Below are 135,089 nucleotides of genomic sequence, written 5' to 3'. Positions count from 1 at the left end.
CATTTATTTAGGTCCTCTTTAATTTCATTCAGCAATGTGTTTTATTTTTCAGTCTTGAGATCTTGATATCTTTCATTAGAATTTTTCTGGGTGATGGAAGTTTTTTTGGTGGTATCATAAGTAATAATGTTTTAATATGTATTTCCCAATTTTTCATTGTTGGTATGTAGAAATACAATTAATTTTGTATTTTGACCTTGTAGCCTGTGACCTTGCTTAATTTGCTTATTGGGTTTAGTAATCTTTTTTGCCAATTCCTTACATTTTTTCTTCTACTATACACAATTATGTTATTTGAATAAAAAGTTTTGCTTCTTTCTATCCAACCAGTATGCCTTTTATTTATTTTTCTTGACTTATTTCACTGGTTGAATATCCAGTATGATGTTCAATAAAAGTGATGAGTGGACATCCTTGCCTTGTTACCAATCTTAGGAGGAAAGTACTCAATATTTCACCACTAAATATGATGATAGGTAAGTCTTAAAAAGAATACTCTGGCTGCTGTGTCAGGAAAAAAGGGCTCAGTGGGTAAGAAAGGCTAGAGATCGAAATTTGTGATTCATAACTGAATGGGTGGTATTTAAAGAATGAGCCCTGAGGAATAACAAAATTTAGAGGTTGGGTAATAACTTAAAACAAGAATAAAACAATAGCAGGACTGATGATTGAAAAAGATGCCACTAGAAGTCCAGAAATAATCATAGATACTAGTTATTGAGTGCTTACTATCTACCGTGAACTATTGTAAGCACTTGTCAGGTATTATCATATTTATTCTTTGCATGAGTAAAGGAAGAGGAGGATCCAGCAAAAGACACTGAAGAAGAAGCCTAAAGAAAATCAAGATGTGGGATGTCAAAGAAACCAAGAAAAGAGATTGTCCTAAGAAAGAATGACTGACTTCTGGATATTGCTGAGAGGCTAAATAATATAAGGACAGAAGAATGTTCCTTTGATTTGCCAACATGGAAGTTGGCTGCCTCAGCAAGAGTAGTTTCAGTATACTAGAGAGTCTTGAAGACAGATTGGAGTGGTTTGAAGAGTGGGTGGAAGCTGAGGAGCAAGAGGCAGTATAACTAGATGATTCTTTGTTAAAGTTTGGCTGTGAAGGTGGCAGGAAAAAGAGTACCAGATGGAGAGGTCTGTGGGGTCAATGGAGGAATGTTCATATGCCAGTGTTTCTGCCACACTGTCCTTCTCATAGTTTTCCCAAACTTGCCTCTGTCCATACTGTTCTTTTTTTTTTTTAATTTTATTTTTTAAATTTATTGGGGTGACAATTGTTACTAAAATTACATAGATTTCAGGTGTGCAATTCTGTATCACATCATCCATAAATCACACTGTGTGTTCACCACCCAGAGTCAGCTCCCCTTCCATCACCATACATTTGATCCCCCTAACCCTCATCCCCCACCCCCCAACCCCCTTACCCTCTGGTAACCACCAAATTACGTTCCCCAGATTAATTTTCAAACCCGTGGCCATCCTGTGGTCACCGACTGCCCTCCCATCCCCTCTCCCTCCCCCCCGCCCCCCACCCCTCCCGCCCATCTAGCAACCCTCAGTTTTTCCTCTTTGTCTCCAAAACTGTTTCTTGTTTTGGAGTGAATTAGTTCATTCACTTATTCTTTTCTTTAGATTCCACAAATAAGTGAGATCATATGGTACTTATCTTTCTCTGTCTGACTTATTTCACTTAACATAATGTTCTCTAGGTCCATCCATGTTGTTGCAAATGGTAAGATTTCTTTCTTCTTTATGGCTGCGTAATACTCCATGGTATAAATGTACCACCGTTTCTTAATCCAGTCATCTACCGATGGGCATTTTGGTTGTTTCCATGTCTTAGCTATTGTATATAGTGCTGCAATAAACATAGGAGTGCATAAAGATTTTTGAATTGGAGTTTTGGATTTCTCCGGATAGATACCTAGGAGTGGAATTACTGGATCATAGGGTAGTTCCATTTTCAGATTTTTGAGATACCTCCATACTGTTTTCCATAGTGGCTGCACCAATCTGCAATCCCACTAACAGTGCACAAGCGTTCCCTTTTCTCCACATCCGCGCCAGCACTTGTTGTTTGTTGATTTATTGATGATAGCCATTTTGACTGGGGTGAGGTGGTATCTCATTGTGGTTTTTATTTGCATTTCTCTGATGGTTAGTGAGGTTGAGCATTTCTTCATATGTCTGTTTGCCATCTGTATATCCTTTTTAGAAAAATGTCTCTTCAAGTCCTCTGCCCATTTTTTAATTGGATCGTTTGTTTTTTTGGAGTTGAGTTGAGTGAGTTTTTTTTTTTTTTTTTTTTTAATTTATTTTTAATTTATTGGGGTGACAATTGTTAGTAGAATTACATAGATTTCAGTTGTGCAATTCTGTATCACATCATCCATAAATCACACTGTGTGTTCACCACCCAGAGTCAGCTCCCCTTCCATCACCATACATTTGATCCCCCTCACCCTCATCCCCCACCCCCCAACACCCTTACGCTCTGGTAACCACCAAATTACGTTCCCCAGATTAATTTTCAAACCCCGTGGCCATCCTGTGGTCACCGACTGCCCTCCAATCCCCTCACCCTCCCCCCCACCCCCCACCCCCCCCGCCCATCTAGCAACCCTCAGTTTTTCCTCATTGTCTCCCAAACTGTTTCTGATTAGTTCATTCACTTATTCTTTTCTTTAGAATCCGCAAATAAGTGAGATCATATGGTACTTATCTTTCTCTGTCTGACTTATTTCACTTAACATAATGTTCTCTAGATCCATCCATGTTGTTGCAAATGGTAAGATTTCTTTCTTCTTTATGGCTGCATAATACTCCATTGTATAAATGTACCACAGTTTCTTAATCCAGTCATCTACCGATGGGCATTTTGGTTGTTTCCATGTCTTAGCTATTGTGTATAGTGCTGCAATAAACATAGGAGTGCATAGAGATTTTTGAGTTGAAGTTCTGGATTTCTCCGGATAGATACCTAGGAGTGGAATTACTGGATCATAAGGTAGTTCCATTTTCAGAATTTTGAGATACCTCCATACTGTTTTCCATAGCGGCTGCACCAGTCTGCAATCCCACCAACAGTGCACAAGCGTTCCCTTTTCTCCACATCCGCGCCAGCACTTGTTGTTTGTTGATTTATTGATGATAGCCATTCTGACTGGGGTGAGGTGGTATCTCATTGTGGTTTTTATTTGCATTTCTCTGATGGTTAGTGAGGTTGAGCATTTCTTCATATGTCTGTTTGCCATCTGTATGTCCTTTTCAGAAAAATGTCTCTTCAAGTCCTCTGCCCATTTTTTAATTGGATCGTTTGTTTTTTTGGAGTTGGGTTGAGTAAGTTTTCCATAGATTTGTGATATTAATCCCTTATCAGATATATCATTGGCAAATATCTTTTCCCATTCAGTAGGATCCCTTCTTCTTTTATTGATGTTTCCCTTTGCTGTGAAAAAACTGTTTAGTTTGATATAATCCCACATGTTTATTTTTTCTCTTACTTTCCTCGAGCGAGGGTATATATCAGTAAAAATCTTACTCCGGGTAATGTCTGAGAAGCTTCTTCCTATATTTTCTTCTAGGTATTTTATGGTTTCAGATCTTACATTTAAGTCTTTAAGCCATTTTGAATTTATTTTTGTATATGGTGTAAGGAGGTGGTCCAGCTTCATTTTTTTGCATGTGTCTGTCCAGGTTTCCCAGCACCATTTATTGAATAGACTGTCTTTACTCCATCGAACATTCTTGCTTCCATTGTCGTAGATTAAATGGCCATATATGCATGGATTTATTTCTGGACTCTCTATTCTGTTCCATTGATCTATGTGTCTGTTTTTATGCCAGTACCATGCTGTTTTGATTACTGTAGCCTTGTAGTATAATTTGAAGTCAGGTATTGTTATACCTCCCACTTTGTTCTTATTTCTCAAGATTGCCTTTGCTATTCGGGGTCTTTTATGGTCCCATATAAATTTTAGGATTATATGTTCTATTTCTGTGAAAAACGACGTTGGCAGTTTGATAGGAATTGCATTGAATATGTATATTGCCTTAGGCAGTATGGACATTTTAACTATATTAATTCTTCCTATCCATGAACATGATATGTGTTTCCATCTATTTATATATTCCTTCATTCCTTTCTTCAGTGTCTTATAATTTTCTGAGTACAGATCTTTTACTTCTTTGGTTAAATTTATTCCCAAGTATTTTATAGTCTTTGGAGCGATTGTAAATGGGATTGTTTTTTTAATTTCTCCTTCTGATGTTTTATTATTGGTATATACAAATGCAACTGATTTCTGAATATTAATTTTGTATCCTGCTACTTTACTAAATTCGTCTATCAGCTCTAATAGCTTCTTGGTGGAGTCTTTAGGGTTCTCTATATATAGTATCATATCATCTGCATACAATGATAACTTTACTTCCTCCTTACCAATTTGGATGCCTTTTATTTCTTTTTCTTGTCTGATTGCTGTGGCTAGAACTTCCAGCACTATGTTGAATAGAAGGGGAGATAGTGGGCAACCTTGCTTTGTTCCTGATCTTAGGGGGAATGGTTTTAGCTTTTCCCCATTGAGTATGATGTTAGCTGTGGGTTTGTCATATATGGCCTTTATTATGTTGAGATATGATCCCTCTATTCCCACTTTCTTAAGGGTTTTTATCATGAATGGCTGTTGGATTTTATCAAATGCTTTTTCTGCATCTATCGATATGATCATGTGATTTTTATTTTTCATTTTGTTAATGTGGTGTATCACATTAATTGATTTGCGGATGTTGAACCACCCTTGAATACCAGGGATGAATCCCACTTGATCATGGTGAATGATCTTTTTAATGTATTGCTGAATTCTGTTCGCTAATATTTTGTTGAGGATTTTTGCATCTATGTTCATTAGAGATATCGGCCTGTAGTTTTCTTTTTCGGTGGTGTCTTTGTTTGATTTTGGGATCAGGGTGATAGTGGCTTCGTAAAAAGTGTTTGGGAGTCTTCCTTCCTTCTGGATTTTTTGGAAGAGCTTGAGGAGAATAGGTGATAATTCTTTTTTGAATGTTTTGTAAAATTCACCTGTAAAGCCAGCTGGTCCAGGGCTTTTGTTTGTTGGGAGACTGTTGATTACTGATTCAATTTCCGTGGTGGTAATCAGTCTATTCAGGTTTTCTGTTTCTTCTTGAGTTAGCCTTGGAAGGTTGTACGCCTCTAGAAAATTGTCCATGTCTTCCAGATTGTCAAATTTGTTGGCATATCGTTGCTCATAGTAACTTCTTAAAACTTTTTGTATTTCTGCAGTGTCCGTTGTCACTTCTCCTCTTTCATTTCTGATTTTATTAATTTGGGTCCTCTCTCTCTTTTTTTTAATGAGTCTGGCTAAAGGTTTGTCGATTTTGTTTATCTTCTCTAAGAACCAACATAGTGTTCTTTTCACATGCAAAATTCTTTCTCTTTCTTCTCCACCTGACAAGACTTTATCCATTTTTTCTGTTTTGTTTGTTTATTTTGTATTTTAGATTCCACATATAAGTGAAATCACATTGCATTTGTCTTTCTCTGTCAGACATACACCACTCAGCACAATACTCTCCAGCTCCATCCATGCCGCTGCAGATGGCAAGAACCCATTTCCTTCCATGGCTGAGCAATATTCCATTATATATATGTACTACCTCCTCTTTATCCATTTATGCATCAACAAACACCCAGGCAGCCTCCACATCTTGGCTATTGTAAATAATGCTGCAATGAACATACGCATGCACACATCCCCTCAAAGTAGTGTTTTGGGTTTCTTTAGATAAATACCCAAAAGTGGGATGACTGGATCCTTCTTTGTCTCTTATTGTATAGCCTTTGCTTTAAAGTCTATTTTGTCTGGTATAAGGGTATAAGTATTGCTACCCCAGATTTTTTTTTCAATTCCATTAACATGAAATATCTTTTTCCATCCCTTTACTTTCCGTCTGTGTGTATCTTTCGATCTGAAGTGAGACTCTTGTAGGCAGTATATGTAAAGGTCTTGTTTTCTTACCCATTCAGACACCTTATCTTTTGATTGAAGCATGTAATCCATTTACATTGAAAGTAATTGTTGATAGATATGTAGGTATTGTCCAATTTATTAATATTAATAAAATAATATTTTATTAATCATAATAAAATATTTTATTAATCATATTTTGATCTTTTATTTTTTATATTAAGGAAGCCTCTCTAATATTCCTTATAATTCTGGTTTGGTGTTGATGAACTCCTTTAGCTTTTTCTTGTCTGGGAAACTCTTTATATGTCTGTCGATTCTAAATGATAGCTTTGCTGGGTAGAGTAATCTTGGTTCTAGGTCCTTGCTTTTCATCACTCTGAATATTTCATGCTGATCCCTTCTGGCCTGCAAAGTTTCTGTTGAGAAACTAGTTGATAGTCTTATGGGAGCTCCCTTGTAGATAACTGTTTTTCTCTTGCTGCTTTTAAGATTCTGTGTTTGTCTTTAACCTTTGGCATTTTAATTATGATGTGTTTTGGTGTGCGTCTCTTTGAGTTCATCTTGTTTTGGACACTCTGCCCTTCCTAGGCTTGCATATTTATTTCCTTTGCCAGGTTAGGGAAGTTTTCCATCATTATTTATTCCAATAGGTTTTCAATTCCTTGCTCTCTCTTCTCTTTCTGGTACTCCTATGATGTGAATGTTGGTAAGGGTAATATTGTCCCAGAGGTCCCTTAAACTGTCCACATTTTTTTTTTTTTTTTGCTATTCTGTTTGGGTGTTTTCTGCTATAAATCACTGATTTGATCCTCTGTTTCATCTAATTTATAGTTGATTCCCTCTAATATATGCTTCATTTCAGTTATTGTATGCTTTATTTCTGATTGGTTCTTTTGTATACTTTCTTTCTCCATTTTTATGATTCCTATCTCTGTTGAAGTTCTCCCTGATTTCATTGCATACTTGTAACGAATGTTTTGAACTCTGCATCTGGTAGATTGCTTGTCCGCACTTTGTTTTCTTTTTCTGGAGCTTTGTTCTATTCTTTTATTTGAGACATGTTTCTTTGTGTCCCCATTTTGGCTGCCTCCTTGTGTTTGTTTCTATGTATTAGGGAGGGCAGCTATGTCTCCTAGTCTTAGCAGAGTGGCCTTATTTAGTAGGTGTGCTGTGGGGTCTCAGTGGCACAGTCTTCCTGGTCACCAGAGCTGGGTGCTCCAGGTATATCCCTTATGTGGGTTGTGCATGCCCTCCTGTGGTACTTGAATCTTGGTTACTATTTGTACATCAATGATAGGGATTGATCGTTGGGCTGATTGGTTGTGAGGACTGGCCATAACTACAGCAGAGTAGCTGTTGTGCAGGAGCTTATCCTAAAGTAGGATTCATTTTAGCAGGGCTCTGGTGCCTGCCCAGTGTGCCCTTTGGCTGTGTCTTCCCTGGAGTTGACTGAGTGATGCTCCAGCTGGGTCTGAAGCTGGCCACCAAGCATACCAGCCCAGGGGCCTCCTGGGAAGGGATCCACTGCAGGCCAAGTTCAGACGCAGCATGTGTCCTAACCAGGGCCACCTGGTATGAGCCACAAAGCAATCTGCAGATAGCTGCTGTCCATGCTGGGCTTGGCGACACCTGGGAGAGGCCAAGCCGTGAACCAAGGTGGGCTGTCACTAGTGTAGGGCTTAGGGCTGCTTAGCCAGTGGTGTGAAACAAACGGAAGCCAGATACTGCTTATTTGGGTTTTGTGAACCTTTTGAGAGATTTTAGGAAGTCTGCAGCATGAGCCAAAGCAGGCCGTTTATACAGAAAAGCCACTGGAATTGGCTTGGGTGAGCCCAAGAGTTGGGTGTGGCGGGATCTCACAGAATAAGGAAGAAGGAATGGTGTTAGCCAGGTTGATGGAGACTCAGATATGGTGGCCACCTGCTTTTGCACACCGGGAGAGGAGAAGTTTCAACACAGAAACAATGGCTTCTGCCAACTCCTCCATCCAGGAGAAAACTGCCCCTCCAGCCCTTGCCCTGAAGCCAGACAATTTGGTGTCCCTGGCACCTTTCCAGCTGCAGCCCCAGTGCTGGAACTCAGAGTGACTGAGTCCATCAGCGAGTAAGTCCATGCACAGTCCCTTTAAGAGGAGCACCTAGGACTCCAGCTGCCCTTGTCTCACTCAGCCACAATTGCTGCTGGTCTTCACAGATGACATTTTGGGGACTTCTCTCCCTGGCACTGGAACCCTGGGCTGGGGAGAGTGGTGTAGGGCTGTGAGACCCCTCACTCTTTCAGGGAATAGGGGGACCCCTGAAGCCAAGATATCCCTCCTGATTTTTAACCATCACATGCGGGTGTGGGACCAGCCTGTTCTGTGTCTTTACATCTCCTACCAGTGGCGAGGTGGCTTCTTCTGTATGTCCATAGTTGTAGGGCTTCGGTTCAGCTAGATTTCAGGTGATTCTCAATGATGGTTGTTTTTTAGTTTAGTTGTAATTTTGATGTGGTCTTGAGAGAAGGTAAGAACTGCGTTTACTTACTCGACCATGTTGACAAGATCCTATCCTTAAGCTCCATCTTAAATGTCTTCTTCTCTGTGAGGACTCCATTAAGTCAAAGTAAAGTGAATTACTTCACCAAGTGAGCCACTTTCTTCACCATGTTCCTATATACCATGTGCACACTTCTATTAGAGTACTCAGCACATGAATTATAATGTAGTCATTTTGTTTGTTATGTCTTCCCTGCTGGACTAGGCCTTCCTCCAGTGCAGAGAGCAGGTCTTACCCATTTTTCTGATTCCCTTGTTTAAAAACTTCCATTGGAAATAGGCAACTGGTTACACCAGTGTGGTCAGCTTATGAAAATCCGCTGAGCTCTACAATTATACTCAACAAAAAGCATTTTTTAATGCACAAAAAAACAAGAAAAAAAAACTGTTCCCCACCTCATTGGTCTTCAGGTTAAAATACAATTACTGAGCAACTACTATGTTCTCAGCACTATGCTAGGTTCTTAGATAATCCTACCCTCCCTGTCTGTCTCCAGCTCTTAGGCTATGCTGGCTGGAGTCTGAAGAGATCATAAACATGTCCTGCTTCTAGGATTGTGGTCTCCAGAATGGTCAAATTCTTGCTTGGCTCTGTAGGATACTTTGCAAGGAGTTCAAAAATGCTGGATAAACAAAGAGAATGAATTTGCAAATGTTTTGGACTGCATGTTGTACTCCTGTTAATATATCCTGGAAAATCACAAGATCTTTTGCGATAATACCTTCATATTTCACATTCTGCTGGTGAGTGATTATCTATACATTCCTGTTGGGCTACATGTCATTAACCAATGATAGCAAAGTTCTGAGAAGCTGATTTATGGACTGATGTGATGGAATGTTCTATCTACTTTTTTAAAGTTCAAAATAAATTTTTTATACGTTTAGCCAAAAATAAAGAAGGAAACATCTTATTTCCTCATTTGTAGCATTGGAGTGTATTACTCACACTTAATCTGTGTTTAGCAATCTGTAATGGGGCCTTAAGGGTGTTTGAATTCCTGGAGCCCTTTCACATTTCCGGACATCAATTGAGTGAGATGAACACATTACAAGAGTAGCCATCTGTAAACAGGGAAAATCAACCCATATTAAGCAATTAGAATCAGATATATGGCTTGTGTAACCGTCCAGTTTGGAAGTCTAGCCCTGGCTAAATGTCTAACTTCAGCTAGATGGGTCAATTTCCCTTCTTAGGCTCTCCATCATATAAAATGGAACTAGTACTATAATCTTTAAGATTAGTAATTAGAAAGAATATGGTAATAATTAGAGTTGTTTGCTAGGAGAAAGTATGACTACCCATATGAGTATGAATCATTTTACCTGAAAGAAAGATAATAATTCTGTCCTCTGATTACCAAAGCTCTTTAGTTTTCTTATGTAGAAGTCTTTAAGAAAACATAGGGACATAGGGAATTGTACACCAAACAAGTGAATTTTATGGAGTGTAAATGATACTTCAATAAAGCTACTTTCTAAAAAAAAAAAAAAAAAAAGACATAGGTGCACTTTAGTACAATGTCCCCAAACTAATAGGACCCACAAGAGAAATTTCTCTCAGGCAAAGCTATACTTTATACTGAGTAAAACTATGGTTTATCACGTTGACCCCAAGAAAGAAGATACCTCAAGAAAAGTTCCTGGTGGCTAACTGGGCTCAAATTTAAAAGCAGAGCCTAGAAGCCATTTCTAAATAGAAGACTTCCACCCAAGCCATGCTTCAGACAGAAACCTGTCCTAAGCTACCTGCCTCCTACATTGAACTGCCTGCTTCATGCACTGAACTACCTGTCTGCCCTGTGTTCCTGCCATCTGAGTCAGCCCTTATAAAGGAGTTCCTGGGATTGTATTTCAACCAGTAGGACTGAGACTTTCCCTGTCCAACCAGAGCCATGCAGCTATATCCCCATCAGCATCTTCACTGACCAGAGTGGCTCCATTCTGACCAATGCCTTTTGGACCAATCAAACTGTGAGAATTTGGATTCCTCATTTTCATGAGGATGGACCAATCAGGGACCAGAGGTGGGGACTTCTGTATATATATATATATATATATATATATATATATATATATATATATATATATATATATATCAGCTCTCCTCTGGCACAGGGAGCATACCTTCCCTTTCTACTGAAGACTGCATCTCCCTGGCTGGAGCTGAAACATCGAAGATGTCTTGCCAGACCAGAGCAGAGTAGAACAGACAGGAAAAATACAGAGCAGAGCAGGTGGAGCAGAGTGGAGTGAAGGGAAGCAGAGCTGGGGAGCAGAGCTGTTTAGCCAGAGAGGCACCTCACCCAAGGGCTGCCTCACAGCAGTGCTGTCTCATAATTGTGTTGTAGCACTATTAATTTGTTTTGAAGTCATGCTGTTCTGCAGCCTCTTGTATCACAATTGAGCTATTTGCAATGAATAAAGTTTCCTTCTTCATCACATCCCAAGTTGGGGATTCCTGTTGATGTTGAATTAGCACCAATAACCATTGGTTGACAATCTTATAGACAATATGAATTTGATTTTGCTTCCTTCTTTCCTTTGTCCACCAGACATCCCGTATCTAGGTTTGTGATCCATGTGTAGCATTTCAGCATGCTGATTTAACTTTATTTTTGGTTTCATTTTTTTCCTACCAATATTTTCCCTTGGTCATGAACTTTAACCATTGATTCATTTTTTTTATCCTGTTGTATTACATGGATTTATGTGTCCCCCTTCACATCCTCTTTGGAATTAGAGAGTATGTAAGTGACCAAGCTACCACATTAGTTTCTTATTAACAGAGGAAGCCAGTATGAACATAACAAATATTATTCCATGTTGAAAATATCATCCCTGCAAATTATTTTAGAAAAAGTGAAGGGGGAGTGGACCCAAGCTCCACTTGGCTTTGCCAGGTTACTTGGCCATAATGATCTACAAAAATAAGTCTGCATTTAAGCACTGTACTCATATATTCGTTCAGTGGGAGATATCTGTGAAATATTTAAAGCCAAGGCTAATTTATTATGCTTTCAGACTTTGCACATTCCTAACTGACAATCTGTACCCATCTGCCTAATGAAAGTTTACAGAGAAAGAGCCAGTCTGGAACAGAAAGCCAAGAAACAGTAGACTAAAAGCAACTTTTTCATTTTCTCAGTGCACTTAGAGTAAGAACCCCACTCCTCCCTGTGGGCTAGAGCTGTCCCTTGTCTGTCTCTTAAATCTTGTTTCCTTCCACTCTGCCTTTTGTTCACTAGGCCACATTGGCCTCCTTTCTGGAAATGACCAGCATTTTCCCATCTCGGAGGTTTAGATTTTCTGTTCCCATTGCTCGGAATGTTCTTTCCCCAGCTCTGGGCCTGGCTAGTTCCCTCTCACTCAGGAGGCCTCAGCTGAAATAGCACTTCCTGGGAGAGGCCTTCTCTGACCACCATTTGTTCCTTTGTTTATTTCTTTTGTCATAGCTTACAATTAGGTTAATTTTTTTTGTCTACTTGTTTTGAGTCTGTCTTCCTCAGTAGACTAAAAACTCAGGGCAAGGCTGTCTTATTTACATGAAAGATGTTGAACTTGCACAGTAGTCTCTCCTGATCCCAGTGACTTTTACCATACCTCCTTGTTTATTTACATCATAGCTCTACTCATAACCTGAAATGTTCTTTCTTTGTTTTCCTGTTTATGGTCTGGATCTCCCTACTAGACTGTGAGTTCCATGAGGGCAGGAACAGGTCTGTCTTGTTCACTTCCCCAACCCCAGTGCCCAGAACACGCCTTGACACTGGATGAATGACAGAGCCTTAGCGTTTGTGTTTAGGATAAAATACCACAGTCACTTCTTCCCGAGTAAACACTGCCTGCTTTTTAACCGTCCACTCTAGAATTGCTGAGGTGGTGACTGCTGAATTCAAAGGTGTTTTAGTCTGCTTGGGCTGCTATAACAAATCACCACAGACTGGGTGGCATATAAACAACAGAAACTTATTTCTCATAGTTCTGGAGTCTGGAAGTCCAAAGTCAACTTGCCAACAGATTTGGTGTCTGGTGAGAGCACTGTTTCTGGTTCATAGCGTCTTCTAGCTGTGTCCTCATGTAGCAGAAGGGGTGGGGGAGCTCTCTGGGGTCTCTTTTATAAGGGCAATGATCCCATTCGTGAGGGCTGCACTCCCATGACCTAATTACTTCCCAAAGGTCTCACCTTCTAATGCCATCACATTGGGGGTTAGGATTGCAACACACAAATTGGGGAGGGAGAACAAAAACATTCAGCATACAGCAAAAGCAATAAGGAAAAATGAGATGATCTTTCCTATCCCTGATGTGCACTGAAATTATGGAGGGTTTAGCACAACTTTGGAATGGCATCATAGGAATGCTGAAGTGCATAAGCGCATGTTTTAGGAGACTGGACAACTACTTGTGTCACTTAGCAGCTGCAATATTGAAAAACACTTACTGCCTTGTGTGCCCTGTGACAATACAAACAGTCTCTCATTTCTGAGCATTCTCCCAGCTCCTAACTTACATTGATTTTTTTCATATTACAAAACCAAACCATACAATTCAAGCTACATTCACTAGTTCAGAAATTCCAGAGGTTAACAGGAATTAACTGGGTTAACAGCTACAAGTTGGAGCAAACTGGGAGGGGCCCAAATTTTGAGGGAGATATTCTTTGAGGTGGAGCAGCCATTGAGAGTTGTGGTGTAGTAAACTTGGCTGGAAATACTGAGAAATTGATGAGGACAAGTAGGCAGGGAGAAAGCAAGTGCAGTCCTCACCTTGCACCCCACTGCCACCAACGTGATTCTTGTCTTCCTCCCCTGCATCTGTCTTCTTGCCTTGGTAACTTGTCTTTATTCAGTGAACATGTATGTTTCATTTTATAGATAAAATGTCATGTCGTACTCAAATAATAAGACACTAAATTTAAATGTCTAGGGATTTGCAACCACTACATATGGATGAATTAATTTAGTCTATAATCTGTCTAGCAATTGCTGCGATGGGGGGCGTTATATAGGATCCACCCTTGCTTGTGTCTTTTACCACTAGAACATCTGCTCAACATTGAAAACTTCAGAGTTCCAAGAGTAAGGTTGCAAGTAAGCTTGCAGACAGAAATATACACTTAGTTGTTTTCATCTAGGGGGTTACCAATATCTCTTTCTTATTTTCTAATATATTGAGGCAGATCTCCATTGGGATTGCATATAGACAGTTGCATAACTTGATCTAAATCTTCTCAGGTGCTTAACCTCTTGAACTAGTCCTTTCTCAAATCCCAACTAAGATTGTGGGGATTCTGTACAAAATTCTGTTCAAACTCCTTATTTGAAAATATCCACATCATGGTTTTTCAACTCTGCATTTCATCAGGGCCTATTTGCTAAAGATAAAGAGAATGGAATCTTGGAAACCCTAAAGCTCTTAGGTCCAAATAGAACAAGCCTTACCCACCATCCCCTCTGACCCTTTACTTAGGAATACACACGTCAGCATTACAGATCTCGTCGGTGCTCCTGAAGGGAGTTGTTGCCCTGCTCCCCATAAGATTAATTGGTTCTCACTCTGTTCTGCCTTTTCTTGGGAAAGGAGAGACAAGAGTGATGTGGCTATTGTTTTGTTGCCATCTAAGGAAGCATCTACTTTATAAATGAGCATCACCTTAGGAATCAGAAAGAATGCAATTTGGCCTTGCAAAAATGTGTCAAGATTTATTCATTCATTTACTCAACAAATATTTATCAAGCATTTACAGGTGCCAGGCACTATGATAAATGCTAGGGATACAGCAGTGAACAAAATAGACAAGCTCCGTAGTCTGAAGATATTCTAGTGAGACTCCTAATAGAAAAAAAATCTTTGTGAATATAAATTGAATAAATCTGGTTGAACATTTGTTTGCCTGACCAGCTTAGTTCAGACCCTTATTATCTCAAGAATATTGCAACATCCTTCTAGTTAAGTTTCAACCATTGGCAAGTCAACCTTCACAGCACATCCAGACTTAGAGTTTGTATAGTTGTATAATTAAAATATGTATTAATATAATATATTCATATTATTTACAAATTCAGAATCAAGTACCACATAATGAAAACCAGTTTCCCTATCCACCTTTTATCACATTCCAATTCCACAGAAGCAACCCATAAATACTTTTAACTGTGTCTTCTAGTAAATATGACCACATTTCTTTCCACTATGACTTTGCTGATATTTCTATATTCGTCAGTTTCAGACATCATCTCTTGACTTCTTGTTAGGCTAGAAAATCACTAAATAGATGAATATCTAACAATCTTACACTATATAGTTGTATTGGAATTATACTTTAAAATAAAACAAGTGTATACACTATTACAACTATGTTAATATTGTTATTGTGCAGTTGAGTAACACAATAGGATTATTTTTTCTTTCTTGTAGTATATTTTTTTCCCTGGAATTTTTAATTACCTTTTGTTTTATTGTCTTTTACCTGTATCATCCATGTATTCTAAACCTTTTATAACTTTTCCATAACATTCGATATTCCATCAAGTCCTCTTTTTTCCTCAGAAATCACCTCCCTGGGGTCTCCCATCTTCTTGCACCAGTCTAGACTGGTTGCTCTTTAGGTCTGCTGAGCAGCTGCCATCCTGAGACTTCCCCACGCCTCTCTCCTAGATGGGATCCAGTTTCCTGAACCCCATTTCTTCTCCAGTCTTGTTTTATTCCCTCATTTTGCTAGAGTATATCCTCCAGCAGTTTCTAAGAAAGATGCAAGAGAAAGTTTCTGAGGCCTCACATTTCTTGCATTGAATTCATGGTTGAATATTATTTTCTCTCATATTTTTATGGCATTGCTTAATTATCTTCTAGCATCTATTGTTGCTCTTAAGAAGCCTGATGCTATTCTGATTCTCCTTTGTATCACATGTGACTAGTTTTTCAAAAGGTTTAAGATCTTTCTGTAATCATTATTGTACTTTCATTTGAGCCTCTTCTGTCTGTGCCTGGTTAGTTCAAGTCATTAGCCTCTCTAGCTCATTTGCTCAGATGTTTCACTTGAAGATGAGATGTGTAGCTGTGTGATTCAGGTTAAGGGTGAAGGTGGGGGTGGAGGTAGGGTTGGGCCAAGGGTATCTGTCTAAAGCACAGTCCTGATCAGGTAACTCCCTTGCTCAAAAGCCTTCAAGTCTCTCTCTTTCCCAGTGAGACAAATCCAAACTCTTTAGCATAGCATTCAATGCTACCCAGGATATGGCTTTACCTATCTGTCTTGCCTTAGGGGGTAACTATCCCTCAGTTTTTATCTTTAGACCAACTGTGGCGATTGACATTTCCTAAAGGCAATAGGTGCTTTTCGCTTGCATTGTTTTTGCTGTACATTGCTATCCCATCCCATCCTTACCTCCCCACACAACTAGAATATATCACGGGGTTATGAAATACCATATGGGGAATATATAGTTTCTCACTGAACTGTACCTCTAAAAATCTCACTGCCCTTCAGTGCCCCAAATTGTTCGAAGATGTGGAGAAAAGGGAACCCTCGTGCACTGTTGGTGGGATTCCAAATTGGTGCAGGCACTATGGAAAACAGTTTGGAGGTTCCTCAAAAAATTAAAAATAGAACTACCTTATGACCCAGCAATTCCACTCCTGGCTATCTATCCAAAGAAATCCAAAACACTAATTCAAAAAAATATATGTACCCTTATGTTTATTACAGTCCTATTCACAAGAGCCAACGTATGGGAACAACTGAAATGCCCATCGATAGACAATTGGATGAAGAAACTGTGGTACATTTATACAATGGAGTATTACTCAGCCATAAAAAAGAATGAAATCTTACCATTTGCAACAACAGGGATGGATCTAGAGAATATTATGCTAAGTGAAATAAGTCAGGCTGAGAAAGACAGATACCATATGATCTCACTTATATGTGGAATCTAAAGAACACAATAAACAAGCAAACAAAACAGAAATAGACTCAGAGATATAGAAAAGAAAAACTGATGGTTGCTAGATGGGAGGGGGGTGAGTATGGGGGAGAAGGTGAAGGGATTAGAAAGCACAAATTGGTAGTCAGAAAATAGTCACAGGGATGTGAAATACCATATGGGGAATATAATCAAGAATGTTGTAAAGATTATGTAAGATGCCAGATGGGTACTGGTCTTATCAAGGGGATCGCTTCACAGACTGTGTAGATGCCTGACCACTGCGCTGCACACCTGAAGCTGAAGCTGAATAATATTGTATGTCAACTATAAATATATATATATATATATATTCATGGAATGTAAAGTACAGCATAGGGAATATAGTCAATGGTACTGTAACAGCTATATATGATGTCAGAGGGGTAGTAGATTGGGGGGGTTATCACTTTGTGAGGGGTGTGATTGTCTAACTATTATGTTGCTTTGTACACCTGAAACTGAATAAATAAATAAATAAATATAATTGATCATATCTTCATCACAACTTTTGGTACCTCTCAGGTTCCGTCTTCATTTTCTTCCATGTATTATAGTCATAGATGCACAGGTACTGGACTGAAAGTTCTTTGAGAGCTTTCAGTTATGATTTAATCATTCAGTTATGATTTAAAATGTTTGTAGTCTTTTGGCTCCAAGAGAACCTACCACAGTGCATGGCATATAGTAGCTAGGTACTCTATCAATGTTTGCAAAATAAATAAGTCTACCATTTCTGTAAATGTGGAAGAATACCATCACATTTTAGCAACTTTATTGAGATATAGTTCACAGACGAGACAATTCACCCACTTAAAGTGTACCGTTTAATGGTTTTTAGCATATTCATAGAATTGTGCAACTATCACCACAATCAGTTTTAGGACATTTTCACCACCCTAAAAAGAATCCCTGTAGCCATTAGCAGATGTTGCCCATTTCCACCCAAACTCTCAGCGCTAGGCAATCATTTATCTACTTTCTGTCTCTATAGATTAAGCTATTCTGCACATTTCATGCAAATGAAACCATAAATGAGTGTTTTTTTCCCAACTGGTTGCTTTTATTTAGCATGTTTTCAAGGTTAATCCATATTGTAGCATGTATCAGTAGTTCATTCCTTTTTACTGACAAATAATATTCCATTGTATGAATATACCACATTTTATGTATCCATTCATCAGTTGAATGACATTTAGTTTTTTTCCAATTTTTGGCTATTATGAATAATGTCGCTATGAACATTATTTTTTGGTGGACATATGTTTTCATTTCTCTTGAATATTTACCTATGGGTAAAGTAAATGGCATAACTTCATGTTTATCTCTTTGAGGAACTGCCAAACTATTTCCCAAATTGGTTGCACCGATTTACCATATGCAAAAGTTCCAATATCTCCACATCCTTGTGAATATTAATTATTGTCTGTCTTCTTGATTATAGCCATCCTAGTAGGTGTAAAATGGTATCTCATTATAGTTTTGATATTCATTTCCTTAGTGGCTAATGATGTTGAGCATCTTTTCATATGCTTATCGGCCATTTATGAGGGGTGGTAAAAAAATACAGTCAATGTTTAAATAAAAAAATTATTACAGTAAAGGACACATTGCCATTAGTCACCCTCAAATACTCCTCGTCACTTCAAACACACTTATCCCATCATTCTTGCCACTTTCTGGAGCAGTTCTGCAAGTCCTCTTTTGTGAGTGTCTTTAGTTGCGCTGTCATGGCTGCCTCGATTTCCTGAATATATTCAAAACGTTTTTCTTTCATGGTCATTTTGACTTTGGGGAAGAGCCAGAAGTCACACGGTGCCAGATTTGGTGAATAAGGTGGATGAGGACACACTGTAATGTTTTTATTTGACAGAAATTGCCGTATATTAGAAGCGATGTGTAACACAGAGTGTTGTCATGATGGAGGATGAAGTAAAGACACTCACGAAAGAGGACTTCCAGAACTGCTTCAGAAAGTTGCAGGTACAATGGGGTAAGTGTGTTTGAAGTGAGGGGGAGTATTTTGAGGGGGATTAATGGCAATGTGCCTTTTACTGTAAAACATTTTTTTATTTAAACATTCACCCTCTCTTTTGATCACACCTTGTATATATCTTCCTTAGAGAAATATCTGTTCAGATTCTTTGCCAATTTATAAATTTATTTCTAATTGTGTAAAATATACATAAGATAAAATGGACCATCTTAACCATTTTTAAGTGTACAATTCAGTAGCATTAAATACATTCACTTAGTTATGCAACTATTATCACCATCTATCTCCAGAACTCTTTTCATCTTGCAAAACTGAAACTGTGCCCATTGAAGAAAAACTCTCCATTCTCCTCTCCCTCTAGGCTTTGGCAACCATCATTCTACTTTCTGTCTCTATGAATTTGACTACTCTAGGTACTTCATATAAGTAGAATCATACAGTACTTGTTTTTTTGGGACTGGCTCATTTCAATTAGCATAAGATCCTCAAGGTTCATCCATGTTGTTGCATGTCAGAATTTCCTTCCTTTTTAAGGCTCAGTAAAATTCCATATTTTATATATATATATATATATATATATATATATATATATATATATACACACACACACACATATACATATATATATTATATATATACATATATAATATATATGTAATATTTTGGTTATCCCCTGGCTATTTTGAATAATGCTGCTATGAACATGTATGTACAAATATCTCTTCAAGAGCCCTGCTTTCAGTTCTTTTGCATATATACCCAGAAGTGGAATTGGTGAATCATGTGGTAATTCTATGTTTAATTTTTTGAGGAACTGCCATACTGTTTTCCATAGTGGTTACATCATTTTACATTCCCACCAACTGTGTACAAGTTTTCCAGTTTTTTCAGGACCTTCTCCAACATTCATTTTTTTTAATGATTTCTCATTTTAATTTTTTCCAGTATTATTGAGATAAAATTGACATATAACACTGTATTAGTTTAAAGTGTACAACATAATTATTTGATACATGTACACATTGCAAAATGATTACCACAATACATTTAGTTGACATTCATTACCTCATATAATTACATTTTTCCTTGTGATGAGAATTTTTAAGATATACTCTCTCATTGTGGTTTTTAAAAATTTTATTAAATTTATTGGAGTGACATTTGTTAATAAAATTATATAGGTTTCAAATATACAATTCTATAATACATCATCTGTATATTGCATTGCGTGTTCACCATCCAAAGACAATACTCCTTCCCTCACCATATATTTGATCCCATTTACCCTTTTCTATCTCTCTCCCTCCCCACTTCCCCTCTGATAACCACTATACTGTTGTGTCTATGAGTTTTTGTTTGTCTGTCTTGTTTGCTACTTTCAGTGTTATATCTCACATATGAATGAAATCATATGATTTTTGACTTTTCCCATCTGACTTATTTCACTTAGAGTGATATTCTCAAGATCCATCCATGCTGTCGCAGATGGCAGTATTTCATGTTTTCTTATGGCTGAGTAGTATTCCATTGTATATATGTACTACATCTTCTTTATCCAATCATCTATCAAAGGACACTTCAGTTGTTTCCATGAATAATGGAATAATGGAATAATAATGGCTACCGTGAATAATGCTGCATTGAACACAGGGATACATATATCTTTACAAATAAATGTTTTCAAAATTTCCAGGTAGATATCCAGAGGAGGGATTGTTAGGTCCTATGGTAATTCTAGTCTTAAGGTTTTGAGGATCCTTCATACTGTTTTCCACAGTGGCTGCACCAATTTACATTCCCACCAGCAGTGTATGAGGGTGCATTTATCTCCACAGCCTCTCTAACACTTGTTATTACTTGTCTTGTTGATAATAGCCATTCTAACAGGTGTGAGATGGTATCTCACTGCAGTTTTGATTTGTATTTTCCTAATAATTAATGATTTTGAGGATCTTTTCTTGTGCTTATTAGCCATTTGTATGCCTTTGCAGAAATGTCTGTTCAAGTCCTTTGTCCATTTTTTAACTGGGTTGTCTTTTTATTATTGAGTTATGTGTGTTCTTTATGTATTCTGTATACCTATATGTATATGTATACAGATACATGATTTGCGAATGTATTCTCACATTTTGTTGGTTGTATTTTCACTTCCTTGATGGTGCCCTTTTGAAGCACAAATATTGTTAGTTTTAATGAAGTCTATCTAATCTATCCATTTTTTTATCATATGCCTTTGGTGTCATATTTAAGAAGTTTATGCCTAACCCAAAGTCACCAAAATTTACTCCTGTATTTTCTTCCAAGAGTTCTGTAATTTAGCTCTTATAATTTTGTCTTTGATCTATTTTGAGTTAATATTGTATAAGGTGTGATGTAGGGGTCCAACTTCCTCTTTTTGCATGTGGATATCCAGTTGTCCCTGCACCATTTGTCAGAGACTATTCTTTCCCCATTGAGTGGTCTTGGCACCCTTGTTGAAAATTGATTGATCGTAGATATATGAGTTAATTTCTTGACTCTCAATTCCATTCCATTGTTCTGTATGTCTCTTCTTATGCCAGTAACCACACTGTTTTGATTGCTGTAGCTTTGTAGCAAGTTTTGATATTGGGAAGTGTGAGTCTTCCACTTTCTTTTTCTTTTTTTCAGTATTGTTTTGGTTATTTGGGACCCCTTATGATTTCATATGAGTTTGAGGATGGACTGTGCCATTTCTGAAAAAGAAAAAAAAAGCCGTTGGAATTTTGATAGGGATTGTACTGAATTTGTAGATCAGTTGGGGAGTGTTGCCATCTTAACGATATTAAATCTTCTGCTCCATGAATGTAGAATGTCTTTTTGTTTTTTTTTGTTTTGTTTTGTTTTAATTTCCCCCCCCTTCTTCCGCCTCACCCCCCCCCCACTCCGGTTGAAGCTGTTGTTTCTCAGTCTAGTTGTGCAGGAACACAACTCCCTGGCCCATGCTGGTATTATGAGCCTTGCGCCCTCCTCCCCAGGCAGTCAGTTGCTAGTCCTCTCGCCGGCTGCCAGCAGCTCACAATGGCTGCCAGCCACTCATGCTGGTCACCGCCACTCATGGCAGCACGTGGCAGCCCAGCTCTAGGGAGAGCCATTGTTCACAATCTTAGCTGTAGAGGGTGCAGCTCACTGGCCCATGTGGGAATTGAATTGGTGATCTCCATATTAGGAGCACAGGGCTCTAAACACCTGAGTCACCTGGCCAGCCCTGTCTTTTTGTTTATTTAGGTCTTCTTTAATTTCTTTGTACAATGTTTTGTACTTCAGACAGTACAAGTTTTACACCTCTTTTGTTAAATTTATTCCGAAGTATTTTATTCTTTTTGATGCTATCAGAGATAGAATTTTTCTTAATTTTAATTTTAGATTGTTACTGTAACATTTTGAATAAGAGGTTGAAAATCACCATGATGAAGCTCCAGGTTTAACATCAATGGCTATTAATATTTTCAGTTGCTGCTTTCAGGAGTCCCAATATTTTACAATGGTCTGCACAGTAATAAAGCTTTAAAAATGATCCCATTAGCATGTTTTGGTAATGTGGAAACAATTGAATTCACTAAAGGGTTTAATATTATCACGAAAATTTCAAGCCAACCCCATCTTATCTGAGAAAAGTTAATGTGAAACTGCTTGCTTTGGTTCTTCCAGAAACTTGTCTGCTAATAGTTAAAGTATTTAATATGCTTCTTGGATGAGTGGGTATTTCTGTATAGTTTTTTTTTCTAGAGGACATGGAAAATTCCTAGGTACCAGTATTAATCTCCTATTTTCTTTAATGAACTGAGAATCTGATCCAATGAGATAAAATTTTTCTCAAAGACCAAGATCAGGACTCTGCTGTTAAGGTTCTGGATGAATTTTGGTTTTTGCACTAGACATAAATTCACAGCAACCCCTCACCTACAGAGGTTAGTCTCTCCATTTCCTCTTCATTGTGGCCTTCATTGTGGCCTCTTCTCCTCTCTTTAGACTGCTGGCTTTCCTTGCTCTGTGCTTAATTAAATAGTAAACAACTTTATTATAACATCTAGTATATTGATCAGTACACAATTTTATTGAAAAAATGTCTTATTTTGATCTTTAAAAAATGTTTCTATGTTAATAAGGGTTTTTAAATGTTTACCCAGATTTTGTGTCAACTTCTAAAAAGAAAATTTTTAAGGCATTTGAGAAGTTGGAAGGAACCTTAGAAAGCCAGGGCAGGGGTCCACGAGCCAAGTTCAGCCTGTAGACATGTTTTATTTGACTCTTGTGGTATTTTAAAACTATTTAGATTAGTTGCCAACATTGAAAAATTAGGCAGTTTCACATAAAAATTTTGATTTCTGGCTTTTCTTGAAAAAAGTGGGTAAACCTGACTATGTCAGGCCCACACTGTTGCATGGCACATATGAAAGCATGCGTGCTCCTAGGAGGCCTTTGAATCTGCTACTCCTGAGCTAATTCAATCCCCTCCTGATGTTCGGAGAAATCATTACTGCTCAAAATTAGTCATCAGCTAATTAGTTATCAATTTCTTAGTTTGACTCAAATGCCAAGAGTCTTATTTATAAAACGTTAAAGTTAGGGAAGGGCTAAGTATTCTAAATGTTCAAAGGATTTTCTTGCTTGAATGGCGTCCTCGATGACGATGATGTATTAAGTTTTTAAAATATAATTAACTGTTAGAGGAGCTAAAGGAGCCACAGATAAACAAAGATTAATCACATCTGAAAACAATAAAATGTGCTCTGAATCATCATTTGTTTAAATCTATTTCCCAGTTTAACTCTGATATCCTCTTTAAATTTTTCTCTTATTTCTCTCCTCTTCTCAACCCCTGTGATTTTACTTACCTATCTGGGTAACAAATAAGTTAGTACTTAATCATTCATTTATTAAATAAATATTTATTTGAGCACTTGCTAGATGCCAAGTGCCGTTCTAGGCAATTAGCATAACGCAGACAACAAGAAACAAAATGCTTTGTGCAGCTTATATTCTAATGGGAGAAAACGACAATAAGTAGATAAATAAGACCAGTTCTGCTAGTTATAGGCACTATGAAGATATAAGAACAGGATAACGTGACAGTGACCTGGGTGTGGGTGCTATTTAGATAAGGCGATTAGAGAAGATTTGAAGACAAGGAACCGGCCATATGAGGGGAAGGAGGAAGGGAGATTGTTCTAGGCAAAGAGAAAAGTAAGCACAATGGCCCTAAAGTGAAAATAAGCGTAGTGTGTTCAATGAAGTAAAGGCCAGTGTAGTTGGGGTGCAGGGAAAGAGGGGAGGACTGATAGGAACTGAGATGAAGGAGGGAGGCAAGGGCCAGGCATGCTGGTCCTTGTGGTTCATAGGTCATGGCAAGAAGTTCAGATTTTGTTCTGCTTTAGAAGCCATTGGCAGTGTTGGCCATGCCTTATATTTCTTCTGAGTCTTCCACAACAGATTGTACAGTGCTAGGCATATAGTAATAAGTGAATAAATACTTTTTAATTATTGACCAATTGATTGTTGGACCAGGAACCCCAGACAATCTTTTAGATGCAGGCTGTCACTAGGAGAACATGGTATGGTGGGGCTTAGGAACGCTCCATTTGTAAGAGATAATTTCCCTAATCTAAAACAAGGGGAATAGAAGCAAACAAGAGGACTTCTTTAGTCTTTACATCTTATATGGTGTCATGAGAACTTTGTAATGCTTCTCTGGAGAAGAGAGCAAATCTGCAATTCTGAGCCTCAAATGAGAAAGGAGCAAGCACGTTGTAATTGTATGTCATCAGTGTTTGTCCTCTTGGGTATGAACGATAGAAACAGGGCTCCTCAAAGAGGAGAAACAGAGATCAGGTGGGGCTCTAGTGTTTGGCTGTGGACAAGCCTCTTATCTCTGGCCCCCAGAGAACTGTGAGTGACAGTTGGTGTTTGTGTGTGTGTGTGTGTGTGTGTGTGTGTGTGTGTGTATGTGTGTGTGTGTGTCTGAGTGAAAGGGGTTGGACTCTGGGATCTGCTCAGACCTTTGAAATAGTTCAGAAGTTTAGACAAACATTCCAACAGAGGTCAAAGAAACTAGTGCTGGGCATATATAATGATTACTAAATAGTATCTTGAGTAAAAACTAAAGGTGTTCCACTGAGAACCCCTTCTGTCTGCAGTCTCTGAGTTCTGAACCTTCCATTCACTGATTTATTATAAGTAACAGGAGAAGGGAGTCTTGCTAATACATGATCAAAAATTCCCCTCAAACAATTATGTAAGTCAATGGCAAATCATGATCCAACATCTCTAAAATATATATATATGCAATGGTGAGGAACATATACTGGGGGTACCAAAAAATGTGTACAAGTGAACACTTTGGTCAGCGTTACTCAAGCAGTAGTTTGCCATAATCAGAAGTGTCTGGATGCTGATGGTAACCACTTTGAGCACCTCTTGTCATTGCAGAAGTCAAACGTGACTTGTATTCATCTTTTGTTACTGGTACATATTGAGTATTACAATTTTAACACAGTTTTCCTATCTTAAAATGTATGTACATTTTTTTGGCAACCTCTGTATATGAAAAGAATCTATCTGTGCAAGCATAGTGATTCAGAGTGCCTGGACTTGAATACTGGTAAGCCCTCTTAATAACTGTGTGACCCTTAGCAAATTGCTTCGCCTCTCTTAAACTTCAGTTTCCTAATCTATAAGATGGTAACATATTATTTATTTTAGACCAGGGTTATTGTAAAAATTCAATGAGCCTATACATGTAAAGCTCTTAAAACAATGCAAGGCACAGAGTGATCAACAAACATTAACTATTTTTTTATTTGTTTGTTACTACCTGCCTTGTTTAAAGAGCACAAAGAATTAAGGCAGTTTACATTTGCATTGAATTGGCAGCAATTAACAATATGCTATCTGAGCTAAGAAATTTGAGAGGGCTGGCAGAAAAGAAAAAGTGACTCCTTAAACTGATGGTAATTTCAGTCACTGTCTTCTACTTCATTGTGGTCTTCATAACCAGCTTTTAAATTTTTTCTTCAATTACAGTTGACACACAATATTATATATTAGTTTCAGGTGTACAGCATAGTGATTAGACATTTATATAACTTGCGAAGTGATCACCCTGATAAATCTACACCATCTGACACCATAGTTATTACGATATTATTGACTATATTCCCTGTGTTATACTTAATAAAGAAGCACCTCTTATCCAATTCCCAAATATAAGCCTAATCTCCATTGAGAATGGCTCCACTCCTAAATCATTCTATTCTCGTAAACAAGTCAAGAGTTCATTTGCCTCCATTTTTGTTCAATTGTGCTAAAACCATTAATCCATAGACAACATAAATTATCTAGCTCTTCAAAATTCAACTGCTGTTAATATTCAACCAACTCTAAGCTCGATTTAAACGCAGGCTGAGAGGAGCTGTGCATATTCATAGCATAAGCATGTATAGTAGAAGTCTACATGTGGCAATCTGGACTAAGACAATAATTACATTGACATGATTTAACCCCAAACAAGAAACCTCCCAAGCCTAAGCTAGCTCTTCTTCAGTGGGTCTGTCTCGCTTCCCTCAGCACGCATAATTCTATAAAGGGAACATTAGCCTATGATGTGTGTGACCGTATTTTTTAAAAAATTATTTTACAGTTATCAGTGGCTTTCAGTTCTGAAGTAACAGAAAAACGATTGAATATTACATTGAAATATTCTGAACATGTATGTGCTTTTGTTTTAAATTTTTTGTACAATGATATTATTTGCACTTTAACAGTGAATAATTGAAAAATTAATGGATGAAAAGTAATGTTTAATTAACTTGCTTTTATCAGACACCATGTCACTGCTATATTTAGCAAATGAACTAATAGAGAAAGCTGCTGCAGAATTAGTCAGCACATCAGCCTGTTAAATATCAAAGAGCAGAGGAGGCCTTTTGTCTCAGCATTGAACCAGAGACTGAAAATGTATCTAATTTTAGCATTTCAGAAGAAGATAAGAAGATGTGAAACACAATAATCAGGAAAAATGTCATGCACAGCCTAAGTACACATTCATCACAAGAGAAATGCTGGGAGGGTAGCAGCATAAGTAAGAGGTCTGCGTGGAAACCAGAATTCATCACAAGTGAATTCTTGAAAATAATTTACTATTAAAAAAAGCCAAGACTCCCATCTATACAGAGGTCCTAGGAAGCAATACAGCGTATTGAGTAGGTGGCAGAGTTTTTTTCTAGAAGCAGTTTCATTTGGTCTACTTTAGCATTTAAGGGCTCTGGGTTATTATCAGTGCAATTGAAGGGAAGGATTAAAGGAATAAATGAAAAACTTTCTTTTCAGGGTGAGTTTTTATGTTCTATAGAAAAGCTTTGATTTTGAGAATTACATCCAGGTATAGGTTGAAGGGAGGAGGAAGTGGGTGAGATGTGCACTCCTTCAAGAAAGCATAGCAATCCTAATATATTTTAAAGGTTTTATTGTATTATGAAGGCAAGGTGCACCTTTTTAATAAACAAAGTGTAAAGAGAAAGAAACGTGAGCTTTGATTACCTATGATAATTTATTTTGATGTTCCAAGACCCTGGACCAGTGCTTGGCACATAGTAGGTCTCAATAAATATTTGTTGAATAAATGACTTAATGGGTTCATGTCAAGTAGGTGAAATGAGCATATGCATAATTCTCCCCCCACTATTTCAAACACATTGGAATGATCTATAAGGTCTTTAAAGATATATTTGAAAGTACATAATGATCAAATGTGACAGGAAAATCAGCATGGACCTAAATAAAGACAGACAGAAACTAAGTGGTAAGCCATGAGCAGTTGAGGCCAAGGCTTCAAATCCATGGGAGAGTGGGTCTAAATTTGCCCAGTATGTGGGATGGGACTGGAAGCAGGACCCCAGTGTGAAGCTAGGGCCTATGATCATGCTTTCTCCCTGGAGAAAGAGATCTGCCTACCCACTGGGACTGGGCCAGGATCTCCTACTTGACTTAGGTGGCAGCTGAAGCAGAGAACTCTAACATGAGACCTATACCTGGGTTTGTGCCATGTGGCTGGGGGCATTAGAACTGCTAAGCATTGCAGGAAGAAGCCTTGATCTGAGCTGCTAGTATCTTGAAGAGCCAGCCTGAGGTAACTGAGAAACCACTCCCACAAGGATGGGTATGCCAAAGAAAATTCCCAGAGAAGATTAGCTCCAAAACAAAACTGAAATTTATGGGAAGTTGGGCACCATTAAAATTGGTCAACAGACCCAATAACTGAGGAAATGGAGAAAACAGAACAATCTTAAAAGGACTTCCAAGCAAGCTGGTATAAAATCTTCAAAGACTATATTGTGTTTGCAAGACATGAAATACCGTATATAGTATGCTAACTTTTGTGTAAGAAAGAAAGGGAAATACCTATATATGTATCTGCTAATATCTGTGGGATATATTTTGCAGAAATGATAAACCAGAAATTAAGGAAATTCATTGCCTGAAGTGGGTGGGTGTGAATGGGATGCAAGGAGGGCAATGTGAGTATTTTTTGTATATTTTATCAGTTATATTTTTGTACTTTTTATCAGTTAATTACATTGATACTTTGCATAGTGAAAAATAAAATTGAATTAATATGAGAAAAAACTAAAATTCAATATAAACAAATAAATTAACTGCATACTACATTGAAAATATAACTATGCAGCAGAATAAAAAGGAATTAGTCCAGTAACTTTTGACACAATACTCCCACTGTACACCCTCAGTGGGATATATTATATAGATTTTAAAAAACATATAGCTGCGGGGCCGGCCCGGTGACTCAGGCGGTTGGAGCTCCATGCTCCCAACTCCAAAGGCTGCCGGTTCGATTCCCACATGGGCCATGGGGCTCTCAACCACAAGGTCGCCGGTTGGATTCCTCGACTCCTGCAAGGGATGGTGAGCAGCACCCCCTGCAACTAAGATTGAACAGGGCACCTTGAGCTGAGCTGCCTCCCAGATGGCTCAGTTGGTTGGAGCGCGTCCCTTCAACCACAAGGGAGCGCATCCTCTCAACCACAAGGTTGCCGGTTTCGACTCCCGTAAGGGATGGTGGGCTGTGCCCCCTGCAACTAGCAACAGCAACTGGACCTGGAGCTGAGCTGTGCCCTCCACAACTAAGACTGAAAGGACAACAACTTGACTTGGAAAAAAGTCCTGGAAGTACACACTGTTCCCCAATAAAAGTCCTGTTCCCCTTCCCCAATAAAATCTTTAAAAAAAATTTAAAAAAAAAGAAGAAACTGATTGGATGAAGAATAGAAAGACAACGAAACATAAAAAGATGTTTCTTTGAAAAAGTCAACAAAATTGAAAGGCTTTAGTTAGACTGACCAAGGGAAAAATAGAGAAGACTGAAGTTACTAAAATCAGAAATGAAAGAAGGTACATTACTATGGACCTTACAGAAATTAAAAGGATTATAAGTGAATACTATGAACAAATATATGCCAACAAATTAGATAACCTGAAAAAGAAAAATTCCTAGAAAGGCACAAACTACTGAAGCTGAAGGAAGGAACGAAGGAAGGAAGGAAGGAAGGAAGGAAGGAAGGAAGGAAGGAAGGAAGGAAGGAAGGAAGGAAGGAAGGAAGGAAGGAAGAAAACCTGAATAGAAAGAATTATAATAAGAGATTGAATTAGTAATTTTTAAATTTCACACAAAGAAAAGCCTAGGACCAGATGGCTTCACTGGTGAATTTTATCAAACATTTAAAGAAGAATTAATATCAATTCTTCACACACTGTTCCAAAAGATAGAAGAAGAGGAAACCCTTTCTAACTCATTCTATGTGGCCAGTGTTACACCGATACCAAACCCAAATGAAGACATCACAAGAAAAGCAAACTATACACCAATATTTCTGATGAATATAGATGTAAAAATCCTCAACAAAATACTAGTAAACCGAATCCAGCAAAATATAAGAAGTATTATACACCTGATCAAATGGGATTTATGCCAGGAATGCAGGGTTAATTTAACATCGTAAAAACAATTAATGTAATACAACATATCAATAGAATTGATATAGAATATCTATATCAATAGAATAAAGGATACATGATCATCTCAGTACACTCAGAAAAAGGATTTGACAAAATCCAACATCCCTTCATGATAAAATCACTCAACAAATGAGCAGTAGAGAGGGTCTTCCTCTATAAAAAAAAATAAAAAATCAACAGCTAACTTTATACTTAATGGTGAAAACCTGAAAGCTTTTCCTCTAAGATTAGGTACAGGACAGGAATGTTCATTCTTACCACTTCTACTCAAGATTGTACTGGAGGTTCTAGCCAGCATAACCAGGCAAGAAAAAGAAATAGAAGAAATAGAAGGCATCCAGATTAAAAAGAAAGAAGTAAAATTATCACTACTTGCAGATGATATGATCTTATATATGACAGAGCCTACAAAATTCACAAACCAATTACAACTAATAAATGATGTCGACAAAGTTGCAGAGTATCAATATGTAAAAATCAATTATAGGGGCGGACAGGTGGCTCAGTTGGTTGGAGCCTGGACTCTCAACCACAAGGTTGCCGGTTGGACTCCCACAAGGGATGGTGGGCTGCGCCCCCTGCAACTCACAACCGCGACTAGACCTGGAGCTGAGCTGCGCCCTCCACAACTAAGATTGAAAGGACAACAACTTGACTTGGATGGAGCTGATGAGTCCTGGGAAAATAAAACACACTACTGTTCCCCAATTTTTAAAAAAATCAGTTATACACACTAGCAATGAACACTCCAATGGCGAAATGAAGAAAACCATTCCATTTATGACAGCATCAAAAGAATAAAATACTCAGGAATAAATTTAACAAAAAAGTATAAAACAGTGCTCTTGAACACTATAAAATATTGTTTAAACAAGGCCTAAATAAAGTGAAAGACATCCATTGTTCATGGATTAGAAGATTTAATTTGTGAGGATGACAATACTTTCCAAATTGATCCACAAATTCAGTGAAATCCCAGCTGGTTTTTTTTTTTTTTACAGAAATTGACATTATTAGTCATCAGGAAAATGCAAATCAAAACAATGTGATACCACTTCATTCACACCAGCATGGCTATACTAAAAAAGACAGACAATAACAAGTATTGATGAGAATGTAGAGAAATTGAGACCCTCATACATTCCTGTTGGGAGTGTAAAATGGTCTGGCCACTTGGAAAACAGTTTGGCAGTTTCCCAAAAGCTTAAACATAGAGTTACCATTTGACCTAGCAATTCTACTCCTAGGTACATATCCAAGAGAACTGAAAACATTTGTCCATTCAAAAACTTGTACACATGTATTCATAGCAGCATTGTTCATAACAGACCCAAAGGGGAAACAATACAAATGCCCTTCAATTGACGAATGGATAAACAAAATGGAGTGAACAAAAACAAAATACCCATACAATGGCCTATTATTCAGTAATATAAAGGGTGAACCTTGAAAACATTATGCTAAGTGAAAGAAGCCAGACACAAAAGGCCACATATTGTATAATTTCATTTATATGAAATTCCAGAATAGGCAAATGCATTGAGAAAGAAAGCAGATCAGTGATTGCCATGAGCTGGAGAGAGAGGGAATGGAAAATGACTGTCCCCTCATCATTTCTGCTAGTGGGGTTTCTTTTTGGATGATGACAATGTCCTGGATAGTGGTGATGGTTGCACAACTTTGTAAATATGTTAAAAATCAATGAATTATACACCTTAAAAGAGTGAATTATATGGTAGGTAAATTATATCTCGATTAAAAAACAAATGGATGTTAGCTAACACTACAATGGCAATATACATATAAATGTATCAAATCAGTATGTACAAAAACAAAACAAAAAAATGGAACTAAAATCACAAGCAACAAAAACACCAGAGTTGGGGGTGGAGTGGGAGAAATTGTTTGGGAGAAGAATAGAGATACTCATTACATTGGAGTAAATTACATAAATAGAATCCATAAACTTCTAAAATGATTTTGGTGTGTAAAGAAGGAGGGGAATAAATAAAGCCATGATGATGAGACAGATAAACTAAAATAAGTTGAAAATGATGTACACTAATGGTACTATTAAAGTACATTAAACAAATGGTAAAACAAAACCAACTCATAATAGTTGTTGACTCAGGAGAGAGAGGGGGTAGGACTGAAGGCAGTGGCCAATATTAAATATTTATCTGTAATATTTGTTTTTTATTTTTATCATCCCAAAGAGACTTAAATATTAACTGTTAACAGCTGTTAATTCTGAGTGGTGAAAGCATGTCTTTGTTATATTATTCTTTGTACTTTTCTTTTTAAAAATGTCTGGAAATTAAAAAAAAAAAGGAAAGGTCATGAATTAGATTTTCAGCCCACTTTTATTGATTTCATGTGTAATCCTGGCCAAGTCAAAACCGTTATTTAACATGCTTTTTACACTTAAAAAAAAAGATAACCAATCATACTTTTGTAAAAATGGGCATGTCACAGTGGAAAGGTGGGGAGGGAATATAATATTTGCTGAATACCTACTATATGTCTGACATTGTGCTAGGTACTTTACATGTAGCATGCAATTTAATTCCATCTGCATATTAATCCTGTGATTTAGAAAATGCCAGTTCCAAATTACAGATGTGGAAACTGGGATGAGACAAATTAAGTCAACCTAGGTTATGAATATCACTAGGGATACGTGAAGAATTGCTAGGAGTACGTGGTCACATTCAGTTGTAAAGAAATCAGTTTCTAGACTCTCAACTTCCTAAAATTAATCTCTTGATAACACTGAGTCTCTGGTAGGTGGGTTCTCCTTCCCCACCTCCTTTTTCTCAACAGCCCTTCTTTCATTTTACAAAAGAAAGACAATCCTCTACACCTCCTTCCCTAATCTGACTTTAGTGCATTGTAGGGGAGTGGGGGCTGGAGGTGGGTCAAAAACCTGCTGGTACCAAACAAAGGGACCAGCCAAAAGAAGAGTGTTGGTGTGGAAAAATGAATGACCCTAATCACTGCTTTGCTTTCAAGAAAATTGAAGACCTTTTGCTTTGCTTTCAAGAAAATTGCTGAAGGATCTAATGAAATTGCCAGCTAATAAATCATTAAAATTAATTTTTGATGATAGATCATGATCGGATTTTTTATACATAACTCCAAAGAAATACAAAGAATTGTGTGGCAATGCTGTGAGAAAATTGTTTTTATTTCCTTCTACCTATTTCTGTGAACAAACCTTCTCAGCATTTACATTTTTATAAAGTAAAAAGAGAATCAAAATAAAATCAATACCTAAACCTGTCTCATTTAAGCAATAGTAATATTTATTCACAAATGCATGAACTAATTGAAAACACCTCATTCATCTTTAAGAGCTACATTTCCAAAATGTGTTTTACATTGTATATTTAAATTATATTTCAAGTTTTATAAAATATTTAAGTTTTTCATCTTTTGTGTACTAAGGATAATTCTATTTAGAAAACGTTTTTCTTAAACACACAGCGTTATGATGATAAGAAATTTTAAAAATTAATTTTAATTGCTACGGCTATTGGTGGGATTGTAAATTGGTACAGCCACTATGGAAAACAGTGTGGACGTGCCTCAAAAAATTAAAAATAGAACTACCATATGATTCAGTAATTCTACTTCTGGGTATTTATCCGAAATAAACAAAAACACTAACTCAAAAAGATATTTGTATCTGCATATTAATTGCAGCATTATTTACAATAGCCAAGATATAGAAACAACCTGACTGTCCATCCCCAGATGAATGGATAAAGAAGATGTCACAAACACACACACACACACACACAAAACCATTGAATATTTTTCAGCCATAAAAAAAGAATGAAATGCTACCATTCGGGACAACGATGGATGGACCTAGAAGGTACTATTCTAAGTGAAGTAAATCAGACCAAGAAAGACAAATATGGTCTCTCTTATATGTGGAATCTAAGATAGATAGATAGATAGATAGATAGATAGATAGATAGATAGATAGATAGACTGATAGATAGAAAGATAGATAAAAACCAAACTCATAGATACGGAGAACAGTTTGGTGGTTGCCAGTAGCAGGAGGTGGAGGATGGGAGAAATGGGTGAAGGGGTCAAAAGGAAAAAAGAAAAAAAATTTGATTTATGTTCATATTTTTGTTGCACAGAAGTATATAGAGTGATCAAAAACAAACTTACAAGCATAAAATATATTACGTTAGGACAAAATTCTGTGGGTAAAGTAGAATGGAGATACGAGTTTAAGGAAGAAAAAGAAACAATGTAAAAATTCCAGTGGTTAAAGATATATTAATCAAGCATTTTTTAAATACCTGGTGTTGGGCATGAAATGGCTATTGTATTCATATTCAATTGAACAGACTCAAAAAAGGAATATAACCACTTTATTTTAGAATGTCAATATTCACTATTTAACAAAAATAACTTCCTGTGTAACTATTAAAGCATGGGATGAAAACCTTTAGATACCAACTTACAATATGTAAGGGGATAAACAGGTTTTCAAAACTATCTTAGGGAGCATGCGAGCAAGCACTTTTTTTGTTTTTAATCTTTTTAAAACTTTTTAAAAAATTGAATTAAATTTATTAGGTAACATTGGTTAACAAAATTATATAGGTTTTAAGTGTACAATTCTATAATACACCTTCTGTATATTGCATTGTGTGTTCACCACTCAAATTCTCCTTCTGTCACCATATATATATTTTTTTTCCGTTTTTTTTTTGTTTTTATTTTTTTTTGGGGGGGAAGGGGAACAGGACTTTATTGGGGAACAGTGTGTACTTCCAGTCCTGTTTTTCCAAGTCAAGTTGTTGTCCTTTCAGTCTTAGTTGTGTCGGGCGCAGCTCAGCTCCAGGTCCAGTTGCCGTTTTCTAGTTGCAGGGGGCACAGCCCACCATCCCTTGCGGGAGTCGAACCGGCAACCTTGTGGTTGAGAGGACGTGCTCCAACCAACTGAGCCATCCGGGAGCTCAGCGGCAGCTCACCTCAAGGTGCCACGTTCAATCATAGTTGCAGGAGGCGCTGCCCACCATCCCTTGAAGGAGTCGAGGAATCGAACCAGCAACCTTGTGGTTGAGAGCCTATGCTCCAACCAACTGAGCCATCCTGGAGGCAGCTCAGCTCAAGGTGCTATGTTCAATCTTAGTTGCAGGGGGCGGAGCCCACCATCCCTTGCGGGACTGGAGGAATTGAACTGACAACCTTGTGGTTGAGAGCCCACTGGCCCATGTGGGAATCGAACCGGTAGCCTTTGGAGTTAGGAGCATGGAGCTCTAACCGCCTGAGCCACGGGGCCAGTCCCTGTCACCATATATTTTTAAATCTCCCCTCCCTCCCTCCTTCACAACAGTCACCAGCAAAAAAGTTTGAAGACACCTGAGTTTATAATTTGCTGTGGGACACACAATAAATAAGTGACCAAGCTCGAACTTCAACCCAGGTCTGCAAGATTCCAAAGCTTGTGGTCCTTTGACTATACCCAAGGGAGACAAAGGAGTCTATGAATGTTGGTCTTGATTAAACTCCATTCAATTTTAACAAATTTATTTGGTTGCCCAATATGAACAAGGCCCTCTGCTCGGTGCCGTTGGGTACACGATAGTGATTAAGGCATTTTACTTACTTTAAGGAGCTGAAAACTTTATAGGAGAGATAGATAGACTGTCTTCACAAAATCTTTATATAAGATTAAATGTAATAAGAGCAAGAGACATCTTGAAAAATGCTATGAGAAAAGGGAGAGGTTACTTTTAGCTAGGGTATCGGAGGAGCTCAAGCAGGTTCTAGCATCAGATAGAGATGTGTCTTTGTAAAATAAGCAGATTTTGGACTACGGGAGACTGTGGATGAGAGAAGGTAGGGAGGATCCATCCATCCATCCATCCAAGAATCATTAACTGGAGACATATCAACCAAATATAGTAAATATGCCTTTAAAAGTTGGAATAAACAAACTGTAGAAAACATTTGGGAGACATTGGGGAATTCTGAATCCTGACTGGGTGTTTGTTGATATTGAGGAATTTTAGTTCACTGCTTTGGGGTGTCATAATGACATTACACTTACGTTAAAAAAAAAAAATCTTTATTTTTTAGCAATATGTACTGAAGTGTTTCTGGCTCAACTGATAGGATGTGTTGCATCTGCTTTAAAATAGTCCAGTGTGTGGACTTGGAGCTGAGCTGCACCCTCCACAACTAAGACTGAAAAGACAACAACTTGACTTGGAAAAAAGTCCTGGAAGTACACACTGTTCCCCAATAAAGTCCTGTTCCCCTTCCCCAATAAAATCTTTAAAAAAAAATAGTCCAGTGTGTGTGTGTTGAGTGAATGGGTGGGTGAATGTAAATGAAACAAGATTGGGTGTGTTGATAATTGCTGAAGCTGGGTGTTGGGTACATGTAAGTTCATTATACCACATTCTCTATCTTGCATATGTTTATATTTTACCAAAATGAAATATTTTTTAAAAGAAATATTAATTTAATGCCTACCATGTTCCAAGAAACTGGAGGTATAAACAGGAAAGACATATTGCCTGCCCTCAAGAAGTCTATCATCTGGTGGGGGAAGTAGACCCCTGAAACCATCAGGGTTGAAAACAGTCACATGCTGTACTGACAGTATAAACCAAGTACTGTGGCAGTAACTGATTCTGCCCAAGTTTGCCTGGGATGCCTTGGAAGAGGAGGTGAGGTTTGACTATTTCACACGTAGAATTTATAGGGCTTGGTGACCTATTGGACATGAAGGAGTCAAAAGGAAGGAAGGAAGCTTTCATCTTGGGCACCTATAGGGGGTTGGGATGGGTAGCATGCCACTAACAGAGACAGGGAATACAGGAAGAGACATAGGTCAGGGTGGGGGCAGGCAGAAGGGAGATACTTGTTAAATGTAGAGATGTCCAGAAAGTCATTGAAACTGTGTTCTAGACAGAAGGAATAACAGTAAGAAAGGCTTCCAGAGAGGAATGCACAGGATGTGTTTCAAGATCCTTCTAGACCCTAGGCTGGTGACCCACAGGGACCGAGAGGGAAGAGGTGGGAGGTAAAGCTGTCCGGAGAGGTAGAAGTGCTCATTGGGAATTGGGGCAGGCTCCACCATTGCCATTATGTGTAATGATCATGGAGTGGAGCAGGTGTCTGGAGGCTTGATGCCTCTTGTAGAAGGAGACACTTGAACTCTGTGGTTTCCATTGATAGGGAAAAGTCACGGAGATGAAGGACTCAGCATCACTTTGGCAGGGGGTGGGGTGGGGGGTCCACTAACCGGAAAGAAGCAGCCACTTTGGATGACCATAGTAAGAGCGATTAACTCTCTTCCATCATTGTTTCGGAAGTATAGTATATGGGTTTGGATTGTGGGCTCCTGAGACACACTGCTTGGTTTCAAATCTTGGTTCCAAAGTTGCTTAACCTATTTGAGCTTCTTACAATGGGGATAATGGTATCTGTAACAGTGGGGATAATAGTATCTAATGTGAAGAGTAAATAAAATGATACATGTAAACTGTCTGGTATGTATTACACTTTCAGTAACTTAGAATCACTAGTCATAAGGGTACTTTTTGAAGAGAAGGCAAAGGACTTCATTACTTTGTATATGCTGATAAATGCTTCATATTTCCTTCCAAGAGTGCTTTAAATTCTTTTGAAATCTAAGACCCTTCTCCTCATGCCTATTTCCTTACTCAAACAGAAATGGAAAAGATCAGATCTGAGATCATACCATCTGAATCTAGTCATCCTAAAAACAAAAATTTAAACAATTTCTTTTTGCTTCTTGTTACTGGAAACATTACCGGACTGTAGCGTACATGTTCACAATTTGGGCAGCCACTTTCCTTTTGTCCATTTTGCTTATTCTGCAACACAGTCCCCCACCTATTTTAAGTGGAATAATGTGTTCCCATGACCCACAAAAGTTGAGTTCAAATCCAATGAGATGAAGTGTTAAGAGGCAGGCAGGACTGACCTTGGGTGCAGACCAAACCGGGGCAATGTGAGAGATCCGTTCCTTTCACCTAATAGGAGCACATCACGAATATCGGCAGAAGGGAGGAAAGAAGTGGGTGAGGTGGGCAAGAAAGTAGGGGGCAGAAAGAAGGGGAAGGAAAGATGGAGAAAGGAAGCGGGGAGGAAGAAAGGGGTCTTGTGAAGAATGAACCACAACTAACACTGTCAAGGGCCGAAGGATAGCCAGAAGGTTCCTTAGGAGAGGGCCTTCCATCCAGAGCTCTCCAGCTTGGGTGTCTCTTGGCTATTTTGGGGCTGGGGGCTGGGCTGATATTATATTTGAGGAGTTGCCTGCTCCGGAGCTGATTGTTCTTGGGATCAGGGTGGGGCAGACCAGCTCCTTCTTTTCCTAGCAAGTGTGAAGCTAGAGCCTTTCTGACTACCCAGAAAGACCAAATGTCTGTGCTTCTGAGGGCTTGGAATGGGAAAAGGGGTAGCCGAAGCCCCTGGTGCCAGGAAGAGAGAAGGGAACTTTGCAAGGGTTTATGCTCTCTTCTAAGGGAGGCCGGCACCCAGTTTGTACACCTCAGTGGGGTGGGGGTGGGGGATAGGAGTCATCAGACTGGATTTGCTTGATCTCTACATGTAGCTGGCTGTCCCCTAGCCCACCCCCATCAGCATATACTTCCACGGTCTTTACAATGGGGAAGGCCTTTCAGCAGGTGGAGGGCCCATCCTCCATGTGGAATCTAGCTCTCACTTCATCTTGCCTAGGCAAGGATTTGACTCCTTTAGTAAGCCTTTTTCTCTCATTAGCAATCCCTCCCTCCTGATTATTGCTAAACACACTCTCATCTCTCAAATTAAAAAAGAGAGAAAGAAACCTTTTGTCCTTACTTGTCCCTCCTGTTCCACTCCACTTCTGTTCCCCTTAACAGTGAAAGGTCTCAAAACAATTGTCTACACTGTGCTGTCTCTACTTCAACTCCAATTCCCTCTTCAAATCTGTTTCATCAAACCCTTCCACTTCCTTCCACAGGCACCACCTTCATCTAAACCACCATCAGTTTTGATGGGGACTATTGAGAAATCCTCCTAACCTGTCCCTGTGTTTCAATTCTCAGTCTCCTCTGAACCTTTCTCTACACTGCAGTCAAGGTGGTCTTTTAAAAATATGTCAGACCTAGAAGACTACTCAGCAATAAAAAAAGAAGCTGAGTGAAAATAGCCAATCCTCAAAGGTTACATACTGTATGATTCATTTACATAACATTCTTGAAATGACAAAATTGTAGAAATAGAGGACAGATTAATGGTCACCAATGGTGGAGGATTGGGGGACTCAGGAGATAGCTGTGGCTATAAAAGAGCAACAGGATGAATCCTTGTAATGATGGAACTATTTTATATCTTGACTGTGGTGGTGGATACACGAGTTTACACATGTGATAAAATTGTATGGAATGCAAATAAATCCAGGGAAATGTGAGTAAGATTGGTAGATTGTACTACTGTCAGTATTCTGGTGGTGATCTTGTATTATAGTTTGCATCGAAGAAAAATGGGTAAGGGGTACATAGGATCTCTGTTTTATTTCTTACAAATGCATGTGAATCTACAGTCACCCCAAAAGAAAAAAGAAATATAAATCAAATCATGTCGTGCCCCAGGGTAAAGCCATTCATTCAAAGGCCTCCCATTTATTTTGGAATAAAATGGTCTTCCCATTGACTAGGATGCAGCCCACCATCTGGTCCCCGTCAACATGTCCAGCCTTATATTATGTTCCTTTCCCCAGCTTTTTTGGTGCCCGTCACAGTCACCACCTTAGTTCTAAGACATCAAGGTTCGCCCTCTCCTTCTGGCTTTCCTACATCTACTCCCTCTTTCTAGGAGGCTTTTCTCCGACTTTTCTTATGGTTGATTCCTTCATAACTTTCAGGGCTCAGCTTAAATGCCACCTCCTACTTCCTAACCACACAATTTGCACCCTCTTCTTTTTCCAGCACAGGTCTTATCCCAGATTTGATTATTTTCTCACTTCTTTATCATCTGTCTCCCCGACTAGATTGCGAGCTCCCAGGGCAGGGTGGATAGTGTTCTGTATGACAGCGCTGTCTCCCCAGTGCCTGGCACAGTGCTTGGCACATGGTAAGTGTTCAGTAAACTGAATGTCGAGTGAATGAGTAGCCAGGTGCCGCTGCCATCAGTGCTTTTCTGAGTGATATAAAGCCCTGTGGAGTGGCATTGGGTTTATGGATGGGACTCCGTTCCCTCCCGCTTGTTACCAAGGGGAAGGTCGCCGGCGGGTCCTTTGGCGCCCTCCGAACCGCGGGATTGCGCAGTCCAGGGCTAAAAGGGGTGCGCTTCGGTTCCGGGCCGCTCCGCAGGCAGTACACAGGTTAGTGGAGGCCCCTGGTGAGGCCACCTTCGCTCTACTCCTTTGTCACTCCCATTTCCCCTGCCCGGGGCGAGACCGCCTGCAGTGACTCGTGACTCCCCGCCGGGCTCGAATGCTGCGGCGCGAGGGAGGAGGGCCCCCGGCGCCCCCAGCCCGCCCACCTCTCCGGGCCTGAACGCGGGCCCTCTGGAGAAGCGCTCGCCACCGCCTCCCCGCAGCCACCTTCACCGCGCGCCCGCGCCTTGCAGGCAGCGCCGCCGCTCCCGAGGCGGGGGCACATGGGCGCGCAGGGTGCGTGGCGCTCCCGCCCCTAGCTCCCCGCCAGACTGGCCCCCGCGCGCGCGCCCCGCCCCGCCCCGCCCCGGGCCAGCCGCGCCCGCGCCCGCCCCCGCGCGCGCTCCCTCCCCTCCCCGCCCCCCGCGCGCGCCCCTCCTCTCACGCCCCTCCCGCGCCCTACATCTTGCGCTCGGCCGAGGGGGCTCAGTCCGCCACTGCCGCCGCCACCGCTGTCGCCACCGCCACCGCCGCGTCTCGGTGTCGGTGCAGGCAGCGGCCGCCGCCGGGACAGCTGCGCTGCCGAGCATCCCCAGGCAGTAAGCCCGCTTTCTCTCCGCGTGTGCGTCCGTGTGTGCCTCCCGCCAGCGGGCCTGCGTCCCCCGGGATCCGCTGCCCTCCTGCCCTGCCGCTGCCGCCGCCGCCGCCACCGCCAGTCGGGGCTAGCTGGCCTTCCGGGGCCGGCTACCTGCGGCCTCGGGCCTCGGCCGCTGGCCAGGGGTGGGGACTGGGGCCGCACCGGGCTGCGGGACGCCGACTGGGGGGTCCCCTCTGGTGCGTGCCTCGGTCTCCCTGGGCTTTCGCTAAGGGGGTGGTGGGCAGTGGGGATGGCGAGCTACTGGGGAGGGAGCGGGGTGGAGATGGGGGAGCGGGAGCGAAAGAGGGGCTCTCCATGTTTGCTTCAGCGGAATGGTGGGGAGGGAGCAGGGAGGGAAGGGGGGGTCCTTGGTTTTCTCACCCAGGATGGCGGGAGGTGGGGGTGGGGCGAGGTGGGGGCACCTCTTGATTTTCTCCACAAGGATAGCTAGCAGGGTTGTGGGGAGCGGGTGAAGATGAAGCGGGCGCCTCTCTTTGCTTTTCTCAAGGATGGAGGGGATTGGGGAGGTAAAGAGAGGGGACCTGCTTTGGTTTGCCCAACGAGGGTGGCGGGGGTGGGGATGCGAGGGAGTGGAGGTGAGGGGCTCGCCTGGATTTTTTTCACGGGGGATGCTGGAGGAGTGGGGGGTGCAGAGGGAGAATGAAGAGGGTGGAGAAGAGCCCACTGTGCTGCTCTCTAATGGGATGGCACGAGGGGTGGAATTGGCAAATGAGGGTGGGGGAGTGGGGGATTTCAGCGCCAGCGTGGAACCTTGAAAAGCAAGAGGAACGTTCTGTCACATGGGTTGAGCCTTAGAAGGTGGATTTTCAAAACTGCAGGGTGTGACCTTCCGTCTCAAAAAGCGTGAAATCTCTACAAGGTGCCGTCTGTTCTAGGCTCTGGGAGAGCGCTTTCTGCTTTCGAAGTTTCTCTCCCATTCCTCGCGGCTTCTTGTCGTCCAGGACTAGTTAGACATTTGGAAATCAGCAAGGCAAGACTGTGTTTCGGGTTCAATGCTATATTATTTTCTGCATTTGGGACTGTGCGAGTTTTTCGGGGTTGTTTTGATTGCCCTTTACAATGAAAACCCTGTACCAGGGAGACCCCTTGGGAACAGAAGAGAACAAGGTTTATTAAGGGGACTCCAGGTTTGGTTTTTCTTTTTTCTTTGCTTTTTTTTTTTTTTATTAATTTTCTGAAGGGCAAGAGATCCGTCGTTGTAGCATTTTGCCTGGTTTTTAAAAGAGGTACAAATAGAATAAACGTATGTCTTTGCTGGAAGTCCCCTATATTCATTTAAATTATTCTATCGGGATTATCCGAGCCCCCTTTGATTTGAATTTGGAATAGATCCAGTTTTCCTAATTGGAGCCATCATTTTGTAATTGCCTGTAATTCTTCTCTGGGTTATCAAATCTATGGCAAGCTTATAGAGCAGCAGGAATAATTTTTTTCTGTTATCTTGATTAAGACAGTTTTAATGTAAGTTTTATGTTGTTCCTTGGAAATGTGAACATTTGTAGAATAGCATAAGTTTAAATTATGGGCCCCTTGGAATTTTGCAAAGCCTTTCCCACCCAGCTTCTGTTCTCCAGGAACAGAACCCTCCCCATTTTTTACACTGAAGAAGCAAGGGCTTCTGGGATGGTAGCTTTGCCTTTGGAAACTCATGCTCTTATTTGTTTAGGAAGAATGCATATTAAAGAGCCAATAGGCCTTTAATGTGGTGAGGCACGGTACATGCCTTTCCATTCTGGTTACATAAGGTTCCAATCTAGTCTTTACCTTCAGTCTTTAAAAATGTTTATTTAACATTTTTAAGAGCAAATAGAATCTTTATGCAACAGGAAATTGGTCAGATAGGCCATGATTTGTACAAACCACCTCCCAATAAGTATATAGTCTAATACTACCATATAGGTTCTGTAGCCATATCTGGTTTTTGAAATTCTAATCTACCATTCCCATATTGAATTTTTGGAGAAGGAAAGCGGGTTTTTTTCCAACCAAGTCTAGATTTTTGAGTGAAACATTAAAAAACATTGTATAAGATTTCAGTTGGTAAAATTCCTTTTGTATCATACCCAGTATATTGGAGCTAACTTAATAAGTATCAAACTAATGGACCACTTAACTAAGATAATTACTTTGTTTCCTGGAAATGTTAAGTGGAAATAGAGGTTTTGGTCTCAAAGATTGATGAAAACACATTTACATAAACACCATTATATGCACCATTTCTAATGTTAATGTGATATACATTCTATGCATATGCAACAATCTAAAATTAGTACAGTTGACCCTGGAACAACACAGGTTTGAACTGCGGGAGTTCTACTTAAATACGTGGATTTTTTTTTTTCAATAAATATCTGCACTGTTTTCCATCTGCCCATCTGCCATTGGGAGTCTGCAGATGTGGAGGGCCGACTGTATGCATTGATCTATGTTATCTTATATAGGAGCCTTGAGCTTCTGCAGATTTGGGTATTTGTGGGGGTGCTGGAATCAATCTCCCCATACCCAGGAACAATTTAAGTCTTTGGGGAGTCAGAAGTTACATGTGGAGTTTTTGACTGCACAGAGGTCAGCACGCATGATCCCTGTGTTGTTTAAAGGTCAACTGTACATTTTAAAATATAATGTAAGTCTAATGTTTTTTTCTCTTATGAGTAGAATGCTGAGAGAAATAAAAGCTTTTGAGAAGAGAAGCATGTTGATGGGTGGTGGGCCTCAAGTTTCTGTAGACAAAAGAGTAAATGGAGTGTCTTTCACCCAGCTTTTTGAGAACCTGTTGTTTGCCCTTGCGGGACTGGAGGGGAAAAAAAGATGAAGACATTTCAGAAATTAATATATGATCAAATATCTTTCTAAGTAGCCTTAAAGATTTTGCTAGCATCCATTTCTAAAGTGATTTGTAAATCAAGAATTTTGTGTAAGAAATTGACCCTCACTCTTAAAGTTTTGACATTAAAAAAAATTACAGTTTGGTGAAGGAATGGAAGCTAACCTTTTGAGACTAATCCCTGTTTTTCAGCCCTCCACTTCCCGGTTCCCTACTTCCCCACACCCCTCCCTTTTTCCCCTCCGGTGCCAGCAACATTGGCTTTTATAACCTTGTGGGAGTTGAACAAATGTTGGCACTGGCTTGAACTTGAAGCCTTATCTATTTGGCTGCTTTCCCCAACTTGCCTACAAAAATTTTTTTGGTCAATTCAACTTCCCAGTTGTTTGGATTTGGGGTAAAAGGGAGTAGGCTGTAATTATTTTCTCTTAAAAGATCTTTTCTTTCAGCTACTGTTGGACCAGAGCAAAGAAAGTTTCTCTTTTCTTGTTTTGTCAATGGGGTACTTAATTAAGCACAATATAGAACCATACATTTATTCAACAAACATTTTACTGAGTTACCTACCACCTCTGTCGGAGGCTCCGTGCTAGGTGCAGGGGTACACGTGGATAAGAAATGGCTCCTGCCTTCTGGTGCAATTATTAAATGAAAGATAGACAATGAATTTGCTGTGAATAATCAAGAGTTGTCTGGTCTCCTTTGGACATTAACATAGCACTTTATATACATTAACCATGCTTCAGCCATGCAAACAGTGGAGTCATTTATTTCCAGGGAGTTATTCGCTGCATAAATTTTATCTCACCTCCCCAAGTAAGACATACTTTTCATTTGGAGTAAAAATATGGTTCATCAGTCGTCTTAAGGTCCATGGCCTTTTTTAAAAAAAGATAAGCCTTATGGGGGTGGCCGGCTAGCTCAGTTGGTTAGAGCATGGTGCTGGTAGCGCCAAGGTTGCCTGTTCGATCCCCGCATGGGCCGCTGTGAGCTACGCCCTCCTTAAAAAAAAAAAAGAAAAGAAGAAAAAAGATAAGCTTTCTATAAAATAAAGTGGACATAGCAGATTTCTTGATATTTAAGTTCAGCGTTTTGTATCACTGTATAGTGAGAAGACAGCCAGTCCAGCATTCCTTCCTGTGACTTAAAGCATCTTCTGACAGCTAATTGGCCCCCCTGAAAAAAATCTTTTTCTGTGGTCACTTTTGAATTATGGATAATAAGGATGGTGGAGGCCAGGAGGACGGATAATATTAAACAGTAGCTAGAGTAAACCTTCATCCTCCTGCAGGGCTACCTCCTGGGATCTTTGAGAATTCCTGTTTGTGGATGTTGCTAGACCAGTGGTTTTTAACTGGGGCAGTTTTGCCCCCAGGGCACATTGAACAGTGTCCAGAGACATTTTTGGCTGTCACAACTTGGGGCACCGGCATGCCACTGAGAGGCCAGGGATGCTGCTTTAACATTCTAATAGGGCAGCCCCCACAACAAAGAATGACCTGACCTGGAAAGTTAATAGTTCTGAGGCTGATGTAATTTCCTCTACAAAATGCAATAAAACATAACTTCAGGAGAATAGAGAACAATGACAGTATCTTGATGTGACTTGAGTAGATGGCTGAGCTCACTTTGCTAGTCTTAAAAGTGACTAGTTCCCATACGTGGACCTGAATAATTAAAAGACCAATAACAGCTACCATTTATGGTAAATACTCTGTGCCAGGCACTTGTATAGGCGGTATATTTTCTTCATTTTATAAGCAAGGAGCTAAGCTCAGAAAGGTAAAGTAACTTGCCATAGGTCTCACAGCTAGTCAAGGTTGGAAGTAGACATCAAAATTAAGATCGTCTTACTCTGCAGAAGTTCATGGTTTTAAACACAATGCCATACTGTCTCCCTTGTGGAATGCTCCATTCAAAATATTACTTAACAAAATTAAAATTACTACATGTCCTATATACCACGGAGCTTGCTTGAAAGTAATTAAAACCACAAATGTTAAGTTTGATCATGTTTGGAGTAAGTGACCCAGCAGTAGGGGGAGAAAGGGAACCAACATTATCTGAAGACCTATAATTCTAGACAATGCTCGAGTTGAATTTAGACCCATCATGTAATTTGATCCTCACAGCAACACTGAAAAGTAGTTATGATGCACATTTCACCAAGGTTAGTTAAGTAACTTGTCTAAGACTGTACAACTAATAAATGGCAGAGTTGGGATTTCAACTTAGTTCCCATGACTTAGCCATTGTCCCCTGCTCCTTGCTCTACAGCTTGGGATTAATGAAGGGGATCAGTTGAGAGAGCCAGCCACAGAGAGGTGAGTAAGGGTCCTGTATACAGTAATTTCACAGGTAACGTGTTGTAGACACGGATTACATCCAGGTGGAGAATGGAAAGGTGAATTACTGTACCTTCCTCAACTGATGAGAACGAAGTTCAACATGGACTTTGTTCTGGAGATCCACCCATACTGAGCCTGTCATTGTCATTTTGGACAACTTCATTTTCTATCTTACTTGAATGTTTTAAAACACTTTTTTGATAATCATTAAAGTGGAAGTTACCAAATTGCGTTTGGATCCTTTCTGCAGCTCACCTTCTACCTTCCCCAGGACTGTTGTATAGAACTTAGTAATGGCAGCATTTGGTTTTGTTGTCTTTTTATACAATTTAAACATTTCTTTTTGCTATGGAAGTTGTTTTTATAAAAAAAAGTCATCAAATTCATATGTGTTTTCCGTATGGGGGGTGTGTTTTGTTTTGACAGCCAAATATTTATTTTAACTTTTGATGTATTTTAGAGCATAAAAAGAGGAAAAATAAGAAACAGCCCATTTAGCAATCATATTTTGTCTGGAAAACTTTTTTTTTGTGGGTAGAAGAAGGACCTCATGTTTCATTTCACTTACTTTAAATTGGAAAGGAATTTTAACTATGATTCTCAAGGGCCAGGATGCTGGGGGAGAAAATAAATGTTATTTAGATAAAAATGCACATTTTGATTTCTACATAGGACTGTGAGGCGCAGATTCTGATTGTAATAATAATGTCATGATTCTGCCTACAGCAATCATCCACTTGGATAATTATCCAGTGTATATGGGCACGGATTGTGATGCTGCCTGATTTTGTACCCCCTCCCCACAATGATTTCAGAGTAGACTTCAGAGATCTGATCAAACTTGTAAAAATACACTAATCCTTTTGAAAATCTAATTTTTTAATGATAATAGTGGTACTTTTTCATTATAGAGAAATTCAGAAAATACAGAGATGCCTAAAGAAGAAAATAAAAATCAGTTATGATCCACCCAGAAATTGTGACATCTTATATTTCTTCTTAAAATACAGTGATTTTTTTTTTAACTGGTGGACTCAAGTCCATTGCAGAATCTCCAATCTATAAATGTAGTCTAAGTTATTTTTTAAAAACTTTACCGGAAGATTTTCTGAATTATTATTGCATCTCTAGGTAGAAGTCATGGTCATAAAGAGTGAAATGAGAACCTTGCCAGGGAGTTGGAAGACTATCCTGTGGCCTCCTCTTAATGGTCCCCTTAACATTTCTCCTCCTCCAGCTTGAGTGATAGAATCTTAGTGCTAGAAAGGGTTGTTGGTACCCACTCCCCTTCATTTTACAGATGAGGAAACGGAGGCTCAAAGAGGTCAAGCACCTGATCCAAGGTCATATAATAAGTTCATGTCGGAGGTCCAGTTTGACGTTTTAGGTCCTCCATAGTAGGTAAGTTTTTGTTTCCTAAGTACGAACTTCTTACAGTCAAGAACTTTTTGTCGGCCTGTCCCTCAAAAGAACAAGCTTTTATGGTGGAAGTATATTAACTTCCCACAAAGACCAAATATTTCCTAACTTCAGAAAATGATCAAAACAGTTGTGAGCAGTACAGGAATTTTTCACATTATTTGCTTTATTGAAATTGAAGATTAGTGATGGGGAACCTCTTTTGTACATCTGGCCCTCAGTTTATTTTCCCCTGGCCTATGGGCAAGTACCAAGTACCAAGGCATATCAAACATGCCTGTAGTCACAGAAATGAAAAATAACTTTGTATGACTCTTTATATGTAGTAGCCTGGAAGACCACAATTAGAGCTATTGCTGCACAAAATTATTTTTTTCCTTTATACAATGAGATACCTGTTAAAATTGTGGGAAAAAATTTTAAACATTGCATCTGCTTCCAAACTTAGGTAGGAAGTTAACAAATTGTAGCAAATGCTGGCAGTATGGCATTACACACACACACACACACACACACACACACGTTTTAATCTGGCACTTTTAAAAAATGAGTTCTTCAGCTTTCCTCCCTCTCTGTCCCTGCCCTCTTCATTTCTGTTTGTAGCTGTGTGGCTCACTCTCTCTTTGTGTCTCCTTTGCCTGTGTGTCTATTTTCATTCTTAGGGTGACTCTTTGTTCAGTTCAGCTGACTCTGCTCACTTTCCTTTTTCAGTACTTTCAGTGTATCCACATCCTCAAGTTCACGTGCCACTGTGTCTCCCCCTCACCCCATTCGCCAGTAGTTACCCCAACCTGGACTGGTTGAGGTCCGTTTTTCAGCCTAGGATGGGCAGGGAAGCTGCTCTTTGGTGCAGGTGTGGGCTGAGAAGAGCTGGAGTCACTAGATACAGAAATGTCACTGATAGAATAGAATTAAAACTCTACCGGAGATTAAGAGGCTGCATATACATGTAAACCTGTGAACACGAAATCATCCCTTCTCTGCAGCTAGGGCCCCAGCAAATGCTAACGCTACATGAAATAATGAATATGGATATTCATTGACAAGGACCTACTATTTGAACAAATGAGCAAATTGTACCCTTGCCTAGGGGTGTGTTCTTAAGTAGTTTTTGAGCCTATTCCTTATTATTGCCTGCTAATGAGTGTGTGCATTGTCATTGAGCAACTAGCTCTTCCAGCTTCCTGTAGCACACTGTATGCCTCTTAGAAAATGGGTTTTCCCCTGTATTTAATTAAACCAATGAGATTTGCTCGTACTTTGTTTTTGAACTACTATAGGTATAAAATGCACAGATAGAAGATATGTGTGTACTTTTTTTTTTAATGCAGTGAAACGTTAAAAAAAATTTCAAAATAAGTCTTTTTGGTCAGGACTTTACTGCTTATAAAATTTATATTTGATTTACCCACATAAAAACTCTCTGGATTTTATATATATTCTAAGATATAAAATGGTCCATCGATACTCTAATTACAAAAATTTGTAATATCCACAAGGCTTTACGTTTACTTTTCAATAATAAGGAAATGATAGCTGAGGGTACAGAGGTTTTATCATCAAGGTTGTTTTGACAAGGATGGTACAAAACTAAATTTCTATGCTCCATTAACTAATAAGTTTTGTCATTTACTTCAAGTTTTAGAGTGTGGATAAGGCTGCTTGACTCCTGTCAAACTTAAAATGTGTGATTTATTCGGAAGACATTAAGGATTGGTTTTTTTCAGTGAATCTCTGCAAGGTCTAGCTGTATACATCATTCTTGCTTGTGAAACTGATTGCTTGTGTCTTGTCTGCCTATAGACATAATCATCTGGACTCTCAGGTGGCCAGGTGAACTGAAGTAACAGGTGTTCTTCCAGGTTTCTTAGAAACTCAAGTACACACACACACACACACACACACACAAATTATAAAGTCTCAAAAATTTCATATCACCAAGCCATAGCAGTGGATTTACACATTTGAATTAACAAAATTTTTTCAACAATTTCTAAGAAATACCCTGTAAATAATTGTAGTTTCAATTACTTGAAATAATGAAGTCCTCAGCCAGGTAGCTTCTGGAAGCTAAGGAGACCACTGTTAAGTCCTTTGGCAAAGATTCTACCATCTCCAGATGCCAGGGTCAATTCAAGTTTTCAGATCCTGGGACTGTTCCCTTCTAGGCCACAAGAAGCTCTGCCTCTTTTTAAGGAAGGAACTGGGAAGGAATTTTCCAATGTAGTTAAGCACATCTAACCACACTAAGAAACCAAGCGGCCAAACCAATCAGAGGCGAAAGTTTGCATCTATAGATAAAGCAGTCAGCCTTTGTTAGAGCCACTTTTTTAACGTCAACTTTTTTCTCCACTTTATTAAAGAATAATTAACAAATATAACTATATATTTAAAGGGTACAATATGATGATTTGATATACATTGTGGAATGATTATCAAGATAATTTAATATCAAGGTTATTGAGTATTGTTTACATACAATAAACTATCCCCTTAAGGCATATAATTTGATGACTTTTGGCAGATGTATGAAACCATGAAACCACTGCCAAAATCAGGATGTAGAATATTTTTATCACTCCTTAAAAGTTTCTTTAAGCCCCTTTTACAGTACGTTCTTCTCTGTGCCCATGTCCCCAGGCAACCACTGAGGTGCTTTTGTGTGAGGGCCACTTTCTAAACTTAGGTTTGAAAATTTGTGGACCCTCCTCTAGCCAGACCAGATTTCTATCCAAAACACAATTTTCTTCTCCATGTTTAAGATAAAATAATACTATCCACATTGCCTAAAGATGAGTACTTAAGAATTTTGCATGCAAGTAAACTATAGCATCCTTATTAAATAGTCTCATTACATACTTGGATTGAAGGGAAACTACAGCCAAGACAGAAACAGTTCTGATAAAACAGAAAAGCAGTATTTGTTCTTCTGAAGTAGTTATAGTGAGATGTGAAATTCCTCAAGAACAGGACAAATATAAATTTGAATTTTACTTCATGTTTATTTGTAAAGTAAAAGTAAAAAATGAGAATAAATATTAACACACACACACCTCCAGCCAATGTACTCGTATGTATATACTTATGCAGGAATAACCCTGTCCCTTGAGCTTTCCAAAAATTTTGAAACAGATTTCAGAGAGAATTTTCTGCGCATAGGTGTATCATCTTTATGTACCTACATGCGAAGCAAATTTTTAATATGCTAAATGTTACTTTCCCATTGGCATATTCAATTGAACAGTTATTAGGCAGTTTAAGGGCCACAGTATTGAGAGGCAGTTTGCCCCTTCCTCACTCGCCCCCTCAAAAAACTTCATGTCACCGTGTTTTTATGTCTAGCTGGCTCTCTGTTCCATTGCTTTCGCTCTGTCTTGCATCCATCTCTATCTGCACTTCTGATTTCTACTGTCTTCCTTCCCCGATTTTCTTCCTCCTCTTTTCTGTCTTCTGATGCTACCCCTTACACTGCTCTGCTTTCTCGTGATACAGCTGTTTTTTATAAACATCTCCAGACCGAGTCATCAACAGACTGACTAATTCCCCCATGTCAGATATCATCTTGGAGGCTGTTGTCTTACTCTTTGTTTTGTGATCCAATAATTTCTTCAGACTCCTTTCAAGTTTGGAGCCATGCTGGAGGTTTGAGATTTGTGAACAACCTGTTTTCAGATAATCAAAGTCAAATATGTTTGCAGGGTTATGTTATAGACAGTTTTTGAAACTATGAATCATTAAAAAGAAATGAGTGATTTACATTATAACCCTGTGAAACTTCCTTTTCCAAAGCAAAAGCAATTAAAATTGTCTTGAGGTAAGGTGGTTTATTGCTCCTCAGAATACACTGTAAGGATTTAACAAAAAAATCTTCAACATTTGTCAAAATCTATAGAATGCACAACACAAAGAGTGAACCCTAATGTAAACTATGGACTTTAGTTAATAATTTATCAGTATTGGCTCATCAGTTGTGACAAATATGCCACAGTAATGCAAGATATTAATAATAGAGGAAACTGGGAGGGGTCTTTGAGGTATATGGAATCTGTACTTTCCGCTCAATTTTTCTGTAAACCTAAAACTCCTAAAAATAAACAAGTGTAAATTAAAAAAAAAAAAAAAAACCCTTTGTACATTTGGGGTTCAGAAATACAAAGAATAAATATATCAGGTACTTTTTATTATTAACTTGTAAATGAAAGCGCTTTGTTTGTTTTTAAGTATTAGTAGTATAAAAGAAGTGCTTCTCCATGAGTGACATAACTTGTGTCTTGGGTCCCCTGAAAAGTGAAAGCATGAGCTTCCTAAAGAGCTTCCCAGAACTGCTAACCACCATCTGGTTGCACAGTAGTTACTGGACTGGTTAGTGTTGAGTATTGGGTTGGGACTTTGCCACCACTGGGGCATTGTGCCATCTGTGAGATGTAGAGGAGCCCCAGACTTGTCAAGTTCCCTGCCCTGTAACCCAATGAGTCCTTTTTTGACCTTTGTGGTGTCACTAGCAACAGTGACATTTGGTGAACTCATGCCAACTCTGAGCCAATATCCAGGTCAGAGTTTGATTGCTTTGGGCCAAGGCTATGGCAGGGCTTGTCGAAGCATTGACCTAACACTCAGTGTGTCGCCAGTAAACCTGTGTGAAAAGATTCGATTTTTAGGTCTGATTGTAAATGGTTTCTATAAATTGGAACTGGGTGATTATTATGAGCAACAACAAGTTATGTGTTGCTTTCTTGAGTTGGCTGTGAAACCGAACATTTTATGGTAGGCAGTAGTCAGTGCAGGGTCGGGGAGATTGGGTCTGAGAGGGACATGGAGACGTGAGGGAGACAAGCAAACGTGGTGACGTTAAAGTCACTGGAAGAGAAAAAACTGACAAAGTATCAAGGATTAGAACATACGTGAGGGTGATCACTCAAGGAATATGAGATGTCTTGGGGACGTGGTGGTTCACTGAATGTGTCTTATCAATTCTGGGATTAAACCCAGGATGGAAAACTTCTACAGTTACCTGAAAAACATACTAATAAAGGGGGCAGTTGGTTATAGAGTTCACTTATTTAACCTATTAAAATTTATTTTGTATATCCGAAGTAATTTTTGCATATGATTATGTTATGTATACTCATTGTTACACCTGTTATTACACAAATGTTTACGTATTTTTATTGGCTTCGTTGCTTGCCTGATTGACTCTCCTGTGCATGTGGTCCTACCTCTGTTGGAAGCAGCAGATTTTATCAGGGGGAAGGGGAAAGAGCGGAGACAGGAGTAACTCTTCCTCGAGTCACAATCTATGACGGAAGCTGGGGATTCCAGTTCTGTTGCCAAGATCACGGGTTACTCTGTGCCAGTGGTGAACCAAATGGTGGCACAGCCAATACATTCCTGTGGTCACCTTCCCAATTAATAACAAGTGCTGCAGCTGACTTGATTGTACAGCAATTCTTGTCCATTGTAGAGATGGCAAAAGCATCAGTGATCAAATCGTACGGTGTAGACAGGCTTAGTCAGTCATGAGGCTTAGCATGGTCATGCTCCTCCCAGTGAAGCTGCTGGAAGGTCTGGGGAGGTGTAGTAGCAATGGCACGCAAGGCAGGCTGTGTGACAACATTGTCTTACCCCTTGCTGCTCACCCAGCTACGTCTCGCAGCCCTCTGGCTCCTCTTGGTCTCCCTCCCCCTCTATCTCCTCTTTACCTGTAATTCAGTTACTTGTGGATTTTCTGTTAAGGAACAGGGAGGGCCTCACCACAAAGAAGCTGGGGCCTAAGAGCAGCGTACTTTAGACTTCCCTGTCGTATTTTCACTGCTGCACTGCTTTGTTAGGTTTAACATGGAACTTTGGGTACTTTGTAAGTGTCTTCTGACCCATAACTTGAAAGTTGAATGGTGTCACCTTATAAACTTATCATTCCTTCCACTTTTAAAACCCCTATAATTTGTCTTTATGGGCTTATTACTGACCCTGTAGCAGATACGGGCAATGTGTGTGATGATGTGAAGGATTTACTCTGTGGCTAATTGATTGGAGCAGAGCTGCCCAATTGCCAGCAGTGTGCTAAACCCAGCTTATAAAGTATGAGGCTGAGTACTTCATAAAATGAAATCTGCAAATGTTTATTGAGTGCTGACTCTATGTGTAAGGCACTTTGCTGGGCTTGCTAGCTGCTGTGGGGAATAGTAAAAAAACAAAAATGATCTCTTCAAGCAACGAATGTCCATTCTAATTGGAGAAGCTGCTAGAGATACATTAAAGATGTGGTGGAAAGAATATTGAACTGAAGGGGAGGTGGAGAGAGTTGGGAGTTTTGAATCCTAGCCCAAGTTCTGCCAATAAGCATCTGATCCCTTGGGAAAATCACTTCCCTCTTGGGGTCTTGGTTTATAAAAAAGGAATTGGACTACATAATCTCTAAAACATTCTGAGGATTGGTTCATAAACAAATGTGTTAAAAAGTTAAAGTAACAGTACAAGGCAATAATAGAAGATATTCCAGAAGATCGTACATTCTCTTTTGCCAAATAAAGTGCACATATTTGCAGTAAGTCCTCAATTAATGTTGTCGATAGGTTCTGTGACTTTAAGCGAAATAACATAATAGCAAAACCAATTTTGCCATAGGCTACTTGATAGAAACAAGAGTTAAATTCCTACAGTGTCTCATCAATGTTATAAGGAAACAACGCTGAAAGAATGACATTATTCGAGGACCTGCTGTATGTGGTACATATATTTATACTATATAATTATACTAATTACGACTGTAGAGCAGCAGTTCTCAAAGTAGGGTCCTTGGGCACCACCCAGGAGCTGTTAGAAATGCCAATTCATGGGCCCACCCCAGACCTACTGAATCAGAAACCCTGGGGGTACCACCCAGCAATCTGTTTTAACAACCTCCTTGCTCGCAGGAGATTCTGATGCCCACTAAACTTTGACAACTACAGGCTATAGGAATTTGGGGCAGTGATTCTCAAACGTGGCTGCACATTAGATTCATCTGGGGGAACTTGGGCGGCACCCAGACATCACTAGTTGTTCTGGCTCCCCAGGTGCAGCCAATTTGGGAATCACTGGTTTAGGGAAGGGTGGCATCAGCCACAGCACCTGTTATTCTCCAGTGGTGACAAAGCTAGAGTTGAGTATGGGGAAAGTGAAAAGTAGATTCGGATCTGATTGGAAGGCCATGAATTTCATGCTAGAAATTTGGCCGATCTAAGGGAAAGGGATTGATAACGTTTGAAAGGTTATTCTGACAGCTACATGAAGAAGGGAGGGAGCATGTCCATAGTTGAGTCTGATGAAGTAGTTTAGGTGTGAAGTGGTAATCGGCCAAATTGCAATTGTAGAAATGAGATTATATGGAAGAAAAAGTATGAAAGCTCTTTTGCAGGACACATGGAAAGGATTGTGGTGATGGTTGTGGGAGGGACAGTGTTAGAATGTCTTTGGCTCAGGAGTTCCTCTCAGACTTCTGAGACAGCATGTACACTCTCGATGCATCTGTCAGAATTGTCACATTTTATGGGTCTGTACTCATTTTTTGTCCCCTCTTGCTTTGATTTAGGAGTTCTAATTGGGGGAACAGGTAGTCCCCGGTGAGTGTATAAAAATACAGAATTGTAGTCACCCAGAAAGCTACTCATGGTCATCATGGCAGGGGAAAAACCCTGTTTCTCTTAATGAAAGAATGCTTGGAGTTGTGGGAAAGTTGTAAACTTGGCAATGACTAATTCAAGCCTATCCGTCAATTAAGTGAATTTTTATTTTATCATTTGTTTTATTTGGGAGCTGTTGTAACTGTCATTGAAAGGACATCAATCTCTGTATTTTTAAAACAAAACAAAAATACCATTGAACATTAGGGCAAAGGACAAGAATTTCAAGGTTTTACCTTTTGACTTTAGCAAATATTTGCTGCTGCATTTTTCTTGCTGGAGTTTGCCATTCGATTTTTTTTTTTTTTGCCTTTTTCCCATTTGTTCCTAATGCCTGATAATTTTAGCTTCCTCTGTTCTGTTGTTGATGGCTTTTTAAATTAAGTATTCTTAATGTTTTATGAGTTTTTACTTTCTTTATTCTCATAAAGCTCATTAGCCAACAATTATGCAACAATATACACAGAAAATAGCTATAGTCTTTTTTAAACCATTCACCCCCTCCATCCATTTCTCCTATCCCCTGCCTCTGGCAAGCACAAATCTGTTCTCTGTATCTATGAGCTTGGATTTTTTTTTTCCGTTGGGGAATGAGGAACAGTGTGTTTTTCCAGGACCCATCAGTCCAAGTCAAGTCGTCGTTGTTGTTGTTTTTCAATCTAGTTGTGGAGGGCGCATGTGGGAATCCTACCGGCAACTTTGGTGTTGTGAGCACTGTGCTCTAACCACGGAGCAACCGGCCGCCCACCGGCGGCTCAGCTGAGTTTGGATTTTTTTGTTGTTGTTTTGTTTTAGATTCCACATATAAGAAAGATCATATGGTATTTGTCTTTATGATGAATTTCACTTAGCATAATGCCCTCATAGTCCATCTATGTTGTCGAAAATGGCAAGATTTCATTCATTTTTGTGGCTGAATAACATTTTGTGTGTGTGTGTGTGTGTGTGTGTGTGTGTGTGTGTGTGTGTATACCACATCTTCTTTATCCATTTATCCATTGATGGACACTTAGGTTTTTTCTATATCTTGGCTATTGTAAATAATGCTTCAATGAACATAGAGGTACATGTATCTGTTCGAGTTAGAATTTTCATTTTCTTTTGATAAATACCCAGAAGTGCAATAGCTAGGTCATATGGTAGTCCTATTTTTAATTTTTTGAGCAACCTCCATACCATTTTCCATAGCGGCTGCACCAGTCTGCATTCCCACCAACAGTGTATAAGGGTTCCGTTTTTCTCCACAGCCTCGCCAACACTTGTTATGTCTTGTCTTTTTGATAATAGCCATCCTGACAGGCGTGAGGTGATGTCATTGTGGTTTTCATTTGCATTTCCGTGATGTTGAGCATCTTTTGATGTACCTGTTGGCCATTTGTATGTCTTTTTGAAAAAATGTCTGTTTAGACCTTTAACCCATTGTTTAAAATCAGATTAGTTCCCCCCCCCCTTTTTTTTTTTGCCACTGAGTCATCTGAGTTCTTCGTATATTTTGGATATTAGCACTTTATCAGATACATGATTTGCAAATATTTTCTCCCATTCAGTAGGTTGCTTTTTCATTTTGTTGATGGTTTCCTTTGCTGTGCAGAAGCTTTTAGTATGATGTAGTCCCACTTATTTATTTTTGCTTTTGTTGCAAAAGTATTCTCAATGTTTTCATACTCCAGTCAAAAATAAGTATATTTTTATTCCTTATCCCTCCCCCCTTATGACAAAAATTCTTTAAATTCGCATCCAGAAATGGCCCATAAAAAGCGCTCCATAGTGTTTAGTTGAGGCATGGTAGGGACACTGCTCATCTTTCCACCTTTAATGAGTTTACAGATTGTGCCATATTCAGGAGGAAAGACATTTTATTTACTAGTTTGGAAACCCATAAAAGCAAATTCAATATTTTAAAGAGTTACCTACATTCAGGTGCAAGGTTTTAGAATGGCTTACCATTCTCTAACTTTGGTAAAGCTGTGCACTTTTTAGTTTCTGAAGGAACTGTAAAAATCTAGGAGGAAACCTAAACTGATCACAACTTTTTCTTTTCTTTTTAAGGAGGGCACAGCTCACAGTGGCCCATGCGGGGATGGAACTGGCAACCTTGGTGCTACCAGCACCACACTAACCAACTGAGCTAACTGGCCACCCCTGATCACAACTTTTTAAACATGTAGTATATCTAGTAGATACCTTTAAAATATATAACCTATCTTTCCCAAACCAAATAAGGGTAAACTTTTTCTTCCAAATTGTGGAGAATATTATGATTATATCATATAAAATAAATGAAGAAACTTGTGCAGAGTAAATGATCTTCTAGACATAGTATAGAGTATATCACCAGATACACATCACCAAATATACTCTATACTAGATCTTAATATAAGGACACAGAATTAGATTTTATTTTATTTCTATAATGTAATATCCTGTTGGTTTTTGTTTATTAATTTAAGATACTGTTAAAGATTTGATTATTTTCCAGACCTTGATTATGTTGAAATTATTTTAAATGAGGCATCTTTCATCTAACCCGTTTATTTATACCAATAAATTATTTTGCTGAATGAGAGCCAGTTTATCAGTTCTTCTGCTAAAAGAAAGGAGCCAGTGGCATCTCCTTTGTATTTATTACTGCGTTTTATGGTAACATTTAAAATGTGTTTTGAATGGTGTCTATGCCAGTGTTTCTGGCTAGCATAGCAGTGTAAGCATGTGAATAAAAGAGGATAAATGAGAAGTCTAAGCTGCAGCTGCCTGCTACCATCACAAGTGTACCTAATTAAGAAGATATTTGGGGTTCACCGCTCTTTGGTTTCTTAGGTGGGAGAGAATACTCTGAACAACATGATTAAGGAATGGTTACCATGACAATCACATTCAAAGAATTTAAAGGAGACAATGAATCTGGGGGGCTCATCCATTTTGATTGATTCAACCGGTCTTTTAGGCTCATTCAAACGGCTGCTGTCTCTGGATTTTAGTTTTCCACACAATTCACCCAATTGATTGGTGATTTGGGGATCATTTAAGCTTGGCTGACAGTAGTGATAGGGTCGCCAGTGTCTGTGACCACAATACTATTGTTAAATCTGAAGGAGAATGATTGTGTATGTTAAATGTCACAAGAACATAGCTACTGGCTTCTTCTGGAATCACACAAATGGTTTGTCTAATTTTTACTTATTAATTCTGTCAGGGTGGGATGAGATTAACATGATTTATTTTAAAGCATGACTGACCTTACAGTGTTTGGGTTTTATTTTGGATTACTTCACTGTCATCACATTTCACCCAGTGTGTTTGGCTGCTGTTCTGTTTTTTGTTTTTTCTTTTCTTTGACTTGAGCAATATCATCAACACAATTTGTATTACGTCTGGTCAGAGGCACAGTTATACACTACAGATTCAAAAGTATATACAACCCTACCTGCCATGAGTGTCTTCCTCCTCCTCACTCCAACGAAATGTTAAGTGAGACACACTAGTACAGTCAATAAAGTGGAACAGAGCTACAGAAGCTGTTAAAATCTCACTATGCATTGTTATCATTCTTTGTGGTCTAGTTCTTGATGATGAAATCACGAACTATGGAACCAAAGACTTCCCTGGCCGGAGCCCAAGTTGGACCCCAATGTGAGAGCTCTGCTTGCTCAGCCTTTGGGCCTTTCCCTCTTCTGCCCTCTGGAGGGTGTCACGGAGCATGACATGCAAGGACTTCCTCTGAAAGGGAGAGTCAGTCTTGGAAGACAAGTTCTCTGCCACCCGGCCTGGGCTGGGCAGGGTGGGGTAGGGGTGCTCAAAGCCTGAACTTGTAGAAGTGGGAAGCAGACAGCGATAAGGCAGGAAAGGTACTGGCCAGGGTTGGGGTCTTAAGGAGGAAGCTATTCTGGTTCTTTAAGCAGAAAACCAGATTCCTTCAAGTAGAGCCCAGGATGTATCAAATCCATCTCCAGGAAAAATCGATTCCGGAAGGGTGAGTAAAGTGAAATAGTATATTAAGGCTACAGTGTGATGGATTCAGGTTTGAAGTTTAAATTGGGTTGAATCTAAAGAGGGGTATATTTGGGCCAAGCGTTTGTGGCAGCATAGGAGATAGTTATCCAAATTTGATGACATTTTTACTCTGCACCTGTTATAATTATAGTGCTAATTATATATCTGATATTCAGTAAGTACCTTTTATGTGTGAGCACTGTTAAGTGCTGTTACATGCACTGCCCACTTGCCACCTTACAGCCTTTTACTGGTAAGAGGCGAAGAGAGGCTATACAGCTCATATGAGGTGGGACCACTATTTGAACCCAGGCAGTCTGGAGCCCTTTCTGTGAACAGCTGTGCCATGCTGCATTCTCATCGCACCTGCAGGAAAGGGTGTGGCACCACCTTCAGGAAACAGTGAGTTCCATATGAGTGGGGTGTGGGTGATGAGAGATGAGACTGAGCAAGGTTTTTGTATCTACCTACCATGCTAAGTACTTGAAGATAGAAGAGAAATGAGGGATTTCTGTCCCTGCCACCAAGAAACTTGAAGTCCTGTAGGACAAATGAGACATAATAGGAAACAGGTCATACATATTCATATGATAGAATATGAAAATATTATCTCTAAGTATAGGTGGGAAGAGGACTAGAAGGGGTTCCTTTGAAGTCAATCACTTTTCAAACATTCACTTTTGAAAGTTAGCTCTTAACCAGTGGCACAAATTCACTTTCCTCTGGGCTTTTGACCCGACAGACAAAAACCCCATCTCTGTAGACTTGTCCATTTTGAGTCTGGAAGAGTTATCTTCAACTATGGTAGCTGTCATTAAAATCTCTAAGCAGATGATCCCATTAACCTATTGAGCTAACTGGACCAGCTATTTATTTTCCAGTAGATTAACATTTTTTAAATCTCTAACCACTGCTTGTTTGATGGTCAACCTGGAAACGGTTGGTGGTGGGCAGGGGGCCAGTGAGGAGCCTGGTTACAATCCTTGGTTTATGTTTGCCCTGTTTCATTTGGTAGATACTTGAGGAGAGCCTCCTGTGTGCCAGGTGCTGTTCTGGGCATGGGGCTAGAGCAGTGAACAGAACAGACGGGGCCTCCTCTCAGGGAGCTGTCTTTCAGATTTTATCTGCTCCTGTACATTTCACAGTTGATATAAAAGTTCTTTCTGGTATGAGTTTCAGGATTTCACACATTGGGGATAATACAGTGTTCACACTTCCTCTCTCCTTAGCCCCAGCCAGTCCTTTCTGAATAACGGGGTGGGGGGGTGCGGGTAATAATGGGTGTGAGCTGTGCCTGTGGGGAGGACAGCGGGTCAGGGTGTACTGTCCCGGTGGTGATGGGAAAAGCACAGGGCACACCTGTTTCCTAGCGATGTGGAACCATCCTCACCGGGATGAGCCTGCCCACCAGCCTGCATCCTAATCCTGCTGTTGATTGGAGATAACTTCAGTGGTCACAGGCACCTCATCTCCATGGCAACACCTCTAAATATTCCTCTGGTGACTTGTGCTCTACATTTTGTCTGGATCTCAGAGCCTCCTGTGGCAAAATATTCTAAAGATGTTAGAACGGGGGGGTGGGAGGAGAAGTCTCGACTAATAAATCTATTCTAAACGACTGAGTCATTTGTTTTGATTACCCGGGTGATTGCCAAATGTTAATTTAAAACTGAAATAGGCCATGAGCTCACTCTACTAACAATGCTGAGTGTTTGAGCTAATACAGCTTGATAATGAGGCTGCCAGATCCACTGCCGGTGAGAATGTTATATGATAAACAGACATTTGGGGAAATATGCAGAACATTTTGGCAGTTTTCCTTTAACTTTAAAGGGTTGTAAATACAAAGTAGAATGGGTTACCATGAGCCATTTCAAAGGAAGTTGACTTTTTTTTTTTTTTAAGATTTTCCAACTTTTCTTCTGAAAGGGTAACTTTGCCTCTTGATTCTCATTTTTTCCTAACTTAGGCACATTGGAAGTTGACAACCATATCCAGCCCTTGGCTGAACACATCCGTTCTCCACACATCCAGTGTGAGGTAAGTTTTACTAATTGCCACAAATTAATACACTGATCTCCAGCCTTCCAATTTGTGGTGTTAGGGTCGACGTTGTACAAAGAGCTTTATTTGTACAGTAGATTTCAGAGGGTTCATTTTAATTGACCCAACCATTATCACTGCTTACCCTAAATATTAGCTCTTTGGGAAATGCCTTTTTGAGGGGGAAAAGTCTCATTTGCTTTTAATTTGGGGGCATGAAAAGTGAATGTGCCAAGCACAACAGAACTGCTAGAAGGTCTGCTTGCAAATAAAGATCTGTTCATGTCACAGCATGAACAGTAGGGAGCAGGAAAGCTGCATGGAGCAAATCCTGGGGTCGAGGGCGGAGACGCTTGCTGACAATTCTGAGGAGGTTAGACTGAACTAGTCAACTGTGAGTCAAAGGAGCCGAGGTACAGGGTACCGCTGTCAATCTGGTGATAGGAACGCCAAAGGGCGTTTCCATCAGGTTGCACTGAAGTGGGCCAGCCGACTTTTGTCTGGTTAGTGCTAAAGTTCAGAGCACTGCTGTGAGAGCTTGATTGCCAGCCCTGTCGTTTAACACACATTGGCTAGGCGTCCTCTGTCCTGTTCCTTTAGCCACAGTGGCTTATGTCTATTCCAGGGTTACCCATTTCTCTCTTTAAGAGACTGGGTGGACATTCACCTTTGAAAATAATGAAAGGAGGGATCTCAAAGATGATTCATCGAGGCACAACGGAAGGGGCCCCAGTCTTTCTGCTTTCTGTGCCCCAGTCTCCATGCATTTACAAGAGGGGACATAACATTTGCCTGCATGGGAGCAGCTAGGATTTCCAGTTTCCTCCATCAACAGGTTTTTGTCTTCCCCTGCCACCCTGCCCCGCCTCCATGCACAAGTCCCACATTCAGTGGAGGTCCTTTCATTTCAGTTAGGGTAGATGCTCGCTAGGTGGTGATAGTTGCCTTTGTTTGTTACACCTACCTGCGGCAGAATAATTCACAGATTTAAAAAAGTTATTACACAGTTGTACACCTGGAACCTATGTAACTTTACTAACAATTGTCACCCCAATAAACTTTACTTAAAAAAATATATGTATTTAAATACCTAAACATGTTAAACCTTAAAGAGTAAATAAAAGTAGGACAGATTTTTTAGAAGTGTTTCATCTGAATTTGATCAATTTCATCAATTATGGTAGAGGTCAGCAGTCCTTCCCAAGGCCCGGGGCTTCACACTGGCGTGATGACAGAAGCTCCAGCAGTTTCTCTCAGCTGCCAGAGATGGGTTCTTCCATCTTTGAGTCTAAGCCCTGGAATAGCTACCATCCTTGGCCTTTACCTAAAACAGTTGTTTTCAAACTTTTTTTTTTTTAATGATAGAAACCTGTTTTCAAATAAAATCTTAAGTCTAACCCCAATAGAGAACACCAAAGCAGAATTGCTTTGGCTCAAGTAGCAGGCTGTGACTCCCTCCTCTGAGGAGCCATTCCTAGGGCAGTTGGAAAGCACGGGGCTATGTCTAAAGAACAGAGATTTTTAGCTCTGAGCCCTATCTCGGCTCTTATTTTTATTTTCCTGCAGAAACAGAGACTAGATTGTTTAAGGAGCTATACATAGGAGTAAAGTGTCCTCTCATCAACTTAGTTGGAAATGCTGGCCGGGTGAAACGTGGCCGTTCACATGCAGTGTTTGTCCTCAGTCATTCAACAGCAATCTGCCACTCCGACAACTTCATCATTATCAAACTTCGATAGAAACTCTGTGTACAAGACCGTGTTCTTAAAACGGAGCCTTTTAATTGAAGCTTTTCGAACACATATGCGAAGTGGTTTGTGATATTAAGAATGCCCCAACGACATCTTTAATTTGATCAGAACTTGGGTTTTCTTTTAGAGCACTGAGTTTCTCAGGTGAGTTATTAAACAGCATCTGTTAAATTCTGTTTCACCATGACAGAAATATATAGGATTGATGTAAAACAGTTCAACAGTCATAATGTAGTTAGTTGTACCTTGTGATCTTTCTTCCTTTCTTTCATTCATTCAGCCCTACGATGTACCAGGCCAGGAGTGTAGGAGTGAGCAAAACAAAAAGAATAATACATTTTGGTCTGATATATTCTTCAAGTGTGGGACACCCCTAGATTATTTTCCCTTTTGCAGATGAGGAAACTGAAAATTCGTTTGCCTTTTTAAATTAAATTGCCCAGTATTGAGGAGACCAGTTGGAGTTCAGGGATGTATTTCAGAATCCCTGTATCTCGTCTGCTCTTTGAGCCTGTGATGTATGCCACCTCTGTACATGCATGTGCAAATAATAAAGTATGCAGGAATTGCTGGGGATGCAGCTGTGCCTGGGACCAAATGCCCCCAAAATGAAAACAAATGTAAACTGTGTATGTCACACTCTAAAAGTTTGTTTGGAATAACTGAACAGTTTAGGAAAATGGACTTTGCAGTTTTCACAGGAGGATATTTTGTGTGTGTGTGTGTGTGTGTGTGTGTGTGTGTGTGTGTGTGTTTTAAGTGATAATGTATCCCCTTTTGTGTTTAACAGAGCATTTATCACAGGTAGTGTTTATAATTCAAGAACTTGAAATTCTTACGTTTGGCCACCTTTTAGTTATGGAATTATTTGGAACAAAAACTTGAACAAAACATAATTCTTAATGCATACGTGAGCTCGGTGATCTATGTATTTGCTTCTGTTGGAGGGACAATATTGTTAATTAAACATGTATTTCACATCTAGGAAATATTTATTATCACTGACATATGGTCAGTGATTTCATTATTGATGTGGCAGTTTTTGATCATCACAAAACACAAAATTTTAAACTATAGGAGAGTCAGAGTGGTTTGACTTGTATCATTTATATTGATGTGACCTCTCTCCTTGGTGCACTAGCAGTAAGCGTGAAAATCAGCACAGATGGGTTACAGAAACTTAAAGAGTTTGGAAATCATCAGTCTAGAGCCAAGGTCTCAAACTGGTGGGCTGGATCTGGCATGCAGCGGTGTTCTTTTAAATGTTTAAGTGAATTGCCAGCATTTAAAAATCGAGAGATTTCACATTTAAAAAAAAAATCCAGATTTTTAGCTTCTCTTGAAATATCAGAAGATCTGGCAACGTTGAGGCTGCATTCCTGTGTGGTGACACTAAGCAGGAGCCAAATAGCTGCTGTATCTTTAGATGGAACCTGAACTCTGAAATTTGCTACAGTCTCCACCACTTCATTATCTCCTTGACACCAAGGACAAGGGCAGTTGCTGTTATCTGAATGTTGTGGTCATTTATAAGACCTGCTTGGGTCTTACGTGTGTTTTCGCCCCAGGTCTAGATGAAATTGAGGCTGCAAACTTAGATCCATCCTTTCTCTCAAAATATCAGCTTGTTACTTTTCAGGCACATGGTGTTAGGTGATGTTCATTTTAAGGGAATGCATTGAAAGGGTTGAGGGTAAACATATGAGGGGAGGAGTGCCTTCTGGTGGTGCCTGAGTAAGAAGGAGCATCAACAGAGTTTGGAGGATTCCTGGGGTCTACCCCAGTGCTTGTCAGACTGTAATGTATAGATTCTGATGAAGCACGTCCGGGGTCGGGCGTGAGATTCTGCTATTACAACAAGCACTGGCTTACACCACTGCTGGTCTGCGGACCCATCTCTCTTTGAGTGGCAAGGGGACTCTATCTACTCTAAAGCAATTCTAAAAAAAGGAAGGCATGTAGTGATGGTTCTAAATATCTTTTTCTTTGGCCTGAGAACGAGAAGGAGGTTTTACCCAGGCTATTTGTGGTTGAATCTTTTGTAGGTAAACCTGCATTCCCTTCTAGTTGCAGCAGGGTAAGTTAAAAAAATCAATTATTTGTAATACAGCATGGCCTGTGTAAACAATAACCCAAACTTTTATTTTAAAACTTGTTTTAAGTGCTGCTAATGAAAAAAAAAAGCTAGATATGTTAAATCTCAAGAATCACGAAATAGGGATTAGAGATTTTCATTTTATAATTATGAGAATATATTTATGAGACTCTTAGAAAACTTATACCACAATAAGACCACAGAAAATGGGATAATTATCAAATCTCTGGATATATGATAATATTGTAAGGTTAGAAGGTAAAATGATAGAAGTCCAGAAAAAATCAGCAGATTCAAATATATAAAAATTTGCTGAGAGAGTAGATCTTAACTGTTCTCACCACCCACACACACACACACACACACACACACACACACACAAATGGTAACTCTGAGGTGATGGAGGTGTTAATTGATTGTGACGATCATTTCACTATGTATATGTATGTCATCATAACGTTGTACACCTTAAATATGTACAATTTTTGTGAATTATACCTCAATAATGACGGAAAAGACAACTAATGAAAAGGAAAACACACCAGGAAAAGTTTGGTGAATTTGACAAGATAATTAATTCCCATATTATGCATAGAGCTCATATAGATTGTAAGGCCTGACACAGGCCTGGCGTGAGGTAGATGTGCCATAACTGTTGGCTAAATGAATTCTGCAGTAGGTCGACAGGCAAAAGACGAGTTATATCACAAAGTAAATAAATGCATGGAAGAAATATTCAGCCACTCTGGTGTGCAAAAACAAGCATATTCAAATGGCAACAAAGTACATTTTTCACCTATTAAATCAGCAAAAACAAAACGAAAACCCTATCCTAATATGGTTACCTTGAAATTGATAAACACTGACTCATTGCTGGTAGCATTGTAAGTTGGTAAAATGCCTTTGGAATATTATTTGGCAATATATAGCAAAAGTCCCAAAGATTGGTACCCCTTGATCCAGTAATCCTGTTTTGGGAAATGTGTTCTAAGAAACTGTTCTAAGAAAAGAAGAGAAAAGCTATACGTTATGGGTGTCCATCACAGTGTTATTTGTAAGGGCATAAACGTCCAACAGTAGAGTAATGGTTCATTTATTCAACAAACCTTTTGGATTAAGTAATTGTGATACCTCTATGCAGTGGAATTCCATGAATCTGTTCAAAATTATCTGCAAGCATCAGAGCAATGTGAAAGAATTTATATAATATAGCCTTACTGAAAAATGCAGGACACAAAATTGTATATGTGCTGTGATTATAACCTTTTAAAGAGATATATACGTATGGACAAGAACTAGAAGGCACATGGACAAATGTAAGTAATACCTTATTTGAGGTTTTATTTATATTTTCTCCTATTGTTTGTACATTTTACCATTAAGTATATGGTCACTTAGAGGTTGAGGACCTTCAGCTTTTTTTTTTTACCTACTTAAATCAACTCCATATCATCATCGCAAGCAGCAGTATTCCCACTGGTCACACAATAGGTGTTTAGTAAATAACTATGAAACACGATGAGGACAGCTGCCCAGAGCCTAAACGTGGAGTTCCAGTGATACAGTTCCTACTTGCTGCTTTGTTCCATCATCCTGAGCTCCCATTTTTCTTTCTTCTGTTTCCTGTGGTTGGTACAGAGGCATGTGGGTGTCCCACATGAGAAAGTATAAATATTTGTCTCAGAGCTTTTCATTAATGTACAGAGGTGCCAGAGAGTGAATCTTACGTCTAAAGGTTCAGTGTACACTGAAGTAGAACCTTAACAGGGCTGTAATTCAAGGGCAATGCCTATTTCATCTTCTGGTTTCATTTAGGTAAGTAACAAAAATTCACTTTTGTGTCATGAGCTGCCTTCTTTTAGCATCCCCTCCCTGTTTCAGTCAGATATACTTGTTTCCCTGCTGTAAGTATACTTTTCTCCTTTAATTAGGTCAGTTACTTCATGTCTGTTTTTCTTTTTTGACATGGTTTCCTCTGGCTTTAGCACCACATATTTTCCCCATATGTCATTGCCTCTGGAGCTTCATGTTGCAATCGTTTTTCAAGGGGGAACAGAGAGCACATTACGAAGGGGGTAGCTCTTGACTCTTTGCCTGCCCTTTGCCTGCTTGAGCATTCCTGTTTCTTTTGGGCCTAGTTCTGTTTGGTTTGTAGGCTTCATCATCAGTTTTGTTTGGACTGAAAGATACTTAAGTAAAAATAATGGTAAGTCAGAGATATGTCTGGCAAAGGTGCAGCACATTTGTTAAGGTTACTGGTTTATTTATCTCCCCTGTCTCTATGGTGACTAAATCCAGGGCTGGGATTTAATGGACTTAATTTTGACCTCTTGTACATCTCCTAACTTTCCCAGCCTCTGATACAGAAGGAATTCATTTTCACTTTAGGAGAGAAACTGCCCCACTTAGGGAAAGGGTCCTAACTGGACTCTTGAAAAGTGGAATATCCAGGGTCTTCAATTCTTATGCCATCTTCAATCAGAGTTCATATAGCACTTGTAAAGAAAACTAGGTCTTTTAGGTAAACACACATATGCATACAACATTGCTAATGGCCCTAGGAAATAATTTTCTTATCAGTCAAATAACATATTTAGTTAATGTGAATGAGCTGTATATGAGAACTTTTTATAAGAGAACCTTGTATAAGAATATTAAATCAATGGGAACATTGATATTACATTTCTTTTTAATTTTTGGAAGTATCTCCTTTATCCATTACAAGATTAGGAATTTGCTTGCATATAGATGTTCAAACCATATTTTAGAGTTCAAGTGTATTAAACTGGCATGGAAGTCCACAATAAAGGTTGGGTTTGACTAGGATTCCCATGGAAGAAGTCAGATCTGGACATTGAAATTCAAATCTAGTGTTCTATCTATACTCAATTGATGTGAAATGAAGACACGGATATCTGACCTCTAAGGTAGCCAGAGTCAAACCATCTTGGACTTCAGTTGGTTCAAATGACCCTTTAAAACTTTGTTATCCTCTCCCACATGATCCTTTGAGGTTTACCAGGATACATCAGTTTTAGGACATTTAATAATTTATCCAAAATTGAGTCGAGTGCTTTATTTAAGACTAGTGTGTACTTTGTTAGTTCACTCATGGATAATTTATTTGCAAGTCCTTTCATCTTCTCTAGGAGCAAACTCACATATGTGAATTTTCTTTAAAATCGGAACAAGGAGTCAGTAAATGATAAGGACTACACAAAGGCTAAGACAAGGGAAGCAATGTAAGTGCCCCTCCATCCTTATTCCCCAATAAAATACTAGAGTTCAGATCTGTCATCAAATTCAGTTCAAGTCTAATAGGAACTTGTGAATACTTAATGTTTTTATTCAGATTTTTTAACATTATAAAACTCAATGGATATGGAAGTTGTTGTAAGATTTTCTCCATCGTCAACTCTTCTATTAATAGAACGAAGAGTTGAAAAGCCAACAGCAGATGCTCACTTGCAGAAAAGATCCATACTTGTAAGATGAAGGTTGGATACTCATTAAGTTCTGGGTCTGAAACTTTGCCTGATGTGTCTTATAACTGTGAACTTAGAAAATATATTAGGTCACAGTCATAGCTAAATCATACAAATTTTATTATGGCCAGTACGATAAGCATAGCTGAGGTCAGAACTTACAGAAATTAAAATGTTAAGGCCCAAAGCCCTTAATAATGCTTGAGAAAGAGTAGCACATTTATCATCATCGTGATTATTTTCTTATCAACCTCATGTGTTAAAAGCCCAGTATGGAAAACTGTAGTAATAATGATAGTTATAATTTATTTTATTATTTCTTTAATTGTTAATGTTTCGATTTTGTTTAAACAGCTCTAAGGAGCAAATCAATTTAAATAAAAAAGGATGAAATATATAAAAATGTGTTTAGAATAGTCACCTCATTCTCCTGTCCTATCAGCCAGATAAGCTTCATACTTTGTACAGTATCTCTCAATGAAGGATATCCATTTATTGGATGAACAATTTTGTTTCTTTAACAGTTCTTCACCTAAGTAGTAAAGCCGTGGTGTGGTCCTTAGGTAGTTTGGTGAGAACTTGTGGTATTTGCGAGTCTGTGGATATCTCTTAAACCATGTGATATGACCATTTTTATGCATTATTCAGGGTTGCAAATTAATAATTTTCTGAAGATCTTCCAAGTGTTTCTTTCCCAGAACCAGTGGAGCATTTTTTGTGGATTTTATGAGAGTTTGCCTACATAGTTGTCAGTATACATGGGCTAGGGGGTTCATAATCCGTAGTGTCTTTTGCTCACCAAAGTGATTCAAATGCTGACAAATTGGAGAAGATGAGTTCCACCCTTGCTGTTGGGCTCACGTGATGGGTTTGAACCTGGAAACACTACAATATGTTCCATTGTATTTTAGCTCATCCTTTATGTTCCCAGCCATATCCTCTGTATTGTCAGAGCTCATAGACTTTACATAGGATCTTGACCCAATCTCTTTGGTCCTCTCCTGGGTATTGTCCATTTTTATCACAGGGACAATCTAAGACACAAAGAGAGTCAAGGATTTGGTTGGGGTCACTGTTTTAAGTCGTACCCAGCTTTCCCCGGGAAACTGGAAGCTCCTTGGGAGCAAGAATGTCTTCTGATGTCTTCTCTGGTGTCCTTCATATCATTTATTATTTAGTGCCATAGGCTTAGTAGGCATTTACTAGAGATATAATTAATTGAGTGAAAGACATTTTATAAATTACAAACCATTGCATCACTCAGGGCAATCTTAGGGTCTTTGTTTGACTCCTGTTCCCCTAATATCAGTATCCCTGACATCACTGGAGCATATTCTTGAATGGAACAGTCCCTCAAACAGACGAAAAAGTTTAAGTTATATAGTGAACACTCATATTCTCACCACCTAGATTCTACAATTAAACAGTGTACTGTATTTGCTTGATCACGTATCCATCCATCCATTGGTCCATTTAAATTTTTTGGATGCATTTCAAAGTAAGCTGCAGGCTGCCATACATCTCACCCCTAAACACTTCAGCATGCCTGCTGTCAGATTTGCTAAGATTCTGACTCTGACTTTTCTGGTGGCTTAGACGAGATGGTAAGTTGAATGTGAAATAAGCTCTGTTTTCAGACTCGGAGTTTTTGTTTCTAACTACCAGCAAGTGCACAAACGCATATATATCGCTGCCCCTTTCCCCCCACATTACACGGTCACATTGTTTGTACGGTTGAAACTTGGAAGGCCAGCCTAGGAAATAGAGTTGAGGATCTTGTTTATATGAGAATTAGAGTTGAGCATAGTGGGGGAGTGGGTACTATAGGGGAGGGGGATAGAGATTCAGAATCAAGAATTTACTGGCGGGATACCACTTACTTATACATGTAAGTCTAGACGGGGTTTCGTGGCTGTTTATATTACCTAAGGGTGATAGATTTAGTAAACACTAACCATACAAAAAGAGGGTCCTTCTAGTCTAGTGGTTTTCACGTTACATTTCATAGAACACTAGAATTCATAGAGTGTTTCTGAAGTTTCACCAACGTTTGAATTAGACTTTTAAAGTGTAATGAATTGTTTTAAAAATCTTTGAAAAATGACAGACATAGTCACCTCGGGCTGTTAAGTGTTTTGTAGTAAATTTTGACATACTGGAGAACACTTACTGGTTGACTTTAAAATAAGTAAAGATTATTAATGTCGACTTAAAATAAAATGTTGAATAACATGTATCTATCTTCCATCAAAGCCAGGATAATGTTTCTGTTGTGCGAATAAAGACAAAAGGTCTTCAGTGAGACCATTACACAAAAGCCATGGTGTTAAGACACTGGCCTGCAAAAGCTGATGTTACATTTTGGTTTCCGATTACCATGAGCACTTATCCATCTGTTATATTTAGATATTTTTTTCTAGTACCTTTAGAAATCTGGAAACAGATGAGTATATGCTTTCAACTTGAAAGGACCATAAAAGGGGAAAGGTAGTTAAGAGGCCAGAGGCTGGCTCCAGTGTCATCCCTTGGATGGGGCTGTGTGAATGGATTAGGGAAGCTTCAAAAAGTTCTCCCTCTTGGCCAATAGCTCTAACTGCTCAACGTAAATCTGAAAATGTATGTGTGCGATATTGCAGTTCATTATGACATTTTCAGGGCTTCTTTGATTATGCCTGGAAAGCCTTACAAATGGCTTTTTGGCAGATTTTTTTTACTTGGAGTCTATGGTGCTCACTTTGGTTCCTTCATTGCAGATCATACCACATTCTGTGCCCATAGTCTGAAATGCCTTTTGGAAGCCAGTACCTGTTTGTGTGTAACTGCAGTTGATTTGGAAAACAACAACAACAACACACACACACACACACGTGTGTGTGTATGTATGCTCATCTATATTTTATTTTCCCCCTAACATTTTATTACGAGGATTTTCAAAGTTGAAATGATTTTGCAGTGAAGACACCCATCATCAAGAGCCTGCCATTCAAAACATTTTATACTCTGCGTGTTTAATCACATAGATTAAACATCTATCCATCTCTCTCTCCATCAATCCACATTATTTTCGGATTCATTTCAAAGTAAATGTAGTAGATTTCACCAGTTAACTTCATATGTTTTACACACTTTGACTCTGGCTGTTTAAACATTACACAAATGTGCCTAAATTGTTATAGAGTCCTGTGAAAATTGTAAAATAAATACCTGTTTTACTGGGGAAAAAATTTAGGAAACTTATTTTAAACATAACAGAGTTTTCTGGAATTCTGGCATGAAGTTGGAGAGGAATACTGGCTTATTTTTAAATCTGAACTTTTTTGTGACTCAGACATTGCTGACCCCTAATAAAGAGGGGGGTATACTTGTAAATTTTGTTTTCATCATTGAGACAGGAGCCAAATAACTTCCAGTTCTTCTAGAGAGACAGGATCTTTAAAAGTGTTATAAACATCAAGTGTTGGTCACTCCAGCAAAATCTATTGCATTTGGAAAGCAGAGGAGCAGTTAACTGAGGACTAAATTGGTCTATGCTGGATCCGATCCCAAACCCTGGTGTCAGGGTGTTAAGTGCAAATTATTAAAAAACACTCTCATCACCATTGGAACAGTGAGACCGGGATGGAGATGAAAGATACTAGTGTATGGCTTTTGCCCCTATTTTTGCAGAAAGCACTCCCTACGTTCTTGCAAAGCTATGCTGTTCTTCCCTTTATTCTCAATCCCTGGAGTTGTGTCCTAACACTGTCCCTTGGCCCAGGGGGTTGGCTGGGTATATTTCCTTCTGGAAGTCTTCACTTGCACTCTTGAGTTAGCTGGCAGGAGATCCCTTAAAAGCATTTCCAAGCAGTGTTTCCCACCCCCTATAGGGGCTAATCTTGCAATTTCCACTTCAGTGTCAGCTGCCGTTGCTTGGATCAAAACAGTTCTCCGCTATGTTCCCAATCTCTGGACCTTCCAAGAAAATTTAATATATAATCACAAAAAGTTAGAACAGAAAAATCTTTGGGGGCAGGGGTTAGGTGGGGGATACGGGTGGAGAACTTGGTGATTAGATATATTTTCAATGTGTCAGTAGAACATGATTTTTAAAAAATTACATATAGGGAGTTGTAAAAAATTTACCAACCCCCACAGACAGACACACTGTCATTTAAAACCCATAAGAAATCCTTGACACCATGGAATAATATGTATTTTGGTCTTGGAAGGGACTATGAGGTCGCTAAAGTTTGATTCCTCTACCACTGACTTACTCTTTGATCTTGGAATGTGACTGACTTGTTCTGTGATGGTTTCATAAGCACCGATAATAAAACTGATTTAGTGCATGCATATAGTATGATAGAGAAGTTTAAGACTGTATCTAGTTGCTATTAGGCCTCGAGTTTTGGCATTATTATTTCATTAAATTTTTAGATATTAACATTTATCAATTTGATATTATTTGAAAAAAGTTGCTTTGTGTATGAATACTTTATATTCTGTAGTTTATCTACATGGTACCGCCCTTACTAAAATGATATTTCCACAAATCACTTTGTGGAAGATACATTTTCTTATTGCAAAATGTGTTTAAGACACGTAGAAATTGATCAGACTCTGTACTTATTGCTAAGCAGGAAGGTGGAAAGTGTCCTAGATTTATGATTAGGACAGGTGACAGTACTTGAGCTTCTATTCTTAGTTTGACCTTGCCCCCCTCTCTTGAGGCAAGACACTTAATCTTTTAATGTCTCAGTTTATCCACCTATAACACCTATAGTCTTATTTCATGAAAATAGTACCTGGTTTTTATTTGATAGCTTTTGAGGACTTGATGCAGAAAGTGGCATGGACGTTCAAATTACTAGGTAGAAGTTATTTGGATGTTGAATGATAATCTTGACAAATTAGTAATTACTACATTTAGAAAGTTACAGCTCTGGAGGGAATTGATATTTGATATTGTTGTCCTGTGTGCTCTAAGTTACCATCATAACAGTAGGAAAATAAACTCTGTCTTGGATGTGTTACAAAGGGATTAACTCACTTCTTCAAGTTGTTACTAAATTGCCAGCCCTTTCGACAACAGAAATAAAAAAGTACTCCTTGTTTTACTTAATTTTTCTGGAATAAAACTCTTCTGACTAACCTTATTTTTTTTTTCTTTTGTTGAGGGCTTTTCAAGTTGCTCTCTTTGTAAAGAATGAAGGATGAACCATGTCAGTTACTTAAAGCAACTAAAATCACCCTCTACGAATATGTAGAGAGAAGTCTGCTTTTAATTTTTAGATCAAAGCAAAGAACTACGGTTATGTGGCACTTGCTTATTATACATTTGTTCCCAGCTACTTACTTGTGCCTCTGTAAACAATTAAGTATTAACTGACTATCAAGAGGATTAAATAGCTAGACCCTGAGTAAAGCTAAAATACCCCTATGACTATTTTATCAATTCTACATCCTTCAAAGTTTGGGCTAAATTGAGAGAGAATCCCTATCATGGAGATTGTCAGTCTTTTCACAATGATCTGCTACTATATTTTTATGGTGCATTATAAATGGTGTATGTTTATTGTGAAAATTGTGTGAGTCACGTGAAAAATTAAACCCACTTGAAAAATTAGAAGACACTACCTACTTATGTATAAAGCCTGATTTATATACATTTACTCTCAAACAACATGGGTTTGAACTGCATGGGTCCATTTATAGGTGGATTTTTTTTCAATAAATAACGGTAAATGTATTTTCTCTTAGGATTTTCTTAATAACATTTTCTTTTCTCTAGCTTACTTTATTGTAAGAATATAATCTTATATTGTAAGTATATAGTACATATAGCCTACAAAATATGTGCTAATCAACTGTTTGTGTTATCAGTAAGGCTTCTGGTCAACAGTAGGCTATTCATAGTAAAGTTTTTCAAAAGTCCTACTTGGATTTTTGACTGTGTAGGGGGCCAGCACCCCTAACCCCAGCACTGTTTAAGGGTCAACTGTATGTATGTATTTTTTTTTACAAATATATTTTGATATTTTTCAGTTCATAGAGTACTTGGACATATTATTTCATTTCATTCCTACAGCAATTCTATAGGGAAAGCAGGATAGGTATTAATGTTCCCGTTTTATCAATGAGGAAGAAAAATTAACTTGGCTAGTGAGCAGCTCACCAAAGTCAGGGATTCCATCCGGGGTTTTTTGATTCCACGTCTGTTGCTCATTCCTTGAGTTACAAAGAGTCAAGTCAACCAAACATTCACTGTTCATTAAACGAAACTTAAAATTCATTTACCTCTTATACTGTTTTCTGAAACTATTTTTACAAAGTTGTAATTGATTTTGTACTTGCTCAAAACGTTTTAAAATTAAATGTCCTGTTTCAGAGCTCCTGAATTAGTCTCTTCTCTGTACACTTCCTTGTTCAATATGATCATTTATATAGGCTTTAACATTGACTTGTGACATTAAATGAGTAGACCATTGGAAGCGAATGGAAATTAATTCAGTTTTGTGATTTTTATCATACTCCTGGTTCACCACACTGAATTGCCACAACACTGTGACCGAAGATCCTAACAAAAATAGCTGGTAGATATACTTTTCAAATGATTTACATATATTAAGCTGATTTTCAAACCTCAACTCCTTTTCCTGAAATCCAAAGAGTTGTTTTTTTTTTACATGTTAGCTGTGAAATTGGAGTGAGGGTGCTAGTGACATTTCTTTTTCTTGTTTGTCCATAGAAACAGGGAGTTACACTCTAAGTTGGTAAATCAGTGACAAATAGAACATGAGTCATCTGGCTTCAGTTAGTTATGCTGCTATCTTTAAAATACAGTGCACATTTCAGAAAAGGCTGATTTTGAGATTACAGACATTGAGCTACGCTTCTGCTCTAAAGAAGGAACACTTACAGGGTTAATTTAAAACTCTGATCCAGATAGAGTTGAAAAAAATCCCTGACAGGTTTCTATAACGAAGGAGTATGGTGTTTTGTTCTCCCAGCAGGCAGTTTTAAGGTCAGAACTGTAACTCAGAGCCATGCACTTGGTTGGTGATAGGCATCGTTGACATGTTGCCATTCTAATCATCCGAAAGGGCTTGTGCCCAGCTCAGGTTGCTCCATTATCCCCAGCTGAGAAGCTACCTTTCATGTTTTTTAAAATAGATAAAGAGGAGAACATGAATATTTGAAAGTCAAATACCATATGTACTTTATAGCTTTTCAGCCTAAAAACTTGATGAACCCTAAGTGCCTCTTTAGTTTTGACAGGGAATCCTCCATTGCCACTAATCTGTCATGGTCCAACACTGCATCAGCGTATGTGTACTTTGTCAGGATGAGTTTATTGTTTTGTAATTCATTGGCGAGGCATTGTGGTTTAGTGCAAAGAGCACTAGACTTAGAATCAAAAGCCACTTCCTGTCTGGGTGACTTATTAACTGAGGGTAACCGTAGCATAGTTGGCATAGGGTTTCCAGATGGCATCATCTCTGCATGAACAGAAATAATCTGCCATTTCAATAAGCTTTGGTGGGTGCTACCTGATCCACTTGAGATCCTTTCATCGTTTTTCCTTTTTCTCTCTTCCTTCCCTTGTAAATCACAAGTCTTGTTCTTTTAGTGCACCTGACCCCTGTTGGGTGTTGGAGGAATGCAATCTGATTAACTTACTCCTTTTTTTAGTTGGTTCACTCCATCGTTTTAAACTTTGTATATTTCTTACAGCATTGTTTATAATAACAAACTGTAAGCAACTTAACTGTCTGTCAATAAGGGACTGATTAAGTGAATTGTGGCATATATACAGTTGGATACTATGTACATGTTAACAAAAGTAGAAACTCTTTATGTACTACCATTGAAAATTCTCTACAATACGTTAAATAGAAAAGACAAGGTGCAGAAGAGTATGTATAGTGTATCACTATTATGGTTTTTAAAAAGGAAAAAGACAAAAATGTATATATCTACCTATTTTTCATATGCCCAGTATCTCTGGGAACATAAGAAGACACTGGTATCCTTGGTTGGAGCGAGGGAAGTGGGTGTCTGGGCACAAGCAGAGGAGGAAGACTTTTCACTGTGTACTCTTGTGCCTTTCCAAAAATACATATTTAAGAAATCAATTCACACCCCAAAAAAGAACGTTCACATAGCATTATTCATAATGGCTAAAAAGTAGCAACAACTCATGTCCATCCATTAACTGATGAATAGGTAAACAGGATGTGGTGTATCCATACAATGGAATATTATTTAGTTATAAAAAGGAATGACGTGCTGAGCACCTACAACATGCACGAGCCTTGAAAACATGCTAAGTTAAAGAAATCAACCACAAGAGGTCACAGCTTGTATGATCCCATTTACGTGAAATGTGTGAAATAGGTAAATCTGTAGAGACAGAAAGTAGATTAGTGGTTGCCAGGGGCTGGGGGAAAGGGGATAAAGAGTGATATCTGAGAGGTCCAGGGTTTCTTTTTTGGTGATGAAAATGTTCTGGAATTAGATAGGGGCGATGGTTACCCAACTTTATGAATATACCAAAATCTACTGAAGTGTGTTCTTTAAAAGGGTGGATTTTATGTATCTCAGTAAATAAAAACAACTTGGTGAAGTCATGAACACGGTCACTTTAACAATCACTGTGAACATATAAAGCAATGAACACCTTAAGTTTCTACCTAAGGAGTATTTCCATTGTAAATACTTCCCTGATGGCGCCAGAGGACTTCAGATCCTTTAGCTCCTTTCACTAACACTCACTAGTGATCTTTTCATTTTAGGGGAATATTGTTAACCCAAATGAAGCCCGGATTGATGGAATTTTGGGCTACATAACTAAATAAAGGAGTTTGAATTCTATGGGATTGAGATGTTGTGGCTGCAGGCTTTCCCTAAACCCTGCCACTAGGAGAGAAGGCTCTGGGAGTTTTTGAAGGAGCCTCCAAGAAGTTTTTGGACCAGTCTGCCCTTTCTCTGCCCACAGCTGATCCCAGAGCTGCCCCTGCCCCTATCCTGCCTCCCTGGGCTGGTCAGCCACCACTGTTCCCTTCCCTGTGTTCTCCTGGGTAGAGCTGAATCACAGGGTTTAAGGAGCCCTTTCTGATAGGGGATTGGCTTCGGGGTTCTGGGGTAAGATTGGTGGACCTGACAATACAGCTTCTCTTCCCATAGTCACTAACTGTTCATAGGTGCTGGGTCATTGCGGCTTTGGTCCAGCAGAACAATTGCCATCATAGCACATGGCCTGTCCACGGGTTGGTTGGCTACCAGTCTTCCCAACTCCAGGTTTCTTAACTTGAATTCACCTTGGAGTGTGCATGACCACAGTGTATCTTTGGTCAGGAGTGGGGTACACGATGTATATTTCAGTTTGCCACCCCTGAGACCTTAGGCACTATTCCTGTGCTCACTGAAGCTAAGTCTCCCCACAAGCAGCCTTACCTCACCTGAACTGCGGAGTCCTCCCTGTAGGTGACCTAATAAGACGGGGTGTTTCAGATCCACGTAACTTGGCATTTGTTCAGAATTAACTCACACAATCCAAAAGTAACCGATGTTCTGGCTGGAGCTACTGTTCTGATGGTCTACGTAGCTGCTTTTTGTGTTGATCTTCATAGGCCCACGTAAGATCAAAGGTGTGAACCACAGGTGTCCTGTCTCATTAATTAGTCACATCATAGCGAGCCCTTGTTCATCATGTTGGAAAATCTAATCATCCACTGGGCGTACTGGGCCCTTACTTGGCAGGAGGGATGTAGGGAAGAGCCCTCCTCACCCTAAGACTGAGCAGCTGCCCTAGATCTAGCAGGTCTTTTATTTGCAGGAGAGGATCAAGAGCAGTGTTTTGTTCTTCCTAGGTGTCCATCATTTGCTCCTAAACCCTCCTTATACGTGTGGGGTATACAGCTCTCTCTGGGCTGTCTCGCTGCCGGAGGCTGATTCCTCTGAGTTCCTAGGACTTTTAGAATTGCTCTCTGGTGCCCCAGGCATTCTCACGCCCATAATCCTTACAGCTGAACTCTTGGCCAACATCCTGAGCTCTTATCTTTTTTCCACGTATCCCCTTGAACTGGTAAACTTGAAGATAAATTCCTCTGTTGCAGGACTCTGCTACTTGGCACATCCACATTTTTAGAGTGTAATTGCATAAATAATATTTTTTGCTTCCTTTGTGCCAGCCACTGTTCTAAATATTGCAAATATTTACTACTTTATTTTTCCCAACAACCCTATTAACATAGGTATTATTGTTATCCCCATTCTACAGGTGAGCAAACTGAGTCACAGAGAAGTTAAGTAGATCTTGTTTGCACACAACTAGTAAGTGGTGGAGGCAGGATTCGATTTAGACATTCTGGCTCCAGAGTCCACGCCCTTAGCCACAGCACTGTATTCCCTTGAAACTTTATAAAATAGATATAATCATGTTAAACTTAGGACAAATTCCATATTATCTGTCTTAGAACAATGATGTTCAAACAGTCTCATGTGAAATTAAGACTTCAATTTCTTTCGTGGAAATCTTCAAAAATAGCTATGATCCAGTCTGAACCACTTTATTTGAATTCCATTGAATGCAACAATCACCATCACTCTTTGTTTAGTTTTCCGTACCTTAGACAGTCTGGTAAATAACACTAAGTACATATTCACGTGTTTGTTTTCTTGAGTATCACACTGCTTGGAAGTGAACCAGAAGGGTTGGGATTTGAGGTAAATGTGATGTGATCTTTTCAAGTGCATGACCTTTGGTGGCTCCTGCCACTCTAGCTGCAGACTCCTTTTCGCATTCTGTTTGCCGAACTTCTTGTTCCTGTTGTTCTGTTCATGTACTCACCTGCTGGCATGGTGAACATATTGCTTGACTTCAAGAGCTTTGAGACCACTCACTCGTGCTCCTTGAGTGTCAGCTGCTATAGGCAGACCCTCTGTTCTTCCATCAACCTGGTCCTTATCTCTCATGGCTCTGTATCAACTGCCACTTTCCAGTTATCTCAGCTGAAGTTTATGGTCTCTTTGACCCCACTCTTACTGTATAGCATGAGAGAATCTACAAAGTGCTCATCTACAAATCATACAACTGTCCCTTAGTCTCCAGGTCTGTGACCCGGACACCTAGCCTCTGCTGCTGATTATCAAAAACCAAGGGACCATGAGCCCCATTTACCATAAATTGCATTCCCAGGTTTTGCGTTGTCATGAGTAAAGAGCCCTTGTTGGAAGCAGCTTGATACGGTGCCAGGAATAGTGCCCTGGGCGTCTGCACACTCAAGTTATAGACCTGGAGCTGCTGTTAATGTTGTGAAGCAAGTCATCTCCACTCTGGGCCTTAGTTTCCCCATTTGTAAAATGAGGTGGTTGGACTACACGGTATCTGAGGTCATTTCCAACTCTATCATTATGCAATCATTATAAAGTTGGAAGCACCCAGAGACTCTGCCTGTTATACTCTGTCCTGACCATACACAGACAGAGAGAAAACAAGCTACGCTTTGGGGCAGTGAACTCATGTCAGGCCACACACAAGATCACACTGGCCTTTCCTCTGGCCCTTGCAAACAGAATAGCTCTTCTCACAGAAAGTTATTTGTGTTTGCTCTCTCAGCTATGAAGCACTCTGGATCACTACCCTCCTGGGTCCTCCTGTGAGTATCTGCTTCGAATCCAGACTGAGACACAGCTCAGGCAGACAGATAATGACCCTCGCGGAAACGTGGCAGATGGAGACCAAATGAGGTTGCACCTTGGGCTCTTTCAATCCTCTAGAAATCCAATTGCCCCTGTTATCAGTCAACCCTGTTACCTAACCAAATCTAGACTTTCTGAGTGACACCCCATCACTGCTGGATCCCTTTCCGCCTCCTGTGCTCCCACTCCCACCTCTGTGTACCATGACCAAGCCCCGCAGAACCACTCATGAGTGTTTCCAACTTTCGCCCTGAATTCCAGGCCTATCCCCTATTGAGGAGTTGAAAACACCAATGCGTAATAAGGTAATGTATTAATTACAGTCCCTTGGTAAATGACAAATTAACTAGTTGAGATCTCACACCAAGAAGCAGGGCTCATGAGGTATTGTGATAACATCTCTGGTTAAGGCAGTCAATCTCCATTAGCAGTTTTAAGAACAAATAACTAGCTTATTTGATTTGCTGGGTTTTCCCTGTGATGGATATTAATCAGCTGGGTAGATTAGACACTAGGGTCATGGCATGTTTAGCCCTCAAGCATCTATCAGAGGCTTGAAATGTCCCTAACAGCTGGGCTTGGTGACTGCCAGGACTTAACATGATTGAAAGGGTGTTTTGAATCATGGCACATGGCAACATGGAAATAAAACAGATATGTCACAAGTAGGTGGTAGAAATAGAATGGAAGAGAAGTTTAACACCTAAAATATGACAAAGATTTATCCCTACCACCTTCTCAGTTTCATGATGCATTCATTTTCCCTTGATCTGAGATTCTGTATTTGTATTATGTATTTTCTTCTAAAACTCTTTCTAATTCTTCTATCATTTTTTTTCTCTTTTAAATGCCACTTCAATTTTTTTTAAAAAAATCTGAGATCATCATAGTGGCTTGCTGTGAAAGTCATCTGTTCATTGTTGACTTGATGGTGATTTCTTGTTAGAGGCCCATCAAAATATCTATAGGACGTGGTTGGGATAGTTCATACATCTTGGTGAGAGTCTTGTAGCAGTGTAAGAAGGGGCTGACTTTGGGGACAAGAGACATTTAAAACTGTTACGAATCATGGGATGACATTTCCAAAAATCAAATGGCAGAGGCCATGGCATATGTTTAAATTCTTAATCTCTGAGTGAAGATTGCAAGGAAACCTTCTAAGCCCTGGTTAATTGTGAAATGAACAGGTCTTCTCTGGAGGGAATTAGCATTTCCCAGGTGCTTTGCTATTTACAGGGTCCTCAGTTTCATGCATCTTACCTCATTTGTAGCAGGTCTTCCCCTTCGTAGCCTCCCTTTCGTTTGCTCTGAAACTCATAGAGACCCTTTGGGGAGGAAGAATTCCCAGCTTTGCTTCCATTTGGATCTTGGATGCTGAAATTGCCCCTCAGGTGGTTCTGGGACGGGGGCTCCCTTGTTTTACTCAGACGGGTATGCCCTGAAATTGTGTGACATTTAAGCAGTGACTTTGCAAGATTTGACTTGTCAGTAAGGAAAAGTACTCTTCCCACCCTAAAGATTGACAGGAACATGAGATGGCTGAAGCTGTACTGTCCTTTTTCTGGCAAGAACTCATAGGACAAGAAATACTCGGGAGAGCTCAACATCGAATCCCATCATATCATAGTGCATGACTGGATGCCTTAAGATTGCAGTTGGAGTCACTCAGTAAAATTGTTGGCGGAGGGACTAGTAGCCTGAGAAAGTTATACTGAGAAAAAACTTGCAGTGTGTTAATTATTAGTAGTAGGCATGTGGAGAAAAGAAGAAGCTAAAAAAAAAACAAACAAAAAAAAACATCAGACCTCTGATAAATCCACAAAGGCTCCATTCCAGATTGTCATAAGCCTCTTGCCTCTGGCCATGACTAATGGCCAGTAAATGTCTGAATAACTTTTCAACTATTTGGAAATTTCTTCAGTAAAAGAAAAAATATAGTAAAGGGAAAAGGGCGACCACAAGCCAAGCTGTGAACCAGGAACTCCCGAGGTGTAGGCCAACTAGGTCACTGAATTTGCCGTGTTTGACTCTTAGGTTGCACCACTTTGAACTTTGGAAGTTTGATCCTCCCAGCGGTGTTTCTGAGGTAGAGTCTGGGATTAGATTGCAGGGTGAGAATTCCCATAAACGTGATTCCATCGTAACTGCACTGTTAGCCCTAGTTCTTTCTCGACTTGACAACTGGATCCCATTAAAGGGGGTTAGTTATTGACATCTCAGAAGAACCTCACTGTAAAGCTCCAAGTAAAGCGCCACTCTTCCCCACACCAGTGGTGCCTCCCAAATTCCCCATTATTTCCTGATCACCCAGAATCACCACATCGGAAGGATTGCCAGCTCCTTCTCCTCCAACACATCTAACCAGTCCTTTTGAGCCCTGCCCCGTGGTGCGCCTTCCATCTCCTTTCCCTTTCATGCCTGTTGCCATTGTTGCTCTCATTCAGTTTCCCCTTATGTCTCATCTGGACAACAGCAATACCCTTCTAGACTTTCCCTGCTTCCAGACTTCGTTCCCTAAGACTGACTCTTCTTGTCACTGCTCATATTTCCCTGATCTCACCCTTCTCTTGCACCAATTGCAAAAAGACCCTCCGAGCTCTGGCTTTCCGTTTCTTTCTAGCTTGATGTGCCACTGCAGATGTATCCTGTGCTCCTGCCCGCACTGGGCTGCATCCTGCTTCGGGAGCAGGCCCTGTGTTCTCGTATTTTTGTTCATACTGTGCCTTTTGTTGGAATTCCCTCTCCTCTTCTCCTTGTGCTAAGGCCTTACCCATTTTTCAGGGACCAGGTCAAATAGTATCACATTCATCAAGTCTTCTCTGATCTCTCCAAACCTAATACAATCGCTGCCTGTGATAAATCTATACCACTTTATATCTCTTGTAATACTCACCATGCTATGTTTTGCGTGACAGTCATTTGTATATTGATCTTGATACACTTGGAAGGAAGGACTGTATCTTACTCTTTGTGAGCAGCAAAATATTCTACACCACATAGTAGGACATCTCTTTAATAAGTGTTCGTCCTCCAAAATAAATGAATAGATGGGGTGGTATCATCTACAAGTGGGGCCCGTGGGTAGGTTAAAATGTAACTGCTGAGTACGTGGAAGACAAGAATCTGAGTAGGTGGAAGACAAGTAAATGGCTCCCAGAGGACCACATGCAAGAGGGAGCTTAGGACTTGTGATGCCTAGCTCGCTGAAAAATCATCCTGATGTACACTGGAGTGTGAAAGACTAAAAGGTCTGAAATGTGGCCTTCAGACACTAAAGAGATTTGTTAATCAAACACCAGCCAGCTCCACCAACAGTATATAAAGGCGCTTTGTAAACAGTACAGGATTATTAAGGATATTATTAACATCATACTGTTAATATGTAATGAAGTTGGCTCAGACGCTAATGAAACCACTGATTGTTTGGGTGTGTGCTAAATAACCGTCAAGGTTTCTGAACCACTGATCCAAGGCAGGATAAAATTACCAGCGATTCTTACTGAGAAATTGTGTTTCACCTAACAAAGAGCCCGTTCTGTTTGGGTTTTGTGAAAATTGTGGTTTTGTCACTTGACATGGGCATGGGGACAAATGTCAGAGCAGGCAGTGGTCATGCTTCATGAAGTTTATAGGAAGGCAGAGTTAACCTGGTTGAAGTAAATTGCAGATGGAATAAATGCTGTTGTAGGGCCAAGCTCCCAGCTCACGCTGGCTTGTAGCCGACTAATTAATTAATGGTCAGGAGTAATTCTCTTGTTCTTGCGTTTCAGGCAAAATAGATTTATGTTTATTTGCTAACTTCATAAGGCTATCAGTCTGTCCATATTCCGTTGTTGCTTTTCAAAATGATCAGATGGCTAATGGAACTTGGTAAAAGAATGGGATCAAATATATGGTGATGGAAGGTGAACTGACTCTGGATGGTGAACACACAATGGGATTTATAGAGGATGTAATGCAGAATTGTACACCTGAAATCTAGGTAACTTTATTAACCGTTGTCACCCCAATAAACTTTAATTTAAAAAACAAAACACCTCCTGATACATGGCTTGAAACTAGAATTGACTTCCTTGAGGAAAGCACTTGGCAATCTAAGTTTATTGTTCACAGCACTACAAGAGGCGTTTTTAAAAAATGCTTTGGCTCTACCTAGAAATACACCTCACTAAAATCTAAAATTTGGGGTTCATAAAGGTTGATCATCAAATAAATTAGCATTTCCTTGTGGTGAAAGTTTAAGTTTATTTTAGGGGTGTAGTATTGTTCAGACTGGCCAATCTCCCTGCCATAATATAATCAGGCTGGATAAGAAAGGCTAGAGAGGCGTGCAGGAGTGCAGTGTCACTTCCCTTTTTTCCCAGGCTTATTTTTTTGGACGTTATCATGTCATAAACCTGTTAACATCCTGGCTTCTATTGTTGTGTCATTTTTCCAGCAAACTAGGAGTTACAATTTCATCTGTCTTTTAGAATAGCTTTTCTAAACATTTGAAAAGCGTAAAAGTTGCGAAACTCATTCATTCATTTATCCATGAAGCATGTATTGCTTACCTGCTATCTGTTGGGAATAGCAAAACAAGTAAAGCATGTTCCCGGCCCTCAGCCTGGTAAAAGAGATGTGTGAATAGGGCCAAAACCAGTGACATGCACTAGACAAGGCAGTGTCTATAAGGTACTGAGCCCAGCGCCTGTCCCGGAGTGAAAGTCGGATGCCTTCCTTGAAGTTCAATGACCAAAGTCACTTTTAGGGTTCCAGGTGGGACTGTGTTTTGGTTTTATATGAGGTTTGATTAAGCCTTTTTGCTTCTTTTAATTCATTTTTTTCCAACAAATAGTTACTGTGGGGATCAAATTGGGGCAGGGGCTAGGGAGTGTGGGGCATGGGGAGCATGGTTGCAATTTTAAATAGGGTGGTCAAAGAAGATATCACTGAAAAAGTGACTTGGAGTAAAGCCTTGAAGGAAGTAGAGGTGCAATCAAGAGGCTCGGTGCTGAGGGAATCAGTGTTGGGGCCCTGAGGTGGGGTGTGTCTGAAGGGTGCAAGGGACAGTGCAAATGCCAGTGAGGCTGGAGATGAAGGGAGCGAGGGTAATTGGGGCAGGGATGAGGCTAGAGAATGAACAGGCAGGGGGTTTAGAGGCCATCTTGAGGACCTTGGCTTTTCCTAGAGCTTCTTCCTGATGAGCAGTCTCCAGGCATCGGGCAGCCTGTTGAGCTGCTACAGCATGATACGTGACCATCTTCATTTTCGTCCATATTTTTACTTTTTTTTTTTTTTTTTTTTACTGGGGAATATGGGGGAACAGTGTGTTTTTCCAGGACCCATCAGCTCCATGTCAAGTTGTTGTTTTCAATCTAGTTGTGGAGGGCGCAGCTCACTGGCCCATGGGGGAATCGAACCGGCGACCCTGGTGTTATGAGCACTGCGCTGTAACCACAGTGCCAACCAGCCGCCCCATATTTTTACTTTTATTGCCCCTGACGGTGAGAAGAGATTTCGTTTGTGGGACAAAGTCTCTTCCTTGTCTACATAGCGGTTATAGGCATGTATGTCTGTGTCCTGTCCTGCTCTGTCCAGCACTAAGGAGATATGTGGCTAGAATTGCTCTTTTCAGTAATTCTGCTGATCTGTGGTACATACCAAGGAGGACATACATAATGCCCTTGATCTCCATATTCATAGTGTCTAATCCCTTTTGATTATACTGGTAACATAAGGCTTTCTCTTACAGTTACTTTTATCATTAATGGCACAAAAATGAATTCTTCATAGGGCCAAATGCAAGCTCTTTAGGCATATAAAGTGAGTTAACAAGGGTGGCTCAGCGTTAAGCTATGCTAGAGCTGAGTCCAAATTTTATTCCGGTACAGGGATAACTTTCTATGTGGCCTCTCTGGCTCTGGAGCTAATTTGGATGCTGAGTAGCACCACAGGTATTTATATGTAGTGTTTGGTATTTTTACTGGGTCCTATTCTTCTCCCTTGGATCACCTAAAATGGTTAAGAATTTTCTAGTGGGATTAAGGTTGTGATCTCTGGGGAGGGGTGGGCCATCTGCTCTCGGTTATTTTTGTGTTAGCTGCTTCCCCTTAAATGTATGTTCACAAATGAGCCACAGCCTTCTCAGGTGGGGTCGAGGGAGGACTGGTCTAGGTGCTGCTCCTGAACTTGGTCTCTGAGCCATGGCTTCCCATAGACACTCAGGTAAAAGCTTCGTATTCTTTATCTTCTATTGAGCACAAGTTTGTTAGGGCACTGAATCCATCATTTGCCTAAAAGATACTTTTTGATGAAATGATTTTAGTCTTGTCTAAATAGGTAATAAGACAGCTCATCTCTGTTCTGCCCCTTTAATGCTGTTTCAAAGATAAAAGGTTATTCTTATTCAAGAAAAATTAGCAGTTCGAGTGGCTTATTTTTAAAAAGTATGTAAGCCTTTTACTGTATTGTACATTTTTTAGGACAGCTTATGAAACTGTAAGAGGTTGTGTGAGGAAAGAGGTTTTCTTTGGTTAGAAACTTCTGGTTTTCTTTGGTTATTTATAAGATAACAAATATTTTCTTGACAGTGCTTTAAATCGAACTTAAGGTGTTTAGAAAAGGTCCATCAAATATGGAGCTGGAAGAAGGAATATTTATAACTAAGACAGTCCGTAATGACTTACTATATATCTCCCCTTTCTCTGAATAACCTTTTCAGTCTTCCTGAAAAAACAACTGTGATCCTTTTGATATGACACTTGGGTTATTAATTGTTCTTATCAGGAAAAGGGGCAAATTTTCGGAACCTCTGGACTGTCATTACCATAAGAGCCTTCCTCTTGTTTTGTAAACTGACATTAAGCAAGCCCTTTGGCTGTGGACAAGACACTGCGGAATAGGGGTCAGAGGACTGAAGGTCAGGCAGTCTCCCCGGAAAGCCCGGTTCTCTCAAGTCAGTATGCTGCCAGTCTCTCCTCCGAAGCCAGGAATGCTGCTGTTGCTCTTTGCCCTCTGCCTAAGTAACGGTCCCCTTTCTTAGAAGCCGGGCACTTGGTCCTGTTGCCTACCTTTTAGATTAAGAGACAAAATAATTATTAGTGGCAGTCTTTTGGAAAAATTATTTTTGAAACTTAACAATTGCCTGCCGATACTTAAACAATGGGAATACTTTCGGAAATGTTCTCCTTGCGTGTTTTAAACAAATATGCTGCAATGTAATTCGCTGCCTCAATGCAATGGTCTTCCTTGTTCCCAAGTGTTCAAGCACTGTCTCTGTTTCCCAGGAGCCACTTAACCAACATGGTACCACATGCCCGAGATTGTGGTAATCGGCCAACATACACATTCTCTGGGTATAGGTAAACTATTCAGCTATACTAGTTGTTCCAATGGACCTTGAACGCATGTTAACTGGTAAAGGAACTCCCCATTTTACTTACTAAGTGACAGAATAGGAAAATGATATACTTAAAAGATAATTACAGCACACCCAACCTTGGGTTTTAAATTGTACCAAATCCTGACATTATTCTTGCTTATATTAATATAAATCTGGAGGCTACAACTGTGACTAAATTAGACAAATTAATTGACACCTTTTAGATGAGTTTTTAAATTGGGAACTATTGTTTTGTATTGCATTAGGTTCATAGATCCATGGAAGCAGATGAAAGACAAAGAAAATCCTCACAGAATTTTCTTTCCTCACAGAAAGAAAATCCACATTGCCCCCAAATTGCCTTTGTATGGACAGAATTGGATCAGAATCCAATTTCAGTGACCATCCATGTACTGAGAGGACATTTCAAGTACAAGAAATTGTACTTTTGTTACTGAACACTTTGCAGTCTGCAAAATTGTGTATACGCAAATCCTTTACCCTTCATATGTTTTTTTCCCCTTCAAGTTGAGGTCCGGTGTGGGGGTGCGGTGGGAGGGAAGATCACTTGCCATGTTATTCAGCCATTGATTCCCTTCACCTGCCATTGCCCAGTGGGTTTACACACGCCCGACAGTCTTTTTTTAGGGTGCCATGGAAAATGAAACGGTGGGGTGAGAGGGCGTAATCAAACTGGATTGGCTTCTTAAAATAACTGAAAAATAGTAGTCAGATGATTTGGTGGAGGATGAAACTGAACATTTTGTACTTTTTTTAAATTTTAGTTTCAGGCCACCAAACGACCACCTACTATGGTACTTCATCACAATTAGAGAAACTGAAAACACAGGTTTTATTGCTGCCGGGTTGGAAGCGCTGTTTTCCTATATGGAAGATGGAACATGCTGCACATAATATTAAGGAAAGCTTTTACTATGCACAAAACAGCACTAGAATAGAATCTGGCCCAGTGGAAGTTCAGTGACACATAAGTTTTTCTTTAATAATCTCTATCCAACCCTCCTGATACCAGGTATAATGTAAACTGTGTTACCTGTCTATCAATGATCCACAAGAGATTTATATGGTTTTTTTCCCTAAAGGCCGCATACAAGTGATATTGCTAATAACATTGAATCATTCTGTACATGTTCTATTTTTAAGGGAAAAAAACACTTTCTGATTTTCTAGGAAATTCAATGAAAGACTACTTTTCAGCCATGACTCATGAACTCTGTCTCATGGCAACTATTTAGGTATTTATTCCCAAATGTCTGACGACACCTCCAGGTGCGCGAGCATAACTGTTACACAAGTGTCCTATTCATCGGCTAAGGCTCCATTCCATTTGTTGAATGTTCCATTTGTTGTATATTGCAGGAAAGCAATATACCCTTTCTTTAGAAGCCAATATTTATACACGGAGTGACTAACAGACTGGTATGTTGGACTTAGCAATGAACAGATCAGAAATAACCTGAATTTTTTTTTCCATTTGGGTTGCTGTTCATTGTTTACAATGTACGTTATATATACCATTCAGGGAAAGTACATAGTTAGAAAAATGCTACCTAGTCATAATACTCACTTTTTCCTGAGGCACGAGGCGAAAAATGAATGTTAGCAAGAAATACATGAGAAAATACACATAGAAATACAAGCAAGATTATCAAATACAAATTGAATCTTCTCTAATGAGAGGTTGATCGTAAAAAAAAAAGGCTGCGATGTTATATTACTCGTATATATACATGATTAAATCAAAAGCGAAAACTTTTTATTGAGATACTGAGGTTTATGTAGGCACCTTATAGCATGTTGGATGTAGTTCAGGGATTTTCTGAAAGAAGAAGCTTCTTTATTAAATGAAGAGTGATGTGTCTTTTGAAGCAGGCATGGCAAGAAAGTCAGGCTACCATCTTGGAATAAATATCTAAAATTTGATCACTGAGTCACATTTCCAACTGCATTCTGACCTACTAAGTCTATGCAGAACAGCTGGTTAGATGTCAGCCCCTTAAGGTCACAGGAGATGTTCCCTACTTTTCTAAAACAGGAATCTTTGTTATAAAAGGCTTTTAATAAAAGAAATTTTAGAAGGTTACTGGTGGTGACGTACTTCCATCGGTCAATCAACAGGCATGTACTGTGTGACTCCTGTATGCAAGGCCCTGGATTAGGTCCCGGGGGCTCCTAGTGTACTGGCAAACTTTTCTGTGACAGAGAAACCTCTGTACTACGTACAGATGAGGGCCACACTGTGAGGTTACAATTAGTCGAAGAGCTACTTTAGGGAAAACATGGCTTGGACAGCGATGGGTGGGAAGGGAAGCGGCACGGTAATTATATGTACCCAGGTTGCCTTTAGTGATTGACGACATGTCCTTCCCCAGATAACAGCAATAGGTCAAGGCAGACAGATCTGCAAGTTTTGGAAGGTTACAAGCTTCGGATTTCATCTACTTAGAAATTGCTAAGGGGGTAAAAATTATTCCCTAAGACATAAACACCTAAGTATATGTCATTCAGTAAGATGAAAGAAAGCCCCAAAGAAGAGGTAAATGCCATCGTCATTCTCTATTCTCTTATTTCCAACAAAGGGAAAGAAAGGAAAGTGCAAAGCTTTTCTCTCCTCTTGAAGTCAGAGCTTAACTATGGCTCATTCTGGTGGAGCCCACAAATCAGGGTATCTGTTCTCTTTGGAACCTCAGCGTTGTCATTTATAAGCTGTTAACTTAGCATGGTTAACCTCTCTGAAGATGAGTAGTAACAAAATATTTTGCTCTTGTACACATCATCCATATTTTATGCAAAGTTTTGACATGATAACTATCTTGTCAGCAGGAATGTATTACTCCAGCTTCCTCCTAAGCACAGTGCGTGGCGGTTCAGAATAGTTTGGGATCAAATAATCATAAGGTTAGAAAAACACGAGGTAAGCTGATTCGGGTTGCCCCAAGTTCCACTTAATTGGATTTATTGCAAAAGAGTACTAGAGTTCATGAATTTGTCATCGACATTGTTAACATGCTTTAAGTATTTCCAGCCTGTTTACTTATTAGGCAATAAAGCCAGTATTCCTAGAAGTGCCTATTTTGTCTTGACAAATAAGCGTTTCCATACACATGAGAAAGATTCGAGTCCACAGTGGAAATCAGTTCTAAAAGGATGCCCTTGGAAATCTGTCTCTCCACCTGGACACAGACTCTTTGGGTTTAAGTATACAGTGGTGGAGAATATAAGATGACTGGATTTTTCACACTGCAGAAAGAGAAAAATAATAATGCCTTCAGCCAGGACCCCCAAACCCCAAGAGGTTGGACTCTCCATAGAGGTGCCATTAACTTGGGTTGGATTCATTTAATTTTCCTATTGCTTCGTTTAAGACGCTGCACTATAGGAATGATAAAGTGGTGAGCAACTCCATTGACTGACTCCATATTCAACACACTTTGGTACTTCCATGTCCATTGTTGAGCCATGGATTATTTCACCATATGGATGCCTAGAAACCCTGAGTGCATCATGTTCTAGAACTATGAAAGTAACCAACGAAGAACTTGGCTTTGGTAACATTAACGGTTTGAATGTACATGGTTTTAAAATGGTAAAGGTGTGGCAGGTAAAATCTCTCTGGTACTGTGAGCCAAAACCTCTGAATACCTCTAAATAGAATTCACTGTGTTTTCCAGTGGTTTGTTTTTTGTATGACACTTATACCTGTATTTTGACCATAAAGCTAGGACTCAGAAATAGCATGAGATGGGACTCCCCTTAGCTGGGACTCCATATGGTACTTTAATATAGATATATTTGGAATCCATTTCTTCTTTGAAAGACACCAAAACAGAGTGATATTCAAATAAGTAGGGTTCAGGGGCCAGCCCGGTGGCTCAGGCGGTTGGAGCTCCGTGCTCCTAACTCCGAAGGCTGCCGGTTCGATTCCCACATGGGCCAGTGGGCTCTCAACCACAAGGTTGCCAGTTCGATTCCTTGAGTCCCGCAAGGGATGGTGGGCTCCACCCCCTTCAACTAAGATTGAACACAGCACCTTGAGCTGAGCTGCCGCTGAGCTCCCGGATGGCTCAGTTGGTTGGAGCGCATCCTCTCAACCACAACGTTGCCGGTTCGACTCCTGCAAGGGATGGTGGGCTGCGCCCCCTGCAACTAGCAACGGCAACTGGACCTGGAGCTGAGCTGCGCCCGACACAACTAAGACCGAAAGGACAACAACCTGAAGCTGAACGGCACCCTCCACAGTTAAGACTGACAGGACAACAACTTGACTTGGAAAAAAAGTCCTGGAAGTACACACTGTTCCCCAATAAAGTCCTGTTCCCCTTCCCCAATAAAATCTTTAAAAAAAATAATAAGTGGCGTTCAAAGTTCTACTCTAAATAGTTTGGTAAGGGAGAAGGAGAGATTTTCAAATATGGTCGAAGAAAATAGTCTCTGAAGGGCTAAATCAGCTGAGGTTAGTAGCCACGCAGGAAGCCAGTGCTTCTTATCGATTCTGATTTCCTGCCAAATGGCATTTAGGAGCCACTGATAATTTAATTTCCTGGCATTTGCTGCTACTGGAGATTTATTTGGTTTCTCTACTGAGCTCTTAACAACAAAGTAAATCTTTGTTGAGTGCACAGTTTCAATATGGAAAAGCTAATAAGACAAGGATTTTATGTGACATGTGAAAGACCAGCAAGAATGAAGTAAGGAGAGTGATTTCCAACATACTATCACTGTGACAGTTTTTTCTATACGCACAGAGGCTAAAGGCAGTTTAAAAGCTGCCTTACGTAAATAGTGTGCAGTTCAAGGAGACAGACCCTGCTTTCACCATGTCTCTACTTTTCATTTCTAACCCAATTATGTAAGGGAACATCCTGCTTTTCTTTTGGGGGAAAGTGCCAGTAAGAACCATTCTCTGGTCTCGATAAAGCTCTGAACTGTGACACGACTGTGTCGAGCAGTTGTTCTTGTCTAAGAATGTCAGTTACTTGCTTCAGTCATTAGTTCTTTAGAGATGAGGGGGTCTGTCTGTGTGCCAGCAGGGGCAGGAGCTGGGCTGGTCCAGAACATGATGCTTGTCAGTAGTCCGATGCCCTGTTTGGGGACTGGCTTCAGAAACTGACCCAGTTCTGAGTGACAGTTCACTGGCCTTCGCCAAGGCGGGGTCTGAGACACAGGGTGTGGTTTCCTTAGCTCACACTCTGCTATTTGGTTGCCTATGGCAACAGGATTCAAATAACTTGGACATGTGTTTCTATAAAAAAAAAGAAAAAAAAGACTGGGAATGGGACCCAAAGTGGGAGTTTGGGGCCGTTCAGTGAGTGGAAGAGCTGCGGTGAGTACCGGGCAACTGCTCTTTGCTTTTCACTCGTTCTTTCTCTCTAAATTACGTGGGGAATGTCTGCTAGCACAATAACCATGTTTCTGGGTAGTTGGAGAAAATAGTCTCCATTCTTGTGTTTTCGCACAAATTAAATAATTGCTATGTATTTGCCCATGTAAGTTTCTTTTTCAGAGAGAGAGGGACAAGTTATATACATGTTTAAAGAACTTGAGAGTCAATAGATACTCACATTTGGTACCTTTTTGGTGGCAGGATTAACAGAGTGCCTTAGCAATGCTTGTGATACAGGCTGGTGGTTTAGGGTCCCGGTGGTGGGGTCTGGGGGAGGGGGACAAGGGGAATTGTTCATATGAAGGTAATGGAAGGGGTTCTTGGAATAATCAGCTTAAGACCTTTTAAAAGTCACACCACCACCCCACCCCCGATTTTACTTTAAAAGTACAATTTTTAAAACAGCAAATGTCCTAAATAGTAACACTTCATTAACTATATCGACCCTCACTTGCTCGAATAAAGAGGGAGATTTGATTTTGGCATGTCACAAAACTGCACAGCCCTGTGACAAGTAATTCAGTTGCAGAACTTGCCGGTACCAAATGAGAAAGCCACTTTTATGATGAAATCCTCTCTTGCTTGATTGCTCAGGTCTCAAAAAGTCAGTAAACTATCTTAGACAAAACTGCTTAAGGATGCATTCAGGGATTAAAAAGTGTTCTGCCAGATTTAAAGTAAATGCAGACATTTTAGACAAACTAATAAGGATTGCTTGCATGCCTAACGTAGTCTAGAGTCAGCAGTAAGTTTTTGTTCAGATGAACTGAATTTTACAGACAGGAGGAACGTTAGGCCTCTGGAGGATGCTGTGTCCCCCCACACACACACACCAAGAAGTACCGAAGGGGGAGCCGGAAGCTGGCAGAGAGGTTTCTGGCTCACTATCTAGAACGCAGCCCTTAAAGCAGAGGGTCTGTGCACCTCCTTCCTCCGCAGCCGGCATAGCCGGCAAGCATCTCTCCTCTAAGCAGCTGCTGCATGCAGACGGTGCCCAAAGCTGTGTGTCGCTTTGTGTAAAACAAGTCCTCCTCTCTTGCCTGCTCCGTCAACTCCTGCACTATTCACATCACTGCCGAGAGCCACCGCACAGCCCTGAGTCCCTGTCCGGCCAACACAAGCTCTGGTCCACCTGTCCCCCTCAGGGTTCTGGGAAGCAGCACAACGGGATATCCCAGCAGGGTTTTCTCCCAAGTCCCCAGGGACTCACTGGCCATTGGCCTTCTGGCCCCTGGGGAGCTACCCTCCGGGGCGCTTTCTTCCCAGGAGTCATAGCGAAGTATCTGTTAACTTGGCACCTGCAGGCCCCGCACGACATCACGCAGCTGTCCCCGGGAGCCTCTGCAGCAGAGCGCGCTGGCCTTTCCATTGGTCATTTGTTCTATCTGCTTGCCTCTACAGGTCCCTCCAGGTACAGGGTGGGCACCATGGCTGAGAAGTTTGACTGCCACTACTGCAGGGATCCCCTGCAGGGGAAGAAGTACGTGGAGAAGGATGGCCACCACTCCTGCCTGAAGTGCTTTGACAAGTTCTGTGCCAACACCTGCGTGGACTGCCGCAAGCCCATCAGTGCGGACTGCAAGGTAAAGTGGGCCCCACATGGGGACGGGACAGGGTGGCTTTCCTGCAGCTGAGACAACAAAAGTCCACCTTCTCCTGAGTTCTCCTCATCACTGCAGTCACCTGTGTGGAAGGCAGGGCAGGCAGTGGCATGGAGATGAGGAAACCGAGGCCCTAGCCCAGGAGCTGGCCACCCTTGCCTAATGTTCATTGCCTTGACAGCACCCCAAGCTGTCTATGCAGGACTTGGACTGGCTGGCGCCAAGGCCCACGCCAGCTCTTTTGTTGTACTCGTACCCTTGTTTCAGGAGCTGTGAGTCTTCCATCCTCACCTCAGTGTCCTTCATGTTACTCACAAGGACATTCACATGGGGGTAGCCCCGGGGTGTGAAGGGCGGTGTCCCCCGCCCCGTGCGCCCGCCCGTATCACACACAGCAGCCCGTCCCCTTCTCCTTGGTTTCCAGGAGGTGCACTACAAGAACCGCTACTGGCACGATACCTGCTTTCGCTGTTCCAAGTGCCTTCACCCCTTGGCCAATGAGACCTTTGTGGCTAAGGACAACAAGATCCTGTGCAACAAGTGCACTACGCGGGAGGAATCCCTCAAGTGCAAGGGCTGCTTCAAGCCAATTGTGCCAGGTACTGCCCACACTCCCCCCCGGGGTGGCCAGGGAGGAGGCCTGAGGGCAGAGATGATGGGGGGTTACTTCTGACGATGGGGCTAATGCTGCTGTGAGCTGCTCTTAGCTTTCAGCGTATATATGCACGCATATATATACATGTATACATGCGTACACATATATGCTCGCACACACGCACACACTCGGAAACTAAAGACCACTGGAGAGAACTGTCTGTGGCAAGAGAAGGAAGTGAAAAGTATGTAGCGCTTTCTCATTTGGGTATAGTAAGTGATCGAAGCATGCTTCCTCCTTAGGGTGTAACTCTGGGTCAGCCAGTCCCCTAGGGAATCTCTAAGTCCATGAAGGGCATGGGAGTGGGAGTGGGGACTCAGGCATCTACTCCTCAAGCACTACAGCTGGGGTCCCCTCCCTGACAGCTCTGGGTGGGCACTCCCACAACTAGGCGATTGTTGAGAACCCCCCACGGGCAGGTACATGGGAAGTGTGAGGCCAGTAACTGCAGGGCCTGCATTCCCTCACCTCTGGAGGGCCCAGGCTGGGAGCTGAGTGGATGCAGCCCCCTGCAGAGCACTGTCAGTGGGGCTATCCGATTGCTTCCCCCCCGCAGGAGATCAGAACGTGGAGTACAAGGGGATCGTCTGGCACAAAGACTGCTTCACCTGCAGCAACTGCAAGCAAGTCATCGGGACTGGAAGCTTCTTCCCTAAAGGGGAGGACTTCTACTGCACGACTTGCCACGAGACCAAATTTGCCAAGCATTGCGTGAAGTGCAACAAGGTAGGTTGTCAAGGGAGTTCTGTGTGGACTGTTGTTTCTAGAAGCGTTTGACAGTTGGCAGAGCACTTGCACACACACTATCCCATTCCATCCCCACGACAGCCCTGTGACGTGGGAATTATTATGCTCGTTTTACAGATGAGGAGACTGTGGTAGTAGAGAGCAGTGCCCAGCCGAGTCAGGCTGTCTGACGGCGCTCACCCCGGAGGCATGGGCGGCCCTGGCTCTAGAGGCCTGCCTCCACCACCTAGTCGCTGTGTAACCTCGCATGGGGGCTCGCCTTCTCTGAGCCTCGGTGTCTTCATCTGTAACTCGGGGATAATAATAGCACCTGCCTCCCATGGCCGTTGTGGCGATTAAATGAGATACTGTAGACCAAAGCGCCCAGCACAGTGCCTGGCACATAATAGGCATTCAACAAAATGGTTGTTGAATCTGAATCCGGTGCTACACTCCCTGGTCTAGGCCATCACATCTGGAGGAATCACTTACCAGGATCAGCCCTGGCATGCCGAGTGCTTTGTGTGTGTTACCTGCTCTAAGAAGCTGGCTGGGCAGCGTTTCACCGCTGTGGAGGACCAGTATTACTGCGTGGATTGCTACAAGAACTTTGTGGCCAAGAAGTGTGCTGGATGCAAGAACCCCATCACTGGTAGGCTAAAGAGTCCTTGCTAAGTCGGCCAGGCTAGGTTTTGCGCATGGTAACCATCTCTCATTTTCCTACGTCGTCGGTTTCATCCACAAAGGCCCCCAAAGAATGCCCTCTTCCCTTGCCATTGTGGTCCCGAAGGCCCCCAAATAGTTTGGATTCTCCCCCAGGCCTGGTTAGCCCTTTGCAATACAGAACACTTCCTGACTGCTGCTGACTAACTAATGATGCTGTGCTGAGGAGTTCACGAGCCTGAGACCCACGGCCACGGGCAGGCACTGCGTGTGCGCGGGATTCTGGGGCGGGGGGGGTGGGGAAGCGGAGGGGAGAGGAAAGGGGGAGGGGAGCGGAGGCTGGAGAGCCATAGGCTGCCATCATAACACCCCAAAGCGGAAGGCTAGCTCAGAGGTGCCTGTGGGCACCTGTATTGCGATCAGAAGCCAAGCTAATCACTTCATTCCTCATCTCGCGGCCGCGATCCACGTGCCCTGGGCCCTTTCCCCACCTCCACTCTTCCCATCTCCCCGGGGAGCCTTGAAATGTACATTTGAGAAGACTTTTGCCATCCTCAGGGAAAAGGACTGTGTCAAGAGTGAGCCACCCAGTCTCTAAAGCTAGGAAGCCCCCAGTGTGCCACGGGAAACGCTTGCCTCTCACCCTGTTTCCCAGCGCCAACCTCCGGGGCAGGCATCCGGGTGGAGAGAGGACTTGTCCCTCATGGGTGGTGGTTCTTTATAGAAAAAATCGAAGCTTAGCAGCTCCTCGAGGCCCGGTAAGTGCACACCCCACAAACAGCCCAAGTTTGCCTCCTGGTGGCCAATTTGATGCCATGGCCCTGACCTAAATGAAAGAAACTGGTTATGCTGGGAGGTCGGTGCGCGTCACAGGGCGATCGCGGTGGCATGTGGGTTCTTTAAATCAGGGAAGCCCTTGGCTGAGCTCTGGCATCTTCTCAGGTCCTTGAGAGCCGTAGCAGGGTCACGGCGGCGTGGCGTGGGGGACAGTGCACGATGGAGAGGGGTGGCCTGGGAGCCGGGCAGATGCTGCCCCTGCGTGCTTGTTGGCTCTTGGAACGGGCAAGGCGCTGGCGTATCTTTCACCTGTATTCACTCAGCTGTCTTTTTTGTTCTCTTTTGTGTTTTCCATAGGGTTTGGTAAAGGCTCCAGTGTGGTGGCCTATGAAGGACAATCCTGGCACGACTACTGCTTCCACTGCAAAAAATGCTCCGTGAACCTGGCCAACAAGCGCTTTGTTTTCCATCAGGAACAAGTGTATTGCCCCGACTGTGCCAAAAAGCTGTAAAGTGACAGGGGCTCCTGTCCTGTAAAATGGAATTGAGTCTTGTTCTTTGTGTCCTCGCCCTCTGCCCTGCAACAACTATAGGGAAAGAGTGGCCTTTCACCTCTTTGAAGTTGCTCCTCTGTCTTTTCTCCCATTTTACAGTATTACTCAAATAAGGGCACACAGTGATCATATTAGGATTTAGCAAAAACCAACTGCGGCAAAATTAATTTCGTAATGGCCACAGTTAAAAAAAAAAACACTTAGATTGACTCTTCTGCATGTTTATCATAGAGCAGAAAAGTGCTAACCATTTAGCTGCTTAGTAATATGAGCAAGAAGCCGAAGAGATAAAGCCCCTACTGACGTGCCCTTCGTGGCTCAGCTGGGACCCATCGTGTCGTCACATGACACAAGAGTTGTAGCGGCTGCTCCAACTCACTGCTCACCCTGTTCTGTGAGCTGAAAGAGAACTTACCGAAATGCATGGTTTAACTTTCTCATCAAAACCTTCCTTCTGTTCTTTTTGTGCTTTTGAATGAGTAAAAAGAATTTCCAGAAAAAATAACTTTTGAACTTAGCTGTGATTCTAAACTGACCTTTTCCCTGTACTAATGTTTGAGTTCCCAGTGTGGCATGTTTTCTGAACGTTCCTCCTGTCAAGCATGGAACATGCAGGTGATTTGGAAAGTAGGCAGATCTGAGAAAACGAGCCTGTTTCAGAGGAACATCGTCACAGCAAATACTTCTGGAAGCTTAACAAAACTAACTCAGCTGTCCTTTTTCTTTTTTTTAAAATAGTTTTGTTTTAATTAATAGCAACATAGTTTATGGGTTTGGAGACTTGCATGAAAACATTTTAGCCCCCTCAAACGTTCCTGCAGTTTTGAAATCATCCTACAGAAGTAACCATAAAACTCTAGAGGGGTAGCTGAGCAGGCACCAGGACTGTCATTGGCACGGATGTAACATTTCCAAACAGTGACAGGTTGAATTCCTTGTAACATAGTAGCTGTCTGCTCTTTGTCCATGTGTTAAAGAGGCCCACCACGTCCCTTCTCGTGTGATTCTTAGGACCGTTCCTCAAGAGCTTAGCTGGATCTCCGGGGGAGTGGGGAGGCCACCATCCTCACAGGCAGAACCGGATTTCCATGTAGTGTTTAGCTGAGATGCAGGATCACCTACTTACTGTATTCTATCTACATTGTTATATTACATAGTAGAATGAGACGATATCAAAAGTGAACATGTAATGACAATACATATTAACATTCTCGTAGCCGTGGTTACAGAAGCTGATGCCTCATTTCTACATTTTGTCATTAGCTATTATCATCTGATGTTTCAGTGTATCCTTACAGAAATAAAGCAGCATATAAATAACTTGCCTCCTGTCTTTTACTTCTGCCCGGTGCAATTGCAGTTAAGGCAATAACTACTGATCCAGAAACCTGAATGGTTTGTTTTCCTTCCTTCAAGGACATCCTCAGTGAAGTGCAATTGCACAGGACACAGGAATTACAAACAAGACAAACCTGTAACAGCACTTGGATCCAGTTGAAAACAAAAACAAAAACCCTTTCTGACCCAAAATAGCATTTCCTAGTTGTTTCCATCCCTTCAAAAGGGCAAATTGCTTGGTTTTGGCCGGGAGGTGGGGTGAAGCTGGGAAGGGAACTAAGGCTGAAGTGTGTTGCTGAGAAATCCTCACAGTCCCCATTCTGTTGGCTGCCCTTTCCTTGTGCCCTCTGGAGCCGCTGGCCCCACTGAACACTGCTGTCCACAACTGCCGCCCTCCACGGTGGGGCCCTCAGGAGAACCTCACGCCCCCTTGTGGACAGTGCTTATTTGGGAGGCTGCTTGTTTGACTTCAGTGAGGGATGGCGGGGCGCAGGGATGGGGTGGGCAGAGGTTGCAGCTTCTAGATTATTGCCACACACCTGAGATTTGTGCTCTTCAGCCATTCAACCCACCCCCACCCCCACCTGGTTGTTGCAGGATGGCACTGGAGGCCCAATGAAACAGAAACACTGCCTTCTCCCTCACGAAGGAAGGGTCACCAGGCCATAAGGGCACCTAGTGAAACTACAGCTCAAGGCAGAGTCAGGAGAGGTTGGTAGGTAGTCTGATGAGCCTCAGGCCCAGGGTATTAAAAGCAAAGGGCAGAACCCCTTGGGTGCTAATATTTACTGTGTGAGAAGGGAATTGGAACCTGTCAGGAAGAAACCATAAGCATTTTTATGAATGGGGAACATGCTCTGTGTTTCCCTAGAGAAATTAGCAGTTAAAACCCTTAAAACTGAAAAGAGTATCTTGTCATCTGGGAACCCCAAGGAAGCAGGTGCGGGTGGGGAATTAAGATGGAACCCTTCTGCTTCTGAGGCTCTAGCCAGAGATGGAGCCCAGAGGGAACACGCCTGGGATAGAGAGGGAGCACTGCCCCCTTCACTCAGGTCTTGGGCACCAGCTTATGCTCCTCTCCTTAGGAAGAGACCATGATGCATCTCTTGCCCTGCACCTCTGCTTGCTCCACTTCAGCAAAGCCTGGCCCTTCGCAGCATCCAGACTCACCTGTCCGCTGAGCACACATCCTCGCCCTGCTGGGCCTCCTAGTCTCACTGAGCTCAGTCTTCGCCCTGCAGTCCACCGACTGCTCCAGTTTCTTCTTTCTGCCCCTTCCTGGCCTTACTTCCCTATCTGCTCTAGATTCTACGCTCTCCCATGTTTCCCCGAAAATAAGACCTAACCGGAAAATAAGCCCCAGCATGATTTTCCAGGATGACATCCTCTAGAACATAAGCCCTAATGCATCTTTTGGAGCAAAAATTAATATAAGACCCGGTCTTATTTTCGGGAAAACATGGTATCACTTCGACCACTCTCATCCCCCACTCAGTACTGTTACCTTTTTGCCTTCCTAGTCCACTTGGCCTGCAAAACCACAGCCCACACCAGGGCCGAGGAACTCTGCTCAGGAAAAGCCACACAATTACCGACTGCAGCAGCACTGCACGAACTCCTGCCCGGCCCTCAAGCCTGTCTCACCGCTCCAGCACTTCCTCCATATTCCCAACAGACTTCCTCCACCTTCCTCACCCAGGAAAACAAGCTATTAACACGTGAGCATGGTGAGAAGCACCTTCTACGCACTGGCACTCTCTCGGCCCATCTTCCAGATGAGAACTGAAGTTCAGAGGTTTGCCTAAGGTCACACAGCTAGCAAGCAACAAATCACCATCCCAGGCACACCTCTATGCCATCACTGCATTGCCATGGAAACACACCAAACCTAGGTGGGGAAGCACTGAACGTGACACAGGTTAATTGACCCGATAAAATGTGAGTCTGCTTCCAGGCTTGTTTCTTGGCACCACCTCCTGTTTTATACCCGAGTCCTGATTCTCTCTCTGGGTCTTGCCACAGCTTAGTCCTCAGACCCAAAGGGCCCTCACAGATTGTAGTGAAGCCCCCCTTGCTGGATATGAGGACTCAGAGGGGTCATAATGTCCTCAAAGTCACAGCCTCCTCGGCTAGGATTCAGGTCTTCAGATCCCTGTCTAGTGTCCCTTGTACAGTCTCCCATAGTACACTTTTGTGGTGGCCAGCGATTGGAGCCTGTAAGACTTCATTCCACACAATATCCATGACACAGGTGAAGAAAATGTGCTGTCCTCAGAATGTACTGGTAAGGCCAGGGCCCTGTTCCTCTTGGGAGAGGATACCAAGAGGCTATCCAGGGAGGAAGGGAAACTGGAGGCGACCTAGTGTACCGGTCCAGGGCAAGAGGGTGGTGCCCATCACTTTGCAGCTGTAAACAGGGCGCTTTGACCGAGTTTCAGGTGGTGTGCGTGCCAGGGGGTGTCCTATTCCATGGCTCCAACTAAAGGACCAACAGAATGGAATACTAAGTGGGGAATGGCTGCCACCTTTCGTTCTCATAAGCACAAGACTCCAAAGATGGGATGAACAGGACCTTGCCTTATCAAAACCAGTAACTGGTGGAGGAGAACACATCTCAAGACTGGAAACTAAACATTTCCAGGTAGATCAGAACACGTGTTCTACCACGCACAATGAGTGAAGTCATGAAGAGATATGTCTGTAACGGAGCACAATTACCACCTGAGCACATACTCACACTTTAAAAAGCAAACGTCGGAGGGGTAGTAGATTGGAGAAGGGGTTTATCACTTTGTGAGGGGTGTAAATGTCTATTACATTGTATTGTACACCTGAAATGAATAAATAGGGGGAGAAAAGCAAATGTGTTTTCCTCGTTTATGGCAAGCACCCAATGTGAGGTTTAAAAGGTCTAGGGTTTCTTTGTAGGGTGATGAAAAAGTTCTGAACTAGATAGAATTGATGGTACCACAACAGTGAATGTACTAAATGCCACTGAATGGTGACTTATGTGAATTTTACCACAGTAAAAACAAAGGTACTTTAATCACTGGTGTCAGGTATAAGCTGGAGCCGTTACAGGGAAGAATAATAAGCAGGAAGACCAGTTTGAAAATTCACATCTCACTGTCCCACAGGTGGAACTGCCAAATCACCTACTAGCTGAAGAGGTGTGTCAGAGTATCTGATTATTACTGGGGGTGCCAAAAAAATATCTACACCTTTTAAGAGATGTTAAGTTTGGTCAACGTTGCTCAAGCAGGAGTTCGCCATAATCAGAAGTGTCTGGACACTGATGGGAACCACTTTGAGCACCTCTTCTAATTGCAGAAATCAAATGTGACTTGTATTCATCTTTTGTTATATTCAGGATTACAATTTTATAGTTTCCCTTTCTTAAAATGTGTATACTTTTTTTTTTTTTGGCACCCTCTGTATTTCTTGAACTTGCCAGTTGCCTGTGTTCATAGCCTGGTTAACAATTGGTGTCACGTTTATACTACCACCAGTACATTTTGTGTTATTGTAATAAAAAGAAAACTTGGCTTTACCTGCAAAGTTTATTTCGTGGAGCACACATTTATATGGAGGTGTAATAGTGTTTCAACATGTGACATTTGTGCAGAAAAATACCAGCAAATCTGTGTTAGGATGATTGTCTCTGCTTTCTACATAAAAGAACTAGTGTATAAAAATAACTTTTAAACCTAAGGCACCAAGCTCTAACCGGTAACAAAGGTACAGTACTCTGAACAGCAAAGAACTAGGGAATCAGAAAGAATAATTACTCCGTTTTACTAACCCAAGAATGGTGATTAGAAAGGAACGCGGGCCTACTTCAAACTATTTGTGACTCATCAGAAAACTCACTTAGCATTAGGACAACTAATCCGCATTCAAGTTTTAGTGCATGGTTTTAAGCAGGATTCGATGGCCTGCCCCAAGCCGGAGTGTATACTGAAGGGCAGGACTGTGAGGGCACAAACAGAAAGATTGTACACAGTAAACATTTAGAGGAATTAAACATACCCCGCCAGACAATGGCCAAATACTGCCTTACGTACACAATAAAAATACTTTTAAACCAACCCCATTATGTAGTTCAAAAGGAAATACTGACAAGAGCACAAAAGATGCTAACTGTTCCAACATCACGCTTTCTAGGATCACAGCATTGATCAGTGCTTGTGCACTCAACTGGCAGGCTACGGCAGAGGTCAACATACACATATATACATACATTACGGTAAATGTGCTTTACCATTTTTTGCACCCTTCGGTATTGGTATATTAGGAACCATCCAACAAAGCCCTGTGAGCAATGCTGAGTCCCTTCCATAACCCACTAAGTTTTCTACAAGATCAAATGTGAGTTTTCAATTGCTGTTGATGTAATTATTAAATAGAATAAACATTAAGATTTCAAATATATACTGAGAAAATTAGTCTTTCAGTAGAGATTCTTTTAAAAGCTCAAGAGTTACTATTTTATAAAGACACCCTTGATGCACACTCACGCATGTGGCAGGAAAACACAAGAATGAGAGATAATGGAGATTTTTACAGGAAAACGAAACTCTTTACTCAGAACCCTTGCTCGTGGGCAAGAGTCAAGATGATACGAGCATCTTCCGAGATCTGTTAAAATGACTTTTTGATATTTCCCCCTTTTTTCATGGTCATTTTCTTTGCCTGGCTCAAGTCAGAGGTGGAGAAATTTGGGGATGGGCCTGGAAGTTGAAACCCAGAGCGGAGGATAAATTCTCTTCCAGGCTGCACGAAGTTTACATATCTGACCAGAGAGATAAAGAAAAGAAAGATTAGTAGAGAAGATGCTGGTCTCACAGTAACTGGGCCCTGGCCGCCTTTCCTTCAGGACGGGCCTGGACCCTGGGCAGCCCCCCTGTAGTTGCTGACACACTGGTGCTCAGTGTGTCATGTTCCCCACATCCCTAAACCCCCAAATGAGCCCATGCTGCCTCTCAATTTCAAAGAGAGCTTCTCAAGTCAAGAAAAACAAAAGCCTTTTTGTTTTGGAAAGAGGTTGAGAGGAGAATTCCGGCTTCACTAACCTTCTGCCCCAAATGATAACCGGCGTGCTGTAAAGCAGCCAGGGGGTCAGCTCAGAGGAATTTGAGGGATCTAAGGTGTGAAAAGAACCTACTTTGTATTATATGGGGCAGGAAATGAAGGACATAAAACTTAGAATCAAGTCATTTACTCTCTCAAAACTAACTTGATGGAAGACTCTTTGACATTAACCTAGCTTTTAGACCCACTGTCTTTTCCCTCACCTCCAAAGTTACATGGTACCAAGATGACCCTGGAACAGCAGGAAGCACAGGAGGGTTCAAGGTCAACTGCCTTTCAAGCAAAGTGAAGATGGGATGAAGCCTTACCCGACTGAGCAGAATCAGATTTGTTTCTCTTCTGGCTATCTAAAGTTGTCTGGGGACTTTGGTGGAATGTCGTGGAACCTTTCAGATGGTGGTTTTGGCTATCAGGAAGGACACTGGACATAAGTGGCTCGCTCTCACTTTCAATATCTAGGATCTTGTCATAGGTCCATCCCTGTGCCCCTGAACATACACTCTTGGAAGGTCCCATGGTGTTGCTGGTTTCGATTGTCTTTCTGGTTTTTGCTGCTTGATTGGTCATTCTTTTGGTAGATAGTCTGGAAAGAGATGTTTTGCTTAGAATCCTGATTATCCCAAAACCAGAGCTTTGTCCTGAAAGAAGCTTTATACTTTAATTAACTTCTACAAAATACCTTGGAAGTAAATGAACTTTCATAAAATGGGAAAGGGGGAAGGTGCCCTGAACATCACAGAACACACTGGTTTCCAAATTGTGTCCTACAGAGACCTAGGTTCCACTGACATGCTGAGGGGCTAGGAGCAGTGAAGCAGGAAGGCTCCACTGACCCTGTCCCCTACTTCAGGCTGCCCCCGGGACATGGCCAGTACAACGGAGGACTAATGTGGGTTTTTGAGCTCCAGTGCTCTTTCCACACCATCACTGTGCCTCTCGGTGGAGCGTTTCCACGGACCTTGTAGGTTAATGTCTTTTAGGCAGTCGCCCAAAGAGTCTTCCTTTCTAAGTCTGTTCCTACTCTTCTGACCTAATGTGACTCTCAGTTTCCCCATATGTCAAATGAGGACATTAATACTGAACTCAGAGGTGCAATGAGAATTAAAATAGGTAATGTAAACGGCCTGGTATTCAGCAGTCAATCAATGACCTGATTTCATGAGACACCATTAACCAGCGTAAACAAAACAGAGTTTGGAGTCAGATGCATCTGGATGTGAATTTGGGCTCTGCCCTTTAATAGTGGGATGTTAGGCAAATATGGCCCAGAACTTCTACATGATCTCAGTTTCCTCATCTGTGAAGATGGGGATGCTAATCCTTACTTAGCAAGGCTGTTGTGGGGATTAGTTTGTTTCTGTAAGTCAAGTGCCTGACATAGTGTTTGGTATAAACTAAGAGCTCAATTAATTTCATGTATCACTCTAAAAGTGTCAATCATAATGCCACCAAGTTTATTTTGATAAGCTTGCCGAGTAGATTCACCTGGTACCCTTGGCCTTAGCCAAAGGGTCTTTCACGTTTTGTCTGAAGTTCTTCATGTCACTTTTTTTAAAAGATGCTTTCGGTTCCTTATGGACTTGGCCAGAACTGGGGTCTAAAAACACCAGGTTGGGGGTATTCTTCACATTTCTAAAATTTGTCTTGAAGTCTGTAAATGAATCCATGCCATTTACAAAAGCTAGAGGAAAAAAGGAACAAGATTAATTATAACTGGAGTTTCTACAACAAAGAAAAGAGCGGAGTCTGTCATCTTCACAGGCTGCGGGGGAGGGAAACCTGTCTGAAGGCAGGAAGTCACAGGTCGTACCTCTGGGGAGGCAGGTCCGGCAGCCCCTAAGCTGCTGTGCTTCCCACAGCCATGGCCCAGGCCACAGTCTAGCGTACCGGCCTGCCTCCCTGCCCTGCCTGCAAAGCACAAAGGGGCCACCTTTAAGGAACTGGCCCTCGCTCCTTTGCCAGGAAAGTATGCCAGGCCAAGGACAGGACTGCACCATGCTTCTTACCCTTCCTTCCGATTACCCACCTAGCCAATTCTGCCTCTTATTTCAGTCTCGTTTCCAATGCTACCTTCGACCTTAACCTTTCCAGTGCCCTGAGGCAGACCCTACACCTACCCTGTTCCTACTGCTATGTTCTCATTGCATTTTGGCCAAACTTCTTTTAATGCAACCAACTTGTGGCAGTATCACTGTTTACTCACATGTCTACCTCCCCACTGGCTATGGTTCCTCAAGGCTGAGGGCCCCATGTCTTCATCTCTGTATCCCAGTACCTAATAGAGCACTTGACTTGTGGGACAAAGGGTGAACAAATAGTGTTCTCTCAGATGCCCATTACTGCTGCCATAAAGTGGTCCCTATTAATAAGGGAATCAACAGTATATTTTAGAGGACACTAATAATCATGACATGATTTTAATTTTTCTCAATGCCGCGGAAAGTGGCATTCCATCTGTAGTCAATCATGGATGCCATAGGAGGCCCTGAACTAAGAAATGCTAGTAAGCCTCACCTTCAGCTGAGAAAGACCTGCCATCTGCAGTCTTTCAACACAACCTATGCTAATATTTATTGCAAGTTTACTATGTGTCAGGCACTGTTCTCTTAGCCTTACACGGATTATCTCATTGAAATCTCTTGCCCACCTTAGGAGGACACAACAACTTCCCCCTTTTCAGACAAGAAAACTGAGCATACAGAGAGGTTAAGTAACTTGCCAAAAGCCACACAGCTCAGAAGGGGAGGAGCCCCTGGATGAACCTAGGAAGTCTAGCTCTTAAATAGTGACTAACAAAACGCAAATGGCAAGAAAACCTGATGGATGTAAGCCATCGAAGGAATCCTCATCATCACTTTCTGACTCGTCCTCATCATCTGCCTCGTCCTCCTCGTATATGTCCTTGGTGGATGTTTCCACAGCCTATGATGAAAAAAGAAAATCATGGTTCCGTCTAAATATTCAATCAGCCCGACTTAGTTATTTCAAAGACAGATTTCACGGATTGATGGCTAACTTTCAATTAAAAGATAAAAAAATCTAACCTCTTTGGCGCCAAGAATTTACAGGGGACAAGTCCTAGTGGTGTCTGTCAGCTAGGGAAAAGCACTCTAGAATGAAAGACTTCCCTAAGTGGGAGCCAGGGGACAAGAATTTTGGGTTAGCACCACACGGTATATGCCCACGCGGAGTCCTAACTAAGCGAAGTTGGGGCCAATTGGTGAATAGCTAAAAAACTTCTTGGCTGCTACTTGAAGTAAAATTTCATAGGCCAATGAGCTATATGATCTTTGAGATGGTGACTCCCAAAACTTTTCAGAATTGACATTTCTATTCTAAATTTTCATAACCATATGAATGACCACAACTGGGCAATTGTAAACCGGCAAAACATCAGTTTTGTAGCACAGAGGGTAAAGAGCACAGAATCTGGAGAAAATGTGTCCTGAAAAGACAGGACACTGAGGTAAGCAAATACTTATGAGACAGACCCCCAAAGCAGTAGCCATAGGGGGAAAAATTACTAAATTTGAGTTCATTCAAATGAACTTGTTCATCACAAGACATTATGAGAGTGTGAGGCAAACTGCAGTCTGGGGGCTGATACCTGCAATGCATACATCCAAAGGGCTCATAACCAAAGAAAGGCAGGCGACTCAATAGAAACACAGGCAAAGGATCTAAAAAGGCACTTCCCCAACCCAAATCTCCAAATGGCCAAAAACCGTAAGAAAACACACCCAACTCCAACAGTCATTAACAAAAATTGATAAATTCAACAATGTGAAACTATCCAGCAGAAGATAGCTTTCAGAAAAGACAAAGCCATGAGATGGGAGAAGCTATCTGCAACACACATAACCAAGAAAGCAGCAGTATCTAGAACCTTTAAGGAACTACAAATTAGTAAGAAAAAGACAAATCAGCCTAAAAGTTCTGGACAAAAGACCTACACAAGCATTTCACACAAGGGAAAAAATAAAGCTAACTAAAGATATGAAAACATGCTCAACCTTTTTAATAATCAGGGAAATGCAATGTAATACTTTATTTCATTACCACCATATTGGCAAAACTTAGAAAGTCGGCAAGAATGTGAAGCAACAGGAATTCTTATGCACTGTTGGTAGGAGCACGGAGACTACCTTTGAGGCATTTGAATCTGTCTTTCTCGTCCGCTTCATAATTTCCTCAATTCTCTATTTAAAAGAAAACAAAATATCAAACATGAAAACAAATAAAAAACAAAACAGTGGTCCTGAAGAAGTTGACTATTTCCATTTTCCAGAAGGGAACAATATCAGCGACTGCTCCAAAGCCACAGACTTAACCGACACACAACCTTAGATGGCAGCTGGGTTCCTTCTTCCAGTCCCGGTCTCACAATTATCTACAAAATGCCTTGAGTGGTGATAGTTGGACCTGTTATTGTACTTGTTATCCAAATGATTTCTCACTTTTAATTTTGCAGACTTCGAAAATCATTATGTAGATTAAGCACATATTATTGCAAACCACTTAGAATTTATTCACATAATTTTAGTCTGAGTACACCATGATTGAAGTCAATGTTAATGAAAAGAATGTACCCACCCCAATGTTGCAACACTGTCAGAGGTTTAGTTACTAGAAAGAACACACACATGGGAGGGATAAAAATTCCTTTCCCGATATACACTTCTTTCCCTGAAAGTGCGGAGAGCTGTAGCTCTCTGGCCTCCTCGGGTGATTCATCTGACAGAGGCCTCGCAGCACCTCAGCCAGGACCGGGGCCCTTCCTTGCTCCCAGACAAGCCACATGTGTTACACAAAGTGAGGTCCTACCTTACTAACAGCCTACACCTTTCAGAGAGAACTGCACTTTCTGCTCCTTCCCACTCAGTGGCTGCAATTTCTAGCCTGGTTTACAAGCAACTCTAACTTCCACCAACCCCTACCATGCCTGAGTAATTATGTTCAAGGGAGCTTTGTTCCCAGAGCTTTGCTATATTGAGGCAACACGGTAATGGCCACCAGTGGTCCATGATGGAGAGATACGGTCAATAAAAAAGACCCTTCTAGGTAGGAGAGGGCAGATCCCTGGATAAGAGGAGGATAGAGTGGGGAAACAATCTGGGGCTAGCATATCATTTATTTGTGATTTTCAAAACCATGTTTTGATATCATGTGGCTAACATTATTGTAAACAAAGAACCAAACCCCAAAACAGAGAGAGAAATGTACCTTTTTTCTTTCTAACCTCTCTTGTAAATTCTGTAACATAATTCTTTCCCGCTCCTTCTTGCGTTTCTCGGCCTCTTCCTGAGCTTTTATTTTGGCATCCCCTTTCTAGGAAATTTGTACAAAAATGGTTCATTTCAATATATGACATCTGAATAACATCAGACAACACTTTAAAAAATGACATCAGACGACACTTTAAAAAGTTAAACAGTAAAACATTATCCAACATAAAGAATGTAATCTTTTGATTGCAAGTACCTATATATAAAACATGTAAGGATTATCGGTTTTCAAAGCATTAGCTAAAATGTACAAAACCGAGCTAACGATTATCTTGAGGATTTAGAAATCACGTTAGTCCCCTCCAGGACCTCAGGGTTATCATTAATAGTGGTCCTCAGACCACTACAGTTTCAGAGTATATAAGTGATTGTGTAGCTATCCATTAACATAGCAACAGGAGCCAAAAGTCTTACATTGCTCAAAAGCACCGAGAGGATTCTTAAAGGTACCTTCTCCAGGAATGCAAATGCATACAATTATTTATGTAACATATAACTGAATTTGATGAATGATACACTAAAACTGGAATATCAATTAGGCTATTTAAACTGAGTATCGCCTGAGCTCAGTTTGGGGATTTATTTACCTGGTGATTTGAATTTACATGGGTGAGACATTCTTATTGGTGTGTTTGATGACTTTAAAGTTTTAGAGGTATTCATAATTTTTTCCTCATCTGTTGGGACATGTGTGGGGTGCAGCTGTGTCACCATAGAATGCGGGATTGGGAAAATTCACATAGGATGTTTAATCTGTGTGAGCAGTTTGGATTTCCTGAAACCAAACTGCAATGTTGTTTATGTAGGCAAACTAAACGACTGCTAATCTATAATTTGCTGTTTTCTGCTTTTGTTTCAGTTGGAAAACATTGTAGGATTTTGCCAAGGGTGGCCGAGAATGACTTGCAGAGGTGTGGGGTATTAGCTAGACTGTGATGTAAAAATGCACCCAGGGAGGACAGGGCAGCATCTGTTCATCTTCTTGCTTGGAGAAACAGATTTTTGCTTTGGGTTTCAACTGAATTTTATAACCTGGTCCTCATCCCATGATAAAGAGCGAGCAAACCTGTTGTAACATTTTCTGGTCTTCTTGATCCTGACATTCTGTCTCCTTTTCCATTTCCTTTAGTTGTTGCCTATCATTAAATTTTGAGAACTCTTCTTCTTGGTCGTCAGCTGCTTTCTTTGCCATGTCTTTCTCTTTCCTAATGACACAGAATATTTAAATAACTCTTAGTATTTGTCTTGGTCTCTACCATATATATACAGCTTGCAGTAAGTACGATTTATATTTACAGCAGATTCACTACGATTTGCAAATTTTCACCCTTTTTTTATGGGGGAAACTAGCACTTGGGAGTAGAAAAAGACTTCTATCATGTGATGGGCTACTTTACATCTTAAAACATGAGAGAGAGAGAGAGAGAGAGAGAGAGAGAGAGAGAGAGAGAGAATGAATCACTCCTTTTTAACCATTTTAGACACGTGGGACTCTCCAAAAAGCCTTACTTAGACATGCTCACACCCCACCTCACACGGGAGTGTGATACGGATAATTTAGAGGAGGGTCTGGTAGTGCCCAGAGGAGAAAGCCCAGTCCACAACGACCTTTTAAATTCAGGGCTTTTAATTCAGGGCTTTTAAAATGCTAAATCAGTTCTGTTTACATGAAGCAAAGAATAATATTCTTCAAATTATAGTTTTTTGCTATTCACAATATCCCCTTCTCCTCCTTTCTCCCAAACTTGATCCAAAGGTTTCATATAAAGTATATGAAAAGCATGTGACTATATTTCAAAAAACACTTAATACTTAAATCAAAGTCAAGACTATAGTTACTCTTTGCAGGCAGTGGACAGAGGTTTACATGATAGGGCCCGGACTCAAACTGGCCTTAAGATGGAGGATCAAGAGGTAACCCACAGCAGCCATTGAGGAGCAGCAGCCATGGCTCTGCACTACCCCATGGCCATGGGCCTCAACGAGGGCCACGAGATGACCATGCACATGAGCAAGCCAAGGCACAGCCGCCGCCACGGGCGCCTCACCAAGCATACCAAGTTCATGCAGGACATGATCCAAGAGGTGTGTGTGTGTGGCTTTGCCCCTGAGTGGCATGCCATGGGGCTGCTCAAGGTCTCTAAGGACAAGTGGCCCTGAAGTTCATCAAGAAAAGGGCGGAGACACACATCTGTGCCAAGAGGAAGAGAGAGGAGCTGAGCAATGTCCTTGCAGCCATGAGGAAGGCAGCAGCCAAGGAGGACCGAGCCCTATCACCTCTGTGTGTAATAAAACCTTTTCAGGAAAAAAAAAAGATGGAGGATCAAGAAACCTTTGGATCAAGTTAGAATGCATACAATTGTACATGAGATTTGCTGCCCACAGGAAACCCTTCCAGCAACAACTGAAGAGAGTCAGGTGTCCCAAGTCACTGGAAAGCACCCTTAGTAAAAGATGAGGAAGTATACTTTTTACTTCTACAAATTTTAAAGTTACAAAAGACCTTTGGAATAAAGATAGGGGCTGACACCATTGAATGCCAACAGAAACGGGATTGTGTGATCACTCAGGTGCTACTGCTGAACCAGGACCCTGACATGAGTTAGGGTCTCTGTATGCATCTTGAGGGCACATAACGCACGAACACGAAAGGGACCTATACCCATCTACATACCAGTGTCTTTTCTGTTTGACATGCTTCCCACATTTGTTTAGAAGACACTGAGTGACTCACTTCTGAAGAAAGTCAACTACTCTTTGAGAATTTATAATAAATTTAATTTGAGAATAAGTTCTGACTTTCAAACTTTGGGCCCCGATCAAGATTCTCAGTATAGAAAGGATGATTTTGTGCCAACCTTTGCTCCATTTCTTTTTGTAGTCTTTCTTCCTTCTCTCTTTGTTCACGAGCAAGGCGCCGTTTTTCTGCCAAAATTTTTGTTGCCTCCTTGGCATTCATAGTCCCTTGTGTACTTTTATTACCAGACTCTAGGTTCAATTAACATGTGAAACAGTTAGTTTAGGCAACTTAGTGCCTCTCAGTCCAACAAAGAGGCGCAAGACAACCAACAACTTAAAAAAAAAAACAATATGTACACGGTCTAAAATGTATAAAACGCAATCTATAAGTAATTACATGTAACAGATTTTGTTTCAAACCACAATGTCCCCCCCTCAACAACAGAAGTAATTTGTTTCTTTTTAACAACTACTTGTTCCAAAATGAAATAATGTACTCCTCCCTCCTACTTTGGTTTAGTGGTTTTGAGATGCCTGACTAAACTGATCTTAATGGGGAAAAAGATTGTCATACTGAAAACAAGCTTATATGTGGTACAAAGGAAGTGTACAAATCTTAAATACTTGACTAAACAAAAATATATCTAGCATACAGTTTAAATTTTGTGCAGCATTTTTAGTGAATAATTTTTGTTTAGCTAACCATTGATAAGTGTGTTACAATATTTGGTTGATCATAAAATGGCTAACTGTAGATAACCAAAGAAACCAAGACTATCAGCAAAATAAGATGATCACATGAAGGCATAGTATAATATTTTAGTCCATGTGACTAATTTCTTTATTTTAAATAAACCACATATGAAAATGAGGATTTTAAGCCATCAAGAATGAATAATTTAAAATATTGTTCCTGTTACAAAGAATTCATTGTGGAATTCTTTCAAAAACAAAATTCCCCAGTGTATTTAAAATTATATAATGTCCATGGATATTACTAAGAACACATGTGACAGACAAAATACCAATATGGTACTTTCAGGTACCCACATACTGCCACACGTTATGGCCTATGTACGGCAACTGACCTACATACAGCTCCTGATGGAAGCCCACTCAGCCACAAATGGCCACATGCGCTCTCTCCAAGGATGAAAAATAGCTTAGGGCCATTCATAGAACCATCCACTATCATTGCTGGAAGGGCCCGTAAGGATCCCGTAGACCGATACACTCATTCAACTGGTACTTTTAACATCAGTTCCAAAAATGGATTTTCCAAAACAAGGGTGTGGGGGTAAAAAGCTCTGATGATAAGTAAACACTGTGCCAGTGTTTAAATTCTCTTTACCTAAAAGAAAGTTCGTTCCCTAAAGTCTCTGAATTAGGGAATAAAGAGAAGTTGACCATTCGCATACCTTAACATTTTCTGTGTTGCCAAAATATTAACTTCTCAGTGAAGGAACTTACCATCATAGGTCATATGCTTTCGGGTCACAGCCTCAGAGCTTTTAGTGGGTTTAGAAACAGCCTCTTTTTTCTTTCCAATAATACCTAATGCACTTTGTGTAAACTCAGTACCGTGATCAGGAATTATTTTACTTGAAAGAGAACATTGTGTTGATTGTTTTGACATGACCGGTGAAAGCGATGGGGACCGATTCTTTTGGATTTGCCTGCTGAGAAGAAGTAATAGTTAATGGGGGAAGTCTGATATGGTTTTGTAATAAATACGTGCCAATTAATTTTTAGTGCACTATTTCATAAAATATGAGACCATAATATTTTATAATAGACAAAGGTAAGTCCTTTGTCTATTAAAAGTTTTTTCTTTACAATTACATTACCATGCATACTGCATTATTTCAATTATGAAACACTGATGTAAACTTTATCCTGGTAAAACACATATCAGGAACAGCTGCAAATAAGCTACTTACTTAGCACTGACAGGAGAGGGTGGATGCCATCCACTTGCAGACGATGCCCATTTATAACACAGTAAGTGTGATGACGGTTGCTTCTCGGTAACACGGTTTGAGGCCTGTATGTCTATTTGTGATCTCTGAACAGAGCAATACAATCAGGTAAGAAATTACTAGCATTTACCTTTCTGAAGCTGGCTTTTCTTTTTAAGAGAAAACATTCTGAATAATACACAATTATAGCTCCTTCAACTCCCAATTTTCCTTTCATGCATGAGATTCAGGTACAAAAAATATGTTCTTCCAGGCTAACAATTCATAATACACAATTCAAGCAGGTCAAAGAAATAATAAATTTAAAAGAAATATTTTACTTCAAAATCTAATTCTATTTCTAAATCCTAATGAAGGGTTTGCAATATCTCTCAATAAAATTCTCTTCAGAGTTTAGAAGCGTAGTTCATATAAACTGTTACATTTTCTCCCTTCTACTAAAAATTAATACTTCAGCTTTGGGGAAAATTCTGGTACAATGAATGTCAGATAATTTTAAATCATTAAAATGACTTAGCCTATTTTATTAATTTTATTGCAGAATGCTATAAATAAGTTGTTTGTATTGGAAATGGGACCTACCACACAGGCGATACAAAATTAAATATACAGATTTTAATAGAAGATTGGTCAATAAAAGGCATTTGACAAACCTGTGGAATGTTTCTCACTTTCACCTCAGAAGACGTTTCTACGCTCACATCGGGGGATGACTTGGGAGATGACTCAGGGGACGCTTCCACACTCTCCTTAGGGGAAACTTCTGTGCTCTCCTCAGGGATTGTTTCCATGCTCGCCTCATAAAACGCTTCCATGCTAGGCTCATGGAACGCGTCCACATTTGCCTCAGATGATGACACTTCCATGCCCACCTCGGCGGATGAGTCCGTGCTCACCTCAGGGGTTGGGTCCACGCTTGAGTCGAGAGACGAGTCCGTGCTCACCTCGGGGGATGGATCCACACTCACGAGGGACACATCATCGCTCCCCTCAGGTGATGCTTCCACACTCTCAGGGAGCGTTTCCTCGCTCAGCCCAGAGGCTGCTTCGACGTTTACCTTGGGGGGTGCTTCCACGCTCACCTCAGGGGCTGCTTCCATGCTTGGCCCAGGGAGCCCTTCCACGCTCGGCCCGGGGGGCCCTTCCACACTTGGCCCAGGGAGCCCTTCCACGCTCAGCCTGGGGGGGCCTTCCACGCTCGGCCCAGGGGGCCCTTCCACACTTGGCCCAGGGAGCCCTTCCACGCTCGGCCTGGGGGGCCCTTCCACGCTTGGCCCAGGGGATGCTTCCAGGCTCACCTTGAGGGGTGTTTCTACTTTCTCCTGGGGAGGCATTGCTACTGTTGACTTGCGAGGCACTGGGGTATTCTTCAATTCATCACCATTACGGCTAAGCAAGGGCATGTTTATATACCGTATTATAGGGTTGTGGATGCCTGTGGGTGAATGAGAGAATGAAATTCCATAGTTAGAACTCTAACAAGACAGAAATGCACAATTAAACAGCATAAAAACAGAGAGAGAGAGGAGAGACTGTGTTTATTAGGGAATGACAGGGATTACATACAACACAGATGTGTTTAGTGCCATGAATCAGACACAGAACTAGAAGCACAGCGAAACTGGTATTTCAGAAACAACACCACCGATAGAGACATTGTGAAAGCAATAATCCACTGCAGATGATCCTTAAGATGTTTCTCCAAATTTGATGTTCGCAATAAGCCATTTCTATTTTAATCACATTATATGTAGTTAAGAATGATTTTCACAGAAAATTACAGGACCGTCAACACTTTTTAAAAGTAATCTAAACAACTTCACCAAGGCCAGAGAACTTACCATTACTGGTGATAATGTAAGACACTCTGTACATGATTGTTTAAGAATATAATGTAAAACAGAGCATTTTCTCTCCCATACTAAAAATTATACATTTGCGACAACATGGATGGATCTTGAGAATACCATGCTACGCGGAATAGTCAAACAGAAAAGGTCAAGGGCAATATTATTTCACTCATATGTGGGATATAAAAGAGAAAGCAACAAAGAAACAAAAAAACTCACTGACACAGGCAACAGTATGGTGGTTACCAGAGGGTAACGGGGGAGAGGGGTATAAGAGGGGGCCAAGTATATGGTGACAGAAAGAGACTAAACTTTGGGTGGTGAGAATACAATGCAATATACAGATGATGTATTATAGAAATGTACACTGGAAATAATCTTATTAACCAATGTCACCCCAATAAACTTAATTTAAAAAACTGTAATAAGACATTAATCACAATGGGCTGGATCTCCGCAGTCTCCTCAAAAGCTTTAACAATCTAAATGTTTTTTGCCTAATACCTGGGAAAAAAAATGATAATACTTAGTACCAGTGTTGGGAACCAGACAACTTTATAAACTGCTGGTGGGAGCGTGGATTTGCATATGCTCCTCCTCGGAGGGCATTTTGGCCATAATGTTATCAAAAGCCATTTAAAAAAGTACATACTCTTTGTTGCAGCAATGTAACTTTTAGGTTTATCCTTAGAAAAAAAATCGGATAAATAAATGAAAATGTACAAAGTTACTTATTATAGCATTGTTTATAATACTGGAACAATTGAAAATAAATCCAAATATTTAACAGAAAATTTGGACTACACTAAGGCAGTCATTAAGAGTAATAATATGCAATTTATGGACATAAAAATATTATATATTAAGTTTAAAGAAAAGCAGGTCATGATCCCATTTTGTGAAAAAAAAAATATGAACACAAAAGAAAAATATTCATTTATCAGTGGTCAGTGGGTATTGTAATAATAGGAAATTATATTTAAAATTTTCTACACTAAATATTTATTGCTTATATAATAAAGAAAATAAACATTTTAAAAAAGGTATTTGGTGCTGGCTTCCTTAAGATTTGGTAAATTTGTCATATTATCTTTAAATATGGGTGGCACATTTTTACACGATCTCATCAAATAATAAAAAAGAACAAATTACGAAAGACTGACCACTTAAGAATTTAAAAATTTGACTAAATTGTTATTTTTTAGTCCCTCACTTTTGGTGGAGAAAGCATTTTATTTACATATCTGTATGTGCCTAAACAGTTACATTATTTAACACTGACAGCTTGTGCTACAGAAAATATAGTAAGTATAATAACTAGATTTCTATTAACTATAGAAGTTTAAGACAAAATATTAAGTTTTTTGATGGGAGTAATACATTAAACTAAAATGTCAAATATATGGTGATGGAAAGAGAACTGACTCTGGGTGGTGAACGCACAATGTGATTTATAGATGATGTAATACAGAATTGTATACCTGAAATCTATGTTAACTTTACTAACAATTGTCACCCCAATAAACTTGAATTAAAAAAAAAACTAAAATGAAAGTAATCAGAAATATCTCACAATAGATTACAGGGAGACTGGCAGAAAATAGTCTGACATACATATAACTGGGCATAAACAAAGTCAGGGATTCAAACCAACAGAAGTAAAACTGCACTACCAGAAAGCCTATGAGAGCATTTTGATTTATTTTACTAATCATATGAATATTGACAGAAAAAAATCCAAAGGAGTGGGATATATTCTGGAAAGGAAAAAGTGGAGAGAAAAAAAGGGAAAACAAATGATGGTAACAGTGCATTAGAGCTCTCCATTACTGAGGACTTCTAACTACCTACAGGCATGTCTAACACTATATGTAACCTATAAATGAGAAAACCCACAAAACCCTGAAGATTTGTTTTACTTTACTAACAATATGTTCTTAATTAAAAGCTAAAGAACAGCTCAATATTATTCGTCCATATTTTAGGAAAAAAAGGAAGGTGGAGTAGGAAACTTTCTCCTTGGATATTAAGTTTTTCTGTACTTTTAAAATCCAGTACTTTTTACAGTACTGTGACATATTTAAGTACAGGTCAAGAAACTCATAGAGCTTAAAAATTTAACCACCAAAATTGCCTATCTCATCCTATATATCACCTATGATATTACCCAGATAACTGCTCTACCATGCTAGAAGTCATAAAATAAATATGCAACATAAAATGTTGGGTAAAAACCACTCATTTTGAAAACTATTGATTCAAATTATGTTCATGCATTACCGCAATGAATTAAGTGATACAACCTACTCTTTAAGTGCAAAAACGAACACTTTCCAGCTTTCTACCATGCCTGTTACCTGCAGGAGATACTTTTCCAGGGACTGACAATGAGGCAGCACTTTTGCTCCTGGCTATTGATGCTTTTGTTGGGGCGATCAGGCGCATGATTAAATCATTCTCCCAAAGATCGGTGCACAGGTGCTGAACTAAATGATGAGAACAGACAAAAAGGATTCAATTTGAGGCCTCAAAAATATTGGAAAGAAAAATCAATGTGAGCTGCTGCAAATAACTTTTCTTAGCCAAGAAACAGAGGCAATGAGAACAACACATACATACTAGTGAATGCTGCCACCTGACCAGACTGTACTGTTAGGGAAGAGAATACCTGGATAAAGGTGGAAAGGCCCCAACAAACCACAATAACCCCAATGAAGGAATCTAGGTAATATATTTAACAGACCATACCCAATGGATGGAGTCTCTATGGAGGAACCCACATATGGAAAAAGAAGTTGTACACGACATAACAACTTTGACATGGATTCCTACAGATATGTGCCACCGATGGTCATACTGGTAAGTCCATTGCCAAAAGCTCTAAGGGACTGACAGAATTCTTTTGCTAAAAGTGAAATCTTGTTGTAGATATCTAGCTCCAATAAGTTTTTATGGTCAGAAAGATCCCTGTGACAATGACATTTGTTGTAATAGGATGTGACCCAAATCAATGAAGTGGAGAGTCTTCTGTAAGTGAATGGTTCAAAGCAACAATCAATCATGTTTGACAGGGAAAAGTTAGTGGGGAAAAAAAGTGTTAGAAAGAAATTTTCTTAAATGAAGTACTTCAGTAAAAACTGTGAAATTCTGTGTGCAATAATCAGCAAGGAAAACATGAACAAAGGACAGATGTGGGGAGATGCTATGAAGCAACAGAGCAAAGCTTTGAAGTTCCAAATGTGGCCGGTAATTTAGAACTTCGAAATACAAATCGATGAAATGACTAAAGCGAATCAAGTCCTCCGGTACAAATCTATCTCTTCCAACATCTGTCATCTAGTTTGTCAGCTTCATTAAAGACCACTTGCTCAGATGATGGCAGACTTATTTCATTTAAAGACAGACTCTTCTGGCTTCACTCAAATAAGCATGGCACCAAAGCACTTTTAGATACATAAGGGATATTTTGGCTTTCAATTTGAGGAATGACTTTTCAAGCAACTGAATGTTGACATATATATCTCTTTTAAACCACTAGTTAAGATTGGTACTTAGAAATAACTAACCACCTGATTCTCTTCCCACTGGTTCTGTTTCCGTAGGTGAATGCTGTTTGCTATTTCTTCTATTCAAAGGTGAGTTTATCCTCTTTTCTGTTTTTTCTGGAGATCAAGGGCAAAGGAATATTATTTTTTACAAACTGTTTAAATATATTATTTCAGAAGTGAGCCACTCCTTTTTTCAAACGTTTTCTATCTTCTCTGCACTTACTTGTAAAAATGTCTTTAATTCCAAATATTATGTAGAGATTCTACATCCCCAAACTTAAAACTAGTTTTCTCTTTTAAGTTATCTGAAAATTATTTAGAAAAATGGTAAAAATTAAGAGGGAAAAGGTCTGTTACTACCTGACAACATCAAAGTTCCCAAATTAGACGTATACAACCTTTCATTTTAGACACAATCAATGACATCTATTACCAAAGTAACGTAAGTTGTAACTAGTATTTTTTTAAACAAAAATGATCATTAACATATGGTATAGATGTACGGTGTTAGCAACCCAAACCATTAATAGGGGAAATAATCTGTTTTGTGTAGATACATTTCCATTTCACTTGAAATATTCTGGTTCAAAATATTAAGCAATGTCTTTTTAAAGAATAACTTCTTTTTTGGGGACCTGCAAATTAAAGTGCATATTGACAATCTATCGTCATTTGAAACTTCTTGAATTGATAATATAATTCAGCATCATGAACTACAGAGGTATAACTGATTTAATCAGGTGATTAAATCACACATCCTTTATCATCATACTACAAGAAAGGACAAAATGGTACAAATAGTTATTATGAGTCAGTAATGAGAAGAAAAATAGACTATTTGAATCAGCCAAGACTTAAAATAGGGTTATTTAAAAATATTACAGGTTAGATTATGAACTTCATTTGGGTCTGAAATGCTCACCTCTCCAGGTTGAACAGGTTTCATTTCAATTTGAAGGGATTTTACAAAGGCAAGCCACTGCCAATATTAATTTTATTTTTCCTGAAATCATTAATTACAACATTCATCATGTCTGGGTGTGCAATATACGGTACCTTTAAGCAAATTATTTCACAAAGTATCTTTGACACATACCTTCTTGTATTAAAAACTAGTAAAGAAATCATTTAAAGAGTTACTTGGAATTGCTCCTTTAGTGCAACAACTAATCATTACCTTGAAAGTTACCACCTGTCCGGTCTCTTTACAAGTCTCATTAGTATGGCCTGTAGACATTAATGCAATCATACTAGTGTTTGCTTATTATATTAAAAAATGTATTGTCCCTCTGGAAAAATCTTTGCTAAGTCCTCAAAGCAATTAGATAGTAAAACATAGTCAAGACTTGTGAAAAAATTAAGATATATTAAAATGAAAGTATATAAACATGACATTGCAACGAATGTTATCTAATTTTTCTAAAGGACTGAGTTGGTGGAAAAAAATTAATTTTATTATATGACAAGCAAGGTGCTAGAGAAAATCTTCCTATATTAATCTATGAATGGACCTGGGCTATACATAAAAGTGCTTTGGGAAAGCATATTGAGGACAACAATGGTAAGTGGATCAACTTTTGTTAGACCATTACAAGAGAAAATGTGATGCACCCAGACTGACAAAAGACCTTGCAAGCTCATCATTGGAAATTGTATGAGTCCTAAAAGCACAAATAACATAATGCAGTATGAGCAAAACAAAAATAATTTCAACATATTGAAACTATAATATTTAGAAAAAAATGGAAATCTTTCCCACTAAGTTAACCACTGCTACAATTAATTATAATTTAAATGAGATCCAGAATCTTTTGCTCTACTGGAATTGTAAAGCAATCAGCATTGCTCCAAAAAATGTCAAGGCACCTAATATTAAAAAAAAAAAATACACTTTTTAAATTCAAACTATAATTTGAATTTAAAATTATAAAGCACAAACATTGTATTTCTTCTTTTTAATAGCTAAATTTGAGGGAACCCTGTGGAATGTTAGCCATGTCTTTTTCCTGCCAAGATCAGTTCTATTTTCATCCCCAGAAAGAAAAAGGATTTTTTTTTTGATTGATGGGTATGGTGACCTAATCCATTTCAATTATCAGTGAGAGAAGCACCATGAATTACAAGCCAGAAATGGTTACTGACACACTTTCAGTTAACAATTTTTTTAAATAAGGAACACTAATTAAAAGGGCAAACACCAAGAGCAAAAGGTATTTGAAGTATCCATAGTAGGTAACTTCATTGGGATCTTAACTACAAAACCAGAAATGTAATTATACTTGCCTGTCAATTTTGCAAGGTTGTGAATAACAAATATGTGAAGCAGATCAATATGTCCACTGTTACATACATGCTATTATTTTCCTTAAATGAGGTAATATTCAAGAAACTTAATGAAAATTGAACAACTAGTTTAACTAGTCCCTAGAAAAAACTATTTCATTTATAGGTTAGAAAGAATGTGAATTAATTTGAAAATAAATTATTGTGCCATTTAATGGCAATGTCTTTTGGTCAAAATATGTTTTGGTTTGGGCTACCTGAGCCCAACAAACCCATGTGATATGATTAATACACAAACCACAAAATGAGGATTTATATTGATACTTATATATTGATTTTATATACAGTGGTACCTCGGTTTTCTAACGTAATCCATGAGTTCTGAAACGTTCGAAAACAGCTGACAGTTAGGCCTCAGGATCTTGCACTCAGCGGAAGCCGTGTGACATGTTCGACTTCTGAGTCGTGTTCAAAAACCGAAGCATTTACTTCCGGGTTTACAGTGTTCATAAACCAAAATGTTCGTCAACGGAGACATTTGAACACCAAGGTACCACTGTATATACATATATTGACATTTATATTGGTATGTTGAAAATACAAAATGTTAATGACCACTCTACCTACTATAAAACAATGTGGTAGTCTTCTGAAAGAAATCTAAATGTTCCACAATCTAAAATAATAAGTGATACTATAAAAATACATATAAAGAACTAATTTCATTGATTTGAAATTCAGCGGAATACGTGAAATAACTACTCACTTTTGGCAACAGAATTCTGAAGACCTGCAGATGACATAGTTGTTTGTTTGTGTAAACCAGAAGTCTCCTGTTCGAGTTTTTCAGTAGATACAGATCGTTTCTTAACTGAGAAAAGATAACATTTACTGTACTCATATTTTAAGAAAGCATCATTAGCTGAAACAACATGAGTTCATGATGTAGTTCCATGGAGCATAAACATGCATTAATTAGGTACACAATGTTCACTGTCAGTCATTCCTTAAAAAACTACATATATATTTAACTTATGCTTTATGAAATTGTATAGAATTATATTCATATACAGGAAAATTTACAGCACATCAATAGTAAATAGGGTAGATTTAATTTATTTTTAAAATATGCATTGTATAAAGCTTATTATTAATCATTTTTATACTGATTATAAGTTTAAATGGTAAGATTTCAGATATACTGGATAAAATAAAATTATAAAATTTTCACCTGTTTCTTTTGCAATCTCACAACACAGGTGAAAAACTGTACCTACCAAAGAATACATGGCAGGACTTTCATTTAAGATGCAAAACTCAAAACCTTGTTGCAAAAACAACCTCATATTAATAACCAGCATTTAAATACGAGCATGAATGAACTTTAATAGCTGTATTAATTACCAGTTTTACTTTCGGAGTTCACTGTCATCGAGCCTTCCCAAGACCATCTTTTTTGGCGTTGATCAACAGTGTTACTCCGCTCCAAAGTACGACAGAGAACAGCTTTGAATCTTTCCTATTTAAAATATATGCCAACAATTTTTAGATATTCCTTATAGTGGTTAGTATAATTTTGATATGTGGGTTACAAAACAACACCATCGTCAAATTTTTATATCAGGCAAAAAATCTTTTGTATCAGGTAAAAGTTAAAAATAGATACATGTTGGGGCAGCCTGATAGCTCAGTTGGTTAGAGCACGAGCTCTGAACGACAGGGTTGCCGGTTCCATTCCCACATGGGCCAGTGAGCTGCGCCCTCCACAACTAGATAGAAGAAAACGAGCTGCCGCTGAGCTTCTGGAGGGGTGGCCGGATAGCTCAGTTGGTTAGAGCTCAAGCTCTCAACAACAAGGTTGCCGGTTCAATTCCCACATGGGATGGTGGGCTGCGCTCCCTGCAACTAAAAATTGAAAACAGCGACTGGACTTGGAGCTGAGCTGCACCCTCCACAACTAGATTGAAGGACAACAACTTGGAGCTGATGGACCCTGGAGAAGCACACTGTTCCCCAATATTCCCCAATAAAATTAAAAAGAGAGATGTTTCAGTTATTAGTGCTTTTCCTGAATAACTAGGTTTTAATCTTACAAATCAGAATCGAGGAACTGACCGTACCTCCCTCTGCTTATATCATTAGGAAATCTAGAACCAAATTTGTAGCCTATTTCTAGCAACTATATAAAGACTGAGTGGTCCACTTTTGTGTTTGCTAATAATACCTTAAATTTTATTACTTTCCTACTTTAATTTCCCCCTCTGCTTGATTCCCTCAAGCATTTATCATCTGGTATGGTATGTATTTTTTAAAATATATCTGAAATTCTTTTTAGAATGAGGCAGGAAAAAAATCAACTAACACACATAGAAGTGAAATCTATGTCAGGGTCATCTATTATACCCACATTTATAACACCTTAAATTCTGGTGTTAACTAATACAGTTTTTAAAAAAATAATCCATGTGTTTGTCTTGACCTCAACTTCAATTTAAACTGCTCAGGATAACAGCTATACAAATGTGAATGTCACACTATGGCAAAACAACTCCACTTCCAGAAATGAGGTGGTTTTCTTTTCTTAGATATTTTTCATCCCTGTGCTATAGCATACCATAGGCTATACTCAGGTAAGCAAATCAACTGCAGGGCCAGAAGGTTTTCTATTTTTCCTTGACAACGCCCGTTTCTTAGCAACATCATCCTTACAATGTCCCCACCGTTTCTCTGTCTCTCTGAGGGCGATGAGGGTAAACATACCAGGAAAATGGAATCATCCATATCCTCTGCGGAGAATAGCAATTGTAATTCTTAAAATAAAATTTATCTAACGGTAGGTAATATTTTAAAATTGTATTTTCTGGAAGGAGAACTGACTCTGGGTGGTGAACACACAATGTGATATATAGATGATGTAATACAGAATTGTACACCTGAAACCTATGTAACCTTACTAACATTGTCACCCCAATAAACTTCAATTAAAAAATTATATTTTCTAACAGAAAGTTGTTCTAAATTACTTAGAAACTTAGAAAAACTAAAAACAGACTAATTTTGTATTATAAAACATTTCTGATTCCTAAGAATTCTATACTGCTGTTTTCAAATGCACTGACCCTCTGTGCTCCGAGGTTCCTTCCAGCATCTGTGGCTCAGATGTATCTCCCACTGTAGCGCCCCCACCTCCCTGCCCCAGCCTTAGTGTCCCATGGCCCCTGCTCTGCTGGGACTTCCCAGCTCTCTAGGTCTTTTCTCTTTGTCTTTCTGCCTCTTCTCCTGCCACGTCTCTGGCTTCCTTTCTGTCTGCAGTGTCATTTTGCTGCATTCTCTCTCTTGGATTCCTCTTTCACTAAGATGATATTTTTTTCTCTCAGTCCCTAGGACTATCTCTCTGCTCCAGGGACCCTCCCCCACTTTGCACACACAGTTTAGTTTTGCTTTCTTTGGTTTTTTGTCTTAGGTCTCTCTCTCTCTCATTCTGTTTAACATAGGTAAGTAAATTAAGATGATGTTTCACAGAGGAAAATGGAAAGTGACAGGAATTCTGAGAGTCCATCAAATACTGAACTTGTGAAAAAAGACAGACATAAACAACCATAGAAAAAGGTTCAGGGGGTGGCCGGATGGCTCGAGCTCTGAACAACAGGGTTGCCGGTTCAATTCCCACATGGGCCAGTGAGCTGCGCCCTCCACAACTATATTGAAGACAGTGAGCTGCCGGAGGGGTAGCCGGATGGCTCAGTTGGTTAGAGCGTGAGCTCTCAACAACAAGGTTCCTGGTTCAATTCCCACATGGGATGGTGGGCTGTGCCCCTGCAACTAAAGATTGAAAACGGCAACTGGACTTGGAGCTGAGCAGCACCCTCCACAACTAGATTGAAGGACAACGACTTGGAGCTGATGGGCCCTGGAGAAACATACTGTTCCTCAATATTCCCCAATTAAAAAAAATAAAAAAAGAAAGGAAAAAGGTTCAAAAGGACAGAAAAAGTGGTACTGGATCATGGATGGGGAGGAAATGTCACAAGGGCAGTTCTAGAAGGAAGACCCACAGATGGAGGTAGGAGCTGGGGCTGAGGCATGTGCCAGAGCAACTATGTGCACAAGGAAGGAGGAAAAGTGAGCAGCAGAGAAAGACACAGAGAAGAAGTCTCGCGGGGAGTAATGGAACCAAAGAGAAAAGAGAGAAAAAGATATTTAAAAATTAGAGCAACAGAAAAAAAAAGAGAGAAAGATAAAAACACACATACTGAGAGAACAGGCAGAAAGTTCAAAGATGGGGAGAGAAAAAGAAAGAAGCTAAAACAAAGAAAGCAAAAAGAAAAGTGAGGCACAAAAAGACCAGAGTCAGAGAACCAGAATACAAACTAAAATTTATTTAGGGATACTTGAGTCTCACTGAGATAAAGAAAAAGAGAATGCCAGCAAGAAAGAGAATGGTGTCACACAGAATGTGCTGGATTCAGAAGAAAGAGTCAAGGATAATCAGAGTAAAGTAGTGGAATGACCTACAGGTGAAAAATTTGGTGTCAGAGAGAATCATACAGAATGAGACAGGTAGCCAGATGCAATAAAAGGCAAACTGACTGAAGAGGGACAGAAGGGACCGAAGAGAGGGCATCACAAAGGGAGCGACTCATACCAAGAGAGTGCCAAACACCAACAAAGAGTCCGGAAAGGAAAAGAGAGCAGTGGGCCACAAAACAACACCAAGAAAGAAGAGAATGTGAGGAACAGGAGGGCGAGGAAGCGGGAGGAGAGAGTGAGTGCACACGAGAGGGGGCCAGGAGAATGTGGAAGGGAGAGCAGTGCTCTGCATTTGGCTGGGACTCAAAGGCTGGGACTCAGTCACGCAGTTAGAGGAGCTGTGAGAAGTGAGCCTGTCAGATGGGGGACTGTCAAGGAGGACCAGACGGTGGGTCTGTGAGTATTAGGAATTGGGCCAACACTGAAAGCTTTTTGGTAGGAGAGAGAGCCACTCAGAGCAAACCCCACGCCTCAGGCACCCGGTGTGCCACGTCCTGAAGGTGGACAGGGCTCTCTCTTCCTGGATCTGCACGGTTCCTTTAAGCTCAGCCAGTGGGTCTAAACTTCTGGGATCTGACCAGACAGGGGCAAGAGACTCTAACGTTTCAGGGAAGAAGAAAGGAAGAAATGGGATTGGTTCCCTTTCCACAGGTTGGACAGATAAAGGCAGAGAAGGGCTTAAAAAAAAAGTATTCCAGACCCAGGCAACACACTGTATCATCTGATTAACAGGCTAGAAAAATATGTACCTTTTCTTCCCGTAATTTTTGTTTTCTTTTTTCTTCTGCAGATATTCTCCTCTGTTCATCTTTTTCTTTTTGTTCTCGGAGCTTTCGTTGTTTTTCTTCCATCTGTTTTTCATACTGGATCTTGGCCTTTCTTTCTTTTTCAAGTAGCTGTATTTCTTTATTAGCTGAAATATTCCAAATACAAGGTGTGTAAGAGCCAATAAAATATTTAAGTTTTCCACATTACAAAAGGAAAAACTTAATATATCTCATTCTCTTTCTTAAAAATAACCTGTGCTAATATCTAAGGATTTATTATATAAGTGAACAGAGGTGGCCACTAAACACTCATTTTCACTGGGTGTTCATTTAACTCCAGAGAACTAACTAGCTTAGATAGATGACTCTCATCCTGTCTGAACCAAACTTCCAAATTAAGAAGAAATAGTTCCGCTTATGTGATGTTTCTGCTGATTTGAGCTAAAAAGTCAAACCCCACCAGCTTAACATGCTATACTTAAAATAAGAATTAAAAAAAAAATACATGGCCAGAATATATATATTTTTTCCTTCTACTAGGAAACTTCTTTCAAAGGGCTCATCTATACAGACCAAATTAAACATGCCAGTTCATGGACTTAGTCACATACCACACTTTGTTTTCCTATATTCAAATTTCCCCTGGCTTAAGCCTGGAGAGCATCTATGCAATTGTAAAATACTCTCCTACTAAGAGCTCGGAAGAAACAGCTTCTCACCAAAACAAAGGTAATTGATATTCCATTTGAATGAAGTTAAGCACTAGCATTGTAAGTGGATTTACAAGACCAGGGGAGAAAAATACATACTTGAGAAAGCATTCTCTCAAGGTATAGAAAGATTACTCTTTTACATCCTAATTGATACAAAGTTACACTAGAGAAGCATACCAATCAGTGAAAGATACCTTATCTGTTAGGATTCTTAGCAATTTCATTTTCATGTTTAGTATCATTTCTACTGAAATCCCATTCTACTTGTTCCTACAAATGTTGAAGAAATTTTCGTACTTTAGTTTTCAGAAAATTAAAGCTAACAGAAACTACTACTTCAAAAATGAAACAATTTAGTCAAACACCATGGGCCTTCTTGATCTGATTTAGTATAAGCATTTAGTCTCATGTAATGCATATTATAAAAAGTATAATCTATCATATAAACAGATTGGGAAAATTAAGTAAAACCACTTTGGAAACATATAACCTTAATATAAAATTCATTCTGATTTTCTTAAAAAAGTCTAAAATATACCATCTTGTTGTCGTCTCATTTCTTCCCTGCGCTCCTTTGCTAATTTTTGTTTTATGTCATTTTTAAGCACAGATCCATCTATTACTAAAAAAAAAAAAAAAGAACAGAGATTAATAGGGTATCAAATGTTAATGATATGACACTTTGACATCTATCAAAGCATTCCAGAAATTATACCTGGTTTAAATGCTGATCTTGTACTTGAGGATTGGGATGGAAGAGAGCTGGAGGCACTCTGATTCCGTCTTTCTTTAGCAATGGCCTGAGCGGCAGCAACTAAAATACAGGGAGATAAAGGAAAGGGATTAGATATGAAGAATACAAACAGCTAATACAGGGGGTGGCAAAGCATAGCCAATTGTGTCTTTGATGAGAAAGGATACCATCTCTTCTGTAAGACAAGTCATGGGGTGTTAATCAGGGTCAACAACAAAAGACATACTGAGTTCATGATGTTCAACAATAATTTCACAAAGAATTGAAAGTGTGTGCTGTGGATGTGCCAGCATATCTGTGGACACAGAGAGATTTGTTAGAGGGAATAACAGCACAAGTCTGTGGATGAGTAGGTGCTAATGATTAACAGCTTTCAAAAATGCATCAGACAAGACACTGCGCCTAGTACTAGAAAAACTGAGCTGGCAAGGAACTGGAAAAAATGTTTCGCCATAGACTGGGAATTTAGAAAAGATGTGGAATTTATGGATCTTCATTTGGAAGCAAAGTGTCAACAGTGAGATCGTCAGAGACAGGACCCAATATTAAGGAGTACATTCATTTATAAATGACCAAGCAGGGGCTTTCTACCCCGGTGGCACACTAGTCTCCTAAATTGCTTTAAAAAATTAGCAATGCCTGCCCCTTCCTGCCCCCACTCTCCGGTGGTGGGGCCCAGGCCTTTGCAGATGCTAAAAGCTCTATTCTAATGCAGTGAAGGTGGAAGACCACTCAAGGAATTTCCTATTAGATGGTATTGTTCTAGGTAGAAAAATGTCAAGCAAATATAAATTACACAATAGGAACTTACATATGTCTTGTATAAGCAGGCAGAAGAGTGGTACATAAACTTCAATAGGGGGTTGGGGGGTGAGGAATATAGTTAATAATATTGTGATAAGTTTATATGGTGACAAATGATTACTCGATTTAGTGTGGTGATCACATCGTAAGGTATATAAATGTCAAATTACTATACTGTACACTTGAAACTAATTTAACATTGTATACCAACTACTTAAATTTAATAAATAAACTTCAATAAAGGTGAAATATAATGGCAGCACAATTTGAGGGAAAGAAAAACTAAAATTCTAGATGATATACATACACATTATTATAGGGTTTTCCCTGAAACCTTTAATACCATGTATGGCTGTTTCTAAAATGCCCCACAATAATGGTCATCTTCAGGAAGAATCTGGAGAATAACACTGAAAACTCTCTTCTACCCTGGTATAAAAGCACAAGAAATATGATCCGGGGGTTCTGCATACGATTCTGGTTTCTATGTATCAAGGAAAATGTAACAGCTGATGATGGGCAGTTAAAATAATTAAGGGAATAGAGGGGCTGTCGTTGTACTCATAGAATGAAAGGACTCTGAGATGTTAGTTGCCGCTGAGGAATGATATCTGGGAGTCATTTTACAGAGTAACCTTGAAAGTGACATCACAATGGCGCCATAGGGATCACCATTTCAAAAGGGAAAAAGGATTTTTTTTTTTTTTTTACCCCAGAGACCTAACAGCTCAGATAATCCATGACCTAGCTAAATTTGAAGATTAGACTCTTCCCAGCTTCCTTAATAATTCAACTACTGGCAATTTTGTAGACCACAATAATCCTCTGAATTTGAATACTAGTGTATTAAGAAACACTCTTAACTATGCTCTATAAATTAATTAAGCCTTCCTATATATATACCCCCTCCCACTCGCAACATTTCTCTGTGAGCAGAGAGAAAACAAGCTGTTTTTGCACATTTGGTTTTCTTGCTTAGAAGTCCTAAGGAAAGTCTATATTTTGGCACAATTTAGCTGACCATAAGGGCAATTTGTCTCAAAATGTACAATTTACCAAATTTAAAGATCTTATTAAACAGAAGAAACCTTAGACTTAGCTGTAGTGGGAATATAAAATCATATAAAGGTTAATGTGGTAATATAACATCAAATCTGATTTTCAGATCTTTGTATCAAAATTCCTACTGGCAAAAAATACATTCACCAAAAGGGCAGGCTCTAAAAATTATTTAAAATATCCATGCAATGGAAGAAAGCCTTTATGTCTGGACTTACGAGAGTGAATGTTTTATTCGGCTCCATAGAATGAGGGAATTTATTTACCATTCATTTTAAAGTAACAGTAAGGTGCAAGAAGTATACCACAGTATTTCAGTAGTTCTTATACTAATTCTAAATCCCAAAGTAAGGTTAAAAGTTACCTTTGCTTGGAGATTAAATACAAAAATTTGTAGAGTTTATTACTAAAACTGAATTACGAATCTTAATTTATACGTATGGTACTTTCCTAAAAATTGCCATAACAAATAATGTACATCACTTCACCATATATGAAGTTCTTTTCATTTGTATTACCTCATTAAATTCTCGTAACAATCCTATAAAGTGGATATCATTGGTTTCCACATTTTTTTTTTCACATATAAGACTGAAGCTAAACATAACTTTCCCAGATCACACAGGTAGTAATGGTGAAGCCAGAACTTGACTGAATTGTAGATTAAGAAGCAACTATACTTCGAAATATTATATAATTATTAAGGACCAGACTATACATAACCCACTTAACCTTTATATGTGTTAATTCATTATTCTCACCTCAGCTACTTTCTAAGGCTACTTCTATTTAAAATATCACAAAAAAGGAATTAAGATCTAAATGTACAAAGTTGATTCAACAATAAATAAATTACATATATGGGTTTTGGTTTAAAATATACTTTGAAAATACAGCAATGGAATGATTTTTAAATAAGCATTTACCATTCTTTTTCTTTTTAAAGAAAGTGCTATTATGCTGTGGCTAAGGAAGGCCTAAATTTAAAGAAAAAGTTTAAGACATTACAAGAAGAAAACCATTCTCCTCCTATGAGGGGAAAACTTACAATCAATAATCCTACCCAGCCCAGTAAAAGCCTCAGAATGAAATGAACCAAAAATAGGCATACTTTACGCTTAATAGGTTTTAAAAAGATGTCATTGAAATTTTGAAGCCCCTTTTGGACATAAAACACTTTAGCTCATGACTGACTTCAATACAATGGAAAATCTCTGCTTCTCTCTGTCCCCCACCCCCGTTCCTCAACACACACACGATCTGTGTCACGAGATTTCTGCTCCACTAGGACAAAATAAATGCAAGACAGAAAGAACACTCCATGACAACTAGTTCAAGAATGGTAATAATCTTCCTAAGCCTGCACCAAAGCACAATCACACTAAAATGCTTAATCTTATGAGATGTCAATGATAAATACTCATCCCCATACTTATTCAGCAATTCTGTATCGTCTGCCACTGATATTGCTCTTGAAATCATTCAGAATTCAACATAAAATCTGTAACCCCACCTATCCATGACCTTTCTTCACCAAGATCCTTTCTTCTGTACTCATGAGAAATATATGATCACATAAACCAGAATTTTATGAGTAGGAAAGGGCATAGATTGCAAAAAATGACTGAACAGTTTTTTTTATTGTTATAAAAAGAGCTATGGTTGTGTGGGCAGAGAAGAACCATACTATGAAACTAATTGTTACAGATTAATAGATTTAGCGCTACTCACTGTTATTTGGACAACAGAATAAAAAGAAGCAACTGCCACAAAGTGGCAAAACACTTCAAAGGGGACAAAGGGGGAGTCTTTGTCCCCTTGTCCCCTTCAGGAAGAGCTGAGACCATGAGGGCAGTTCTGGGCTAGCATGTGATGTTTTCAATTTCTAACATAACATGGGCAGCAAGGATGTCAGCTATGGTTCTGGGTTAAGCCTTTTTTGCATGGCTTTTAAAGTTTCTGATTTGAAATACTGTGAATTCAAGCAACTATCCTACATAAAATTTTTAAAAATTTAAATACTTTTCCAACGTTCAATATACAAACGTTGTGGGGGGGTTATCAGGAATGCTGGTTAATTTAAATCACTGAAATAAACCAATGGCAGAAAGACTTAGGTGTCAATAAGCAATAAAACAATCTGAATTTCTTACAAACTCTCTAGGTGAACCATAAATAACAACATAGAGACTGAGCTTTTCTCCCAAAGGAAGGATGAAAGTGTATTTGCTTCTGACATTATTTGGGGAGGTGATTCAAAGCATTCTGAAGTAACATAAAGCCTCCCAATCGCAGCCAATCTAAATTAATTTTCAACTGCAAATGAAAAAATCTCTATGGATTTCAATAAAAACCAGTAAGATCGTTTTATTCAAGTTCATGTAGGAGGAAACTAGCCAGAACTAGCTAAAAGCAACCTCCCACAAGCAAGAAACACTATCTTGCTCACGTAGTAGTGGAGCGGTCTCGTGGGCTATGCAATGTACTGCCAAATTTTACAAAATTAACGATTTTTTTTTTCGGGAGGGGGGAGACTTTTTGGCGACGGGACCAATTTAGGAGAAACACTCTGAATCAGTTCAGCAATACGGTCTGCAAGACGTCCCAGGGAAGGTGACATCTTGGCGAAGTCAAGTGCTACAGCAGGCGTATGTGGAGGAACAGAGAGCCAAGTTTCATCCCAACTTCGGCTCCCTCCTCATTGCACCCTGACCAGGAGGGTGCGGAGGTAAGCCTCTGGGAGAGGCAAGGATTGCGACCGTGGGAAAGAATTAGAGCACGAGCGCCCGCGGCAGAGGGAAAACTCCAACCACCGGTGCCTGGAAGGGCTGCCCCCCGGCCGCGAGAGGCGGTCAGGGCGCGCGGGGTCCCGGCTGGCGCCCGCACATCCCGGACAGCGGCGCGTCCGTTCTGGCGGTTGCACGGACGCCGGTCGCCCCCCAACGGCAGGCTGGGCTCTGGTCCGGCCGCTGGGTCTGGGGTTCCAGCCTCCCCCGCCCAAGCAGCGCCCGTTAGTTCCGTCGCGCCCCGCCCGCGGGGGTTCGGCCGTTGGCCGTGGCAGTTGGGCCGTTGGCTGCGGGACATCAGCCACTGGCGGTACTGGCCGGCCGTTTCCCCTCGCGTCCCTGTCCCAACACGGCTCCCCATCCCCATGGGGCTCCAGCGAGGGTGAGGGGAGGAACGGACGGCTCGAGGCGACTCCGAAGTAAAGTTTTCTGCCGCCCGTCGCGCCGCTCCAACGGTCTTGGGGGGGCCACGGGAACCCCGCCTCCCACACGGCCCGAGCTCCCCCGCCCCCGCCCCAGGAGCCGCCGCCCGCTCACCCATGCGTTCCCTCAGCCCCCTCAGGGATGTGCTACCGCCAGCGCCGGCACGCTCCGCCATCTTCCGAGCAGACGGGCCCGGAGGAGCAGCTAGCGCTGCGGCCACAGTGCGCAGGCTCTGGCGCGGGCGCTGCTCAGGCCTCGGCCGCGGCGCCGGTGGGCGGGGTAGGGCGGGGCCCGAAGGGCCGCCCCGCCCACCCGAGACCCGCAAACTGGGCCTCGCTGCTCTCCACCCGCCACGTCGTGACTGGCTGGGCAGAGACCACCTCGTCTAAAGAAACCCTCTTCTACGTTCCTCGCTCTCCCCGCACCCTTATTGTGGGCCAGCCAATCATCACGCGGCTTGGCCACGCAACATTCCTTTTCACCTCATATCACTTCTACCTGGCAACGTAGTAACATTCCTTCCTTCCTTCATTCGTTCACTTGGGGAGCTTTTACTGAGTGCCTTGTGGGTGCGCTTATATCACGGGTTTGCTAGTCTTTGAAACACTACACAAAGAAAGGCCCAAGTTGGGGGAAGAGGCCCAGGGACAGGTTGGGAGAGAGGTTCCTTTGAGATGCTAGGGATCCTATCACTTTCTTAAATTGTTGCAGAATAAATCAGGACACCGTTAGGTCTCAGAGTTGCATGAATTATTTTTACGATGCTTGTGGGTCTGTAAAGTGAGGGAGAGGATTTACTGGCATTAATCTTTCCAGATTTTGGAGGAGGCCCTTCGAGTTTGCAGAATGTTTTCCCACTCACCAGGAAAAACTTCACCAGCCAGATGCGCCTTTGAGGGGCAGGCATCACTTAATGTTTAAGCTTGTGTGTGCAACGTGGAGTCACCCCCATTATTAGTTTGGTTTGGCGCACGGTTATAGGGAGCAGTTTAGGGATGGGAGTGTAGATATGGTGCAGGAGACCCCCGAATGGGGCAAGAGACCACTTGTGGGATAAACACTTTGATGAGCCCACTGTGTCTCAAAATTACATGGGAGCTATAAATGGTAAAAGCTAATAACAGCAAACATTTATTGACTCTAACTATGTGTCAGGCACTGTTTTAACTGCATTACATTTATTAACTCATTTAATCCCTCCATTATCCTATGAGGTTGGTGCCATTATCACCCCCATTTTATAGATGAGAAACATAAAGCAGAGCAAGGTTACATAATTTATCCAGAGTCACACAGTTATAAGTAACAGAACTAGAATTTGAATGCAAAACGTCTGACCACAGTATCCATATTTTTAGCTTTAGCTTTATGATACTGTTTAATGAGTTGAGATATATACTACATAATAAATGATTAGTAACCAGAATGCATAGAGATCTAAAAATACGTAAGAAAGAGCTAATCTCCAAAAAGTGAGCAAAAGGCATAACCAAGCATTTCACAGGAGAGAAAACACAAATGGCCAACT

General features: G+C 40.3%; 2 protein-coding genes and 1 pseudogene across 13 annotated transcripts; 2 read left to right on the top strand and 1 right to left on the bottom strand.

The window, feature by feature from the left end:
• The first annotated feature begins 40,350 nt into the window (after nt 1-40,350).
• FHL1 (four and a half LIM domains 1) lies at nt 40,351-98,932 on the top strand. 7 transcript variants are annotated; one of them, XM_033107707.1, is made up of 8 exons: nt 40,351-40,512; nt 60,783-60,853; nt 94,038-94,219; nt 94,662-94,836; nt 95,449-95,618; nt 96,084-96,270; nt 96,840-97,039; nt 97,416-98,932. In XM_033107707.1, exons 3-8 carry the CDS (start codon nt 94,064-94,066, stop codon nt 97,497-97,499), a joined length of 972 nt encoding a protein of 323 aa, XP_032963598.1. In that variant the 5' UTR covers nt 40,351-40,512; nt 60,783-60,853; nt 94,038-94,063; the 3' UTR covers nt 97,500-98,932. The 7 variants fall into 7 exon arrangements, with proteins under 7 accessions (XP_032963598.1, XP_032963633.1, XP_032963608.1 ...); XM_033107717.1 differs by lacking the exon at nt 40,351-40,512 and adding an exon at nt 40,611-40,747; XM_033107742.1 differs by lacking the exon at nt 96,840-97,039 and having other exon boundaries at nt 40,358-40,512.
• A 3,411-nt stretch (nt 98,933-102,343) lies between these two features.
• Nucleotides 102,344-133,867, bottom strand: MAP7D3 (MAP7 domain containing 3). 6 transcript variants are annotated; one of them, XM_033118682.1, is made up of 20 exons: nt 133,676-133,839; nt 128,451-128,549; nt 128,274-128,357; nt 127,005-127,168; nt 123,130-123,244; nt 122,492-122,596; nt 119,464-119,556; nt 118,252-118,380; nt 114,698-115,479; nt 114,006-114,130; nt 113,536-113,744; nt 112,185-112,314; nt 110,393-110,531; nt 109,265-109,369; nt 108,187-108,240; nt 106,858-106,963; nt 105,527-105,722; nt 104,540-104,624; nt 104,023-104,092; nt 102,344-103,742 (listed from the first exon to the last, which is right to left on the bottom strand). In XM_033118682.1, the coding sequence occupies exons 1-19, from the start codon at nt 133,734-133,736 to the stop codon at nt 104,069-104,071; spliced, it is 2,805 nt and encodes a 934-aa protein (XP_032974573.1). In that variant the 5' UTR covers nt 133,737-133,839; the 3' UTR covers nt 102,344-103,742; nt 104,023-104,068. The 6 variants fall into 6 exon arrangements, with proteins under 6 accessions (XP_032974573.1, XP_032974563.1, XP_032974582.1 ...); XM_033118672.1 differs by lacking the exon at nt 104,023-104,092 and having other exon boundaries at nt 102,345-103,742; nt 133,676-133,840; XM_033118700.1 differs by lacking the exon at nt 104,023-104,092 and having other exon boundaries at nt 102,348-103,742; nt 104,350-104,624; nt 133,676-133,843.
• On the top strand, nt 111,274-111,674 carry LOC117024509 (60S ribosomal protein L36-like; annotated as a pseudogene).
• Nucleotides 133,868-135,089: the final 1,222 nt, after the last annotated feature.

Source organism: Rhinolophus ferrumequinum, chromosome X, assembly GCF_004115265.2.
Source record: "Rhinolophus ferrumequinum isolate MPI-CBG mRhiFer1 chromosome X, mRhiFer1_v1.p, whole genome shotgun sequence".
In the NCBI taxonomy this organism is placed as follows: domain Eukaryota; kingdom Metazoa; phylum Chordata; class Mammalia; order Chiroptera; family Rhinolophidae; genus Rhinolophus; species Rhinolophus ferrumequinum.
This window is presented reverse-complemented; position numbering and strand designations above follow the sequence as displayed.

Excerpts from the sequence above, each read along its gene's own strand:
- FHL1 (XM_033107697.1), top strand. The coding sequence starts at position 86,055 with ATGGCTTCCCATAGACACTCAG. Across the intron at positions 94,837-95,448 it reads CTTCAAGCCAATTGTGCCAG|GAGATCAGAACGTGGAGTAC; the intron begins GTACTGCCCACA and ends TCCCCCCCGCAG. Across the intron at positions 97,040-97,415 it reads TAGCAGCTCCTCGAGGCCCG|GGTTTGGTAAAGGCTCCAGT; the intron begins GTAAGTGCACAC and ends TGTTTTCCATAG.
- MAP7D3 (XM_033118700.1), bottom strand. The coding sequence starts at position 133,736 with ATGGCGGAGCGTGCCGGCGCTGGCGGTAGCACATCCCTGAGGGGGCTG. Across the intron at positions 128,550-133,675 it reads GGGGCTGAGGGAACGCATGG|TTGCTGCCGCTCAGGCCATT; the intron begins GTGAGCGGGCGG and ends CCTGTATTTTAG. Across the intron at positions 106,964-108,186 it reads CAGATTCAAATGCCTCAAAG|GCTGTGGAAACATCCACCAA; the intron begins GTAGTCTCCGTG and ends TTTTCATCATAG.